Source organism: Lissotriton helveticus, chromosome 2_2 (assembly GCF_964261635.1).
Source record: "Lissotriton helveticus chromosome 2_2, aLisHel1.1, whole genome shotgun sequence".
NCBI classification, from domain to species: Eukaryota; Metazoa; Chordata; class Amphibia; order Caudata; family Salamandridae; genus Lissotriton; species Lissotriton helveticus.
In genome coordinates, this window is record NC_136060.1 from 449993065 (window position 1) to 450137243 (window position 144179).

Consider the following 144179-nt stretch of genomic DNA (forward strand, 5'->3'; position numbering starts at 1 on the left):
CAAAAACTTGTAATAAATGAACTGGGCTGTATCAATAAGAGGGGGGCTGGAAGCTAAAGAAACGTGATGCGCAATCAAAGCCTAAAGTATAACCCAAAAATAAAAGGTTTTGATCAGAAAGGTAGAGTAAGCTGAAGTGATATATTAGTAAAAAGCTGGATGAAACAAGGCAGAGAGAAGATTAATTCAGCCATGGTAGATGCAGGGACATACTTGTACACATTTATGAGATTACAGCAATGCAGGGAAAGTGTCCATTTGGATACCTCTTACTGGGTTTGGCCCTCTCTTCAGGGTCACCCCATAAATATTTTGCCTTCAACCCTCCTATTGTCTGAAGTTCGTTTTTCTTTACATTAGGACTCTATGGGGCATATTATCAACAACTAGCGATATTTATCGCTAAAGAAGCTTAGCGACATTTTTTTTATCGCCAAGCATCGCCGGATTTTAGCGCAGAGATAACGTGCTATTAGCAAAGTTTATCTCCAATGCGATAAAATAACCAGAAATAGCGGAAAAATGCATGAATATCGCTGGAAAACCAGCGAAATTCACGCATCATCGCCAATAGGGTCTTAGCCAGAATATCCACCTCCCATTGGATATAATGGCTAAGAACTGGTCTGAACAGGCGTTAGGTTTTAGAATTTTTTTTATCGCTACGCCTGCCTTGCTAATAGGCGATAGCGGCGTTAGTGACTGCTTTCAGTCGCTAACTGGTTAGGTACGCCCACTTTGCATGTCATTAGCGATAAATATCGCTCACATGCAAAGCGGGCCCCAAACCGCTCCCTACCACCTAAAAGCTGTCGCTAACTGATGTTAGCGACAGCTTGCTAATAGGGCGATGAAATTATCGCCGCTTTGCGGCCGAAAACGGCACAAAAGCGGCGATAATTTCATTTCGCCTGCCTTGATAATATGCCCCTATGCACTTTATCTCAGCTAACCACTGCTAAAGTCGTATGGTCTCTCCATGGTACAATTGGCTTACACCAGATTTACACATTTATTTTACTCATAAATCCCTGGAATGCGGTACTACATGTACCCTGGGCCTGTACATTTAATGCAACTAGTGGGCCTGCAGCACTCACTGTGCCACCCACTTTAGTGACACTTTAAAACATGTATCAGATCTGCCAGTACAGCCTGCAGTGGTATTTTAAAACTGCCAATTCGACCTAGCAAAATAAACCTTTTGCCAAGCATAAACCTTCCTTTTTAAGACATGTACATCTCCCCTAAAGAGGGCTCTAAAGAGCTGCGTGCATTGTATTTAAAATACAGAACATGTGCTTTTAAGTTTTACATCTCCTGGTAATGAAAAGCTCCAAAATTCGCTTTTCACTCCTGTAAGGCCTAGCTCTACCATTGGATAACATTGGGTTACCTTATTAAATTCCATGAGGGTTAACTTTTGATTGGGAACAGATAGTATTAGACGGGGAACAGATAGTATTAGACGACAGCCTTACAGTGGTCTTTTGTCACCCATGCATACAACGCCGGACCAGCATACCTGAATAGCTGCCTCATCGCCATGTGCACTAAAGACACCTCCACTCCACCCAGCTCACCCTGGCCACTGTCAATGGATCTGCAAGACCAGAACCGGAGGAAAGTATTTCCCATTTATTGCTGCCATGATCTGGAACACTCTACCCCTCCACCTCAGACTATCTCCCACGCTACCCCAGTTCAAGAAGGACCTCAAGACCTGTCTCATCCAATGACCCCAGCACATAGCTCCCCACCTCCCTGCAGAGCATTGAGACCCTTACTGATGAGTAGTTGTGCTTTACCAACCTTTATTGATTAATTGAACATTTTGTCTATCTCCTTTACATTTCTGACCTCGTTTTTGCTAGCTTTAGGACTCTGGGCACCTTACTGCTGCTAAGCATTTCTAAAGTGCTTGTGCTCTCTCTGCCCTAAACATGCTAATATTGGCTCATTCCTCGTTGGCAGAATAATTTGCTTATAAGTCCCTACTAAACCTTTTTTAAGTGTAATTCCCATCTGTGAAGAGATAGACTTTTCAAATTTGGTGTCTCTGGCCGCACAGTTTTAAATCCTAACGTATAATGAAGTCGGATTTCAAATTGCAGTTCTGAAAATACCACTTTTAAAAAGTTGCCATTTTCTTACTTAAGTCATTTGGTGCATGCTGTCTGCCTCTGATACACGCCTGGGGAGGGTGATGACTGGGCTTTGTGTGTTTCCCCTAGAGAGCCACACAAAATGAGAGCTGAGGCGTGACTCAATGGGCCATCCTTGGATAAGGGAGGGAGGAGCTGGGCATAGCCTCACACTTACACCTGAATAGGCTGTATCCTGTCCCCACACAACCAGCTGTAGACCCTCCTGCAGGGAGTCTGGAGCCAGGGAAGGAAGGGAGGACCTATGTGCACTTCAAAGACGTGTCTTAGGAGTATTAGTGTACTCAGAGTGAGATAACTTTCACTGATTGCAAATGCCGCCAATTTGAAGCCAACATGAATTACGGCCTTGATTTGTTTCGGCCTAGCATGTCAAATTGCCTAATAACACAGATCATGACACAGTGTTCTTCACAAGCGTTACACCGATCACTAGACAGTGTTCACATTAAGCGAAAATGTTCTCACTCTGAGTGAATTATTGTTCTCGAGTTCTCTCGACATGGTATTATAATTCAAAATTAACTGATTCATTTTAGGCATTTCCCTTCCATAGTTACGGCCTGAGCAATCAGTTAATTCTTGTTGGTCAATCCTTTTCGATGACATGAAGAGAGTTGATATACCTAGCTAATCAAGTATTGATTAACGCATATCCAAGACAGTATACATAACTTAACTGTCCATTTGTCACACAACTCAGGACCTCATTATGATGTCGGACGGAAAGCCTCCTCCCAACATTCTGAATTTCCTTGACCGCGTCAGAACCCTTCTGTCTGACTCAGTTGGTTTACATTCCAACCGTCTGATTACGATGTTCGCGGTCAGAACATAAACCAGTTGGGCATTTCGAATTGGTTCAGACTGCCTCTCGGAGTATCCATGTCAGTCGGAACCGGATGTATGCTTTTACATCGCATGCTTTTACAACGCTGTTTTTACAGCGCATACCATTACAACGCATAGTGCTTTTAGGCGCTGGATAGTGAATTGTTTAATTTACTATTCCAACTCCAGTCCCCGTGGATAGTAGGGAAGGTGTTGGATAGTACAATAAACACATTCCCTATCCTAGAGCGCCCCCCAGCGCAATTCGTTGTAATGGTTTGCGTTGTAAAAGTTGCGTCGTAAAGGCACTGCGTGGTAAAAGTTGCGTTGTAAAGGATGTTTCCCGTCGGAACCGCATCGTACACCCCTATGGACATCTCTTCTGTCCCCCGGTATTATGACGTCGGTTTTAAAGAGCCTTTCGGACTCAGCCTGTCTGACACAGAAAGGCTGTCGTAGAGTGACTTTGGGGGCCCCTGGCAGGGCCCACTTCATCCTGCGGCCTCCAGTTGGGGTCCAGGAAGGTATCTAAGGGGCCCCCCTGTATAACCTTGCACTGTGTGGCACGCACAATGTGTTGCCTTTGACAGGGTGCAGGGTTTTTCACACACACCCCATTTCCTCATAGGAGCCTGTGTTACGGCCAGTTGTCGGGCCGAACAGAAACTCCCATAGGAAACAAAGGGACTCAACCAAACAGTTTTTGGTTGTATCGTAATCCGTCGGTTGGAACCTCTGATCCGATGTCGGTCGGTCCCGATTTCGAGACGGTGTCGAAGGAGGCTTTCCACCCGACATCATAATGAGGCCCTCTGCTGTGATATATACTGCCAAGATAGCCACACTGATCCTTTGAAGGTGTTCTTTGACAACACGTCTAACTGATTAATTGTGCTTAGTAGTCAAGAGGCACATGCAAATGATGATTTTTACAAGTTAGTCTAAATTACGCCTCACAATTTCCTTGTGTTAGTGATTGTCACAACTCTTTGGTGCTTTCATCATTTCCTCTCGTCCTGATAATGACCCATGCCTGAATATTCTCTTTGTGGGTCGAAACGTCAAACAACTATAATAGTGGCCTTTTTTTTAAATTGATCTTTGATAATAACACACTTACACAGAGTGTTATATAACATCTATGCATCCATATCAGTTAGTTGTATACATGGTTTCTGTATACTGCTTGTGCACTACAATCTTCCCCTTTTCACCTGCACTGTGCCTTATTTCTGCTTGAAGTACCATCTTTCAAATTTATTCGTGAAATCAAATAGAAGATATTTTTGAAACAATGTTTTCTAACATGAATTTAATAAATTGTCATTTGATCTCTGGTTAAAGCAATCTATTAATGATTTTTGAATATTGCCACATAGGTAGAGGCTCATACTTCCGCAATGTTTTTCTCTATTAATTTACTTGACCTGGTCGCAGGGTAACTCAGCTGCCCCTTTTAGTTTGAGCAGATAACCCAAGTTTGAGTGCTTGTTAGAAATTGGGTCTCTAAGCTGGCAGAGTTTGCACCCTGTCCAAGTAGGGACCACAATCCTAGTCAGGGTACACTAGATACACACTATCAAGTGAGCTCTGCTCACACTCTGGTAGCTTGGCACAGAGCAGTCAGGCTTCACTAAAGAGACCAAATTTTACTTATATGTAACACTATTACATTTGTAACACAATGGAAACACCAGAAAAAGACTCTGCACATATTTAAAGAAATAGGGAATATTTATCTGAGTACAACTAGACCAATATGACGAAGATACAATAAGTAGAACAGGAGTTATGCATTTTTAAAAAACGAAACCAAAAATAGTGCTCAGAAATCAATATCTCTAAAAGGTTTCTTGAGGTCGCGCTATACCGGAGTAAATCTAAAGATCAGGCTAACCGACATGGAGGACAGGCCGGCTTCAGCACTTAAATAGATCCCGCTTACAAAGTATCTTAGATGGAGCTGTCAAAAACCAGAGGCGAGAAGTCGAGGAGGTGCAGCGTCATCATCAAACTGTTGAAGAAGGTGAGTGGTGGCACCGATCCACACCATTGATGGAAGCTTCGGTGTTGAACCCCTTTGCGATGCAGGTGCTACATCGATGTCAGGCTGCCCTGTCCATTGATGTTGAGCCGAGCCAGCTGTGGAATTGCTTTCGTAGAGCAGCTGCTGCTTCAGTGTTGAAGGCTATGCATCAGTTCCAACCAAAACAACGTCATCGATGCATCGATATGGATGTATGAAAAGCTGTCAGAACCATTTCTGAGGCCCAGGACTGAGGGGTCACACTATGGCAGAACACAACAACACCAGGGGAATTGTAGAAAGTGTTTTATGACCCTGAGACTTCAGAAAATATGCAGCAAGCCCTTGGAGTCAATCTGGGTCCAGTCCTTGCCCTGATCAGCAGGTAGCAGGGGCAGCTCCTTAGAACAGTTATTCGAGCAGAGTGGCAGTCCTTCTAGCATAGAACTCCTTTCTCCTGGCAAAGTTCTTCACAGGTCCAGTAGTGTACGGATTTGGTGGGGTGAGAGCCCCAGTATTTGTACCTAAATGTGCTTTTGAAGTAGGGGGTGAATTCAAAACAGCTTCTTGAAGTGCACAGGTCCCCTTTCATCCCAGCTTGTCTGTGGATGGTAATCAGCCCTTTATGTGGGGAAAGTACACAGCTTATTCAGATGTAAGTGTCAGCTCCTTCTTCCCCTTCCTGCCCAGAAAGGCTATTGAAGTGCAGATGAATGCAGATGAGTCCTTTGTCACACCCACCCATCCTGTGTTTGTGGTTGTCTAGACGTGTATTGGAGACAGGCTGCAGGCACACAGAGCTAAGTTAAGAGCAGTAACATGTCTATTTTCTAAAAGTGGTATTTCTAAAACAGTAATGTTAAATCCAACTTTACCATTAAAGAGGATTTATCATTACCATTCTGAAGGTATGAAACATGATTAGCTAGTCCTTTCTAATCGGGAATTATTCCTTAAAAGTGTTTTAAGGAATTCCCAATGATAGCCTATGGGAGGAGAAGGCCTCACAGTAGTGAACAACAAATTTGGCTCTAAAACTTGTACATCTTAAAAGCACATGTCCTACCTTTTACTTACATAGCACCCTGTCCTTAGGGCTTCCTAGAGCCTTCCTCAGAGGTGACGTACGTGTAATAAAAGTGGAGAGTAAGGCATGGCAAGTAATTTTAATTGATAAAGTTGAAGTGGCAGTAAACTGATCATATAGTCCATGAAGTGGCAAGCCTGAGACAGGTTTGAAAGGCTAGTTGTATGACTGTAACAACCAGTGCTGCAGGCCCATTATTAGCATTGAAATGACGGAGCCTGAGTAAATGGTATACCACTTTACAAGGGACTTATAAGTAAACTAAATATGCCAATCAGACATACACCAATGTCACCATGATAAGGGGAGAAGCACCAGCACTTTAGCACTCGCTAGCGGTGGTAAGGTGCTCAGTGTCCTAAAGCCAACAAAAAGAGGAGGAGGGAGGCAAACAGTTTGCCAGCTGCGGCCGCTGCAGGTAGGAGCAGTGGGGCGGTGGGACTGACTTTGGGATATTTTGAGAGATGACCGTGAGGAAAAATTTATAATTTATTTAATTTTCCCTTGTGGTCATCTCTTGAAATCTCCCCCAGCTGGCCCCACCGCTCGGTTGACCCTTCAGAGTGGGCCATTTTTGAACAGCTCTTATTATTGCCTCTAAGCACTACTTTACAGTTTATACTTCAAAAATGCATATCTCAAGTTCTAGTTATTGGATTTGTGTTGTTTTGGTGTTCTTGCATTTAATAAATTAATATCTATTTTCTTAACCTTTAGAATCTTTTTTGTGTTGTGTTTTCACAGTTTTATAGTTTGAAGTGTTGCACAAATACTTTACATATTGCCTCCAATTAAAGCCAGACTAATTTAGGGTTTGTCTTCTTACACTGAAAGGGATTTGTGTTGCTGCCTGACATGGGCTCATACCCTAATCAGCCAACAACCACATTTCTAACAGATGGGAAAGTCAATTTTGGCCTCCCCTGAATTGTAATTTTAAATCCTCTCTAATGGTAAAGACAGATTTCAAGTCACAATTCTTAAAATGCCACTATTAGAACGTTTGCCTATTCTTGACCTAACCATTTGCTGTCTGCTGCTTGGATTCTGGGTCACGTGACTGTGATTAGTTTGGCAGTTGGCCTTTGTGTATTTCTCCCAGACACTGAGACAATGGCGGACAAGATGGTGGCAAGAGAGGTGTGGCAGAGCTGTTCCCTCCTCCTCCTACATTGCATAGGTCTTGCTCCAGCACATTCACACAAAGGAACCTGCCACCAGTCATTTGTCACCCGAGATTACTTGAAGCATTGGCAGGGGAAGGGAAGAAATTTCCAGAACTAGATGTGGAGGTAGCCAGGATGTCACCCCCCCCCCCTCAAAGGCTGGCTGCAGGTATAATATTGGACCCCCTGAACCATCACTTCAGTAGACTCCCAGATATGGGTACTCCAGAGGACTGCCCTGCTGCTTGTAGACTGCCTTGTTCTTCAGAGGAAATTCCTGCTCATTGAGAACTGCCCTGTTATCGAAGGAACAGCCCTGCTGCTTGAGGTCTGCCCTGCACTCTTAAAAGTAAGACTGGCCCTGCTCCTCTTATCCCTGGCTAACCCAAGTGACTCCAAGGATCATTTGGCTTACCTACTGTTCTGAGCTACAGGAATAAAACAAGCTCCAGAGGCTACCCGCAATTGCCCAGCTGACCTTCTGCAGCTGGACCTATTTAGGCCTGCAAGTGGACCTTACAGAATCCTGCTGAACTATGCTTCAGTGATTATGTAATCCCCAAGTGGTGCCACCCCAGGTGCTGGACCCTTGGTTGGCATAGGAGTGCACTCCTCCAGAACAAAATATGAAATGCTGAAGTTTTGGGCTCTTCATGAATGGGACCTTTCATATTGAGACCCTGTCGCCCGCGATGACTGCCAACAAAAAGCTCCATGTACAGCAACTCTTTACGCTACAGTGACCACCAACGATGACTAGCAATACAATATCTGTACTCCGTTCTACAGCAACAACAGCCTGAGCTGATCACCGAAGTGGAACTTCTGCAACAACCATTTGTGATGCCTGACCCGATGTTTGCACTACAGAGACAGCCATCTGAGATGCTCTCCCTGTTGCTGGAGATCTACTCCACGGCAAACAAAACTCTTTATACTGAACATTGAGAAGGTAACTTTTTCAGTGGGTTTAAACTGGCACCTGGATCCTGCCCCCGCCATCGCTGTCGGTCTGAACAAACAGATGACGACGTGTAGCGCTTTGTGCTTTTAGGCTTTATTTCTACCTGAAATTTTGAAACTGCATATCTCTGGTTCTACTTGGTAGATTTTTAATGTTCCTGTATCATTTTTTTATTTTGTTTATTTTCTCTATTTTCCTAAATTGGTGTGAGCTATTTCTTTTATCGTGTTTTCACTTTATCACTGTTTGAGTGCTCATAAATACTTAACACAGTGCCTCTAAGTCAAGTTGTACTGCTGTTATGCCAAGCTACCAGAGGGTTAAGCACAGGTTAATTTAGTGAGTTTTTTGGTTCACCCTGACAAGGATTGTGGTTGTCGCCTCAGTAGAGTTTACACCCCCTCAACCAATAACCCGATTTGTAATAACTCTGCATTGACTCGGAATTGCCATTTATCAGTTACACTGCCAATGTTTCAGCCATTAGTCGATTGATCTGCACACTCAATACGTTTCCATAACATTAACCAGTTACTGCTCTTGACTTAAACCTCTTCTGAAATAGTAATCAAAGGACCTCATTATCAATGCTTTGGTATACTTTGATATGTATGGTAACTCTTACTATTCTATATTTTGCCACAATTTAGGACAAATGTGTGTAATAGGTGATTAATATTGCACTGGATACATTTTAATCTCTGCAATATTGAATTACATCCAGGTTGATACATACTGCACCATCCTGGGAAATTGTAATTGGGACCCTAGATACATTTATATTTGCAAACCATGATTACAAGTTCAGAGGTGAATCGGATTTGTGTGCAAACAGAACTTAGCCCAAGAATCTGAATTACAAGTGGTATGAAAACTAACAAATCTAGGATAATGACCAGAAAAGGCAAAACAAGTTTTGTGTTAACCGCATGCGTGCGGGCGGAATTCCGCCCGTACGCTGAGATTTTCAAAAGCGCATGTTACGTGACGAGCTGGGCTCGTCATGAGCGTGCGAGGAGGCTACCTCATGACGAGCCCAGCTCGTCATCAGCGTCGAAGGGGTTAAATAGTTGTTCTGCATTTTATACATCATTTCCATATAGTGAATGTAGAGGAGGAAGCATTTACCACACTGGTAAATAACTCACCTAGGATAATGAAATTTACCAGCCTGGTATTTCATTAGATGATACTCAACAGGAACATCGCCCGCTTACATATTCTGAAAACAAGTAATCATCTTCAGGTATACACAGAAGAGAAGTCACCGTGCTTACTGATACATTGAGCAATATACAATGTGTGATATGTATTTGTATTAACATACTACAGTTAACAAAGGATAAAAATGTCCTAAACCCCCACACATACCCTGATCTATTGGCTCAAATGACTCTTCATATATAAAAGCATATATAGTGATTTACAAATAGGGACAGATTTAAAGTTTCATGGTCTGAGTACATACAGTCTGTTTCATAGGACCCCCACTCAGGGACTACCGTACACCAAATTTAGAGATCATTGCTGGCCCAGTGGTGATCTATGTACCTTCATTGGAGCCCTTATCATGGCAGTTCCTCTCAAGGTACAAACCCTTGGAGGAGGGCCGCTGTTGGGCTTGATGGCAATTCACCAAACTTTAACAAAGTTTTTGGTTTTCAATTCAATTGGGAAATTCTTAACACAGGGTGTGAAGGTGAATATTTGTTATTTCCTGTCCCTTTCTACCAAGTTGGTAGAAAGGGAGGTGAAGGAAATAATAAAAGGCCATCCCACTGTCCACCCTCACTTTGGTGGGGAGTGCAATACCTTTTTCTCTGACGGCCCTTACTCCATCAGCCCATTGAAGGAAGAATCTTTTTGATGGAGCCAACAGGGGCGCCACTGGCTGAAAGTTAAAGTCTGGCCATCTCTAAATGAGGAGGGTAGATCAAGGGTTTGGGATCAGAGAACCTTGTGTGCCACACTCCAAGTCTGGTCCATAGCTCTTGACAACTTTTTTCATTCCACAAAAGTGTCCCACCAACTTCTTTTTTTCACAGATTCCCACATTCCATAAAATACTGAAAAAATGTACTACTTCATGGAGCATTCTGTTGTGTCATCGTTTTTTTAATGATATTTTGTCGTGATATGAGGAAGTGGGCAAGCTAGAATTCTACAAGCATCACACTAAAAAATAACATTCCATGCAGAGGAACACATTTGTGACAAAGTGGTCAATTTTCTCCTCGAATAATATATTTTCATAGGAGAATTTGCTGTTTCAGCAATATGTTTCCCCCAGCTCAAAAATCTGTGTTGACTTCCAAAATATCTATAATCTATGCAGTGACTTCACAACTTCTTTAACATAACCCATTCCTCGCAGCACAGCTGGGACATGTCATAATTTATAGTCACTATTTTTATAGCTGTCTCTATATTTAAAAAAACTGCACTTAGCGTGATTCTTACACACAGGTGGGGTGACCAGTGAACACCATAACACATCTGTGGGGATATGCTTTAAAATGATTTGCTAGCTTCGCCAATAAAATAAACTTATAGGACATTGCCCTGAAACACATCTTGAGATAGAAATGTTCTTTTATATTAAAACTTATAGATAATTATAGCTGAGTTGATAATTTTTCAATCTACTTAGAAAAAATACTTGACCTGATTAATAAGTGCTCACGGTCCAGTTAGAACAGTGTTTACATTGGTTTGATGATGAGAAAGTGTCCTGAAATAATATGCTGTGCCCAGGAGATTCCAACCAGAAACAGAAAGTGTTTCCTGCTCAGTATCCCTCTCTTGTGATTTACAGCAGGACTTCAACTTTGATAATTGCCATTGCAGGTCTCAGACGCTGTGCCATTAGGGAGGTACTGAAGGAGGCATGAAGAGGCATGGAGAGCAGCAGAATGCCGGCTGGCACTGGTCTAGGTCTTTTGTGAAGAAACTGTGACATTATGAAAGTCTTAAGAGTCTAAGGGGCAGATGTACCAAACCGTTTGCGATTCGCAAAGGCGAATCGCAATCGGTCTTTTTGCATGTTTTGACTTGTAACAAAAAATCGCAAAATAAGGAATCGCAAATTTGCGATTCCTTATTTTGCTTAAGCATTTAAGGAATCACAATTTTGGGTTTACTTAAATGCTATGTATGTAGCATTTTGGAATTGAGAATTTAGGTTAAGAAATCGCAAATTACGACCAACTTGTACTTGGTGGTAATTTGCGAATTCTTTTAAATATGCCCTATTTGGCATTTGCGAGGGAGGCATGTGATGCACATCCATGCCCATAGGTCATGTATGTGCACCATATGCACACACATGTAGATTTCAGGGGTGCAGCAGCGTGTCTTTGAGACACCCCTGCACCCTTGAAATTATTCTCAATTTGCGATTAGCAAATTGCGAATCGCAAATTGAGAATTATTTCACAATCATTCCTATGGGCCTCCTGCCTGGCCCATAGGAATGCATGGGAAATGATTCCTTAATTGCGAATTCGCAAAATGCAAATTCGCAAATAAGGAAGACTAAGAAATCGCAAAAATATAGTGATTTGATACATACATTCCATTTTGCGATTTCTAAATAGCGATTCCTTAAAAATCACTATTTAGAAATCGCAAAATTGAATCTTGATACATCTGCCCTTTAATTTAGATGCACATGGAAATTTGCATTAGATTTGAGACTACACGTTGAGTTGATTTACCACACTCCTGAGTTGTTTTACCCATTCATATTTTGCTAATAATCAATCAATCAGCATTTGTAAAGCACAACACCGTTACTCCTAGGGGTACCTGGGTACTGTGTCTCCTAATGTCTGCCAGGGAGGAGGCTGTACGGAGCTGGAGGCGTTGGTCGTTCCAGGTCTTGGCAGTGATGTAGGAGAAGGAGCAGCCATCTCTGCAGCTGCACTGAATGTGGGGGGTGCATAGCCAAATCAGGAGGAGCGCAGGAGTCTAGAGGGTTGGTGGAAGTTCAGTCGATGGTTGTTGTAGGCATGTTCTAGGTTGTGGGCTATGAGAACCCTCTCAAAAGCTTCACATGAAAAAAAGGTGGGAAAGAGGCAAAACATTCAACTATAGGGTGCACATTTTACAAAACCACATGCTATGCCTCCGGAACATGACTGACTGACTGAAACGTTTTTAAAGCGCTCGAATGCCGCAGCGTCTTGGCACTAAACATGCCAATAAAAGGGTATTACTGATCCAAGAAAATACTCCCAGGCTGATAGTACCATGCCAAAATACTGAGTAAACATTAATGAGGCCCTACACCTTGTCGAACGCAGGTCTAATGGCCTTATAAAAGATCCCCATGAACCCGTTCAATAACTTTACGGTGCCTGCCCAACCCAGGAATACAAAGGGGAGCATGACAATTCCCTTCAAAATAAGGAATTATCAGGTGAATCGTAATTCGTATCCGGACTCCTTTCGTTATTCCACATTTCACATCCTGTATTCCAACTGGAGACTCCAGATGTAGGGGAGCGTGATTCACAAAGGTAAACTAACTCGTTTGTATAAAGTTACATTTTGTATGGTATTCACTAACTACGAGGTAATGCTTGCCCTATCTGCTTATTTGCATAGTTATTCTGCCTGCCTGCGGGGTCTCTGCCTGTGTAAACTTACTATTAACTCGTGGTTTGTGAATACCACCAAAAGTAATCTTACATAAAAGTTTAAGTTCACCTTTGTGAATGAGGCCAACTTTGTTCACACAGGACTCCTAGGGCCACATTTATGAAAAGTGACGCATCGCTGCGTGAAAACAGCGATGCGTTACTTTTCACTGCGCCCTCCTTGCAACACCAATGATGCGTCATATTTACAGTATGATGCATCATGGCGCAAGGAGTTACAGATACGTCAGTATTTCTGACGTATCTGTATGGCGCAAAAGTGACGCATTGCTGGAGTGTGTCACAAAAGTGACGCAACTCCAGCAATGTGTCCTTTCACATGGGGCAAGCCCCATGTGAAAAGGCCTGCGTCAGTCTTACGCCTGCTGTGAGGCAGGCTTAAGAAATTGACGCATTTTTGTCCTAGAAGTGGCGCAGTGAAATCTTATAGATTTCACTGCGTCACTTATATGACCCTTTCTTGCGTCAGAACGCCCCCCTGCATACATTATACCTGGTGTAGGTATAATGTAGCGCAGCGGTTTACAAAGTGACGCATCTACCTTGATGCGTCACTTTGTAAATATGGTGCAACAAGGCACATTTTTTATGCTGCAGGTGCGCCACAAAAAGTGACGCACCGGCGGTGTAAAAGTGACACACGGCCTCATAAATGAGGCCCCTAATTCTGATTGGGAATGCCCCATTATTGGTCCTAATGAATTAATATGGCTCTAGTAGGCAAGTCCTAAATGTGATCTTTTGTTGTGGGAAGGCAAAGAGATGTTAAACCTAAAACAGATGAATTCCTTAAGGAACTTCAATGCTGCCCTATCTTTTGGGATTAGTCACACACATTTCAGTACTGCTGTAGAAATGTAACTCACGTGGAGGGGAGTGTGCAGCTAAATATAAGAAGTAACAAGTGCACAAAACACGGGTCACGCAAGAGCAAAAAGAAACACGAATAGGTGCATAATTACAGACATCAGAGGAGAGAAACAATGCTTTCCTTTACACCCACACCACCACGTGAGTCACGTGTCACCAGATAGACACACTCCACGAGAATGCTGTTCGTTTACAGAGCACGACTACTTATGAGTGGGTGGTGGAAAACTTTAAGCATTACAAAAATCGTGAAGAATTGCATTTCCTTAGTCTTGAGTTTCAAATGTTGTCGTTCGTGCGACACAAACATCACATGACTTTTTTCACCGACCATCGATTCAATATTGCCAATGCTGAGTAGGCCTGAGGCTTCTAAAATCAAACAAGAACGTCCATGCATCATTTGTACAAATGTGTTGTGATTATTCCAGTGAGCAGAGCATGCGAATCAATGCCTAATACGCATTTCCAGGCACATTCCTTGTCCATTATGTAAACCGTTCTCTTAACCGTAAACACAAGGGGCCTCATTTATAAGGCTTTGCGTCACTTTTACGCCGCCGGTGCGTCACTTTTTGTGACGCACCAGTGGCTTAAAAAATGCCCCTTGTTGTGCCATATTTACAAAGTGACTCATCTAGGTAGATGCATCACTTTGTAAACCCCTGCGTCACATTATACCTGCGTAGGGTATAATGTATGCAAGGGGGGCGCATTGACGCAAGAAAGGGTCATGGAAGTGACGCAGTGAAATCTATAAGATTTCACTGCGACATTTCTTGGCCGCTAATGCGTCAAAATCTTACGCCTGCTTCATGGCAGGCATAAGACTGGCGCAGGCACTAACAACATGGGACTTGCCCATATGAAAGTACACATTGCTGGAGTTGCGTAACGTTTGTGACACACTCCAGCAATGCGTCACTTTTGCGCCTACAGATATGTCAGAAATACTGACGTATCTGTAACTCCTTGCGCCATGATGCATCATATTATAAATTTGACGCATCAATCATGACGCAAGGAGTGCGGACTGAGAAGTGACGCATCGCTGCTTTCACGCAGCGATGCGTCATTTCTCATAAATGAGGCCCAAGAAGTATGCATGGTTAAAATATACAAAAATATATTTTTGGTTAGAGAGAAAATATTTTCCACCTCGAAGACACCCCTTTACTGGACTCCCTATAAAGTACGAAGGTGTACTTATTTCTTTCCTGTCCCACAGAACCTACTAAGGGGCTTATTTACAAGCCCCTTGCGCCACTTTTGCGTTACTTTTCCCTCATTAAAAGTGACGCAAAAGTGGCGCAAGGGGCTTGTAAATCTGCCCCTAAATGTTTATGTATAGCTAAAAGCATGAGTTTGTGAGTCTGTAAAATTAGGAGACTATCTTGAGTGACTTAGGGCTAGATGTAGGTAATTGACATTTACCGATTCGAAAATACCGAATTATACCGATTCGGCATTTTCGAATCGGTAAATGCTATGTAGATAATTTTACTGTAAAAAATACCGAATCGTTAAGATTCGGTATTTATCGAATCGTAATTACCGATTCGGTATTTGCCCTTCATTCCTATGGGCCTGGAGGCCCATAGGAATGAATGTCAATTACCGAATCGGTAATTACCAATTCGGTAAAATTGTGAAAAAGTCAAGGGCGGCAGGGTGTCACTTTGACACCCTGTAGCACCCCTGATTAGTGCTTGTGTTCACATGTGGCACACATAAATGCCTTAAGGACATGTATGTCTATCACATGGCACAGGTGTAAATGCACAGATTTGCATTTACATAGGAATTCGTTATTTACCACCAACTTATAGTTGGTGGTAAATAACGAACCCTTAAAGCCCAGAAGCACTCTTTGAAGTGCTTCCTACAGTTCATTTACCGATTCGGTGAATACTGAATCGGTAAATGATGATTCGGTAAATACCGAATCGGTAAATGTGCCTCCTACATAGGAAAAGTCTATTACCGGTCGGTAACGGCCGATTTCGGCCGTTACCGACCGGTAATAGCCTTCCTACATCTGGCCCTAAATCCGACATGCTAGGGGGAAAGGACTGTGGATTCAGACACTGTGAATAAGGTGAATGGAACTTCCAAGCCTTTTTTTTTTATTGAGAATTTAAAGACACAGTGTAAACATATTGACTTCATTATACAGAGAATAATAAATACATTTCATCCAGCAGTATACAAAAATAGAGAGAAGCATTAAAATCTGATTAATTAATTAAAATGGGACCTTAAAACAGAGAAGCCGTCGGAATAGATCTCGATACTATAAAAAAAAGGAACTTCCAAGCCATAAAACATTTTTTGCATAAATTAGCTTCACTTACAAGTAGAGAACACGTTGTGCTCCAATGTCACCAGAAAACAGAATAACAGCATGTCTACAATGCAAAGAGACAATAAATAATTATTTTAAAAAACAAGGACAATAATACAAATATTTAAACTGACACAATAATAGAACATCACATTTTGAAAGGCAAAATGTAGCACCGTGGGGCTTGGAAGCTGCAACTAAAGTTAATGCAGAGCTCACATGTGTGTGCAATAGTCTTTCGAAAATATGCTAAAGTGGCCACCTGCGGCATAATTGGACTGCCAGCCATTGCCTAAGGCCAGTTGAGCAGTGTGAGTCAGCACCTGCCAGGTCGACCATGGCAGATGAAGCGGCCACGATTTGCCTTTGTGCAGCAAACATGAACTTTACAGAACCTGACAATAGCTGCTCTACACCGCAGTGAAAACTATTTTGTTAGCCTGGTTAAATGTTCGAAACCCCAGTCTTAGAAAAGCAGGTTTTATAAAGATCATCCAGCCTGGTTTTAAGCCTTAGGAGATGCAGAGGAAATAAACCCATATTAGATGGCGTTGAAACACAGCCATATCATGCAAAGTTGAATATTATCTGTGGATGTAAACAATTCATGTACATTCCAAAAGTGTGACAAGGGAAATCATGGCTTCACATCTACCACTGTAGCAGGAATACTGTATTTTCAACCAGCCTTGTAACAATAAAGGTAGGGTGTATGGCATTCAAAGGTTAACATCTTGAAAAGCAATGTTGCCATGCCCATATAGCAAAATGCCACCCAAAATCTAGTTTCATTGTGGAAGGGTCTGGCTGCCATGAAAAAGCTGGAGTGCAGATCAATATAATAATTTGTAGGAGAAGCTAGAGAAATAGTTGAACCACTTTGTCTAATATTTGTTATAATCTAATTTAATTGTGAAGTTAGATTAGATTTCTAATAAGTATTTAGGAAAATTAACTTTTAGAAAGTTATCTTCTCCCTGCCTAAAGCATCTGGTTGTCTTATTTGCATGAGCCTGCCAGCAGCTGCACCTGCCAGTCCTTGACCTTATTGAGGTGTCCCAGCGTAGAGGCTTAGGCCTTGTTATAGGATGGGCTGGGTGTAGGTCATATGATCCCTGTCAGCTCAGGAAGGGCAGATGAGGATTTTCAAAGACCTTCACTAACTTGAAAGAAGCAGCAGTGAGGCCTGGCAAGTCATAGTTTAGTCTACAGAGTGTCCTCAGAGAGGGAAACACTTTGATCCCTGAATCCATGGTAGTGAGCTTGGCTTAGTCCCAGAGGGATGCTTAGCCGGTTACTGAACCAGTTGGGTATAGCTTAGGATGCGGGCACTGCTCATTTCACTGGCTACACTCCTGATTGGTACACAAGCTCTCTCCAAGGGCAGAAGGCCTGTTCATCTTTAATGCCCCATAGAATAGTGCATTATAGGCCTATTTGTAATAAAGCAAATAAACTGTGTTACAAAAGTGAGTAGATGTGCCCCCAGATTATTTTTCCTCATTGGTTAGGAAGTCTCAGACATCACCCTTATCTAGTGGCTTCTAAACCGCATAAAAATGGGACTCACCTCCAGCACCTCAAAACACTTGCTAAACTTTTAGAATAACAGAAGAAGGGCTGCACCTTCTGTTTGATACCTGTGAGGAGACCTGAAGGGTTGAACCTGCTCCCACTTGAATCTAGGACAAAGGAGTGTAGGCCAAGCATCAGTCGGCCAACCTACTGTTTGGCTACAGGGATATTTATAATTTAAGAGGCCTTTTTCCTGTAGTTACCAGTCACCAGTGAAACTGTTAGAGAGCTGATCGTGATGGTAGCCTCTGCTGGAGTGAGTCCAGATCCCTGGATTATGTCCTTGAGATCCTGGCTTATTCTGAAATCTCTAGAAAATGTGGATTTAAAAAAACTTTAAACTTCCAGACCGCTGGAGGACTGGGACCAACCACCTCAGTCAATCCGCACAGGGTTGAACTCGCTGGGCTAGAAGATCAGGTTTGTCCAGGTCGAAGCTTTCTGCTGCCTGAAAATCCAGTTCAACAAACCCTCGCAAAAAGTTAATCTGGTTTTGATGCAACCTTTCTAGATACAGCCTAATGCTTTACCCTGGTGGAGAAATCCGAGCTTCAGAAAAGGAAGTGAGTCTAAGGGAGGAAATACTGACCAGGCAAAGGCACCAAAAGTATCCAGCCAATGAGAGGAATACCCTGGGCATGAATTTTACTTTGCCTAATTGGATCCATTCAACGCAACAGCTTCACAGGAACCTTGGTCAATGTCTATCTGACTTCGAAGGGACTTCACTGTATATAGCTTCTTCCCTTGCCCTTTTCGAGGATACCTTGGCTTCCATTTCAGAGTCAAAACCGGCAGCGTTTCACCAGGACAAATGTACTTGACGTGTACCTGACTCATACTCCATCGCAGTGGGCCTGCAAATCGTACCTCAGTCCTAGGTACACCAGAAGAGTGCACCTTATTGGTGCTTTACTTTTTCTTGGTGTTTTTTCCAAATCTTTTTTTTTTTTTAAATCTCTGGTTCTTCCTATTGGATTTTTGTTATTTTAGTGTAATTTTAGTAATTATATTTTGCTCTATTTTTATAAATTGGAGTTGGATTTGTATTGTTTGTGTTGTTATCTTTTACGCTCTTTTGGTACTTTTAGATGTGTTTTTTCAGAAACCTTTACCTGAACCTAAATACTTTACACATTGGCCATAAGTTAAGGTTGTCTGTTCTGTGCAACAGATGCCAAAGCTTAGTTCAGCTTTAAATTGCTGGAACCTTTGCCTGAACCTAACAGGTTAGTGACTTTCACCTCAATTAATGAATCATTTTCTTACAGGTACCATAATGCTATTTAGAAGAATAGTCCTGTCAAGTTTGTCTGACTATTTCAAGGATGAGCGTCATTATGTCAGAGGTAGCCATGAATTCAGAAAGTCCCACTGTATGTCAGGGTGGACCACTATTACAATATTTTAGATGCACTCAGTGATAGATTGCTTTTAGGAATACTCACAATGAGCGCATATTATGCAATCTCTAATAACCACAACAAGTCAAGTTTGGGATACAGTGAAGGCAGGAATAGCCAAAATATTGCCAAGAGAGTCTATAAACTGTCAATTACTGTTATGCCATGGGATCGTCAGACTGTTGTCAAGAATACCCCCAATATATCATGAAGGGGTCACTATTATGCAATGGTTAAATATAGCTATGGCTCATCAAGGTCAAAAAACCTATGGACCTGCAATAATCTCCTGCCAGCTATATATACACAAACACATGTACAGACAATCATGCAAAGACTTAGCTGAAATCATGTGATCTTGGCTCCTGGCGATTCCTGTCGGTAACTTCCAGCATTGCATCATCTTTGAAGAATGCAGATGGGTGTGTTGGGGAGAGAGCAGCATACTCAAGCTTGTCAAGTGACAAGCTCCAGGGCTTAGGACATGGAGATGTGAAACTACTGGCTCTCTTCCTCCTGAGCTTTACAGAGGTCCAGCATCTCCACCAGTACTAGCCAGGCAGTGGGAGGGTCTGGAAAATGCAGCTAGCAAGGCTCATTGCACTTCTCACTGTTTAGCCTATACCACTGTGCCTCCTCCCCTCATAGTGTGAAACTCTGTAGTGGCTGAGCTGAGCTGCTGAAAGAACTCGGCATAACATGAATCAACATTTGTGTTGGGTGTTATTGTTCTTCAATCTTTAGTTCTAAATTCTTGGGGCCAGATTTATCATACTTTCACGTACAGCAATGCAGCAATACATCTTGCTGTGCTGCCTGCTGAGTGAAAGGGAGAGGGGAAGACTGCGCCATATTTGCCATTATATGGCACATACCTGTCCTCTCCATGTGCTGGCATACACTATGCTGCCTTGCACCAATGCTGCCTACAACGCAGGCACCCTTGTATCATGCAAGGGTGCCTGTGTTGTGGCATTTTTATGTAGATGGGCACCTTCCTGCACAAAAACAATCCTGCGAGGCATTTTCCTCTTTCTAAGTGTACTGCAGAATACAGCTCATTTAGAAATATGAAACAACAAGGATAAATAAAGATATTTCTAAATGTTGACGCATTCCCAGGCAATACCTTTCTTGGTTAATTTGGAAATGTGACAAAATCCATGGGTGGATGCTTGGGAAAACCCAAACTCCACCCATGGAACGCCATCCTAGCAAACACAAGGAGATGATGGACAGGGTGCTTAAACTTTTCAGACGCTACCCCCAGTCACAGATCTGGTTTGAATCCATCATCATTCTTTAGCTCACTTCGCCACCTCAATTTAGACCCAGCTATATGAAAATCAGTCTTGACCCTGTGCCTCATGGTAACAGTACAGGCTGAACTGCCAAGCTAGGTCTTCCCTGAACTGGAAACAAGCATCCTGGGACCAGTTTCTGGGTAACACCGTTCATCAGCCAGGCTAGCTTGAATCCAGTGGCAAAGTGAGCAAGGGACCCACGTCTGGGTAAACCCTGCCACCTTAGGGCAAACAAAGCAAACACAAGGTAATGATAGACAGAGTGCTGACATTTTTCAGACACTCACCCCCAGTCACAGATCTGGGTTGAATCCATTATCATTCTTTAGCTCACTTCGCCACCTCAGTTCGGACCCAGCTATATGCAAATACGCCATCCAGGGGCAAAGTAACACAAGGCAGTGACTTGCGCTACCTTGTGTTACTCCATATTTACCAAGCCACAAGGTCACGCAAGGTGGCCCTCCATGGCTTGGTAAATCTCATTGTAGGTATTGTGTAACCCTGTTTCACCTTGTGTGGCGAAAGGGAGACACAAAACCTTGATAAATGTGGCCCTTCGTGTTTGCAAAACGAAACATCCTTTGTGTCTTCACTCAAACCAGAAACATCCTTTGTGTCTTCACTCAAACCAGCTATTGCTTGATGCATCAATGAATAATGATAAAGTCCTAAGAACTTTTCGATAAAAATGACAGGCATATTGAAATGTGAATCTGAACTCCAACTACCAATTATCAATCTTTCTATTCCCTCACTTTCCCAAGGGCCATACATCCTTATTGGAAATTCACACCGAACCATAACTACAACTCCCGACCCTATACACTGGTCAGTCAGCTATTAGATTATGATATTCTCTACCTATTTGACTCCATTAACCATGTTTCGACTGACCACACTATACCCTCTATAGAATTTGAGAATATTATCTCTCATCTACTCAGTGCATCCCACCCCAGCACTTGGCATGTTAATAAAATGAACCTCAAACAAATCCCTATCTTACATACCCCTACTATTACTCTCAAAACATCCCTAAAATGCAATTTACTCAATTGCAGGTCACTTGTGAAACATACAGCGGGCATAGTTTATTTCACACTTACCCATGACCTGGACATCCTTAGGCTCACTGAAATTTGGTTGAACCAATCCTCAACTCCAATCCTTGACTTACTAGTCGCTACCAGTCATAATAACATTAGACTCAACCGTTTAAGAAGTCATTGTAGCAGCCTGGCCTGTTTATACAGATCCACTTTTATCCTTGAAACAATCACTCGCTTTCCCCCTGCCCTTGTGCAAATACCTTAGGATCAACATCACCATCGACAGCAACTCAAGATGCTCTCTTCACAGGTTCTACCATATGCCCGGAGATATTCAAATGTTAATCAAACAGATCATGGAGATTATCTCCTCTAACATAGATGAACGCAATACCCAGATCTTTCTTGATGACTTCAACATTCATTGAAACAATTCCAGCGACCCTCTCATGAACAGTTTTAAATCCTACCTCCAGAACCTTTAACCTTATCCGAGCCTCCACCAGCCCAACCCACAACAAGGGGGCAACTCTTTACCTGATCATTGCTAAAGAGTACACTCTACAAATCAAAGCTATCCTACCGTGCAACTCGACTCACCAACACTGCATCACCTTCCTAATCTCAAAAAGGGCTACTATCTCTAACAGTCAACCTGTGAGAGCCATAAACTGGGTCTCAGACATCCATGATTTTAACTCACTCACCATGTCAGCTTTTAGTAAAGACAACTTGCTCTTGCCCCCCCCCCACAAAGAACGCCCATGACCTCACTTAGTATTACATCAATTCCATGTAGAAATTATAGACACCCAAAGAACTGAAGAGCATCCCAATGAAACAAGCCAACCCTTTGTTCAAGTGCAGCCCGTCGATGCCTCAGACTTGCGGAAAATCATGATGACATACCTCCTCCCTGCCCAACCTCAAATTACTTAGACAAAGTAACTACAATAGGCACTTCAGGAACTCCAAAGCATCTTTCTTCCAAAATCAACTAGACATGAGTTCGAAATTGTCAAACACAAGTCGAACTGCAAAAGTGATTTCCATGCCTCTAACAATAAAACACTACCTAACTGTGAGACCTTCGCCTCCTTCTTTGTTGAAAAAACGAAACTTATCATCAATGATATCTAAAACTCTATGAAGCTCCTACCATCCAAACCCTCCCTACACCCTGCCTCCCATGATCAGAAAGGACGCTAGTCACCCACATGCTCACCCCAAAATAAGACCACCTGGTCTAGTTTTAAAACCTTCGCCGAGACATCCTAAAGCTATCAACCTCTCTGAAATACTCTAGACACTTTGATGACCCCATTCCCCCAAAATCGATCAATGAATAAATCCACCTTCTACTCCCCTTTATGGACCAGAATCATGAATGCCTCACTCACTCAAGGCTCCCTACCTGGTTGTCTCAAAAGTGACAAGTTTACCACTATCCTAAAAAAAAAAATCCAACCAGTCTGACTCCAAAAATTACTGCCTAATCTCCAACATCCCTACCTTAGCCAAACTCCTAGAAAAATGTGATTACTTACATCTATTCAATCATATGCAGCAATTCCAGCTCCTTGATCAATGGCAATCTTGTTTCTGTCCCGGTCACAGCACTAAAACCACCCCGGTCCATATTTTCGATCATTCCCTTCGCTCACTGGACCAGAATAAATCTTGCTCTTTTATCCTACTTGACATGTTAGATGCATTTGACACTACTAATCATGATACCCTTTTAATTTTGAATCTTCTAGAACACAGGATGTGTCTCTCCGGTCCTGTTATAAAATGGTTCTTCTTCACAACAGATCTTAGTGAATCCTAATTAACCACGCTCTCTCCGACTTGTCCCCAGTGTTGCTGGGTATTGCCCAATGCTCTACTCTCTCACCAACTTTGTTTAACCCATACATGGATCCCCTAACTGAAAACCTTCAACTTGCCCGATATGCAACTCTATTTGAAGTTCTCCTCTCATGATGGCATCAATATCCTCACTACTACTCTGACAAAAATGCATCATTAGCTGACAGAATTCTTACTGATCTCACCACCCACCATCACCCCAATATAAAAGACCGGCTCTCACATCTTAGGGCATTGAATTGTACCCAACATATCATTGACTCAGCTAAATCGCTAGGTACAATCATGGACAGAGCCCTCCCCATGAAAAAACGCATCAGTGCCGCATCCAGAGGAGCTAATCATCAATTACATATTCTAAGGAAACTAAAACCCTTCCTACCCTTGTCTGAGCTCAAAACTGTGACTCAAACCTTTGTATTACCAAAATTAGATTACAATAGTGCCACCTTGGTGGGCCTACTAACAATCTCACTTCCACCTCTGAAAGCTACCCTGCATGCAGCAGCCAAGCGCATACCTGGATCAAAAAAATATGATCACATCACCCCAACCTCCACTCACTGAAATGGCTACCCTATGAAGCTAGGATCCACCTTAAAATTTGCATGTATGACGGATAATGTGTTGTATCAAAATACTCCCTCCTGCCACACTGTAGTAAGGTAGTGGATCAAATAAGGATGGAGATCCAGACAGAAAGGTTGATAAGGTGGTTTATTTAATAATTTATTACCTGGAAGCCGTCTTTGAGCGCTGCCTGCTCCATACCGTTTATTTTCAAATGCGCGAAGCATTCTACGCTCGTGAGGCTAGCTGTGGAATTGTTTTCGTACGCGCTTCTGGCACACGCGCAGTACGTCTACAGCGTCACTCTGGAATGCGTCCAGCGTATGCTGTGATCTAAGTGCGCCCCAGCTTTGTTTACGTTATCGGCGCTCAACTCCAACTGCTTACGCTCCAGCTGTATTTACGTGTGCAGCGCTTGACGTCAACTTCTCAAAATAAAACGTCTATTTCAGCGCTCCGCGTCTGCTTCATATAACGCTGACAGGCATCGCACTCCTCAACTTCTTGTCAACGCGACCTTGTCTGTGAAATTTTGGTCGTCTTCTGTCTAGGTTTAAAAGATCGTTTTTCCTGACAGTGCTATTTCAAGGCTGACAAGTAAGAAATTATCATAATATATACAAAAATTTTTTTGTGTGAATTATTATGGCTGCTTCAGGTAATAACAACAATGGGATTGTAGCACCTCCATCTTTTTTAATTGTTCCTGGCAAACCTCCTACTCCATGGCACAAATGGCTACGTGTATTTACAAACTATTTGGAAGCTATAGATGCTCTAGAATATCCTGCATCCAGAAAAAGAGCTATCCTGTTCAATCACTTAGGAGATGCTGGCCAACAATTATTTGACAATTTAGCAGTAGTTCAAGCTCCTGCTGATGATGACTCATGGAATGAATATACCGAGGCACTAACACGTCTGGGCAAACAATTTAAAGATGATCCATCAGTCATGGTGGAGAGACATATGTTCTTTAAAAGGAAACAGTTACAAGAAGAGTCCATAGAAGACTATGTAGCTACTTTAAGAGTTCTTGCATCGAAATGCGAATTTGGTACCTATCTGGAGACTGCTCTTCGTGATCAGTTAGTTTTTAATTGCTTTAATAAGAAGATCCAAGAGCGAATTTTGACATGTAAAAATCCAACTTTGGATGAAGTCATTGTAATTGCGAAAAGTATTGAGTGTTCTGTTGTCTCCTCTAAAATTTTAGCTGAACATGCCTCTTCTTCAACTGTTTGCAATATTTCGCAGGCATCAGGGGACAATTGCAATGTTAATGTGGTTTCTAACCGTAATATTGGGAAAAAAGTTTTTGAACCCAAAACTAATGCATTTTGTTACAGGTGCGGTTCAAAGTTTCACATTGCAAATAATCCAAAATGTCCTGCACAAGGTAAAAGATGTTCTAATTGTAAACGTGTAGGTCACTTTGCTGCTTCGTGTCGTTTACCCAAAGATAAGTCTAAGGTTAATATGGTTTATTCTGAGGAGGAAATTTGTGATGCGTTAAACCTTTCTTCTATTTCGTTCATTCAGGTAAATGCTTTGTGTGATTTCAGCATCAAGGGGCCTATTTGCACCATTTCTATTGGGATTCAGACCATACAGGTTATGGCTGATTCCGTCCTTAAAGAGCTAGTATACTAATAATAAAGTACATACTACACACACCTAGAAACTGACACTATTGGGTGGAAACAGACCTTCAAGAAGTTATGCTATGTTCTGTTAGTCACACTTACAGAGCGCACGGTTACCCTGGGGTGTCCTGGCGCTAAGAACTGCCTGCTAGGGAGCGTAATGGAGTATGCTACTATAGATTAAATTTAAAACCCAAGGGGTGTGAATGCTGTCCCTATGTCTTTTGAAATTTGTTTAATTACGGGCACTAGGCAGGGATCCGTGGGGGCCCCAGAACGAATAGAACCCAGAAGTTTGATTGTATCTGTTATCTAAAAAGGTAGACATGTTTCTAAGACTGGGAAAGGGCAGAGACTATCTAGACCTTCTGTACGCTGCCGCACGTTTTCCCTTTTATCAGCTAGGGTAAACAAGGAGCAAATAGATTCCACTTTTTGTTTAAAAAAGTCGGCCAGTTTATCACAGACTTCAGGGCTGCTCAAGCTCTTGGGGACATTTGGAGTGGCAAGTTTTTTAATGGTTTTAAAAAGTTCATTCAAATTAGATTTGGCTAGTGAGATTTGCACCGCAAAACACTTTTAGGGGTTTCCAGTAATAGCTGCTTGTATATGGAAATGCTATGTCTATACGTCTCCTTGTCTGAACTTTTACAGCCTCTCCGCCAGGCCCATTCCAATCGCTTGCAGGCCTGTTTTTTATTTTTGAATTCCTCAGAATAACAGGGTGCTGTGGGTTGGGCCCGTTTAGGGGTCCAGTTTTTTACCGGTGCTAAAGTGTTGCATGTTGCATCTAACCATTGTGTGTGGACTAACGTGGCTTCTTCCACTCCTAAAGGGAGGGGGCGCATTGATCTCCTCAGAGTTTCTTCTAATTCCATGGTCTCCACATTTTTCCACACTCTAGTTACAAGCTCAAGTTCAAGTTCCTTACTACTCAAGACGGAGAAATCTAAAAAACGGAAACCTACCACAGACCCTTTTCTGAAATTGCCACCAAAATGTGGAACCCGCTCCCTCCTGAGATCAGAAGTAACCCATTCACATCCCTCTTCAGAAATGAAGTACACATTCTACTATCCAATATTTTTCTCACTCTGAGGTCCAACCACCCTCAGCTAAGGACCAAACTTTTCCTACCTGTTTTTGTCGTTGACTTTAGAGATATCGGGGCATATTACCAAAAAGTAGTGATATTTATCGCTAAATAGGCTTAGAGACGATTTTTTTATCGCTGAGCATTGTCGGGATTTATCACTGAGTTAACGTGCTATTAGTAACGTTTATCTCCAAAGCGATACATTTTCCGCCGATAGCGGCAAAATGTGTGAATATCGCTGAGAATACAGCGATATTCACACATTAGCGACGAAATGCTCTTGGCCATGTTATCCACCTCCCATTGGATAACATGGCTGAGAACTGGTCGGGGCAGGTGTTGGTATTTGGAGATATTCGCGCTTAGCGCGAATATTTCAATCGCAACGCCTGCCTTGCTAATAGGCGATAGCGATGTTAGTGACTGTTTTCAGTCGCTAACAGTTTGGGTACGCCCACTTTGCATGTCATTAGCAATAGATATCGCTAACATGCAAAGCGGGCCCCAAACCGCTCGCTATCACCTAAAAGCTGTCGCTAACTGCTGTTAGCGACAGCTTGCTAATAGGGTGATAGAATTATCGCCGCTTAGCGGCCGAAAACGGCTGCTAAAGCGGCGAAAACAGCCGCTAAAGTGGCGAAAATCACTACCCTTGATAATATGCCCCTCATTACCCATTCCCTCACATTTCAGCATGACCCTTTCTCCTGCAGCTCACTTACATTTACACCTTTTTTTGTCACCTATCGTTCTTTGTCTGACCTAATATTATGTCCGGTCCTTTTTGCTCTCATCTCCAGTCTTACCATTTACGTTTGTAAGTAATTGTAATTTATTGTTCTTCATGCTCTACACCAGGGGCCTCACTTATGAAAAGTGACGCATCGCTGCGTGAAAACAGCGATGCATCACTTTTCACTGCGCTCTCCCTGCGACATGATTGATGGGTCATATTTATAATATGACGCATCATGTCGCAAGGAGTTACAGATATGTCAGTATTTCTGACGTATCTGTAGGCGCAAAAGTGACGCATTGCTGGAGTGTGACACAAAAGTGACGCAACTCCAGCAATGCTTCCTTTCACATGGGGAAAGCCCCATGTGAAAGGGCTTGCGTCAGAACTTACGCCTGCTGTGAGGCAGGCGCAAGATTTTGACGCAACAGCGTCCTAAAAGTGATGCAGTGAAATCTCATAGATTTCACTGCGTCACTATTACGAGGCTTTTTGCGGGTGAACGCCCCCTCTGCATACATTATACCTGACGCAGGTATAATGTAGCGCAGAGGTTTACAAAGTGACGCATCTGCTTAGATGCGTCACTTTGTAAATAGTGCGCATCAGGAGGCAAGTTTTACGCCGCCGATGTGTCACAAAAAGTGACGCATCGGAAGCGCAAAACTCACGCAAGGCCTCATAAATGAGGCCCCAGGTTTGTACATTGCCACCATTTGTTTCATGTTCTCCTTTGTTCTTTCTTGTCGAGCGCTCTGTTCATCTGATAGGATCTTACTCGTCAATTATTTCCACAGTATTATGTCCGACCTTTTTTGTTCTCATCCCCACTCTTAGCATTTTACTATGCAATTATTGTTCTTTATGTTTCTGCCATGTTTGTACATTGCCACAGTTTGCATTTAATTTAGTTTGTTCTGTATTGTAAAGCGCTTTGTCACCTGAAAGGTCTTGTTCCCTCTATATAAAAATGCACAAATACATAAAATGAAGTTGAGAGCCCACCTGCAGGTAGAAGGGGTGCGTGCCTTTATCAGTGGGCAAACAGTCTTCGTGGCAACAGCTAGCCTGATCCCAGTCAAGTCAAGATGTAAATTAGGCGAGATGCTGCCCATCCAGTGCCCAGAATAGCAGCAGGCAGAAAAACAAAATATTTGTAGAATGCTGAGAACTTTCCATGATGTTTAAGATGCTCATCTAGAAACAGCAAAGCTAGAGGTATTAAAATATTTTCTAAATTGTTTTTGATTATGAAATATCAAACCTCAGACATGAAAGAGTAAACGAGCATCACCTTGCCATACTTTAGCACTCGACCCTTTAATCAGTGACGATAAATTACTCTGAAGCAGATGATGAAAAGGCCTTGTCTAGTTTTTGTGTGGTTCATGTGCACTCTACTTGCACGTGCCTCTTATTACAGAACTATGTTTTTGATCATGTTTATCCAATATTCTTTATCATTAGTAACTTTTTTTTAAACATACCAAAAAGGTATTAGGGCAAAAGCTTATGAAAAGACAATGTTAGGGAAATTGTTTGAACTTTTTCAGTTTTCCAAAAATGGAACTTTTATTCGTATGGATCCATTTATGCATCTGTTCTTCGAATGGAACAGCACAGATCATTCTCAGCCTGTCCGACATTGATTGATGGTGTTCAGTGTCCCATGAACATTTTTTCAAAGGATTGATAACGTGTCTCCTAAAATAATGCAAAAAGTAAATCTTTGTCACATGTATGTGGTAACTCTCCACAAGGCGGAGATGAATGGATTATTTCTTTTGAAATTTGTTTGGTTAGAAAGAATGCACGTCTATCTTTAAAGTGTACTCTGAAATTCGGGCATGGAACTTAATGCTTGAGCTATTTACAATATAGGGCCATATGTAGGAAGCCTAATTGGGCTCGCAAATGCTGAAATTCGCAGAATCACAATTAGGGCAGTGTGCTATGTAGCACACAAAAACCCACATGCAAAATAAGGAATCGCAAAATTCGCGATTCCTTATTTTGCCATTGCATTTAAGGAATCGCAAATTGCGATTCCTTAAATGCAATGTAGGAAGCACCCAAGTTGTGCAAATTTTGGCTTAAGGAATCGCAAAATACCACCAACTTCAGGTTGGTGGTATTTTGCGATTTCTTTGAAAAATGCACTTTTGGCATTTTTCAAAGTGCCATGTGGATCACATACATGCCCTTAGGGCATGTATGTGGGCCACATGTGCACACATATTAATTTCAGGGGTGCAAAAGGGTGTCCTATTGACACCCTTACAACCCTGAAATTGCATTCTCAATTTGAGATTCTCTAATCGAGAATCGCAAATTGAGAATGTTTTCCCATTCATTCCTATGGGACTTCTAGCCCATAGGAATGAATGAGAAGGTATTCCTCATTTGCAAATCTCAATTTGCGATTCGCAAATAAGGAATAAGTGGGATTCATAAAAAATGTTGCTAATCCTACCTACATTGTGTTTTGCGATTCTCTAATTGCAATTCCCAAAAAATCGCAATTGAGAATCGCAAAACTCTAATTACCTACATATGGCCCATAGTCTTACTTGAGTCTAAACCTCTAATGATGTGTAAAATTGAACCTCTTGCCATGCTGGAAGACACTTTGAAACGCTCTTTTGATTATGAACTGCTTCTAAATGGGTACAGTTCGTCCATTAAAAGAGGCAAGCCATATTTGTAGGTTAACTACCATTGAATGTGTAGAGTAAAAAATGTATTGATGCATAGTAGTGACAGAATGGTTAATATATCCAACGTAGTAAATATACCGGTTAAACAAGATCTTTGCTAAAAGGCATCTGACATTAAACTAAATTGCATCCCTAGGTATGCATTTATAATCAAATATGTGGTTCTGGATATTATAATTTCCTTCATGGATCTTTCCACCTATAGAAAGAGAGCAAGAGAGAAAGAGACAGAGAGTGAATGTGTGCATGTGTGTGTGTAGGCTTGAGTGCTGTCACACATGCACGAAACAACACTGCATGCATACCTTGACATATCGGTAGTAGACTGTAGACTAACTACCCGTTGTATCAAAATATTGCATAAAACAATTCGCCAGATATTGACCCCAGATTATGGTCACCAAAACCCCACATGCATGATCAATCAATCAAAGTCATTTGTATAGTGCATGGCTACCTCAAATGAGGCATCGTGGTGCAAGATCAGTACATCTTTAGGGTCTGCATCTCTGGTTATTCAGTGCATTACTCACAATGTCCCGTGCTATCATTGGTGTAAACAAGGTGTTTCTGATTCTATCTATACATTAATTGTCATAATATACTGTAAGTGTCTTACCTGTATGGCTATTTCTGTGCTCAAGCATGTCTACCGGAATGTGTGGCTAGCAGGTCGTCATGCGGAGAAGTGTGGCTCAGGGGTTAGAGGCAGCAGACCCGGAAGCTGACATCGGTCCTGGACCAGGGTTCAATTCCCCGTCTCGGCGGGGTCTTGGGCTAATAATTACACAGACTCGATAATTCTCGCCCGGGTGCCTCCTCGACTCACGGGTTCACACTCTGCGACTCTGGGCAATAGCTTGCTTAATCTCCACAACGGCCCCTCGCGGCGGGATGCCTGACTTTCACCTTGTGGATACCCTGCTATCTCACAGGGGAATACCAGGAAGGGTTCCCTAAGCAAGCGCCGGGAAACCCACTGTGGGTAGCTGTGCGCTATATAAGCTCAACTACATTTACATGCCTGCATGACTTTAGTGTACATGTATGTGTGCCTTTTGTCAGGTAAGTGGGACGCATGTTTTTTTAGGAATATCTCATGAGTAATGTAATATGTGAGGTCATAAACAATGCATTGCGAGGGCGCAAGTTATCATCAGCTCCGCTAGCTATAACTGATGAATTTCTGTGTTCTTTATTTTAGATCAAACGTTGATGTTGTCGCTGACAAATTCACCTAAATTTAATGTTACTTTAACCCTTGTTTTTTTCAGTGATTCTCTAAGCATTTGCTATTAGCCCCCCACCTTGTGCTAAGGATTTTTGTGGCTATTAGGGGTAGTTCACACTTTGGCCTCTGTAACTTTTTGTCCACAGAAGGTATCCATGCCAAATTTGCATAATTTTCTTCCAACATCTAAAGGTATCTAGGGTTTGTGGATTCCCGTGGAGGGAACTGAGAAAGTGGCGAAAATAAGCTAATGTTTGTTTTTGTTTGGAAAAATGGGAAAAAGTTCTGCAGAAGAAAGCGTCTGTTTTTTTCCCTGCAAAAGGTAGCAACAAAGGGGTTGTGGTGGCAAATCACCATCTTCCCAACTTTCAAGAACAGGCAGACGTTTGTGAGAAAAACATCATTTTCTATAGAGTTTTGACATTTTACTGGGACATAGCCTATGTTTCCTATTTTTGTGCTTTCAGCCGCTTTCCAGTTAATGGTAATAATGGGTGTGAAATCAATAATGGATCCTGGAAAACTATACATATCTGAAAAGTAGACAACATTCTGAATTCAGCAAGGAGTCAGTTGTGTAGATCCTTCAAGGATTTTCTGAAGAAACTAACAATTGAAATAAAAATATATTGAAATGGAGATGAAAAAAAAGCCATTTGTGCCAATATTTTCACCTGTCACTTCTACTACGTATGGCAGATTTTTTAAAACAATATACTGTTATGTCTGTTGGCCCCCTCTGGTCTCGAGGATATATAGGACTTGTAGGTTCACCAAGACCCTGAGGTACCAAGAGCCAATAACTGAGCTGCGCCTTGTAATGGTTTTTCATTGTGCACTGAGTATAGAGCACTTTAATCAGTAAAATTTAAAGAATAGGTACCAAGGAAACATATTTATTCCCAAAACGGGAACAAAATATAGAGTTTAGAAGCAGGGGTTATTTGCTAATCTCCAACATAGTGGATACCTATATAAGCATTACAAAATTATTTCTTTTTTACACATTGTCTTATATTTGGAAGGCAGAAATGCAAAGAAAGTCAATTGGTAATAACACTTGTTCTACTATTGGGTGTTCCCCTATGTCTTCTTCTGATAAAAATGGTACCGCACTTGTGTGGGTAGGCCTAGTGCCTGTGACAAGAAATGGCCCAACACTCAACATGGACACATGACATTTTTCCAGTGAAAACTGACCCTTTTTGCAATGTGCCTAGCTGTGGATTTTGAACCCTAGCTCATCCGACACCTAGGGAAAACCTAGCACACCTATATATATTTGAAAATTAAATACCCAGAGAAATCCTGGGTAGGATGACTTGTGCAGCTCTCACTAGGTTCTGTTACCCAGAATCCCTTGCAAACCTCAACCTTGGAAAAAGAAAAATCTTCATATTTCTGTGATGGAAAGTCCTGGAATCTACAGGGAACCACAAACTTCCACCCGCCAAGCATTCCACAAAGACACTCGATAAAATTGGTACCTCACTTGTGTGGGTAGGCCTAGTACCCGCAACAGAGAATGGCCCAAAAAGCAACAAGGACATATCACATTATTCCAGTGAAAATGGACCCTTTTTTGCAACGCGCCTAGCTTTGGATTTTGGACACTAGCTCTGCCAGCACCGTAGAAAACCTAGAAAACCTATAAATATTTGGAAACTAGACATACAGGGGAATTGAGGAATGGGTTACTTGTGTGGCATTCACCAGGTTATGTTACCCACAATCTCTTGCAAATCTCAAACTTTGTAAAAAAATAAATATATATTTTCCTCATATTTCTGTGATGGAAGGTTCTGGAATCTGCTTTGAACCACAAACTTCCACATACCCAGCTTTTCCCCAAATCTCTCAATAAAAATGGTACCTCACTTGTGTGGGTAGGACTAGTGCCCGTAACAGGAAACGGCCCAAAACGCACAGTGGACATATCATATTTTTCCACAGAAAACTGACACCTTCTGTGCAATGTGCCTAGCTGTGGACTTTGGGCTCTAGCTCAGTCGGCACCTAGAGAAACCTAGCAACCCTGTACATTTTTCTTTAATTAATCGTCTAGGAGAATCCAGGATGTGGAGACCTGTGCAGATCTCACCAGGTTCTGTTACACAGAATCTCTTGGTGGAGAAGTGTGGCTCAGTGGTTAGAGGCGGCAGACCCAGAAGCTGAGATCGGCCGTGGACCAGGGTTCAATTCCCCACCTCGGCGGGTCTCAGGCTCAAATATTCCACAGACTCTACAATTCTCGCTCCGGTGCCTACTTGACTCACGGGGTCACACTCTGCGACTCTGGGCAATAGCTTGCTTAATCTCCACTACGGCCCCTCGCGGTGGGATGCCTGGCTTTCACCTTGTGGATACCCTGCAGGGGTATCTCACAGGGGAATACCAGGACGGGTTCCCTAAGCAAGCACCTTGATACCTTCAGGTGATACGTGCGCTATATAAGACGCAATACATACATTTACATTTGCAAACCTTAAACTTTGTAAACAAATTAAAACACATTTTCTTCACTTTTTTAAGAAAATAATTTCCTCATATTTCTGTGATGGAAACTTCTGGAATCTGCTTGGATCCACAAAATTCCACTGACCCAGAATTCCCAATGGTCTCCAATAAAAATGGTAGCTCACATGTGTCGGTAGGCGTAGTACCTGTAACAAGAAATGGCCCAAAATGCAACGTGGACACATCACATTTTTCCAGTGAAAACTGATCCCATTTTTGGCAATGTGACTAGCTGTGGATTTTGGACCCTAGCTCTGCCGGCACCTAAGGAAACCTAGCTAACCTAAACATTTTTAAAAACTAAACATCAAGGGAAATCCACGATGAGGTGACTTGTGTGACTCTCACCAGATTCTGTTTCCCAGAATCTCTTGCAAACCTCAAACTTTGTAAACAAAAAAACACATTTTCCTCACTTTTCTATGATGGAAACTTCTGGAATCTACATGGATCCACAAACGTCCACCCACACAGCAGTACCCCAAGTCCCCAAGATGGGAACAAAAATACTCTGGCCATTTTTCTTGGGGAGTAGGGGCATTAGCATGCCCATTCTGGGCAGCCCCTACCCCTCCATACATAAAAACTGCACAATCCCTGGTGCCTAGTGGGCTCTCTGCCATCTGGGGGGGCATATTGGGGGGATGTTTGTTCATACAACAAAACCAAAACAGCGCATGCCTTCACATCGCATTTTTTACATCGCATGCACCGTTACAGCGCATGCATTCACCATGCAAACTATTACATTGCATTTCCCTTTCACATGCATGCAAAATACCTTTCCAATGCACACAAATACTACACATTCTATTACATCACAAAATTCCCCCTAACGGCCCCGAAACACTAATATAGCAACCTACCAAACACACTATGACCCCCCGACACTCCCCACAACCCTAAGCCCTAAACACTAAAGCCTATGAAACGACCCTACACTACGACCTCAACCCTTAGTCCTAATCCCGAAAGCCAAAAACAGTACCCTACACTACTATTAACCCTAAGCACTAACTCCTAAATCCAAAACCAGTACCCTGCACTACTATTAACCCTAAGCCCTAATCCCTAAACCCTAAAGCCTAAAACACTACTATATACTACTTCCTTCACCCTAAACCCTAAACCCTAAAACACAACCATATACTACTTCCTCAACCCTAAGACCTAAACCCTAAGCCCTAATCCCTAAAGCCTAAAACACTACCCCCACAACACTCCACATCAACTACTCTAAACCCTAAAACACTACGAGTCCAGCGTCGTCCTTACCTGGTTCCAGCGTTCTCTCCCCGTCGTCTGTGTCCAGGCGCACAACCTTCCCCGAGGCTGTCCCAGTGCACAACTCATCCATTACATCCCATGCGCTGTAAAAGCATGCGTTATCAAAGCGCATGCGATGTAATGACGTGCGTAGCGAATGCACGCGTCATAACTTCAAGTGTGTTGCGATGGCACGCGATGTAAACGCATGGGTTGTAACGCATGCATTGAGATGCTTGTCTCCCATTAGGGGCTATTGCACCATCTGCCTCCTGGGGTGGCAGAAAGACTGTGACTTTTTTGTTTGGGGAAGTGGCAGAATTGGCATGCCCATTCTAGGCAGCCCCCATGCCTAGTGGGCTCCCCTCCCGGGGGCAGAAAGACTGTGGCAATTCTTTTGGGTGGTGGGGGCATTGGAATCCCCATTCTGGGCAGCCCCCACCCCTATGTAGAAAAACAAAATAATCATCCCTTGTGCCTAGTGTGCTTTTTGCACCCCCTGGATTGCAGATACAAGGTTATTGCCCAATTCTGCATCCTGGAGGGCTCAGAAAGACTGTGGCATTTTTTGGGGGGTTGGCAGCATTGGTATGCCCATTCTGGGAAGCCTCACCCCTAAACTATAAAAAAAAATTCCCTGGTGTCTAAGGTGCTACTGTCCCTATCTTCCCCCTGGGCATAAAAACGGAATATTTCCATTTTGAAATGGGTGGTTAAAGGCCCTTGCCCAAGGGCCTGCTTCCCCCTCCCTGGTGTCTAGAGGGTGGATCCCTGCATGGGGAGTGCCCTCCTGTGGCAATCCCCAAGCAGAGATCCACTAGGGAGGGGTACCATTAGAAAGGGGAGAATGTCCCCTTTCCAATAATATCTCTCCCGTGAATTTCGGTGCTCAGGGACTGAAACAGTGAAACTGAAACTAAGTTTCATTTTCAATGCAAGTACATAAGCTCACCATTCGCGTGATCATCATTACATTGGAAATGCCTTGCGAGGTTGGGGAAGGTCTTATCCTCCTCCCAAGGCAAAAAAAGGAAATCCCTCTGCTGTGTACAGCAGAGGGATTTGATGCTAGTGTGCACGTGACAGAATGGTTACGTAATGAGCAGACAAGCACTGGTGCTCATGATGGAATCATTCTGTTGCACAGCCCCCTCTCCTTTTTTGCAATTTTTGGGCCACGGGATGGGCACCCCAAGGCCTTTAATGGCTCAGGGAGGGGGAGCCACACAGTTTGGATACACAGAGTGGAGTGGACCTGTTATGTACCCCAAACTAGGCCTAAGAAGCAAATGACCTTTCAACTACCTTGCTCTGCATATCGGTTCTAGCACCAACCATTTACACAGTTATGTGCTGAATAAATGTCGATCAGTTTTCTTGAAAGTAGCCTCATTTATTGTGCATGAGGATTCTTAGAAAAGTCCCCTGCACATGACATACACAACAGGATTAACGTACTCTGTATAAAAGTCATGGTCATCTTCATCCTAGGGCGATAGAACTACATTGCATAATTGCAGGTACTTCTTTAGGCTCATTTACATAATCATACTCACAGCATATCGATAATGTTAGGAATCCTGAGGCTAACTTTAGGGTATAAAAGAATCTACCTTCACTAGACAGACAGTGGAGACACTTCCACGCCGACACTGAGGTCCCTGCACACAGAAGCTCCAGCACGCACTGGTCTGGTATCAGTTGCGGGGTATCCAATTTGATACCAAGTTGGGGTCCTTCATTCTCTCTTATCAGGTAATTGGGTAGGCTCTTTCATAGGGGATTCTTGGCTTCATACCCACATACATGCTAGGTACACTTAGATACATTTAAGTAGGGTGTGCATCGTAGGAGTACGCTTGATTACTGTCATCTTTATATGCCTGCATATATTCACTGTTTTAGCACCGTAGTAGAATTTTTCTTTTATTTACTCTGTTGGTGCTTGTACTATTTTACATTTGCTTCTGTCTAATGATGGTCACAGCAAACATGTTTTATACTAAAATGACGCTGGTTCAATAAATGCTTATTGAAAACAGTTATTCTGTGTATCTCACTGAGACTAAATGACTAGGATTGACTGAGCGAAAAGTACTGTACAGTATATACGATCCCTGAAGGATCAAGGGATCTCATGTTTAAAAGTAGCCAGAAACTATTTGCTCCTTGGTAAGGTTAGGGGGCTTATGGTTGCACTGTGAGCTAGATGGTATGTAGGCTGACATATCCTTTGGGGGTGTCCGGAATCAGTCTAGACACCAATCCCTTGATTTATGTTACCTACAAACGTGCAGATCCTATGTATTTTTAGGAACTACACAACAGGCCTGGTGTTAGTTTACCTTCAGACTTAGAAGACATTTTGAAGAAAAATATCTGATAATGGATTATTAAACCAGGGCAAGGAAGCCAGAGGTGTCCGATGAGGAGGCATATTGTCGGGGAGCCACTCAATGAAGTTCCAGAGAAGATATCTACATTCGGAAGTCGAAAATCTCCAGCAGGACAAAACTGCAGGCTATATTTGATGAGGGCTCTACAAGGCCAGGTACTCCTTCTGCCAGGATCCCCTGAACAGGATTTGCTGCTGCTGAAAGAAGTTAGCGGGAGCCACTGAGAAGTTAGGCCAACTAGTGATGCACCCTGGGCAGATCAGCAAGCAGATCAACGAGCAGGTAGGTCTTTGTATCCTTTCGGCTCTAAGAGCACTTTATGGCTGATAAAGTTCTAAGTCCCAAGTTTTGGGTTTTGGCTGTTTAGGCACCTTTAGTACCATTTTCAAGAGCCAGGATAGAATGGCCACAATTTGGATGGTAGGACTTACTTCATTCAGGATTCCTGTGCAGAGTTCGAGTTAGTAGAGCTTTTTGTGTCCCTGTAGCTCAGAACAGCAAGCCAGCCTAATAGCCCATGGAGCTGATTTGGTAGTCCTGGATTCAAACAGCAAGGCAGTCCTCAAAAAGAAGGGAAGTCCTCTGAGAGTTCAATCTTTAGGTAATTATGGTTCTCATTGGTATCATTCACTAAGAAAATATTCACAATATAGAGGCTACATAGCCTCATGCATTTAATAGCATATCAAAATTAAGTCTCATCAAGCCACCTTAACCAAGGGTAATAAAATTGTATATATTTAAATTTCAACTGAACACATAATAATACACAGTTACAGACAAAAACACAGCGCATCGTGTACCCAGTGTCAGAGACATAACACAAGCAGATGCAACAATCAGAAAGGAAGAATAGGCTAATATATTAGTCACAAACAACAACAAAAGATTCTCAACGCATTCCATGCTATATTGAAAGTGGTTCCTTGTTTGTTTGTTACTTAGGCCTATTTACGATGTGTTGACCCTTTGACTAAGATACAAGGGTTTCATCCGCCCTATGGAAATAAAAGGACATCCTGCAATAGTGAATGAAAAGAATGTAGTGAATGATACCAATGACAAACATTGCTGCCTAAAGATTGTTCCCTACCCTGGTTCACATGGGTTCGGGAGTTGCTCCCGTAGCCTAATAAGACAGACTTTGAGGGTTCAAAGCAAACTTCCAGCAGCAGGGTAGTCCTCTGAAGTACAAAGCAGACATTAAGCAACTGGGCAATCCTCTGAAGCACCAACTAGACCTCCTAAGCGCCCTCCAAATCTTCAGGAGTGAACTGAATACTGAGTCTGAGAGTCCTATTGTGATAATTGGTGCCAGGGTTGCGGTGGAATACATTTCTAAAGTGATCCCCCACAGTTGGTTCTGGAAGTTCCTTCCTCCCTGCCTAGGCTCCATTAGGTCTAGTTTGACAAAAGACTTGTGTGAATTTCTTTGTGTGTAGAAGATGCTACTTCAAAATGTAAATTGGGCCAACTAATCCCATCCTGCCAGCATGACCCATCTTCCCTACTCCTAATACCACTTTGTATCACATGTCGTGCAGCCTTCTGTGCATGTTGTACATCTTTACTAGGGACTTAGACGTAAATTATATGTGTCAATCTGGCACAGGCCAATTCTACCATGTTCTCAAGAGTGAGCACAACCACGTTAGCACTAGTTAGGAGTGGTAACGCACACAGAGTCATAAAGCCAACAAAAACAAATTTCAACAAACATAAGCTAAAAATGTGGGCGAAGATCACCCTAAGGCTGACAGGTCTAACAATGTTATATATGACAAACATTTTACTTGATTAAGTAATAAAACAATAAACACAACTAGTGATTTTAAAAAGGCCTTCAAGTTTTCACAGTGCTTGAGCAAGAGAAATGCTTTGACATTCCTTCACTTAGTTTTGAGCACTGAGCCGCAAGTGGTGTAGGATAATGTGGTTGGAATGGCATTTAGTCCCAGAACTCTGCGAAGATTTTTTTAGTTATTGAAAGTGAGATGTTGACTTGGCTGTAGGCTCGCTCTTACACTGATCACATACCAGCAGTAAATATGGAGCAGACAATGTATAACCATGATTGTTTAAACAAAAATGCAGAGTTCAGGAGTATGGATTTGTAGTGGTGAACAACCCTTGCCATTCAATGTCATCTATTTTTTGACAATGGAGGCAATTTAATTAGCAGGATTTATGCAGTTTCAGCAGTTCATTGCACTGTTTCAAAGAAGACTGGAAGAATACACTTAGAAGTTTGGTGGCAATAATAAGTAATGTCTGTCAACGAGTGTTAGGATAGAAGATATCAGCAGCCCAATTGTCTTTGGAAGTGGGATCATTTGAAGGGAATTTGAGGGGATACAGGTCTTTAGTGAAGGACTCCTACACAAGTGGTTGGAAGTCTGCATTGGTAGCAAATATTTACTAGAAAGTAGAACAAACAATTCATGTTTTAGCTGCAGATTGTTAGACAAGCATTGCAATACCCATGTCACTCCCCTCAACATTGAAGAATTGCCATGGAATCTTCTCAAATGTTTCCATTACATTTCACCAATCATTGTGAGGTGTTGTACCTATTTTATTATTTTGCAAAACATATAAAGTATGCCTTTATCATTACCTGTACTAAAAACTGTTTGACTTCTTATAGGTGTTGTGTATAAAGGGTGGCTTACTGTTCATAATTTCATACGGTGTCCATGATTAATCTCTGTAGACATTTTGGAAACGACTGATGTAGAACAAAAGAGGGTTATGTGATATGACCAACCACATCATCCATAAGAGGATAAACAGCCCTCTTCATCTGGTGCGAACAATAGAAATAGTCCTGCTTAATATGATCTTATCTTTAGCAGTCACAGCACTACCATTACAGGTACTTCTGAAGTGCTGAAAAAGAGACTTGTGTGTCATGTATATACCAAAGTTGGCCCTAGATTGTGCATCAGTTTCATCTACATTTTAGGGTCTTTTACCAGCAAATTAAAACTTATTTCGGTGACTCAGCTTCCTCATACTTCTTCTGTCTCCACCAACCTCTTTACTGCATGCGTACAACCTGTTAAAATGAGTATTTGACCTATATCCTCAAATTATGGTGTGACTTACTTGATTTTCATGTTTGAATACATTCTGATCAAGAGAAAGAAAGGTAGATTTGGGTTTATTTAATTATCAATCAATCAATATTTGCTTTTTTCGATTCAAGTATTAAATCATAAAAGCACAAGAAATATCATTCAACATTTAAAAATAAGCATTCATAATTAAATGGTTTATCAAGCTAAAAATGGATTCAAATCCATTACAATTACCATAGATATGAAATAACAGACAGATTTTAACGTGTTAGCCGCATGCTCAGGTAGTAACAAAATCATCATGTGAATCAGTTAGTTTCAACAAGAGTTGGACCTTTTATCGATGATCTTGTTCTGACCACCCCTTTTAGATATTTTACAATGTGACCAGTGACATTTTTTATCAATTCAATACTCGGGATCAGTGAATTTTCGGCAAGGGACCTACAAAGGTTTTACACCCTTCTCTATGGTATGGACCTACAAGCTGAATTTCAAGTTATACAAAAACATAAAATGGGTGCACAGTTTAAAATAGTGTTAATCCGAAATGTGGCCCTGATGAACAGAAAGAAGCTATTGTTTTGCTTGATACGTTACCTATATCTTTCTACCGCACTCATCAGAGGTTAGATGGCTTAATATTTTGCTAGCCTAAGGGGTGTAGTTCCTACTATCCACCCGTGTTAATTTCAAATCTTGTAAAATATGATGTATTTGTATTTTTTGATGAGTGATACACAGGAAACCCAGCATATATTTGGCTATATACAAATCATAGAATACTAAACGATTAACACTCATTAAACCATAACGTTATGTTCTTATTAATAATTATAAGACCAAATTGCCTCACAATATGAGTGACTCAGAAAAGCTAACCACTGGTCTTCTGTACAACTGCCCAGCTGACCAGCCCCAATTGCACGACTGGTTTTGGAGTGTACTTCAGGTGAAAATCCATATATATTTTGTGCTCTTCAAGCCAACAAAGACTGTCTGTGTCTCTACATGAAGCTCCAGCGGCGACCTGCTTTTCTCATCAGACAACAGCCTCCTCACAGCCTCCTTCAATGCGAAGCTCCAAAGGAGGCTCCTCACATGGCACTGGACTAAGTAGAAGGTAAACCTTTCACCAGGATACACCTGATATCTGCATCTGGCCTGCACCCCACCTCGGTCGGCCTGAACTTCTGATTTTGGCCCAGTCCAGTGTGACCACATAGGTGCAATTGGTGCTATTATCTACTTGACACTATTTTCACCTAAAACCTAAATAAAAATCATGTCTACAGTTCTATTTATTGAACAATTGTCATCTTGGTGTCATTATATTTATTGAAATATATTCTATTTTTCTATATTGGCCTTGGGCTTTTCTTATGTTATGTTTACACTTTACCCTGTCTGAGTGTTCCATATGTACATTGCACATTGCCTCCAATTTTTCCTGACTGTTTTTTTTCCCTTCTTTTTTTTCTTGTTTCTCAGGAAAGTTACACTGGTTCTAAAAAATACTCAAGCAACATAATAAGGCAGCAGAGAAAAAAAGCAATAGACACAGAGATTTGTAGATAAAACAGGATAAAAAAATAACAAATAATACATATATTTTCTTTACACCTTAGAGTCATAGATTTCCCTTTTATTCTTGCTGCTCCACCAAGGCCCCAAATTTGTACCCCTTTTTCCTGGCTCTACTTCTCTTACATTTATATAACACCATGTCGGTATGTCGGAGGATCTTCTTCCTTCCACTTTGAAGCAATCATTATAAGTAGAGTTGCTGTTGCTATAAAACAGAAATAGACTTGGGATGGCATTACGAAAGAGGGATTTTCGGAGAATGCGGCTAACGTGACCCCACGCACGTTTGCCAAAGCATTTCCTGGTTCACCAAGCCCCACCCATGTGAGAGGCTGCTCCGCTGCTCGGTGATGGCGTCTAGCTCCGTCTCAATGAGCTACGATTAGACCTTGAGCCCTGCTTCCACTCTGCTGAATCACAGCGGCCCCGCCGCCCCATTACCCTTTGTTGTCCCCAGTGTAGCTCTCGTTTCATGATCTTTTCGCGCCCGCCCGCGCGTCTCAACTAGCCAGAGCTGAGCGGGCATGGTGAATCCGAGGTCTCAGAGGAGATGCCGAGGTGGGGGGATAACATACACCGAAACACACCAAGATAGGAGAAAGGACCCTGTGGTTGAAGAGGCCACTGACAGAGGAAGAGTCACTCTTGCTGCTGCTGCTGCTGCTGTGAGTCACGGTTATAGCGTTTGAAAAAATGCGCTGAGCCCTGAGCCTTGAGCCTTGAGTCTGGAGCCCTGCACCACGTTATTCATTTATTGGAGCTGTATTGAAATTTGGCCTCCCGCTCAGACGGACATCGGCGGAGGAGGACGGGAAGGCCCGGGGAGGTCCCCCTTGGAGGTACTTACGCTGAGGGGGAAGAACACTATAGCGGCATGTGAGGGAAAGCTACCTAGAGAGATGTTACAAGGTGGCATGAAGGTGTGGCATGGTGCTGGGCTCTCCCCTAGAGGAATTTGATTCATTTTGGTTCTGGTGCCAATAAAGGTTTTTTCACTATCAAAAGGAAAAAAATATATATCACAGTAGTGAGAGAGGAGCAGGGCTGGAGGGTTGGTTTAAGGTGGCTTGAGGTGTACTTGGATGTACTTGGATCAATCAGAGCTCTCATCCACATCTCATCGGCATAACTTACCTATCGGCAGGGGTACATGGCACCCACGTAAAAGTTTTAGGTTCTAAAAGAGACAGTTGAAAGCTATTTTTCTCTGTGCCAAAAGAACAAACAATCTAAGATGTCAGCAAAAGTGAGAAATGAGCAGGTTAAGGCTGGGACAGGAAGGGAGTTTCTAAAAACTGGTCATTCACAAACAGCACCCGTACTTGTATCCAAGGGTGTGAGAAAAGGGAAAAGAAATGCACAGCAAAGAATGGAGCTAAAAGTTAGAGCGCTAGCATTAGCAGAGAAGAATAGACAAAATGCCTCTGCAAAATCTCTGGAAGTGGAAGAGGAAGAGGCAGATGAAGAGCCATTGTCTGGATTGTCGGCGGATCTAAGCATGTTGGCTGTGGGTGACGAAGAAGGCGAAGGAGTGGAGTGGAGGACGAAGTAGGAGATACTCTGAGTAGAGGGGAAGAGATTCTGGTAAACTCTAAACAATATCCCCTCTTCAGCAAGCCTCTGGCGGTACGGAGTAAACTTACCAGCACCCCAAAACCAAGCCGGGAGGAGCAGAAGGCGAAAGGGCAAGTGGTTGAGAAAGGCATTTAGGATGTGCAGGATGTGCAAGGTCCGAATTTGCTACTCACCCACGATCACGCCCTGTCAGCTCGAACCACGCACACACAGCCACAGCCCCAATCAAAGTCGGATAGAGTGCCAGAACCTACGGATGGTGTAGATCTTACAGAAATATGCACAGCAATCCTGTGTGTGTGTGTGTGGGATATTTGTAAAGCGCACTGTTACTCTAACCGAGTGTCCTGGCGCTGTAGACCTCTGGGGAACCCATCCTGGGTTTCCCTGTGAGATGGTCCCTTTCTGGGTATCTCCAGGGTGAAACCAGGCATCCCCGGTGTCTGGGGGCCGTTGTAGAGATGAGGCAAGCTTAATGCCCAGAGTTGCCGAGTGTGTTCCCTGGTTAGAGTAGGCACTGAGGCGAGAAACATCGAGTCCGTTGACCCTGGTCCAAGATCCTGCCGGGTCGGGAATTGAACCCTGGTCCCGGGCCGTTCTCTGCTTACAGGTCTGCCGCCTCTAACCAGTGAGCCACACCACTCCTTGTAAATGCACCTCTCTCTGTCCTGCTGCTAAACCCGGAGACCCAAGAGACTCAGGAAACTCAGAAGACTCGGTTACCCCAACAGATGCCGCAAAAGATAGATGGGGTAGAGGCATTACCCGATTAGCTGGCTTCTCTACCTGAGTCAGAACCAGATTCAATGTCAGAAAAAGGAATATGCCTGCCCTCAGGGGTTGATGAAAATCTTGGAGAGAAAAGAGGTGAACAGGATACTTCAGTGCCAGAAATGCTAATAACTATTCTCCAAGAATTAAGGGATCTGAAAGTATCGCAAGCTTTTGAAATATCTCAGCTACATAGTAGATTGACAAAGGTGGAGGAGAATCTAGGCAATTTGCCCAGAAGGGTCGCAGAGGCAGAGGCTCGGGTTTCAACCTTGGAAGACACTGTCATCTCCATGCAGAAGGATCTCCTGGTGCTGAATAGAAATAAGTCACAGATGGAGTCGGAGATGGAGGGGCTGGAGGGCGTTGAAATGGTGAAATGGACTGAGTCATTGTTGAAAAAGGCAATACCTGAGTTACAAGGTGATCTAACAATTACGAGAGACCATAGGGTACCTGCACTTAAACCCGCAAATTTTAAATATCCACGAACCATCTTAATGAACTTCTCAGATTACAGAATTAAAGAGCAAATCTTAAATGTGGCAATATCAAGGAGAATATTTAACACCGATGAAGTCAAAAACTTTAAAATGTTATCAGACATGTCAGCTGCCTCAGCCCACAGACGGAAGGACTTTATTAAAATGATTGACTTTTTCAAGGCCAATGGTGCGCAGGCAATGATTGTGGAACAGTCCAAATTAAAACTGATTGCCAAAGAGAAATGTTTTATCTTCACAGACACGCAAGAAGCCCAAACCCTTTCGGAAGGTCTTAATACAACCTGAGAAATGAGAATCATTTAAGAAGTCCAGAAACTTGAAAATCTACTCTGAGAGGCAGAGGCAAGGTGAATCAGGAAACGCGACAGGATGCAACAAGATGGCATCCAACAAGAAGAAGGAGAAGGAGGGAACGACAGTGGGACTGTGGTAAATAAAATATTACCCTGGCAGAATTTCTAGGCATTAACAAAGTATCATGCATCAAATGAGAGACAGGATCCGTGGTGTCCAAGTTAAAATGGGCTTTATTCCAATAACTCGAGTCAAAGGGAGAATCAGTTCCATCACCACTGAGGTTCAGGAAGGGTCTTCTAACATTTAATAACAAAACATTACATATATACTTTTTACTCCTTCTACATAGGGAGCTCGAGGCAGGGCAAGACAGAAAATGAGATAAGAGCATGTAGGCGTGCCTGAGGGTGTGTACTTTGATGAGTCATAGGTAGGTGATAGGTAGGCGTCATAGGTGGGTGGTACACAGAGGAGGAGTATGCATGACCAGCTGGAACTCTGCCCTAATTGTGCAACTTGAGTATGACGTGTAATTGGCGTGTAAATGGGAGGAGAGCTGACTTTCGGCCTAGCAGAGAAATCTCTTGGGTCAGGGCGACTTGAGCACGTCTGGTACAGCTGATATCTAGAGTCAGGGGATGTTTTATCTGAAGCAAAGGTTGTTCATCACTAGAAATAAAGAAAAAGCATATATTTCTCCGTTCATTGCATGGGGGCTGAGACAGAGAGTTAGACCCTATCTGTCGCGGACGGGTTCTGTTTACTTTTCCTCACCGGGCAGGGATGCCACTCTGTACTGAAAACAGATAACTGTTATTCATAACACTGTCTTGGCAGGCTTCTTGCTGACGTGACTGCAGTTGTCAGTGTGCCAGGAGTCATGAAAACAATATTTCAGAAAGTGGCTTTAGGCTCAACCACAAAAAAAGGGTTCAGTACGACATTTATTTTAAAAGTGCACAATGCAAAATGCAAAAACATGGGCCTTCATATTAGCTTAATGTTTGGGAGACTTGATGACTTGATGACTTGCAGGACATGATTGCAGAGGCCTAGTGATTCAGGCCACTACGAGAAATATGCATGGGTGACATGCACATGTATGTAACATAGGGTGTATGTAGTGGACATTTTGGTCAGGCAAAATATCATTTTCCTCATTCCCTCCTTGTCTCCTACATAACCCTTTAGGATACATCTATATTCATGAGACCGTATAGTTGATCATACAGAATCATTTCTTCATATTTTCCCCTTTTTACATGTGGATGGGGAACACAGGCAGTGGCACAAAGGCCGCAAATCGCCAGGCCACATTGCAGACAGAGACAGTATCATGGCAGACTGCTCCTGGGTCAAGTTCGCCAAGGCAGATGCAGCTACATTGACAACTGCTTCCAGGGTTCTTGTTAATTTGCGTATCAGTTTACTATTTTGGACGGGGCCAACAAAGAAAAAGAATCCTTTGTTGAAATCTGTATATTGCTCCCAAGCTGTTTCAGTCTTAACCACTGAGGCATCTGTCTCTCTCCTTACTCTAGCATGTTCTAGTCGTGAATCTCTATGATAATGGGATGGGGCCAGGAATACAGGTGGCAATAAGAATGCTATATAACAAGACCCACCCCAGTCTAAGGGCAGATGTACATAGGCTGTCTGACCGCAAATGAAATAGGTATGGCGTGAAGTTTTGAAAGAAGAAAGTCCTTCTGAGAGTGAAGTTCCTTGTAAATAGCTCCTTGTAAATATGGTTTATGAAGAGCATGTCATTATTATAACTTGTTGAGTTTCTTGTAAATATGGCTCGTGAATAGCGCCATGTGGATATGGTTTGTGCAGAGTATGTTGTCATTACGTTAGGCAGGAGAGAGCTGGATCAATTTCAAGTGCTTGGAGAAAACGTTTTGAAGATGTGCGTACGTGTTATGTGATAACGTGGAGAGATGAGTTCATGACTTTCCCATGTACTGCAGTCATTGGGGAAAGATTGTGCTTCAGCTGCCAAAGAGTTAATATCTTGTATTGAGAAGGCAGTATTTGTTTTAACATGCTGTTTAACAAGGTGTTGAGGGATTTTGGCGTTGTTTGGTGTTTTCGGGGGGGCGTGATTTTGAGCGGAAATTCGTACCCGTTCCAGTGGAGGGATTTGGTGAGGATTTAGGGCATCGCTTGGACTACTGTGATGCCAAATTTGAAAAGGATCTGAGCTGTGGAAGTGGTAGAAAAAGCATGTTTTGTGCGGAGGTGCGATTTGCCATGTTATCCAATGGGCGTTTTTTCCGAAAATTGAGAAATTATTTTGGGGGTGTTCCAGGTGCGCTAGGGGCCCGGGGGTTGGATCAGCGGTAGAGGATAGAATGGCAGAACTCCCTTTGTTTTCTGATAAGGGGGTAGTTGGCCACATACCCAGCAATCAGTTGCATTGCTGGTCTGGTGAGAATGGTGTAACATTTGAATAAAAGTATTGTTACGCAAGGCAAGTCGATATGACAATTCATGAGGTGGCAATACACTAAATGTATGCTCTATGGTACTGTTACTGGAAGAGTATATATGTGAAGAAATGGGAAAGAAAACATGTAGCAATAAACTGACACAGATTATAACAATGCACAGAATAAAAAGAATGATCAAGGTAACAATACATCTACTGCGTAATGTCTTGCAGTATTTTTCCTTTTTATCTCTCTTCTTGCTATTCTCATATGTGATCTTATACATGTCAGAAATCTTAGTCTAACCGATTCACCACCGGGTGGGCTTAAACAATCAAACTACGTCTGACTTACTAGATCTTATCTTGGACCTATACTCTTGCTGAGGGGTCTTTTCTAGCAAAGGCGCAATGTCTGTACTGTCTATGGTCTTTGCAAATGTTCCAGAATGTCCAAAGTATCTTTTGCAGTGATGAAGGTGTATCCATCCCTTGCGTCCCTCCACTTTCAGCGCTGTCCTCGTGGTTAGGAGTACCAATTTCGGCGTCTTCCAGCGAGGCTCGAGGGGGCTGGAACGATCAAAATTCCGGATGCACACAAAGTCCCCGGGGACTATGGCGTGTTCCTTGACCTGTGTGTTGTCAGGGAAGGCGGCAGCAACCTGTGAACGACAAGAGAGTAGTGCAGACATCAAGGAAGCCAGGTAATCTGTCAGCATGTTACTGTCAACATCAGTTATCTTTTTAGGCATAGGCGTACCCCACATATTTGGCGGTCTACCGAAAACCACTTCATACGGAGATAGGCCTGTTCTGGAATGAGCTACCATACGCATGTAAAAGAGGGCAACCGGCAAGGCTACCATCCAATCCACGCCTTTTTCTGCACAGATCTTGGCAATTTTTGTCTTGAGGGTCTGATTATGTCTTTCTACAAGGCCTGCTGCTTCTGGGTGTCTGACACAATGGAACTTCCATGCATAACCTAACAGAAGAGACACTTGTTTCATTAATTCAGAGGAGAATGGCTGGCCGTTATCAGAATAGACCACCCGAGGTAATCCATACCTGGGGAAGTACTCGCGCACTAATTGCCTGGCTGTTGTCACAGCAGTATAATCTGGAACTGGATATGCTTCTGTCCATCTAGACAGTGCACATACAACTACCAAGACGTACTTGTAACCTCTACATCTGTCCATTTGGATATAATCCATCTGGAGAACCTCAAAAGGGTGGTCAGGAGGATGAAATCCGCCTTGTTCCACCGGGATGCCTTTACCTGGATTGAACTGACAACAGATCATACATGTTCGTACTTTCTGCTTCGCTGCTGCACGCATGTGCTTGTTAAACCAGATGTTCTGTAAGCTGTCTAACATTGCTTTTTCTCCTAAGTGTGCTGGACTATGGGCTGTATTTATGATTACTTGTACCATAGAATCTGGGAGAAACCATGTGCTTTTTCCCTTAGTCAGCCAACCTTGGTCAGTCTGGACCCCTCCTTGTTCAGTCCAGTTCTTTATCTCATCTGTGGTGGCATGTGTCTGTATGTCGAGTACATCTTGAGTGGGATCCCTGACTGTCATACATGTTGTCAGTAATGGTACCTCTGTCCTTGTCGTGTCTGTTGGTGTCTGGGCTGTCTGGGCAGTAAGTTTAGCTGTTCGGTCTGCCAGGTCATTACCCTGGGAAATGGTGTCTGTAACTTTGGTGTGAGCTTTGCACTTCAGGATAGAAATGGCTGTAGGCAAATGTATGGCTTCTAACAGGGCCTGAATAAGCTGGCCGTGCTGGATCTTGGTCCCATGGGAGGTCAAGAAACCTCTCTCCCTCCATAGTACCCGAAATCATGAACAACGCCAAAGCCATATTGTGAATCAGTATAAATGTTTACTTTCAAGTGCTTAGCTCTTATGCAGGCTTGTGTCAGAGCGATGAGCTCTGCTGCTTGTGCTGACAGTGTGTCTATTTTCTGTGTCTCTATGACTTCTGTAGCAGTGGTCACAGCATAGGCTGCTACTAACTCTCCTGCACTCGTTCTCATGCATGATCCATCTACATAGAGCGTTCAGTCTGGTTCTGAAAGTGCAATATCTGTCAGGTCTTGTCTTGGTTTCGTCACTATATTCATTAGTTCCACACAGTCATGTGGTGGTGCATTTACTGTACTTGAGGGCAAAAGTGTTGCAGGATTCAGAATGTTACAACGTCTGATCTCTATGTGTGGCTGAAATAATGTCAGTTCATATCCTGTCAGTCTTGCTACAGTCAAGTGTTGTGTCTGTGTTCTGTTTAAGAGAACCTCCACTGCATGTGGAACCTGTACTGTCAGAGGGTGACCCAGCCCTATGGAGTCACTTTGTCTTATGGCTAGGGCTGTTGCTGCAACTGATTTCAGGCATGCAGGCAGAGCCTGGGCCACTGGATCTAGGGTACTAGAAAAATAAGCGCAAGGCTTGTGTTTTCCTGCTTGATCTTGTGTGAGAACAGATAACGCTGTTCCTTCTCTTTCAGTTACAAAAAGCATAAAAGGTTTGCTGTAACATGGAGTCGCTAAAACTGGCGCTTGACATAAAGCTCTTTTTAATTCCTCAAATGCCAAGGTGTGTTCTTGTGTCCAAGGGAGGACAGCCCCCCTGCCTCCTGTGTATTTAACTGTATGAGTGGTTTGGCTAGAAAGGCATACTGGGGAATCCATTGCCTACAGTATGAAGTGAGGCCAATAAAGGCACGTACTTCCTTTTGTGTCTTGGGCTGTGAAAGGTTAGCAATGAGCTCTATACGTGCTTGTGTTAGCTGTCTCCCCTCTTTGGAAAGCAAGTGTCCAAGATACACCACTTGCTTTTCACAGAATTGCAACTTCGAAGGCGACACCTTGTGCCCCTTGTCTGCCAGAAAATGTAAAACTGTCAATGAAGCATTTTCGCATTCTGTTTCTGAACGTGCTGTAATTAGGATGTCATCTACGTACTGGAGTAGGGCAGTGTTAGTAGGCATGTGAACACTGTCTAGCTGTCTTTTTAATGCCTGACTGTAAATACTAGGGCTTTCTGTAAAACCTTGAGGAGCTCTTGTAAAGACAAAGCTACGACCTTTTAATGAAAATCCGAACAGGTACTGGCTGTCGGGATGGATGGGAACACTAAAGAAAGCGTTCTTTAAGTCTATGACAGTGAAGAACGTGGCCTCAGAATCAATGGCAGTCAGTAATGAAGAAATGTCTGGAACCACTGGATATTGTGGTACCACACATTTGTTCAATTCTCGTAGGTCAATAATCAGTCGGTACACTGCCAGTACACTAGGGTCAGATCGTTTAAGGATAGGAATGACAGGCGAGTTACATACATTCGAGTCTGTCTCTACCACTACTCCTCGTGCAATAAGTTTGTCAACTAATTTCAATAAGGCTCTTTCGGCGTCAGGTGGTAACTTGTATTGTCTAATACGTGGAAGTTCTACTCCTGCTTTGAGTGTGACATGGTGTGGCGTTATGTCCATGTAACCTACGTCAGTCGGTCCTTGTGCCCATAGTGTCTGTGGCACATTCTTGAGTCTGTGGTCAAAATCAGTCAGTACATAATGTCCCTTAAAATCACGTAAGAACAGGCGTACTCCCTCTGGAGAGCAGCAGATAACTGCCCCTAGGTCTTTTAATGTCTTCATACCAAGTAAGTTTTCTGGACATGACTTAGTAAGTAGCAAGTCAGTGGTACGTGACAGTGGACCAACCCCTAGGGAAACTGGTTTTGATACTTCATTAACAATAGGCTTTCCTGAAAATCCCAGGGAAACATTCTGTGAGCCCGAGAGAGGCGCCCCTGGAACCTCGTCATGACTGATGGTAGTCCTGCTCGCCCCTGTGTCAATCAGAAACTTTCAGTCCTGTCCTAGTACACGACTATGTACATACGGACCCTCTTGATCTACAGGAACCTCAATAAGGGGCAAGCCTACTTCCCTCTCGAGGCTGTTTCATGAGAACTGTTGATATTCTGGATAGTCAGACTGTGTGTACTGATACATTTGTGGTGTGGCATGAACAGGCGGTGGTGGAGGAAAATTCGCTACTGTCTGTTGTGTGTTCTGTTGCGTGTTATTCTGTCTAGGAGTGTACTGTCGCTCTTTTGTCTTGCCTGTAGCAATGTTGTGTTTCAGAACAGTGCAGTCCTTTACAAAGTGACCTGGTTGTTTGCAATAATTACAGTTCCCTTTGACAGGTGTCGTGTTATGTTTGTTTAAAGCCGCCGGTACCGTCTGGGCAACCAGCACCTTCATTTTTGTCTCTTTCATGCGTCTCTTTTCATGATCCTGCTCTTCTCTAATCCTATTCTGATGATACGGTGTACAGTCATAATATCGAGTCAATTATTTCGACTGGACAGAATATCGAGTAAAAAATATAGAATGGACATAATATCGACTAGACATAATATAGACAACAAAAATATCGACTAGAGAAAATTAATATCGAATAGAATGGACATAATATCGAATCAAAAATATAGAATGGACATAATATCGACTAGACATAATATAGACAACAAAAATATCGAATTTAAGGTAAGTTAATAATAATTTTTATTTTTTGTGTAATATAAGTCTGTAGCGGGTTGTGGGTTTATAGGGGAATAGGGTGGGAAGTAATTTAATTCTAATTAATTAAATATGTTAATTTATTTATTGATATATATTTAGAATTAATTGTTAATTAATTATTAATTGGTAATTAATTAAAATATAATTGGTAATTAATTATAATTGATTAATTGATAAATATTTTAATTTTAGTAATTTATTTTCTGTAGCGGGTTGTGGGTTTATAGGGGAATAGGGTGGGAAGTAATTTAATTATAATTAATTAAATATGTTAATTTATTTATTGATAATAATTTAGAATTAATTGTTAATTAATTATTAATTGGTAATTAATTAAAATATAATTGGTAATTAATTATAATTGATTAATTGATAAATATTTTAATTTTAGTAATTTATTTTCTGTAGCGGGTTGTGGGTTTATAGGGGAATAGGGTGGGAAGTAATTTAATTATAATTAATTAAATATGTTAATTTATTTATTGATATTTTTTAAAAATTAATTGTTAATTAATTATTAATTGGTAATTAATTAAAATATAATTGGTGATTAATTATAATTGATTAATTGATAAATATTTTAATTTTAGGGTTCAGGGTCAGTTTTCAGTTTTTGGGTAAAGGGGTATTTTTAGGGTTCAGGGTCAGTTTTCAGTTTTTGGGTAAAGGGGTATTTTTAGGGTTCAGGGTCAGTTTTCAGTTTTTGGGGTAAAGGGGTATTTTTAGGGTTCAGGGTCAGTTTTCAGTTTGTAGGTAAAGGGGTATTTTTAGGGTTCAGGGTCAGTTTTTGGGTAAAGGGGTATTTTTAGGGTTCAGGGTCAGTTTTCAGTTTTTGGGTAAAGGGGTATTTTTAGGGTTCAGGGTCAGTTTTCAGTTTTTGGGGTAAAGGGGTATTTTTAGGGTTCAGGGTCAGTTTTCAGTTTGTAGGTAAAGGGGTATTTTTAGGGTTCAGGGTCAGTTTTCAGTTTTTGGGTAAAGGGGTATTTTTAGGGTTCAGGGTCAGTTTTCAGTTTTTGGGGTAAAGGGGTATTTTTAGGGTTCAGGGTCAGTTTTCAGTTTGTAGGTAAAGGGGTATTTTTAGGGTTCAGGGTCAGTTTTCAGTTTTTGGGTAAAGGGGTATTTTTAGGGTTCAGGGTCAGTTTTCAGTTTTCGGGTAAAGGGGTATTTTTAGGGTTCAGGGTCAGTTTTCAGTTTATGGGTAAAGGGGTATTTTTAGGGTTCAGGGTCAGTTTTGGGTTTTTGGGGTACAGGGGTACTTTGTAAAAATAAAGTAAAATTACATTTAAATTACATTTATTTAATAAAATTAAATTATATTAAATTATATTATAATATTTTTTATTAATTTATATTCAAAAAATTATTATATACTTACCAATACTTATGTTGTAATGGTATGCGTTGTAAAGGTATATGCGTTGTAAAATCTTGCGTTGTAAATGTATGCGTTGTAAAAGTTTTTGCGTTGTAAAAGTTTTGTTGTAATGGTAGGCGTTGTAAAAGTATGCGTTGTAACGTCATACATCCCTGGAGTGGGAATAGTAATTTTAACCTCTACGCTATCCAGCGCTTTCCCTACTGTTGCACCCACTGGAGTGGGAGTAGTAAATTTTACCTCTACGCTATCCAACACTTTTGCTAATGTTGAACTCACTATAGTTGTAACAATAAATTTTAAACATTTTCTAAAATGTTATATATGTTTATTTAATAATATGTTTAAATATATATATATATATATATATATATATATATATATATATATATATATATATATATATATATATATATATATATATATATATATATTACCTACTGGCGGTCGCCAGTAGGTATATATAGTTAGGATTTTTTCTCTATGGGTTTTTTGAAAATTCTATGTCTAATAACTTTGGCGTTTGTGGACGGAATCGGCTGAAATTTTCAGGAAAATGGCACATTCTGTTTCTGAGCAGCCCTTGAAAATTTGGGGGGGGTTCGTCCAGTGGGGGCCGAGAAAAAAGGGGGGTCCCAAAACGTGTTTTTAACATTGAGTTTTCCATAGGGCGGTTGGCCTCACTTTTAGCCCGAACGGCTGAATGGATTTGCACGAAACTTGGCAAAATTGTAGGGACTGGTAGCCCGATGTGCCTTTTGTAGGTCTCAATATATGTGCTCCAGTGGATTTTGAGAAATTAACGTTTAAAAAAAGATATATATCTGTAACAGCGGACCGGTTAGCGCTCTGGTTCGCGGACTTTTCGCGCAACGGAGCTTTGTGAAGCGAAGCTGATTGGTTCTCCGGCGTCTGTCAACATTCCAAACAGTCCGTAGCGGCCGCCATCTTGTCTCTCGGTAGGATCGAGAGACAAGAGGAGGTCAAAACAAAGGGGGAAATAACTATAAGGGGGCATAGTAGATCCTCGCTGACCCCCTAGGTTTGATGTGGAGGTTTTAAAAGGGCCCCGCGGGGCAAAAAAAAAACAAAATAATAATAATCGAACGGCTGAATGGATTTGCACGAAACTTGGCAAAATATTAGGGACTGGTAGCCCGATGTGCCTTTGCTAGGTCTCAATATATGTGCTCCAGTGGATTTTGAGAAATTAACGTTGAAAAAAAGATATATATCTGTAACAGCGCTCCGCTTCGCGTACTTTTCGCGTTACGGAGCTTTGCGAAGCTGATTGGTTCTCCGGCGTCTGTCAACATTCCAAACAGTCCGTAGCGGCCGCCATCTTGTCCCTCGGTAGGATTGAGAGACAAGAGGAGGCCAAAGCGAAGGGGGAAATGACCATAAGGGGGCATAGTAGATCCTTCCTGACCTCTTAGGTTTGATGTACCATTTTGCCAAGTTTGGTGTAATTCCGTTCAGCCATTCAGGCTGTAGACGTATGTAAATGTCCTATGGAAAATTGCATGGGGAAAACACATTTGAAAGTGTTGAAATTTAGAACCAATTAAAATGTTACTTTGGTTTTGTATTTGTGTGTGATGAAAGTTAATTGGTTATGTATATATGTCAAATGAGAGGAAACCACAGCCATTTTGTGATACTACTGTCTGAGGTACATTTGTGAGGAATTTTTGGTGGTGAATTTCTGGTGTTTGATTTACACAGTACTAACACTTCTGCTACTTTTAAAAAGGTGAGTTGTTAATTTGTAAGGGGAACTATGTTGTACACTTGAAGATAATTTGAAAAATGTTTTCTGTTATTTATTTGCAGTCCTTCTGTTATACTAAATACTTGATGAAGTTAGTTTTATATTATGTATTACTAAAAACGATAAATGAAAGTGATTATTTTTTTCTGCAATTTACAGCAAGCAATTTCAAAATAAAATGGCTCACAATGAAGAGACCGTGGCAATTTCTTTTGAATTGTCCACTACATTGATTGAAATTGAGAGCACCAATAATGAAATATTGTCACAAGGAGGACATGACTTGTATGATTCCATTAGATTGATTGAAATGGACAGCACCAAGAATGAAATATTGTCACAAGGAGATGACTTGAATGATTCCACTACATTGATTGAAATTGAGAGCACCAATAATGAAATATTGTCACAAGGAGGAGATGGCTTGTATGATTCCATTAGATTGATTGAAATGGACAGCACCAATAATGAAATATTGTCACAAGGAGGAGATGACTTGAATGATTCCACTACATTGATTGAAATTGAGAGCACCAATAATGAAATATTGTCACGAGGAGATGACTTGAATGATTCCACTACATTGATTGAAATGGACAGCACCAATAATGAAATATTGTCAGAAGGAGGAGATGACTTGAATGATTTTTTTGATCAATCTCTTGATGGCGAATTTATCGAGTGTTTGGAGACCATAGAGTTACAAGAATCATCATTGCAGACTTTTAATGAGGAGATTCCAGATGAGATGATTGAAGAGGAAATTACTGATGAGGACATGTTACTAGTTGTTTCAAATTTAGAAAATTCTGAAGAATAAATTTATATTTAGAAATCAAAAATTGTTTGAGACATTATTTATTTTTATTTTTAATTTATGAGGTTGTAGCGAAGTGATTGTAGTATAAAATGAGACTTATAGTATAGAGTGCAACATTTTTATGTTACATGGTAAGTTTACTCATATTTACTTCCCTTCTGCCACTATATTATCTCCAATGTGTATTTGACATGTCTTCTTCATCTCCGGCCTCCTTTCTCTCACTGTGTGTCTCCGATGCATCTTATCGCTGGTATTTTGTGTAATTACAGAAGAGAGTAAAATAAAATAGTTCGGAACGTGAAAAGGGGGCAAAGTAGAGTACTCCTCACCCCCTAGGCCTTTTTAGGCGGTCCCAAAAGGATCAGTTTCTGCTTTCCTGAGAGATTATGGTATGAGTTCCATATACCACAATAACTTGCATTACAACATGCAAGATATCTATCTCCTATTACCAACTTTTGGAGATATTCGCGCTAAGCGCGAATATCTCCAAAAAGTAACACCTGCCCTGAGCAGTTCTTAGCCATGTTATCCAATGGGAGGTGGATAACATGGCTAAGAGTATTAGCTCGGTAATGCATGAATATCGCTGAGTTTTTAGCGATATTCATGCATTGCGGCCGTTTATTATCGCATTTGCGATAAACCTTGATAATAGTAAGGTTTATCTTCGATAATTTCTGACGATGCTTAGTGGTAAAAAATTGGTTGGTAAGCATCGTTAGCGATAAATATCGCTTAACTTTGGTAATATGCCCCAACGTCTGTTAACGTTCGATTCGAAGGAAATGAGGAAGTGTTGAAAAACATTGTCTGCGCCATCTTGCCTTTTTTGAAATGCCACACTTTTGTCGTGCACGGCAGCCATTTTAGATGTCTTGACCAGACCCACTCTCTGCACGCTGTCGATTCGTAGCATGGCTCCTCACCCTCGTAAGCATCTCCCCCAGGCACTGGTCACCACCGCTCTCTGTCTTATGCATGGGCAATAAACCTTCCCCCATCTGCGCTGCTCTTCCCTGAGAATTACACTCTGTGCCCGCCCGACACCTCCCTTTCGCCCTATTCACTACCGCACCCTCTGACACTCCTCTTCCTCTGTGTCCGAATGTCCAGGCCGGTCCTAGGCTATCAGCTAGCCCTGCAGATGTAGTTTATGGCCCCAGCTGTAAAGAATCACCCCTCTTCAAAGGAGTTATAGTAGATCAAGGCCCACACCCGATGTGATCCGTCACAGCACACGCGTTCCTACTATCTGAAAACCATCCTGTATTGTGATTGGGGAGGGGACCGAGCCTGAAGCGGAAGATTCCAGGAATGACTCTTTGTACATCAAAGTTTTTACAATTATGTGTCACATTAAAAATATATAGCACTCCAACAAAGTAGTAGGAATATAAAACTTTAATAACATATAAATATATACAACAAAACAAAAACAGTAAAAACATTTAAACAACGAAGAGACCGTGGCAATTTCTTTTTAATTATCCAATAGATTTATTGAAATTGACAGCACCAATAATGAAATATTCTTGTCAGTAGCGGTCTGTTGTGCGAATAGTTCCAAGGCAGCAGAACGCGCTGAAATCTAGATGGCACGAAAGTGATGTCTAGTAAGTTGCCGCCCAGCAAAAAATGGCGTGGGGCGCCGCGGGGGTGAGTGAGTCCAGTAGGCACCACAGCTATTCTTACCGGCATTGCAGAATTACTGCTGGGGACAATGCCTGTGCTGTAGCAGGGTCACAGCAGAAACAAAAAGGATTCTGTTGAAGATGTTGTTGGTTTCAATTTGAAAACAGTTCTGGTGTCAACTGCTATGCTAATGTAGTGGTTAATGTTTTGTTTTCTCTAGAAAATGTAAAAGAGGGGGAGGCAGTCCAAAGTTCCGTTAAAAGGGCAAAGGAAAGGATCGGTGGTTTGAACTATCAGTCAAAAAGGGGAGGGGGTGCAATAATTTTTCCTACCGGGTCACACTGTGCTTTCACCGGAAGTGAGGTCTGCAGGATTGTAGTAATTCAAAGTGAGGCTGGCGCCAGCATGGGAGCGCCGACGTCCCGCGGATACAGTTTCGTCACTCCACGGGCGATCATGGCAGTCATTCCCCATCGGGGGTCGGAGACTCCCGCGGCTCCTCTAGAATCTTCAAGGTCGTGGAGGACTACGGTGGTGGAGTCAACCAGTGACCGGGCCATTTCTTTATGTTGGGCCCGCTCTTGCCAGGTCGACAGCCATTTTGAGAGTTCGGCAGCTACCGGCGATCGCGGGGTCACATGAGCGGACGGGCTCCACCCTGCCGGGCGAGACGTTGCAGCATGGCCACAGTGGAAGAACCGTTATCTAGGTCGTTCCGAAACTGTGCAGCACTGTAGTTGTTAGGATGCCACCGCCTGGAGCGCTGAGGGTGCAGCTGGGAAGCCTCCACCTGGGGAGGCGGGAGAGGCCTGTTCGCACCGTCTCTCCCTCCCAGTGCACCCCACGGCGTCTCGCTTGAGATTTGTTATGGCCGGACCAGGCGATGAGGACGAGGGGGGGGTCGGAGGCATGTGCAAGACATCCCCCTCCAGTGTTGTCGCAGCCATTATAAAAGAAAGAAGTGTCCCGTCCGTCTTCGGGCCGGGCTTCCGGTGGATGTCGGCCGGACGCCCCTGGCTCTGGCCCCATGAACGGGTTTCTTGGTTTATCGGCTGCAGCCGGATCCCGTCGGCCTCGGCCCCCCGACCGTTGGTGGTCGGACCGGAAGAGCATGTGGCGGGACTACCTGCAACTCTCAAGGGCCACCGCGGCCGGACTGGGAGAGAGAGGGGAGGGTCGAGGAGACATTCCCCCCCCCTGCAACTGTTCAGCGTTGTAAAGGCAATCCCCTGGCCGGGTCCCGCTGGTCTCGGCCTCTCCTCCGGCTACACCCTACGTTAGGATCTCCTGGCCGAGGCGTGGCAGCAGGACCTGCCTTATATGGGCTGCTCCCGGCTGGGCGTAGCCGGAACCCTGCCCCACCTTGGAAGTTTCCAGAGTGGGGGTGGATGTTCTACTGACTTGCATTTTCCCTAGTCTATCGATTTTTTTGGCGTGGCAGGCGGTGGGACAGCGAGGGGTGATTTGGTTTCTCTTACTGTTTTTCTGGTCTCTCACCACTGGCATATTTTAACGTTTTCTTGTTTCTAGGACATTAATAGGTTTTATCATTACGTTATGTTATCGTTTCTTTGTTCGTTGTTTAATAAAAGTTCATGTTCATCAGTGGCCTACTGATTTTCGTTTTCCTATTTTTTTCTTTCCAGGTTGTTTCATGGTAAAGTTTCTGTTAACAGGATACAGTGATCACTTCGTTATTATTGCATATGTCCTTTTCACTAGGGGTGCTCTCTGGTCGGGCCAGATGACGTATCTCTAGTAAATGGTCCGGGTGAAAAAGGTGCATCAATCAGTGGGGAGTAGATAGGCATGACAGATTACAACGGGGGAGAACGGTCCGCATTACGTACCCTTTCACTACTTGCAAAGATTTTCCTACGTTTATTTGCAAACAGGGAATACCTCCAAAAAGAACTAATTCCCAAACAGTCAATGTTCGGACAATCAATCAATCAATGAGGAATGAAATAGGTACGACGTGTTAAAGGCTTGCGTTACCTACCCTTCACTATCTGCAAAGGGAGATAGAATATTCCTATTCTTCCTCGTTTGCAGGTAGAGAAGATCGTTAAGAGAATTAACTTCGAACAATTCAATGCTCGATTGAAACAATCAACAAGGGGTACTGTGAACACAAATGAACGCCGCTTATATACATACGCATTGCTATTTTCAACAGGTTGTTCCTAATGTTTCTATTTTAGCGAGGTCAAAAGAGATCCCATTAGTGGCCTACTGATTTTGCTCGATTCCTTTTGTTTTTTTACACGATTTTTCGCTATCTGCAAAGACTAAACAGAGTATTGCGACTCTGTGCTTGTTTGTAAATAGAGAATGAACCAAAGAGAACAATCAATCAAATGGAGAGAGAAGCAGGCACGACGGATTACAAAGGGGGAAAGGGCTGCGTTAACTACCCTTCACTATCTGCAAAGAGAGAGTACTCCTAATAGAAATGAGGGGTGGGGGGCAGCAATCAAAGCAGATCAGTGTGCATAAACACGAAAAAAAAAATTCTTACCACGTACTTGACATTCGACAGCTTATGATATTTGCTATTAAAAAACCATTGAAATTCACTGAAAAAACCATAGGTTATAGACCATATATAGTTAGGAATTAGCATTTACAAAACCTTGAAAATTCACTGAAAAAACCATAGGTTATAGACCATATATAGTTAGGAATTAGCATTTAAAAAACCTTATTTTACTCACACAAAACCATTGAAATTCCATATATAGTTAGTTGCTCTAACTATATATTGCGCACCCGCAATCCACTGCTGATGATGTCACATATTACATCATTCATGACATGGTCAGTGACATCACTGATGACATCACTGATGACATCTCAAATGACATCACTGATGACATCTCATTTGACATCAATGACCACATCACTGATGATATCATTCATGTGACAATACAATGCATCTCCTCACATTTTAATATAACCTCTGTTTCACCCAGTGTTAAAAACAGAGTATAATTTTTGAAACCATTGACACACCAATACTAGTTACTACATACGTACTCACTGATTCCTACGTCTACACACACATTCACTCATTCACCCATACAATCATTCATACATACAATCACTCATGTTTACAACACAATCATATGCACTCATACACCTATACAGACACTCACACTCTGCCACTCATCCATGGAGTTACTCACACACCTAGTCAGTCCTGTAAAGAATCAATCACACTTCCATTTTCTACTCTATACAGTTAAACATAGAGCACCTTACGTTTTCAACCATATACTAACACATACTTACTCTCTTATACAATCATTGATACAAGTACACATTGATCTGTACAGAGTCACACACCTCCCATCCAGCCACACACACACTCAGTCTCCCATGCAAATACTTGGGCAATCAATCAATAACCCATATAGTTACTCATATAGCTACTGATCAACACATGCAGCAGTTTACAGAACAACAGACATAATGATGCACAAATTAAGACAGTTTAGTCACTAACCCATGCACTCAGTGAGACACATTTAATCACTCACTCATACATTCAGTCATGCACCTACTAAATCCTTCGTCCAGACACTTATACATCCACTCATTCTTCAATATGTAAGACATATTTTAACTTTACAGAAACATAGTCACTGGATGTTGTCATCAGTGATGTCACTGACCATGTCATGAATGATGTAATATGTGACATCATCAGCAGTGGATTGCGGGTGCGCAATATATAGTTAGTGCAACTAACTATATATGGAATTTCAATGGTTTTGTGTGAGTAAAATAAGGTTTTTTAAATGCTAATTCCTAACTATATATGGTCTATAACCTATGGTTTTTTCAGTGAATATATATATATATATATATATATATATATATGTGTGTGTGTAATTTTTGGTGATGTAATTTTTTTAATTAGATAAATTATTTATTAAAATTATATTTTTTTAATAATTATTTCTAAGTTTATATTAAATATATTTATTACTATATTAGTTTTAACTTACTTTTAAGACATTTTAAAAAATCGATATTTTGACAGTCTATATTTTTGTAAGTCGATATTTTGGAGTCGATATTTTGGTACTTACCTGTTTGAAGATAGGGAGTCGATATTTTGTCAATCGATATTTTTGACTCGATATTTGTGTATCTCGATATTTGTGTCGTCGATATTATGTCAGTGATCCGATGATACTGTAGCATCTGTAACATTTGTGATGGGCTGTTTGCTTGCCAAGTACTCTCAACCTTCAGTACTCTATTCTTGATCTGGGGTAAGGAATTCTCTACTAATTTGCTCACAAAAAGATGTGGAAATGACTCGCTACCAGGCTTAAGGCCACTATTAATAGTAAAACATTTCTCAAATCTAGAATAGAAATCACTTGTGTCCTCGTCTTGCTTTTGTTTACATGCTGAAATAGCATCCCAATCTTCCTTTTTAGTAATCAATAATCTTGGCAAAACTTGTATCAGGAATTCAGGTAGTTCTCTAGCTCTATCTCCAAGACCAACTCCTGGGAGCCTGCCCTTCTCTTCTGTTTCCAATGCATCCTAACTTAACTTTTTCTCACCCACTTCCCAGTCTTTTTCCTTAAGCTTTTCATAAATCCCTGCAGGTAACAGTACTTTTAATAGCTTCAGAATGTCAGCGTATGTATAATCTCCTATGCGGAGGATGTCTTTTAATTCACGGTGAAACCCCCCCGGGTCTTTATCATGGCAAGGCAACATCTTTTTCATTTCTAAGATCTCTAGTTTCGTTAAGGGGGTGTAAACATACACCCGTTGCAACACATTGTCCGCGTCTTTGACGGGATGTACCTCTCGTAGGGGGTTCTGTCTGTCTATGTGTAAGTTATGTCTGTCGTGGTGTGAGATTGGAGGCATACATGTAGTCAGAGAATCTATGTACTTATGTCGTTGATCCAGGATAACATTAATTAATTCAGTACCTAAACCTGACCATCTGTCTAGTAAAATGTCGTTTAGTAATTTATGCAAGTGACCAGGATCAGAATGCTGACTTTCATACAACGTTATCAAGTGTTGGACCATGTAAATACCAGCCAAACGCTGTTCGTTCGGTGGAAGGCTTAAGAAAGTCTGCGCCACAATATCACTGCTATATATATTGGCATTGGACACCCACTGGGTGGCTGACCGGGCCAACTCTATTTCGTGTTGTGTGGGAGGTCGCTCACTCCCTATCCATTGTTTCAGTGCTTTTTCAGTAGCCTGGAATAATGCTTCAAGGGAATACCTTTCTTTTATAGCTGGCCCTTGTTTACGGTAATCAAGGCACCTGGGTCTGTCAAACTGTCGCGCTTTTCCTACATAATTAATCTTGCCTTTCGGATCGTGACGATCCTCTACCTCTTCGGATGATGACTCGCCCTTCTCGTCAGACTCTTTCCTGTGTCTTTCTATTATTTCTTTTCGTATTTTCTTGTACATGGCATCTATCTGTCCCTGTTTCTCATGTCGACCGGCATCTATGTGATCACTCCATTCTATCAATCCTGATTTTACATCCCCGTCACCTTCGTCTTGTTCCCTTATCAGGCAGTTAATAATAAAACGTAAGACATGGTTCTTAACCCCTACTTTTCTCTGTGCCATGGCTTGTGCTATACTATCTGGTCCCTCCCCCGTTCTAATAAAACGATACATTCTATCTAGGTGATCTTTCATGTCTGGTAATGTCTCTAGATATGCAACAGCTTGTCTTAGTCTACGTGAAATCACGACCATTGAACCCTTTCCTGGTTCTGGATCATATACACAAAATGGAATGGCTGCATCTACAGTAGGCGCCCCTCCCACTGCCCCCGGACCTACGTCATCTTTTACGGGCTGCTGCTGAAGTTGCTGGAGCTGATCTGCTGGTGGGGGCGGAGGAAAACCTGCATTAACGTAGTCTGGAAGGGGCTGGTCTAGATATGAGGAAATGAACGCTTCAGATGCTGTCGGCTTTGTTCTATGTACTCTATAAGGTACAGGTGGTGGCGTTCGCGACCTACTGGGTCTCTCTGAGGTGGTCACTTTAGCTAGTTCTTCTGACAGAACGGGATAAATACCATTAACGACGGCGTTTCTTTCCCTATCAGTCTGTTCTGTTTTGACACGTTCCCCTTCCTCTCGTAGCTCTTTATCTTTGGCTCTTTCCTCTGCTTGTTTAGTTCTCTCTGCTTTATTGAATTCTTTCTCTGTTCTCCTGTGTGACTCTTTGCACCATAACTCAATGGCGTCTTTCTGAGAGGGTCTTGACTTCCTTTTCCATAGCGCTTCCTCCACCCTCATAATACATTCAGGATCCCATGTTCCCGAGATTGGCCATCTATACTTTTCCTCCAGGTCCTTTGTATAGTCTACCCATAAATCTAAAAACAAAATGGCGTCTAATCCATGCTTATTATACATATAATGACCAGGTGTGTCTCTAGGCGGGATGTTAATTGATTCTTCTAGTATACCTTTTCTGGTCCCTATCTGACGTAACTTTGAAAACAGTGGCATCCTCTCAGTGGTGATGGAACCAACACAATGGAAACACAATACACAAAAATAGACTGAGACAATCAATCAACCATTCACTCTAAACAAATTAAACACTAAAACAGATACAACCTAAACTGATACAGAGAGCTAAACATGTACTTGAAAAACAATTTTGTGCACTGAAAATACAGTACAACCATACCGGTCTCAGAAATGAGACACGTCTTGACCGTTCCCACGTTTAACCGTGGGCCCGTTTTTACCGGTCTCACGTGAATGAGACACGTCTGTACCGCGCCCACGTTTACCATGGACACGTCTTGACCGTTTTCATTTAAAATGAACCCGTCTTGAATCTTGATGCATTCCCCATAGTGGTACTCACCGGGAAGCAGCAGAACTTGAAACTTTAAGGCCTCGGACTTCTACGCATGCGCCTTGGAACAGGTGGACCTCTGGAGACCTCGGACCTTGCTCTCTCACGGGCTGGGCTCTGGTTTGAGACGATCCGCGTTCCTCACCGCCTCACATGGATGCCTGGTCGCAGTCCGTCCACCTCCTGGGCCTGAGAGAGTAGCGGGAAATCCCAATGGCGTGTACACTTTAAAGTACGTCACGGCTGTGGAAAGGGGCAAAGACTAGACCTACAACTCCGGCGAGTGGGGAAAGGGCGCCAATTAATGTGGTAAATAAAATATTACCCTGGCAGAATTTCTAGGCATTAACAAAGTATCATGCATCAAATGAGAGACAGGATCCGTGGTGTCCAAGTTAAAATGGGCTTTATTCCAATAACTCGAGTCAAAGGGAGAATCAGTTCCATCACCACTGAGGTTCAGGAAGGGTCTTCTAACATTTAATAACAAAACATTACATATATACTTTTTACTCCTTCTACATAGGGAGCTCGAGGCAGGGCAAGAGAGAAAATGAGATAAGAGCATGTAGGCGTGCCTGAGGGTGTGTACTTTGATGAGTCATAGGTAGGTGATAGGTAGGCGTCATAGGTGGGTGGTACACAGAGGAGGAGTATGCATGACCAGCTGGAACTCTGCCCTAATTGTGCAACTTGAGTATGACGTGTAATTGACGTGTAAATGGGAGGAGAGCTGACTTTCGGCCTAGCAGAGAAATCTCTTGTGTCAGGGCGACTTGAGCACGTCTGGTACAGCTGATATCTAGAGTCAGGGGATGTTTTAGCTGAAGCAAAGGTTGTTCATCACTAGAAATAAAGAAAAAGCATATATTTCTCCCTTCATTGCATGGGGGCTGAGACAGAGAGTTAGGCCCTATCTGTCGCGGACGGGTTCTGTTTACTTTTCCTCACCGGGCAGGGATGCCACTCTGTACTGAAAACAGATAACTGTTATTCATAACACTGTCTTGGCAGGCTTCTTGCTGACGTGACTGCAGTTGTCAGTGTGCCAGGAGTCATGAAAACAATATTTCAGAAAGTGGCTTCAGGCTCAACCACAAAAAAAGGGTTCAGTACGACATTTATTTTAAAAGTGCACAATGCAAAATGCAAAAACATGGGCCTTCATATTAGCTTAATGTTTGGGAGACTTGATGACTTGATGACTTGCAGGACATGATTGCAGAGGCCTAGTGATTCAGGCCACTACGAGAAATATGCATGGGTGACATGCACATGTATGTAACATAGGGTGTATGTAGTGGACATTTTGGTCAGGAAAAATATCATTTTCCTCAGGACAGTTGGGGTTCTCGTTCCTTCTAGAGAGGGTGGAGTGAGGGGGAAGTGGAGGGGGTGAAGCAGTGAAAAAATAGAGTTCATAGATGAAATATTTTCTTTATGCTTTAGAGTAATCTCTATATTTCCAGGAGGACGAATAATGCTGCTAAGGAAAGTTGTTTCTTCGATGCACTGTGTTTGCTTGATTAATGCATGGTAAATTGCACATGGAACATCACACTTTAATGCACTTTAACATAGTGTTTTTCTTTTTTTTCGTTTAGTATGCTGCTCTAATAGTTGAGCAATTTGCACTGTAAACATTCCTTGCACATCTGATATGTCAAAACACGCGATTTACACATTAATGCTATTTTTGCGCAATTGCTATAAGGTTTAGGCCGGCTGTGTTAGTTCAATATTTGCATGATTTGCACAATCGAAAATGACTTGTTTTTTAGAGCATATAGTAGTTATTTATTGTGGTTTTAGTGTTGTTGGAATATTGGTAGGAAACATACCTTGCATATTTTGCACATATTGCTCTTTAGAAACACCTTTTATTGCACATAGAGCACAAAATTGCACATTATTGGATATTACCTGAAACCTGTGGATACAAATAAGCAATGATTTTCTCTTCTTTAGTGCATTATGAATGGGAATAAGGTGACACTCTTGTCTTTGAATGCACATAGGTTGAACTACAGCCGTAAAAGGCAAGCTATAGAGAGCTGGCTAAAAGGTCACCACCCTGATGTCATCTTTATACAAGAGACACATCACAGGGCCTTATCACATTCTAGCAAAATGTTTAAAAATTGGGTGTGTTATTATTTTTCATCTGTATCAGGGACGGCACAGAGGGGTGTGAGTATTTTTATAGGCAAGCATGTTCAGTTTCATATTGAAGGCTCACATTCAGACTTGAGTGGTAGATGGGCATTCTTACATGGGAACATAAATCAGACAAATATAATACGTGCTTCAATTTATGCGCCAGTTTTAGATGATCTGCTCCCTATTTTACAACCAAATCAAGCGCTGACAGGTATACCTGGTCAAATAATATGGGGAGGTGATTTTAATTTTTTTAAAGATCGGAGACAAAATAAACCCCAAGTTGCTATAGCCCTGCAGGGATGTAAGACAGATCTAGATATATTTGATAAATGGCGTTTTAAAAACCCGCTTAAACGTGAATTATTCTTGTCACTCTGAAAAATATGACTCATCATCCAGGTTGGATTTATTCTTAACTTCACATAGTCTCGAAATTAGTAAATACGAGCCTTTAGTAAATGCATTCGCAGACCACGCACTCATTAAGATGCAAATAATCATAGGTAAGATAGATAAAGAAGTATCAAGAAGATGGTACTTCAATACACTAAATCTTGCAGAGCAGCAATGGTGTGCAGAAATCTAGAATGAGATAAGGCTCTTTTTTAACATAAATAAAGGCTCGGCCCCAATTAATATAGTATGGGATGCTTTTAAGGCCACATTGAGAGGATTAATCACCTCCAAAGATATACCAAAACAGAAGGCTAAAAGGGTGGAGAGAATGGCATTACAAACCAGATTGGCCCAGGCAAATCAGGAGTACTATAAAATAGGACCCCAGCCACTAGGCAAGAGGTATTTAATGCTAAAACAAAAATGAGGGAATTCTATTATGAAATAGGGGATATGGCAAGTAGGCTATACCTGCAGAAAAACTATGAAGAGAGTGAGTATACGAGGAGATTGCTAGCCTGGCAAGCAAAAGAAAATCAAGTCCATAATAGAGTTGACTGTATATGTGATAAATTAACTAAAGTTCGTATGAAGACTACTTCATCTATAGGTGAGGTGTTTCTTAAACATTATAAAGATATTTATCAGACAACTTCCCATGTCACATTGGAAACAATGAATGACTTTTTACAGGAATTACACATTCCAAAGTTAGGAAGTAATTTTAAAAACCTACTGCTAACAGAATTTACGAAAGAAGAGCTAGATGTGGTTATCAACTCCTTGCCTAACTGCAAAGCCACTCGGGAGGATGGTATCCCAGCGGAATTTTTTTTAAAGCATTCTCTGCAACACTCAGTCCTGAATTTTTAACACTTGCCAACTACCTACTACAAGCATCTTTTCATACTGCAGTAGTAGTCAGTATCTTGAAAAAAGATAAAGATAGGGAAAATGTGAACTCCTACAGGCCAATAAGCCTGTTAAACACTGACTGCAACATTTTTATTAAACTGCTGGCAAATAGATTAAATAAGATGGTAGGATCACTCATTGGGGCAGACCAGTGCGGTTTTGTAGCAGGGAGACAACTTTATACCAATACACATTTTTTACTGGAAGCTTTGGAGAGTGTTGGGGACTCTGCAGGCGGCGTATTTGAGGTGCAGAATCTCAGATGCTCCCATGCCCAGGAGTCTGGAAACCAGCCCCCAGCCGGTTCTATAGAGAATATATCATGCGAGCTGGCAAGGGAAAAGGACAAAGAGGAGGAGGAAAAAGAACCTAGTGATTGCTTTTTTTCGCTATCTGAAGGAGCGGAATGGTCTGACGACATAATAAGCACCTCGCAAGGGGGAAGTAGCCTAGAGTCAGATGGGGAGGATAGTGAGGCAGAGCTCCCTCTAACAGCTGTAAAATCTGTACAGCAGAGAGGTATTCTGAATATGGGGGCTCATAGTAAGGGCAGAAGGGAGCCGTCCTGGAACCATTCATCAGTTACCCCTCTCACAGATCAAAGGAAGTCACCTATGGTAGAGGAAGGGGCACCCCCCCCGACGCTAGAAATAATACATCAGGCCATCCTGGCTCACAGAGAAGAAACTAGGCAAGATAGCCGGAAAGCCCAAGCAGGGATGAGGAAAATGCAGGGCGTTGTGAGAAAGCTGTCAAAGGCATTTTCAAATGTGGGCGATAGAGTGTCAAACTCGGAGGAAAGGATTTTCGACACAGAAGCAGATGCATCTAAGGCCGCATCTATGGTGGAGGCTCATGTTGCACAGATTAAAGACAGTCAGTGGAAACTCGAAGTGTCCGAGAATAGACAAAGACTAAACAATCTTCGAGTGCTGGGTGTGCAGGAGGGTCTCGAAGGGTCTGATGCCAGACGATATGTAATCAACATTTTTAAAGTGGCCTTCCCAGAATTGTCAGAATGGAACTGGGCGGCAGAGATCCAAAGGGCGCATTGCATTCCACTGAAACTCCGTGCACCGGCAAAAGTTGGGGATAGACCCCGGGCTCTACTCGTTTTCGTTGGAAATTTTCTTTTGTCACAAGCGATCTACGATAAAGCAAGGCCGGATGCCAAAAGATCAAGTGGTGGGGTCCCTTTCTTCATTTGGCCCGACTTCTGCCATGTAACAGAGGAGAGGCGTTGGAGGCTGAACCGTTCCAAGATAAGAAAATTCAGTTGTATTTGGTCACCCCAGCGCAATTGAAAGTAATAAATAATGGTACTATCCTTTACTTTGCGTCAGAGATTAACGCCAAAGAATATCTGGACTCCTTGGACAAATAAAGAAGTTGTATTGTCTTTTCAAAGAATAAGATATAGAGTATTTGGATTTCCTGGGCAACTAGAGCTGCTCTATGGTTTACATTTTGTGCTGGATGGGGGGGATCGAGGGGGAGGAGAAATTGATATTATGTCTGAACAAATATAATAGTTAAGGGGTGGAGAGGGGATAGGGCACTGCAATTAGTAGTTATTTGTGAGGGTTCTCTCTTTTTGGTTAGGTATGATAACGTCTTTTTGATGATTTAAGGGTTTTGATAGGGTTAGATATTCACGCTGAGGTAGCCATTGCCCACTTTCACAGCATACATCATATGCACAGACTAACGTCTGAGCGTTCCTGTGGGGTGGAGGGGCGTAATAAGCTAGGGAGGGTATGGGGGGACAGGGGCGGTGGGAGGGTTCGAGGGGGGTTGGGGTGCACTCTTAAAGGGAGAAAAAAGATTACCTGGTATTATGGTTTATATTTCTTGACCACTATGCTATATGTATCAGTATCATATTATTTGGGAATGAGACGGTAGTAAGGTATCTTCGTACCAAGAAGTAATGTGGAGGCTTAAGATATGCTCTATCAATGTAGGAGGATTGGTCCAAGAGGCAAAGATTGGGGTATTTTGCAAGAGCAAATCAGTTAGATGTAATTTGTCTAAATGAGACCCACATACCGTGGGCAAAAAAAATCTATTAAATATCAAAGGCTTTGATTTGTTGGCATGCTCTTCCCATAAGAGGGGTGGCAATTCTGGGGAAATCATGTCTGGGAGGCATTGGCCGTTGTTTAGCAGATCCTTGGGGGCGATGGGCAACCGTTGAACTTAAGAACGGGCTTACGCTGTGCGTAATCTATGGATTCGATCAGGATGACCCGGAGCTGTTTGACAATTTAGAAATAGAATTAGCGAATTGGGTATCCCCCCTCATTTGCTGCGGGGATTTTAATATCTCTGCAAATCTCATGGATAGAGATGGGACTAGTATTTATAAGGGAAGTAAGCCCAGGGTTTATAAAGGTTTGTGTTCTTTGATTGGGTCGTATAGCTTAATAGATGTTTGGGGGCATAAAGAGCAACACGATCCAGGGTTTACATATTTCTCACGCCCGCATAAGAAATATACTAAATTAGATTATTTTCTTATTTCATCTTCAGAACTGTCGGGATTAAAAAACTTCAGAAATTAGTCTCGGATCATAATCCTTTGGTCTTAATATACAAAGTGGATAAAACCCCGAAAGTCAGTACCAGATGGACATTTGAGAGGAGACTTTTGGATAATCCTAAATTTATAGAGCATCTAAAAAAATGGGGAATTGTTTGATGCTAATAGGTTCAGTGCCTCCCGCAATTGTGTTTGGGATGCTTTTAAGTCGGGACTAAGGGGGGAGTAAGGGGGGAGACGTATAGCTTCTCAGCCATGCAGAGGAAAGTAGACCGGAAAGAACATGAGGCATTGGTAGGGAAGCTTATGAAGGCAGAGGAGTTACATCTAAGGGATATTATAGGGGGAGAGGAGACCGATCAAAGCTTACAAAAATTTTTGTCTACTAAGGCTGACCTACATAAATGGATAGCATAGAAAACTGCAGACGAATATCAGGTGCACAGGGGTGAAATGTATGAAACGAGGGGGCAAGCCAGGAAGCTTCTGGCATTGAAAATCAGGCAGGGATGCAGTAGGAATGTTATTTCAAAAATCCATGAAGGGGATCAGGAGTTTATAGAGCCAGCTGATATCCGTAGGGTATTAAAAACTTCTATCAACATCTGTATAGTGAGGAGGACAGGGCAGCATCAGCAGGATTGGCAGGTTTGGAGCAGGGAGATATTGGCCATAAGCTATCAGATCAGGATAAATTAACGCTCGTGGGCCACATGACTATCAATCAATTTATCAATCAATCAATAAGTGAAGTGGAGGAAGCTTTGCAAGATCTGGTGGCTGGGATGGCTACAAGGCCTGATAACATTCCTATTGAGGTATACAAGTGCCTCCAGGATGTGTTAGCTCTGCTTATGTTGGATTTATTTAATGGTGTAATGTGCTCTGGAGTTGTTCCTGATTCCTGGAAAAGTACCAATATTGTTGTCTTTCATAAGAAGGGCAAGGATAAGGAAGAACCAGGCTCTTATCTCCCAATATCCCTCATAAATGCGGACAACAAAATGTATGCGAAGGTCTTGGCCAAGAGGCTGGGAGGGATCATTGACTGTTTAGTCTCCCCATGACAGCACAGGTTTGTACCAGGTCGTGACACCACGGATCACATCAGGCGGGCGATCATGCTATTTGACGCCCAGGCTGCTGTGGGGGGTCGGATCGCCATGATCCTTCTGGACGCAGAAAAGGCCTTCGATCGTGTCACTTGGAGCTATTTATAGGGGATATTGGAGCAGACGGGCTTTGGCCCTAATGTTTTGAGGGGCTATAAAAGCCATGTATGTAGAGCCAGTAGCAAAAATCCAACTAATGGGTGGCAGCCCAGAGGAAATCAACATATCTAGAGGGACCTGGCAGGGGTGCCCCTGCTCACCAATTTTATTCACTCTGTATATCGATCCACTGGTTAGAAAGATCTTAGACTGTGAGAGTATTAATCCAGTGGTGTGCAATGTGTTTGAAACCAAATTATTGGCGAATGCAAATGATCTGGCCATAACAAAGCCAGACCCAGAGCAGGCTTTGGCGGCTACTGCTAGGCAAAGAAGCTACCGGTGTCTTGTTGCGTAAAACAGATAAACATTATTTTAATAAGAAACGATACAAGATATTGGAAAGTGCTTGGAGGGTCTGGAAATGTATTCAGAAGCATCTGGGAATCTCGAAAAATAACTATTATAACCCTCTCTGGAACTCTAGCTTGTTTCCATATTTTAGTTGGAGAGACTTTGGAGATTGTTGGAGGGACAATGAATTAGAAGATTGGGAGATCTGTTTGGTGGAAGTACGATTCTGAGTTTTAATGAGATTCAGAGAAAATATAGAATCTCAGCTTCGCAAGATTTTAAATTCCTGCAGATACACCAAAGGCTATTAAGGATCAGACCACCCATCACTCCAGGGGGTAAAAACAATGTGGTGGATTATGTATTGGGTGGGGGTGTTAAAATTAACCCGATCTATAAATCCCTAATTTCAACTCTCCAGGATGATGTGGATAAAATTGAAACAGCCTGGATGGTGAAATTAGGGGACCCAGACGTTGATCTAGACAAGGCTCTCCAATTAGCTGGGAAATGATTCCGCTTTACAAATTTGAGAGCCCAGCATTATAAGACAGTATTGAACCTATATTTTACCCCGGCTAAGCTATTCGGCTCGGGCAAGAGGGAAGACGACAAATGTCCTAGATGCTCTGAGGGTCCAGCTGATCTTGCCCACATGTTTTATTACTGCCAAAAGCTATCAGAGATTCTTATTAATATCCAGAAAATTTGTGAGGGGCTGCTAGGTATTAAGATTATCCTATCCCCTACCCTAATGATCTTAGGGCATGATAGTAAATTAAGTCTGAATAAGGAGGAAGAAGCATTTGTTTGTATGTCTGTGGCGATCCTCCGGATTATTCTGGCAGCATGCTGGAAGGATACTGCGGCTCCCTCCTTTCAGATGTGGTTCTCTCGCCTGCTAGGGATTCATAATATTGAGACAGCCCTATATAGCGGAAGAGGTAGGAGGATGAGAGAACTAGGGTAAAACCTATAGGCCCGTTAAAAACTTGGAGAGGTTATAATATATATAATATGAATTGGGATTTTAGGAGGTCTTATTTGATTTTATGGATTGTACCTCTGACTTAGATGAACTGTCGTATTTCTTATGTATTTGTATCTATTGGTATATGAATCTATTTATATCTGTCTTATTTAACTTTGTGATACGTGTATAGTGGTTTTATAGTTATTGTATATTGTTTTCAATGGTCTTTGCCAGGTAATCAATAAGAAAAAAAAGGAAGCTTTTGACTTTTTTAGTGTTAATAAGGTGCAGGCACAGAACTGGTTTTTAGACGCCGAAAAGGCATTTCATCTTGTCTCATGGAACTGTCTCTTTGCGATCCTGGAGAGGTTCGGTTTCCCGAACGAATTTGTATTTTTTTTAAAGCAACTCTATAGAAACTCCCAGGCGCAGATTTTAATCAACTCAGTAAAAGTAGGGACATGTCAAATAAACAGAGGTACTCGGCAAGGCTGTCCCCTTACCCCGATTTTATTTGCTCTATTTATTGAACCATTGGCAATTGCAATTAGGGAAAAAGAGCTCACACAGCTCCAGTTAGAGGAATGACTAATATAAAACTCTATGCCTTATGCATTGTTCTTTTTCTGGACTCAAAGATAACTACCCACTCGGAATATATGAGAGTGTTTGCAGATTTTCAAAGAATAGGCGGGTATAAAATAAATAAAACCAAAACGGAAATCATATTATGCAACTGTAGTGTAAACACTCTGCTATCTGACTTTAGACAGACATATACCCGCTCAAAGAGATATCTAGGAATTTATGTATCAGAAAAAGTAGAAGATCTCTATTCATTAAATCATATTCCATTACTGAAAAAGGTGAGCTCTCAGTTAGTATGATGGAATCAGCTCCTGTTATCAATAATGGGACAGGTTGCGTTAATTCAAATGTCTGTTCTTCCACTTTTCAATTTTCCTTTCAGTGCAGCTCCTTGTGCAATACAGACTTCCTTTTTTAAGCAGATAAATAGTTTGTTCTCTTCTTTCCTATGGGCAAATAAGACACCAAGATTGGCACTTAGCACTTTAAATTGTTTGGTTGCAGAAGGAGAACTATCTCTTCCGAATATTAGAGACTATTATTATGCGACATTTGCACATCACAGTTTTAGTTTTTTTTTCTTAGACACTCAAGAAGCACATAATTTTTTTTATGAAAAAGATTTTAAGGGAACATAATATCATTGATCCTTCAAGAGTGACCAAGTACCCTAAGAAAGTACGCTATAATTCCTTACAATGGCTACTTAAACAAACAGCCTAGCTACTGTCATATTATGATATTCTAAGAATTAATAACTCAACCAGACTTGCGAACAAATACACAGGAGAAGTGGGAATTTTGGATAGAAATACATTAAGATTGTGGAAAGCAATGGGTATGACAAGATCCATTTTATTAAGGGGAATTGCTGGAAAACATGGGAAGAGATCGAGACAGGGCTTCAACATTCTAATATAATTTTAAAATGGTCTTTTATTAGATTAAATGCTATACTGGAAAAGTTAGATATAGAAAAACTGCGTTATAAATCAAGCATTAGTGAAGCCCTTAACGGCCCCATACAACGGAAGGTCAGTATCTGGATTAAAATCTTTGAGGAGAACAAATCTCTTCTGTTATATGAAAAGATTAGGGATAGATGGAGGAAAAGGGAAGTCATACAGATTAGTAAACCAACCTGGAATAAATTAAATACATTTAATGCGGTTTTATTCCGATGAGCAAATTTTAAACGTATGCAATATTATTCAAAATGGTCGATTTATAGAACACCCTTGTTCCTCCATAATATATGTCCGCAAAAAGAAGATAAATGTTTTCGTTGTGCAGAGAAAGGCACTTGGACACATATCATGTGGGCATGCCCAAACATTCAGAATCTGTGGGAGGAGATTGAGAAATAACTCAGATGTACAATAGACCCCCAAATCTTACTTAATGAATCTATAGCAATTCTGGGCTGCTCTTCTGCCATCTCTACACATGACGAAAGTTTATTCATTGCAGCTTTAATAGCAAGATCTTTAATTCTGGAACTTTGGAAAACAGACAAAGTACCTACTTTTAATGCATGGAGAGTAAAACTGTCTAAAATACAAGGGATGGCAAAGAAATATGTATTAAGATCAGGATCAGTGAGAAAATGTGAGAAGTACTGGAGTGTGTTTGAATTTTAGGTCTTTTGGTATCTCTGTGCACTTTACTTAAACAAGATCTTGATCATTATCTTCGGAAGGTCTAGGATTTTTCGTTTTTCTATTAATGTATCTATTTGACTTATCACTTTGCACTTTAATAAAAATGATCTTCCTTTTGACCATAGGAACTGTGACTGCACTATTGTGTTTGAATCCTAGGTCTTTTGGTATATCTCTGCACTTTACTTAGAATAAGATCTTTATCATAATTCTCGGAAGGTCTAGTTTTTTTTTTATAAATGTATGTATTTGAGTCAGCACTTTTCACTTTAATGAAAATTATCTTCCTTTTGACCATAGGAACTGTGATTGCACTATTGAGTACTTTTACATTTGTATTCAAATAGTGTTTTTGATAACTTTTGCACTCTACAGTTATGCCAATTGGCGTGTCCCCAAATATGCTGGAACTTTACACGAGATTCCTATATGTCTTATATTTATGTCCATGAACTCTAAATAAAAAGATTTGAAAAAAAAAAAGAAATAGGGATATTTCTAGCTGTAAAGTCTTGTCACAGCCGAATAAAATTAGAGTTGGAGTTAATAGGGCTACTCGCCCAATAACCTTATACAAAAATGTTTCAATCCCCTGCTTCACCACACCTAATTTACAACACTCTGCAAACATATGGGCCATATCAGCCGGGCCTTGTCCACATCTTGGACATTTATCAGTCTCCTTTTTCCACCATGCCCAAAGTTTAGCTGGAGTGAAGTATAGTCTAAAAACTGTTTTAAAATGTTGAGCCTTGAGATTGGCCGATAAGAAAACCTTCTTTGACAGTTCTAAGGATCTACATAGATCCACATATTGATTTCCCAGTTTAGCTGCCCACCCGCTTTCCATTTTAGCTATATCATCATCATTAGCCTCCATCAGCATTGCATATATTTCCTTCACTTGGGGCTGTTTATAAACTAGGCTGTCTAAAAGTGGAAAACGGACCTGATTGGTAAGTTGTGCGGTAGCTGATTTAATTGCCGCCCTAACCTGTATATACTTAAATAAGCATCGGTGACCTATCCCAATTCATTCCTGGATCTCTTCAAATGACATGATTCCATTTGAAATAAAAATGTCACCAACGTAATTGATTCCCGCCTGCTCCCACTTGCTACCAATTTTATCAAACAGTGAAGCTGAAAAGAATGATGAGCGCCATAATAACAGGTGCGTTGGATTTTCGGAATTTTTTGCAATTTACTGGATTTCTGCCATACATTCCAAGCTGCTTTGAGGGGTTTGAAATGAGTTTTCTTGTAGTAACTCCCCTCCAATTGTATAAGTAACATTCCTGGTGCTAAATCGCCCAGAGCTAATTCAAAGATGGAAGGTGGTATCTCCGTATCCTGAGCTGCTGGTATTATTGACCTTGGTCTAAATAAGATGGTCATTTGCTGAAGCATAACGGCCCAACAATAATATAGAAGATTTGAGACAGCCATCCCCGCTCGGTTTTATGGTAGGGTCATTAATTTCAGAGATCTCCTGACTTTCTTATATCCCCAAATAATCTGCGAGAAGATCCCCTCAATTCTTTTTTTTAAAATGTTTGGTGGTTAAAGTGGTATATTATCGCACCAGATATAGGATTTTAGGGAACATTGTCATCTTTATGACATTTGCCCTTCCAATAATTGATAGATGCAGGATATCCATTCTCTTTAAACTAGCCCCTATTTTCCTGATGATAGGGTCTGCATTTATATTCCAGATTGTCCCAACATCTGCTGCAATAGTTATCCCCAAGTACGTGGCTGCCTCCGTCCTCCGAGGATCCTGCCTAGTAACCGACTTAGAGCAGCCAAATTTTGTTTTATTTGCATCTAGCCCATTCCCTGACTGCTTCCCAACTCCCGGGCCAGATTTTCAATCCTCCCTATTGCCACCTGAGGGTCAAGGGTAACTACTGCGATGTCATCAGCGTAAGCTAAGACCTTAGTACTATAACCCCTGACCACTACCAGCTTAATTGCCTAATCATTTAATATTGATCTGATCAACGGGTCTATATATAATGCGAAGAGGATTGGGGAGCATGGGCAGCCCTGCCTTGTACCCCTGGCAATCTTAACCTTCCCCGACTCCCACCCCATCAGTTGTATTTTTGCATATGGTTGAACATACATAGCTCTAAGGGCAGTTAAAATACATGGTCCAAGCCGTTTGACCTTACGTTCTGCCAAAGGTTAACCCTCTCCACTTGGTCAAACGCTTTTTGAGCATCCAATAGTATCAATGACATCTGTTGCCCTGAAGTCTCCGCCATATTAAATAATGATATTACCCTTTGAAAATTGTCTGTTGTTCCTCTACCCGGAATGAAACCGTGTTGCCACGGGCTTACTAAGGAATCAATTATCTTACCATGTATTCCTTAATTTCCCTTACATATGTCCTCAAATCCAGCCACTTAAATCCAGCCAAATCCAGCCACTTAAATGCTGCAACCTGTACCTTGCCCTCCACTACCGGTAACAGAGTATAAATCATTCTGTACACATTACATGCTTGACTGAATGGCCTTCTAATGTTTATATGGATTTCTTTATCTTTATTCTGAAAATTTGTCTAATTCAATTGTTTTATGTTTGTGATATTTCTACTAATTAAACTGAATTAAACAAGACCGCTACAAAAATCTGCAGTGTAATTGTATTCATTCAGATGTGTTTAGCTGTATAATTGATGATGTATAGCTGAAGATTTGCCTTTTAGTTTGTCTTAATGAATGCAGCGAGCAATGGGCTATTTTAAGATTCAGGAAAACAGGATTGAGATTGACTAATGTTGCTAATTTGGTATTGGTCTGTAATTTGTTTTCCGACATTTCTATTTTCAGTTAAAAAAAATATTTAAACATTTAAAAACATACTTCAATTCAAAGCAAAGCGAAGACAATGATCAATCCATCAGAACACTCAATCACAGGGAAGCTCTCAGACTACCCGCTGGACCTCAGGAAGAGATGAGTACAATCCCCCATGCTTTCCTGGTCAGGAGAAGAAATCCCTTCCCCAAACCTAAGTCCCTTTTACCCCCCTGTCTGTAAGGAATAACCATCACACAATAGGAGAGCCATTAACAGCCATGGATTGGAATAAGGTGCCTGCCACACGGTGCAGGGATGTTTCAAAACCTCCATTTCTCAATGGAAGCTTGTGCTCTGTTTTCATCTCCCATAGTGTTGTCTAAAAGAGACTTGGAGCTATTTTTGGTAATAATTCCAATAGAAAAATATAAAAGGAATACCAGTTAGGAGAAATGTTTTGCTACAATAGTTACAAGAAACAGCTCCTACTTTAGAAGAGATTATGTTAACAACTGCGTGTAGTCTATTCTTTTAGAGGAACGCTGCCCTTAAACAAAGCAATGTCTATTGAAGGCTTTCTGTGTGCAGATTATATAAAAACTACATTATGTTCTTTGAGCCAGCAAACTTCATCTGCTGCTTGTTTCCAATAAATCCTGCTTAAATCACAGTTACCGTGCAAATAGACAATGATTAAGGTGACGTGTCTAGAAACCTTTTAAAGTGCATAACACTTCTAAATTGCTTGAACGTCCATTGTATAATTATAGTTTGCCAAAAATTAATGCTTGAGGCTTATGGGGCAGATTTATGTTGGGAATGCGCCACGTTTGCGTCACGCAACTGCGGCGTAAACGTGGCGCATCCCTACGACCCATTTACAACGTGACGTATCTAGGCAGATGCGTCATGTTGTAAAGCCCTGTGCCACTTGTGGGCTTTCCGGCACAGGGTGGGCGTTCCGGGGCAGGTGCGCCTCGCAAAAGTGGCTGAGTGAAATCTATAAGATTTCACTCAGTCACTTTCAGGCCAATGCTGCGCCAAACCCTGCGCCTGCTTGAAGCAGGCGTAGGTCTTGACGCAGCATTGTAAAGATGGGGCAGCCCCGAGCCTTGCTGGAGCTGCGACGCGCTTGCGACGCAACTCCAGCAATGCGCTACCTTTACGGCACAGATGCGTCACGCATCTGTGCCGTTTTTGCCCCATGGTGCGCCGCATTGTAAATGCGGCGCACCATGGGTGGCGTAGCAGCGGCGCAAAATAACTGGCGCATCCCTGGGGATGCGCCAGTTATCATAAATCTGCCCCTATATTTCTAACCCTTAGAAACAATTAGTGCCAACTTGTGTCATCACAAAAAAAGCTAATGTTATCTTAAATGTTATTCTTTATTTTGTTTTTCTTGCTTTTGTGTATAGGCTAACACCATCAAAGTTACATATATTGTTCAAACTGTTAAATTTAAAATGTGTAAGAAACAATTAACACCCTAAAAGTAACACATAGCTACAGACATACAGCAAACAATTTAAAAAACGTATATGTCTTTTCATATGCAGTTTTATGAAACAGAAATGTACCAATGTGGTCTTCAAATATCTCTAACTTTTCACAATGAAAGTAGCAGTCACATTTATTCAAACTTGCATAAATAATAAACGTTTTGAGACTCTCTCGTGGCTATGAGTTGGTCTGTGGTTGCAGCTACAGTTTTAGCTTTTGAAGGATATATAGACTGCGATTTATGCATTTCTAAAAATGTTACATTGTGATAATTGCTCCTCTGGGGTTGAATAATAAAGTATAAAGAACAGCATTCCTTGCTGAACTCGAGTACCCTGCAGATGAGCCTTGTTCAGTAGTTTTTTTTCTAGATAATTATTATGTGTTGAACAGTATGCCCAGAGTCCCAGAACTCTCAACTTTGTATTTTTCAAACCTACACGTTGTTAGTCAAGTTGCAAAGCTATTAATAGGTTAAATACTATAACAATGGAGATAGTCACTGTGAAAAAGTCCCTCCATTTGAGTAGTCAGTCCTATCTTTTTTAATTCTGCTCATGGGGGCACTGAGGCCAGCTCCCAGTACCCTGATCCCTGTGGCATAATAGATGTGGCTAATTCATAATTAGAATATTTAACGTCGTGTTAAGGCTGTAGCATAGGGTGCCAGAAATACACCAATGGCAGGGTAGGTACACCTGGAGATGTGACATGCCATTCTCTAGGCTGACTAGTAAAATATGGCTTCAGGCCTAAAGTTGCATCCAGACTGCTGCTGGCAGACCTGTCAAAATAACCTTTTTTTGACAGAAGGGAAACATAATTTCAACATCAAGTAAGTCACCGGTCAGGAGGCCTGCCAGTCCACAAGGAAGGTTTTGTAGTATTTAAAAGTGGAACATGTAAGAATTTGGGGTTTCCATGTTTGTACAGTGACAAGTCCAAAATCACTATTTCCACTATATAGGTTATATTATGGCCTTTCCAACTAGAAAAGCATTGGAATGTTGGCCTACAGTCATTCAAACCTAAACTTCGGGAAAACTATCTTCAAAATGTCTGCCTATGCAGATTGTATTTAAATCTTCACAGAAATCAGTCTATATCGTTCTACCTGGTATCGTAAACAGTATTAATACATTGAACAAGGTTAAAACTGAAGTCTTACCTTAAATGTCCATTGCCACCATTCCTGTACTGGGAACTCAAATTTCCAGTGGCAATATAATACCATTATCAAATATCTAGTTATTTGGTTTTAGGGTGACCTTTCTGAATCCATATCACAGAACAAACTAAAATGAATTGAGAAAATACAAGATTTATTTACAGGTTGGTACCCTAAATATAATATATGGTGGAGCATATTAGAAACTTTACAGATGATGGAGACCCTATTAGCGATCCTTGTATCAAGCATGCTACATACAAGCATGCTTTCTGTTCGCCTTTTTCAGGTTTTTTTCTCCGCCATTGATAACATTACATCTGATTTCATCTGGTGCAAAAAGAAGCCCAGAATAAGTTTTCCTTCATAGAAGGAGGCTGCAATGTACTAAACTGGTTCAACTATCAGACCGTGTTCCGGGCAGCGCAGGGTGCACCTTGGATTAAAGTTAACTTCACCAAGATGGCCATTTGGCTTAATATTGAACAATCTTTCAGCTAGCCCTTGCCATTAATGTTGAATTTGACTATGTCACACCACACCATTGCTCATTCCACAAATAGTTTTAAAGACTCAATTAAAGCCCTACTAATAGTGGATAAAGCTATTTCCTCCAATGTCAATAAATCCTATTTCATTTCACTATGGAATAATAAAAAACTTCCATAACAATCGCCATCATAATTGGAACAATTAGGCCAGGCATCCATTTTGCAGAAGCTTTATCCGTAACCTTAGCCGCTCTTCAACAGAAACATGCCCCTTCCAACTTACTTTTAATGACTTTCACCAAATCAAATTGAATATATCTAAATTAAGATCTATTTTAAAAACATCCTTATTCTCCTCGCTCTCTCGCATGCAAATAGGTGGTCATGTGGAATCCAAGATTTACAAATCAGCCAACCACCAACTGCTGAATCCCAAACCATCCCCCCTCCACTCCCGTGGAAGAGGCTCGGTAACCTTGAGATCGGGTGAGGCTTATCAGGTGGAGTACAGGGAGGGGTGCTCAGAGCTTGGCGGTCGCGGCATGGGAGGAGAAAGCGTGGGAGAAAGAAGCAGGAGTTGGAGTAGGAGCTAGGGGGTGCCTAACCGGTCACTCCCTAACAACCCTCCTACCCCTGCCCACCCAGCGCCAAGTGTTGAGCAAGGCTCCTCAAAGGAAACTTAGGAGCGTGACAACACCGATGTCCACCATGAGATCAGGGAGAGACAGAACAGAGGCCAAACCAAAACCAAAAAAAGAAACCGACAGAACTGTGGCAAGTCGAGCGAAGGAGCAAGTGCTCCCCTAGAAGAAGATAAAGCGCTGGAGAACTATATCCATATTGCCCAGATGCCATTGAAAACACCAGCACTCACGAACACAAAGATCACAGATTTTCTAATTCCACCAGCTTCACCTGCGCCACAAGCTCAGAAATCAACAACTGTCACCAGCTACCAGGACATTAAAAAAAGGATGCCCCACTCAGTTGGCTCCAGCTACAGACACCTTTTAATATCCCATTAGCGAACAGCCAAAGCCCCCGGAAGATCCCCAAAATGACCTCTAATACAGTTACCAGCTGTGGACCCCCTTTGGGGCAAAACCTTGTTGAGCAGTCACAGCACAGCTGTGAAGTAAGATCCTCGGAGCCAAAGGGGGTTTCAACACCCTCTGTCTCCAGAGAGATCATTGTTTTGAATTAGGACTTTGCTTTCTCATCGGACAGAATATTCTAATAGCCTTATAAACAGTCAGCTCTGTCCTATAATGCTTGAGCAGGTATAGAAGGCTGTATTTTGGCGAAAAACTACAGATTCAATTCAGTGACTGTTTTGCATATTTAATATTTGTGTAAAAAATCCTAATCCAATTCAATCTTGGAATTGTATTTTTGATAAATACATATAAAAAATTACGTTAAAAAAGTTGCTCCTATAGGATAATTAGCATTGGCCTGCTTGCAGCTGCCCTTGTCAATTATTTCCCCTTTGATGAGGTGTGAAACGTACTTCCAGAGCAGAGAAAATGGCTTGGGCCATTTGGTAGGATGGCCTGGGTTTAATGTCGGATGTATGACCTTACAACGCATACTTTTACAACGCCTACCTTTACAATGCATTTTTTACACCGCAACATCCATTACAACACACACTATTACAACGCATGCCATTACAACGAATTCTTTGAAACTACCTTTACAACGCATTCCACTACAACGCATACTACATTTACAACGCATACCATTACAACGCATTACATTGCATTGCAGGTAAGGTAAGTGTTGGATAGTGTAGGGGTAAAAATTACTATTCTAACTCCAGGGGTGCGACAGTAGGGTAAGTGTTGGATAGTGTAGGGGTAAAAATTACTATTCTAACTCCAGGGGGTGCAACAGTAGGGTAAGTGTTAGATAGTGTAAGGGTACTATGTGTTGTAATGCTATGCATTGAAATGGTATGCGTTGTAATGACTGTGTTGTAATGGCATGCGTTGTAGTGGTGTGCGTTGTAGTGTCATGCGTTGTAATGACTTCGTTGTAAATGAATGCGTTGTAATGGATGTTGCGTTGTAAAAGTTTCGTTGTAATGGTAGTGCATTGTAAAAGTTGCGTTGTAAAGGGTGTATACCTTTAAGGTCACAGTATGGCCATTTGGTAGAGTCTAGGAATGTCATTAGCTTGAAAGAGAACAGGGTGAGAACTACCAATTCATATTTTAGTGTAAAGTGAGACCTGGGGATGAGGGACGTTTGTTTTCCAGGGTGCACTCTAGCCATCCTGACTCAACTCAAGCCTGAGTGAAACTAGATACAGAACAAGTTTGCTCTGGATATGTAAGAGTGGGTTGCTTATGACTACAGTCCCACCATTGGGTGGACTACACACTTCTGACAGGGGGAGCCAAGGTCTGCCATCTTGATTCTCTTAGAGAATAGTGCACTGTCTTATAGTTTTCAGCCAAAGGAGGGTTTTAACCACTGGTTAATAAGTATCCAGGAGTTTTCTTCACTCACTGCCTTGCAAACTGTACAAAAGAGACACCTCACCATAACTCCCCAGATCACATGTGTACCTGTCAAAAAACCAAAGAGGAAGGAGCCTGCTGTCTGTGACCTGTGTGGAGTCCTGAACCAACTCTTACTTGCATTCAGTATTAAGAAGATACTTCAAGCATCAGTTGGCTGACTTTCTGTGTGGCTACAGGGGCACCAACGTTGGAAGATGTATTTTTCTGGAATGTCCATTTGTCATTTGTCAAGTGCTTCCTAACTTGACTGCACTGATGGAGTTTGGTGATGCGAGTTCTGGACCCTAATTTCTGTCTCTGTGTTCATGCTACCCCCGATGATATGAAAGCCTTAAAATTGACCAAGAGGAATTAGTTCAAAAGGAAGAATATCAACCTTCAGAGGACATTATTAAGGTATCCACTGGACTCAGGTATCCCCTGAAGCCATTATCATAGCATGCAGGAACATTAGGTGGTTCTTTGTTGACCTTAGAGGGGCCCTTGAGTTGCTGGATATGTCTGTTGCCTTCAATACAGTCACCCATAACATCTTGATCATCTTCTTTTGAGTGGTGCAGTTTTGAGTTGCTGTGAATCTTAATTTTAAAATAAATCACAAGCTATCCAGTTCCCCCTTTCCATTAAAAATGTAAAGCCATCAGCCAAAGGGTATCTCAAGGTTCTAACTTTAATTCAACTTTGTTCAGTATTTAGTTAAGACCTCTAGCCCAACTGATAACATATCATGGAGTAAACGTAGTGCATTATGCTAACGACACCCAGCTGACCATATCAGTTGACTAATGCATCCCTTTTCCATTTGAGGCTTTTCATAACTAAATGCACAACATCACTTCATTGCTAGGTCTGAATTCCCTAAAATTGTATGACTGAAATTTTCAACCCCCTCACACTTTTTGGCTATTGTCAGGTGACTCCCCTGTCTGCCTCTACTGTCTGCAATCTTGGGTTCCATATTAATGATTATAATAACTTAAGTTATTGGTTGGGGCATGAAGAAGCCCACTCAGGCAACTACCACAAACAGTGTAAGGGTGAACCACAAAAATCACTTAAGCAAACTGTGCCTAATTCTCTAGTAGCTTGGCACCAATGCTGTCCTAAACCAATTTAGATAAATAGAGTACATTTTAATGAATATAATGATACCAGAACTACAAACGTCCGGTCAGGAGAACTGGAGATATGCATTTTCAATTTTTTAGGTAGATTTTGCACCTAAAAGTACAAAGTACCACTCGCGGTCATCTGGTCGTGCTAGACAGGGGGAAAGTCATAAGTTAAGCAGGGCCGGACTAGCTACCGGGCAGGTTGGAATGCTGCTGAGCTGGGGGCTGATTTCGTTCATGGAGATCTGCGTGTGCTAAACGAAATTCGTTTTGCTTTAATTATTTCAAAGCACATGCAGGTCTCCGTGAACGAAATCAGCCCCCACCGCAATGAAATCAGCCCCCAGCTCGGCAGCATTCCAAACTGCCCGACAGTCAGTCCGGCCCTGAAGTTAAGTTTAAACACAATGAAGCAAAGGCTGGATAGTGACCAGGTTAGTTTCACTGAAAAACTTACCTTCTCAAAGTTCAGTGACAAGAGTTCTGTTCACGGTGGAGGAGGGCTCAATGAGTAGGGAGAGGGTCACGGATGGTGCTCGCTGTAGAATAAAGTGCAGGTTTGGCCTCATGGACCGTCATTGCTGTATCACAAAGATCCATCAAGGCATTGAAAAAGCTTGGTGCTGGAGCTTTGCTTAAGGGGTGGCCGCAAGCAGTCACTACTGCAGCGCGAAGTGCAGATCTTGCGTTGCTGGCGGTCCCTGTAGCATAAAGACTTGGGATCACTGGAGCTTTCTATTTGGTTCATATGCCTACCTGTAACATGACACATATCAGAATATGCACGTTGAATGCTAGGGCGATACATACTCCTTCCCGAAGATATCTGATCTACTCCTACCTAATGCAACATCTTGTCCGAATAGATCTCCTCCAAGAGACACACCACACAAAGCCGGAGATGCTGAATTTGCAAAGGAGATGGAGAGGTCAGTTACACACCACTGGTTACTCTGCCTTTAACAGAGGCGCACTAATTTGGCTCCGGCCAGGCACCAATTTCGAGCAGCTGAATCACTCATTGATACAGAAGGTCGATATGTCTAGGTAAAGGGTAGACTGGATGGTAGCCCTGTCGTATTGGCCTCTATATTTGCACCTAATACTGCCCAAGAACTGTTTCTTGACTCCCTAACAAGCAAACTGTTGACTTGGCACGGAATCCCATTGCTCCTCGGAGGAGACTTTAACTATGTACTTGACACGTCCTGGACCGCTCCTTTCCTCCTTTACCTTGGACACCCGCTGTGGCGGCGATGAACGCCCTAAACACTTGAATCACGCAATGGCACCTGGTAGATGCTTCGCGGCATGGAAACCCCAAGGACCAAATTTACTCATTTTCCTCAGGTCACATTGTTTACACAACTGACTCGACAGAATACTAGTTACAGAGGATATATTACCAGTTACAACCGAGCCCCAATATCTTGGAAGAACTCATTCTGATCACAACCCACACACGCTACAAATAACATGGGACAATAACACATCTCCAATTCCCAGATGGCGCATGCAACACGAAACATTAGAAGACAAACCTTTCTGAAAATGCTTAGGCATTGATGTAATGAACTGCTTTGACGAAAATGTAGACACTGCATCTTCACCCCTCATTGAATGGGATGCCATTCATGCTATGGTGCGAGGACATTGTCTAGGTACAAAAGCTGGCATGCGTTGAACACTTGAGGCAGACCTTACCAAGGTAGAAAACAGCTTAGCCCACCTTTAAAAACACGCATCCACTGTCCCTTTAACTAGCTGGAGATTGCAAGAGAGCAGGGCACAACACACCTGCCTTTTGGAAAGACTCAGTTGTCTCGATTACTTAGAACTCTCAGCAAGCACCCATAACGCTGCGGATAAAGCTGGCAGGCTACTTGCGTGGCTCATTAGGCAAGACGATGCAAGGTCTCCTGTTGCGTCCATTCACTCCCCACAAGGCACATTACTATATTCACAACAGGAAATACACCAGTAATTCAAAAAATTCTATGCTGTCCACAGTTATGGTAACGCCAGATGAGAATCAACAGTATCTCTCAGAAATCACCATCCCTAAAAGAACTCCAGAACAGAAGTCAAAACTTGATGCCCCACTTAACCTGGAACAGATCCTGGCAAGCACGCACTCCTTAGCCACGTGGAAAACCCTAGGCCCAGTCGGTTTACCTCCTGAATTTTATAAAGCCTGTGCCACATTTTTAGCACCTCAGCTAAAAAGAGTGTATGACACCACTCTAACTACTTACACACTCACAGACACGCAACAAGAGGCACTGTTGGTCTCTCTTCCCAAACCAGACAAAGACCCGGCCTTACTGGGCTCCTATAGACCGCTAGCACTCCTCAACACGTACTATAAAACACTTAGCCTCTATCATTGCTGTGAGACTAGCACCCTTCCCACTAGGAACACTTCCCTGAACATTCCAAGAATTTTCAGAATCCAAGATTCCGCCATGCAAGCTTGGCCCAACTCTGGGTGCGCAGTTCTGGATTTGGAGAAGGCTTTCAACTCTCTTGAATGGCCTTATCTCTTCAAATAGTCTACTCTGAGCACACTTTTGTGTTTACTTAAAGCTAATAAATTAGTTGAAGTCTTCAAATGTTGTTCCAAAAGACCATATTCTTTATTTCAGATTATTCAGGTAGTGTTTCCACAAGTTGATGAGGTACAATTTTCACAAATGAAAAACAGCCAACACGTGTTTCATCATGCATGTTTAACACACCATTGAATTCTTCAGGGCTGTGAATCCAAGAGAAATTATATAAAAAATTAGTAAACTTTTTGTGGTTCACCCTGCAAGGAATCATGGCTGTTGCTTGACCAGGGCTCACATCCGAGTCAACCAACAAACCAATGTCTCAGAACCCAGGAGTCTACTTGTTTGTTCTGGGTACAAGAGATAGATCAGGTATACAAGGTTTTTCTCAGGTCACAGATAGCAGGTCCAGTCCTCGTCTGCTCTTCCACAGGTACAAAACCTATCTGAGGAAGGCACTGTTGGTGACACATTTATGCCTAGTGTCAGCCTGTGGGTGAGGAAAACTCTTAGCCACTCCCCAACCAGTGGATTGAAAGTTCCTAGGGATGACCCCACTCAGTTCTGCAACACTTCATGTGTGTTGTCCTGCTAGAAATCCCACTGTTCCCCTCTCTGTCCAAAATCAACACAGCAGAACCTTTATCCCCATATGCAGAGCTCCTACTCAATGTAGAGCTCCTGCTCCCAACCAAGATGTCTGGTATGGAAATGAGCAACCTTTCCTCTGCAGTCACTCAAAAGCAGCTCCCACTGGGATTCATGCCTGACTTTCTAGATGGAAAAAGGAGGGTCATTTACATGTGCCTGTGGAAAGGTAGAACCCAGGTACTTTGCAACTGGTTATCAGGGTAACGAGCACAGATTCCTACAGTCAGCAAAAACAGTCAAGGAAAAAATCTATTATGGTACTATGCAACAATAATTTCCAACTGTGTTTGCTACTGTACAGGCTGACATTTGAAATGGTTTATGGGATGTAGAAGGAATGAACTGTGCACAGACAAGGCACCAACATTGTTTAGAGTGAGCTCTTTATAAAATTCACACTCTTCACTCACTTGTGCACCTCTGGGAAATGTTAGGGCATGATACCCAACTGGAGATTTCTCTACCTAATTCAGTGGCAATTTCAACTACTGCTAGACTGTTGTAAGTGCATACTTCTAATTTCTATTTTTGTTTAGGCTTCAGTCCCTTGAATTCTTCTTCCATATTTGATTGCATTTACCATATATGCCACCCATGTCTCTCTATCAGCTTTCACCGGGTTATCTGTTGCCTCTTCCTATCTCTGTTCCATGTTCCACCGTGCCAAGCTTTCTTAATGTCATGGTGTTCCTGTTTTTACTTTATGCATCTTTGCCTACTCACTTCACCAAGAGACACATAATGGTGCAGAGATATGTAAATAGGTGTGCGTGCTGCTGAGAAAAAGAGTGACAAGTTTATGGTAAATGGCTAAGTAGGCAACAATGAATAAGTGCGTGGGTGTCTGTGGTGAGTGAATTCTTGGCAGTGCATAGTATGGTTAGATTTTTAGGTTGTGTAACATTAGGGTTACATTTTTCAATTTGGTTTTAAGGTTTTCTCTTTTTAACCCAAGAACCCCTGTGATGAAGAGCTCACACATTCAATAAACTGGTAGGATGAAGCAATCTCACTCTGACAACAGATGGCATTATGGTTACACATACACAAAGGTGGACACTGCACATATGCACACAAACACATGCACAGTGAGCGCTGTATTACATGCATCAAGCAACTCATCTATTGCACTCTGTCTGGAACCGGTCATACATGCCTGACCTTTTTCACTGGAATTAAAATCTGTGAGACAACTACTGTTTTCTGCCTATAATTAAAACCTGTGACCTGAAAGCTATAGATAGCGCACAACAGTCTATCAACACAATGCAGAATTTCGCAAAATGTGGAACCTGAGGCCTGCAGATAACAGTTAGGCTAATAAAAGTGCCACAGAAAGGGATGAGCGTTATACCTCACCTAGTAAATGCCATTACAGGTGGGTGAGGTTTTTACAGGATGCTTTAATTACCTCCCATTTCAAGTATTCCTCACATTTTCCACCCTGTACGTTTGAGATGGTTTAGATGAGAAACATTGTACGGGGAAAGATATGTGTGACCATGTATATTGCAAAGATGCAGCATACTGATAACTGGGACCTTAGAACCGAATACATTTCTGCTGTTTTATTTCTATTCGATTTTTTCCATTTCTCTCCATTGGTGTTTCCCTTTTCTAGCTTCAATCTTTCCTGAAGTCTTATAATCTCTTTCTTTTCCCTTTATTGTGGGCTGCCTTACATAGTTCCTTTATCTCCTCCCTTCTATGTACCATGCTAGCCCTTTTACTTATTCTAGCATCACCTCTATCTTTCCTTGTGTCTGTTTGTATGTTTTTTTTTTAAACCATTAGATTTTTCACATTCATGCTATTAAATCAAGAATAAAGTTTCAACCATCACAAACCTGAATCAATCATCTGATCTGAATTGCAGGTTATATCCTAAACTTCCAGTGGTGAAATCCCCCACCAATTTTTTTTTTCAGGTCTGTGGAATTTCATGGCAGCTGCTTTAAAGTTGCTCAATGTTTAACAGTGCAGGCGGCATGCAACCCCTCCCCCCCCTGCAGAGCGTTGTCTGGAGGACTACATGGGCCTCATTTATGAAAAGTGACGCATCGCTGCGTGAAAACAGCGATGCGTCACTTTTCATTGCGCCCTCCTTGCGACACCAATGATGCGTCATATTTACATTATGACACATCATTGCGCAAGGAGTTAGAGATACGTCAGTATTTCTGACATATCTGTAAGCGCAAAAGTGACGCATTGCTGGAGATTGTCACAAAAGTGACGCAACTCCAGCAATGCGTCCTTTCACATGGGGCAAGCCCCCATGTGAAAGGGCCTGCGTCAGTCTTACGCCTGCTGTGAGGCAGGCGCAAGATTTTGACGCAACGGCGTCCTAGAAGTGACGCAGTGAAATCTCATAGATTTCACTGCGTCACTTCTACGACCCTTTTTTGCGTCAATACGCCCCCCTTGCATACATTATACCTGGAGCAGGTATAATGTGGCGCTGGGGTTTACAAAGTGACGCATCTACCTAGATGCGTCACTTTGTAATTATTGCGCATCAAGGGGCATTTTTTACGCCACTGGTGCGTCACAAAAAGTGACGCACCGGCGGCGTAAAAGTGACGCAAGGGCTCATAAATGAGGCCCCATGTATCCCCATTCCCCCACCCCCCCTCCAGAGGACTTAATTCAGGAAGATTATTGACAGGGAACCACCTTTTTGTTGTGCACTGTGAGCGTGCCTCTAAAGGGCCTGCTTGCATCTACGCCCATGTCTATAAAATGACGTGGGCGCTGAGGCAAAGAGATTGACGTGAGTACTCTTTCTCATGATAGTGGGGGTGCTACTTGTGCAGCAGCACTGTCACTATTACAGAAGGGGAAACACAACCGTCTGCAGCACCTTTGTGTAATATCATTGTGCCCCCGGGGGAACACAAAGTGACCATACACGCATTTTGTACCCTCGGGGCACAGTGTATAATCCAGCCCCATATGCAGATCACTGTATCTGCTTTTGCTTAGTCGTTCATCATATAAAGAATGCGTATCACACAAAATGCATTCCTATTCAGTTCAGGTCTTGCAGTGTATGGTACGCCTTTATTAAAATGTCATAGAGACTCGCATTGTAAATGAGAAATATGTGTCATGGTTTTATACCCTCTCCTTTGCAGTGGATTCCTCTCAGTGATTTAACTCCCAATAGTATAACATTCAGCCAACTTGGAGGGTGGCATAAAACACGATGTGATAAAGGCGACTGCATGGAAATATGTTGTTTTTCTGTAGGATAACTAGCACTAATAATGTTCAAACAACCTTTAAATTGTTAGCAATCTTTAACTTTGTATAATAAGTTCTGAAAATCATCAGCCTTTTCATTTAAAAGTACATAACGAAAACAATATAACCTTTGTGAAAAGCTATTTTTAGTTAGCGGTGTTTTTGCTATGCTGTTTTTAGTCTACCATGCTCAAGGTAAAAGCAGCAGGTGATCTGAGATGCAGCTCCCGGGCATGTTTGTGTCTTTTACTCCAGAGGAAGCACAAAATGTCACTTCCAGTGAATGTTGTTCTAAAGTTCATTTCTTTTGAAAGCGGCCTCAGGTGTCTTTTTACCTTGTGCCGTCTATGGGCAGGGAAAAAACGTCCTAAAAGTTTTCCAATGGTTTTCAAATGGTCTAATGTTTTTGAAAGTTCTGGGACAAACTAAAAAGAAATAATCAAGCAGTCAGATACATTGAAAAAATAACCTACTTCAATACCTTGAAGTGTAAACTTCGGCCACAGTTGTTAATTCGTTTATGGTAGGAAATTAAGAACAACATTTTGATTTTTTGTTATGCCTTGAATTATGTTTTTCTTAGATTTTCAAACTGTAATTGCTACCTACAACTTTTCCAGGTGTAACACCAAGAGAACAACATACTAGGCACACCACAAAAGGAACTCCAAACAAGGTTATATAAAACATTAGCCTTTGTATTATCATAAAACACATTAAATGGTAATCACACAATATGAACTGGGCAATATTTACAGGGGATTGTTAGAAATGGCCCCTTTTGCAGGGTTATCCCCAAACTTGTTGCTTCTTCCTCCCTTGTTTTTCCTGACCTGTGGTTATTGGCAATAGGACTCTGGGCACTTTACCACTGCTGATCAGTGCTAAAGTGCAAATGCTCTATGTATAAATTGTTATTGTGATTGGTTATCCATGATTGGCATAATTGTTTTACCAGTAGGTCCCTAGTAAAGTGCACTGAGTGTGCTAGGGCTGGTGATTCAAATGCTGCTAGTTGGCCTGCAGCACTGATTGTGCCAACCACAGAAGTATCCCTAAAATGGTGTCTCAGGCCTGCCACCACAGTGCCTGTGTGCAGTTGCTAACTGCCATGCTGACCTGACCAGTGTCCACACTGGCCAGGCCTAACCCTTCCCTTTCTATACACATTGGACACCCCTATGGAAGGCCCTAGGTACCCCCCTGGGCAGGGTGCAGTGTATGTAAAAGGTAGAGCATGTACTAGTGTGGGTGACATGCTCTGGTAGTGAATTACAGACATTTTTATTTTTCAGTACTGAAAGGCTATCTTGCCCATAGGCTATAATGGGGAATGCTGTGTATAATGTTTACCTGCATATTTTCCCATAGTAGCAAGATAGAAAATTAAAGTCTGGAATCCCTGAACTCAGAATTTAATAACACATCTTTTAGGAAAGATTTTTATTTAAAGCCTGTGTTTGAAAACAGCACTTGTAGAAAGTGGCTATTTTCTTGACTGACCTTTCTGTGTGCCTTGGTCTGTTTGTCACTTGACTGTCTGGTTTGTGAGTGACTGGGGCTGGGGTGGCTTCAAGAGGCTGAGTGAGTCATCCCTAGGCTGAATAGCCCCATCGCATCTTGAGTGGTGGGAGGGGCTAGTACCTGGGCCTGAATAGGGCTGTGCCTGCCTTCCACAATGGTGGCTCCACCTCCTGCTGGGCGGCTGACAACCCTGCCCCTCTCTCTCAAAGGAAAGAAGAAGTCAAGTAAACAAAGTGCTCCAGGACTGACCAGAACTGGTTCCGACTAGGTCAAGGCCTCTCTGTCTTCAGAGAAAAAAGGGAATATTGGTATAAAAAAGGCTACCCAGACTTCAGAAAATTAGATCAACATGGAATCAAGAAGGAACCTCTGTCAACGAGAAAGCTGGAAGACTGAAGAGGAAGGACTGTCCTGCTGTGTGTTTGTGGGCTGACCTGCAGTTGCTTTGCTGACAAGGAGAGGGGTAGCTGGTGTCCCCTTGCTTGAAGAGATCTCCAAGGGCCTGAGGAGAGCTGGCCTACTGTTAAGAAGTCCCAGGAACGAAAGGACTTCTCCCCCAGCTCGCCCCTGAGCTCTGCTGAGTGAGTTCTGCCCTTACTAGAGTGCTTGATCCAATTGAAGAATAGAAGAAAATCAGCAATTTTCATGCATCGCTCGCTTGCGGAGCGCATCTTCGACAGTGCGAGAAAATTTCCGTTGCCGCGAAGATTGTCGCACTGCCTGTTGCAGCTGCAAGAACCGACGCATCGTTCCTGTCGCTGCGAGTATCGCCGCAGAGCCTGTCGTTGCTGGGTGAGATCGTCACATCGCTTGCTTGCAGACTGCATCATGTCGCTTCAAACATCATCGCAGAGCCAGCGCATCGAGGAGCCACGAGAGGAGAAGATCAACGCTGCGGTGCGCATCGTCGCCGCACCGGAGATGGTCGCCGTCCCGAAGATCGTTGTATCGTGCTTGTGCGAGAAGCTTCCTACCGAACCTGCGCACCGGAATCCATACAAAGTATTGCATCCCTCCCCATACAGACCGGATTCATCCCAACACGCCTGCTGAATGTAGCGGGGCTGTCGCATCGACTCCCTAGGGTCTCAGGAGTGATGCATCGCTTGTTTTTCAACACTGCAGCTTCCACTTGGAACTTTTGTCACATCTATAGGTACTTTGGGCTAAACGTGACACGGCTGTGGGTTATTTTGACGCAAACCCAGGAACTCTTTTAAAATCATATTCTTGAACTTTGTATGTTGGATTTTTTTGTTTTGATCTTGTGTAGTTTAGATAAAGATACTTTTTTTTCTAAACTGGTGTGGAGTCCATTTGTGGTGTTTTCACTGTGTTACTGTGAGTGTTGGTACAAATACTTTACACATTGCCTTTGATAAGCCTGTCTGCTCGTGCCAAGCTACCAAGGGGGTGAGCAGGGGTTATTTAAACAGTGTATCCCCCTTACCCTGATTAGAAGCAAGGGTCCCCATTTGGACATTGGTACCTACCTCTGCCAACTTGGGACCCCCAGATCTAACAGGGATTATATACACATAACAGGGTCACGTGGACCACTGTCAGAACCATCACTTAGTAAAAATAGTAAATGTATATTGTGTGATTACCATCTAATGTGTTTTATGATAATACAAAGGCTATTTTTTATATAACCTTGTGTGGAGTTACTTTTGTGGTGTGCCCAGTATGTTGTTGCTACAACTTCTCCAGGTGTAGCACCAAGAGAAGACTGAGTGATGTCATGGGCAGCACTATGAAAAAACGTACATCCTAAAGTTAGGGAAATGGAGAACGACCCTTTGACATGGAAAGTGTCCAATTAGGCTTTAGTAGAGCCTTGGTACAGTAGCTCTCCACGAGACAAGTGTTGGCTGATGAGATGCGAAGTGAAGTGGATTAAGGCTGCTGTCATATAAAGAAAATAGGATTATATGAGTGTGACTAAAGTGAATGAATGTGATGCTTATGTGATGTTGGACAATCCATTGACCACAATCCTGTGGAAAAAATTGCACTCATATTGGACTTGGACTATTTGGATATTTGTTAGCTCTAAAGGTGAAACTCATAAGCATCTTAAAAGAAAGAAATATGTCAAAGTATTTTGAATCCAGGGTGCACCACAGACAGTCCTGATGAAGACCTACAGAGATGTTGATAACGCTCACTACTTTACTACCGACCAGCTCCAAAAAGTCCTCTGGGGACAATTAAAGAGAGCCAACCTATGCGAGACTTTTTACTTTGAAAATATTTAGCCAGGTATTCTAAATCCTGAGGATTATCGTGGATTTATTGTATATTCACTTTTTGTTTTGTGGCAAAACACGAACATTCTCTTCACCTAACACATTTGGAACAACTTGTCAGTTTTAATATTGTGCAACATTGTCATTCAATATTGTAAAATATTGAATTCAAACCAGAACAGGGGATTAAGGCTGCTCTGCCTGAACTGGTGACGAAGTCCCTACGGTATACGAGTGTGTAGGTGCAGGAGATCTGGGACACAATCCCCTAGATCCCAATAATAGAAAGCCAAGAAACTTGGTTGTCAAATCAAATCGCACAAGGTGACCCCGCACCCTTCAACAGTTATTATGATAATAATACAGTATCAATAGTGTTATACACATAGTTCAATTAACTTTCCAGTCGTTCTCCCAAGAATCCAAATGCCAGTGGTACACTCTGGCAATGATGGAGGGATGCATCTTAGTAGGGAGAATGTGAAGGTCACCTCTCAAGATCAATCCATTAACCACAGAGAGTTCACTTGCAGCTTGTGCAAATGCTCCTAAGTCACCCTGCAGACATCTTATAGCGGGCCACCCTTTCACTATATAATCCCCAACTTGACTTAGAGTCACGTCTTCTAGAAATGCTTCATCCATTCATCAGCAGAAACATGAAAACTTCATTGTGCCAAGCATGGGTGGCATCAACAACAGCAACACATTCAAATTCATCATCTCCATACTCATCATCAAAGTCTGCTACAGGCTTTCGAGACAAGCAATTAGCTCTAAAATTACTACCACCCGACACATGACTGAAAATGAAGGTGTATTCCTGCAATTTGGAAACAAGTCTAGTGAACCTGGCCGACAAATTGTTGTGAACCTCTCCTGAAAAGATAGAAACCAATGGTTTGTGATCTGTGTGTAGTTCAGGGGTCTCCAACCTTTTTCTTTAATAAGGGTAACTTATTTTCTATGAAAATCCTCCTGAGCTACTAAGAATATTAGAGAATTAATGGTCACCACATAAGACAAGATTACATTAGTGGCAACCGTTTACAAGATTATCAACAGTGAACCCCTCAGTGCATTAGGCATGGTTGGCAGCACTAATGTAAACAATGCTTTGTTAATGTGGAATACCGGTACATGGGTTACACATAGCAGCAATGCCCTTAGCACCAAGTTAATATTAGTAATACATCTCCTCAACACTGTTTGAGTTTTTTTACTTGGATATCAGCTTTAAATATATTTGGGAAATTCAACCATTTTTCACCACACAACAACATATGAGTTCTGAAAATACACACATTTTCATCTCCAATACACGCTTTAAAATTTTCGTACACATACATTAATTACCAAGCAAAAGCTTATAATTTAGTAGGCTGGACTGCAGACAAAAGAGCTACTTACAGGTAGCTGGAGAGTTACCAGTAGCTCACGAGCAACTCGTTGGAGAAGCCTGGTGTACTTCAAAACACCTACCCCAAACAAACCTCTTGAATTTTTGAACAGCCCAAATGCACGTCAGTGCTTGGCGCTCAACGGCACTGTACTGTTTTTCGAAGTTTCGGTGAGATCAGGACACAAATGCGAAGGATTGTTCTTTACCCCTAACTCTTTGGCTCAATACAGTGCCCAGCCCTCTTAAACTTGTATCAACAGTGATGATTGAAGTGCACTTTTCTCTAAATGCAGACAATGCCAGAGTCTCTACTATCACGTCCTTCACTTTCTCAAACCCAACTTGAACCTCCTCAGACCAGATTAACTTTTGACCTTTCCTTAACAACAACCTGAGGGGTTCTACTACTGGAGCATAGTCTGAAACAAAACATGCATAGTATTCAGTGAGTCCTAAAAAGGAGCTAAGTGCATCACACTCTGTAGGTGCACTTGCCTCCTTAATAGCCCTCACCTAAGAGAGTTTAGGTTAAATTCCAGACTCAGTTATGATATGTCCTAAATATTCCAACTCTGTGGTGACAAATTTACATTTTCTTTTCTAAAAGGCGTCATTCTATCCAATAAAATGGACAACACTTCGTTGAGGATCTTGTTGTGCTCTTCACATGAATTAGCATAGATTAGTATGTCATCTGGATAAGCTTGAACACATTTTATGTCCATACATAAAACATCCATCAATTTTTGAAAGGCGCCGGCGGCTGATGCCAGCCCAAATGGCAATCGTAAATATTTGTAGGCTCCAAGGGAGTGACAAAAGCAGCCAGGTCTTGGGGAGCTTCATCTAGTGCCACTTGGTGGTAGGTTGTTCTCAGATCAATGATAGAAAACCATTTGGCACTCCCAAGGTTGGCCAACATTTCTTGTTTCCTGTGCAAGTGATGTCAATCTACTACAATGTTGGTATTAAGTGTTCTCAAGTCTGCACAGAGCCTGATCTTGCCTGTCTTTTTTCATTCTACCATGACTGAAGAAATCCACTGAGAAGATTCCACAGGCTCTATGATCCCTTGCTTAAATTCTTCCCTCACCGATAAGGGAACCTGACGTACCTTGTGCACAAATGGTTTAGCATCAGGTTTCAGTTTGATGTGAGGCACAAAACCATTAATCATTCCAACTTGTTCACAAAACACTCTATCATACTTGTGAAGAATGTGTTCAATGGCTCTTCTATGCTGCATATCAGTATGTCAGGGATGTCACCAGAAACTATTGGATTGGATGAACCCAGAACAAGATAAAGACCCATTTTGACCCAATCTTGCCATCCAATTATATTTTTTGCTTTAATTGCTACATATATTTTAGTAAGAGTTTCTCTACCAAGACACTGAACCTTTCATGTGAAAAAGCTTACCATATCATTGGGTTTTCACCAAAAGCCTCTGGATTTATGTCAGGTCGGAAAGGACTTTATCCTTACCCCAATTGTCATATAACGTGTTGTCCCAAACAATCGTAATTGGTGAGTCTGTCATAACCTGTAAAGAAACATTATCAAGCACAGCATCACAAGTTGGACCTTTGACAGACAGTGAAACAATGTTACATTGAACAGTCTGAACCACATTGTTGATGGATTCTGCACATGAGTCAATGTCAACATCAATGTTACTTATACGCACAGGTATCTTACTACTCTTGAACACGGTGACCGCCCTGGCGCTTTCAGAAGCGGTCGCTCCCTGCCTCCCGACTCCACTGGTATCGCTGGCTGCTTTGTAATACTTTCAGAAGCGATAGCTGCTGTCTGCCTTAGCGCTCATGCCGCTAGAAACATCCTCGAGTGTTCATTATTACTATTAGGCAATTTCGAGTGTTTATTTAGCAGAATTAATTGCGAGCGGCTGACTGTAGTAGCGCTGTATCAGAGCTTGAAGCATTACCAAGTGTTCTTCTGTGTGCCCCATCTTGCTGCCTGTTTAACTTTTACCGGCCATTTTGTTGTTGTTTATGCCTCGGAGCCCATCCACTCCATCATGATCCCGCCTCCCAGCTGATCCTACCACCCACTAACTACTTAGCCTGGCCCTCTACCTCCGTATCGCTGTGACCGCCCTGGCGCTTTCAGAAGCGGTCGCTCCCTGCCTCCCCGCTCCACTGGTATCGTTGGCTGCTTTGTAATACTTTCAGAAGCGATAGCTGCTGTCTGCCTTAGCGCTCATACCGCTAGAAGCATCCGCGAGTGTTCATTATTACTATTAGGCAATTTCGAGTGTTTATTTAGCAGAATTAATTGCGAGCGGCTGACTGTACTAGCTCTGTATCAGAGCTTGAAGCATTACCGAGTGTTCTTCTCTGTGCCCCATCTTGCTGTCTGTTTAACTTTTACCGGCCATTTTGTTGTTGTATGTGCCTCGGAGCCCGTCCCCTCCATCACGACCCCGCCTCCCAGCTGATCCTACCTCGCCCCTCCCCCCTCCACTATCCACATATGACAGATGCTTCTTTGCGCAGCGTTCACGAGCAGCGGTCGCGCCCCATGCGCGCCGAAGGTGCGCCAAAGGTAAGCCCATCTGCGCCCGTCCGCGCCTGGACCGCGCCCAGCGCCAGACCCCCTGGTCCTCACAAAACCCACCCCACCCGCATAACGTATAACGCCGCTACCCTCTTTGCCCTTAACCCCGGACGCACACCACAATGCTGCGAAGCCACCCCAGGACGCACCCACGGTCCCTTCGCCTGCCACTCCTGCAAGTTCACCTGCTTCAGGACCCATACCAAACCCACTTCCTCCAAACACAGCTCCGACCCTAACCACCTGAAGTGCATCCTGCTGAACACCCGCTCGGTCCACAGACACGCAACTGAACTCTGGGACCTATTCGACACTGCGTCACCGGACATCGCCTTCCTTACAGAAACATGGATGAACGCCTCATCAGCACCCGACATCGCCATAGCCATCCCGGACGCTTACAAGATCATCCGAAAAGACCGTACCAACCAAACAGGAGGAGGCATCGCCATCGTCCATAGGAACACCATCAAAATCACGACCAGCTCCGACGATAACCTAGCGACCGCAGAACACCTTCATTTCCAGTTCCACACCGACCCTAGGACCACACTTAGAGGCACCCTCCTCTACAGGCCTCCAGGAACCCGTACACAATTCAGCGATGACATCATCAGCCCACATGCCCTCGCCTCCGAGAACTACATTCTACTAGGAGACCTCAACTTCCACCTTGAAAACAAATACGACAGCAACACCACCACCCTTCTGGACAACCTGGCCAATCTCGGACTCAAACAACTTGTTGACACCCCCACCCATGTAGCCGGACACACGCTCGACCCTATCTTCACCTCCAGCAAGCACATTTCCTTCGATCGCACCCCAGCTCTCCATTGGACGGACCACAGTTGTGTTCACTTCAGCTACAAAACCACCTTGATCCACAACCCCCAACAACCTATTCCTCGGAGAAACTGGAACAAAATCACCTCCGACCAACTCCTCACATCACTCAACCAAAACCCTCCCACCCTCTCATTGGACCCAAACCAAGCGGCCACCAAACTCAAGCAATGGATCACCCACAGCGCTGACACATTAGCACCCCTGAAAAACCACCAGATCAAATCAGGCAGCAAAAAGGCTCCCTGGTTCAATGATGACCTTAAAAAAACCAAGAAGCTATGCCGCACCCTAGAGAAAACATGGAGAAAAAACCCAACCACCGACAACATGACCACCCTCAAGGCAGCCACCCGCAAACACCACCAACTGATTCGTACCACCAAGAAATCAGCATTCAGGGATCGACTCGACAACAACGCCCATAACAGCAAGGAACTTTTCAACATCGTCAAAGAATTCACCAACCCCACCGCAGCATCTAACGATATCACTCCCTCCCAAGACCTCTGCGATGCGTTATCCTCCTTCTTCTACAACAAAATTGCCGACATTCACAACAGCTTCGAGAACAATCCCTGCGAACAACCCCCCCCCCACCCCCTCAGAACCTACACCGCCAACTAACAACCTCAGCGCCTGGAACCCAATCACCACTGAAGATACCATCCGCCTAATGAACTCTATCCACTCTGGCTCGCCAACAGACCCCTGCCCCCACCACATCTTCAACAAAGCTGACTCCATCATCGCACCCCATCTCCGTGATGTCATCAACTGCTCTTTCATCTCTGCCACCTTCCCAGAATGTTGGAAACACGCCGAACTCAGCGCCCTCCTGAAGAAACCCACAGCTGACCCCTCTGAACTCAAAAACTACCGACCCATATCCCTCCTCCCATTCCCCAAAGTCATTGAGAAAGTGTCAACAGCCAGCTCGCCGCCTTCCTTGAATCCAACAACTCCCTCGATCCCTCTCAGTCCGGTTTTCGAGCCAAACACTGCACCGAAACCGCCCTCATTGCAGCGACAGACGACATCCGAACACTACTAGATAACGGAGAAACAGTGGCCCTCATTCTACTCGACCTATCCGCCGCTTTCGACACAGTCTGTCACAGCACCCTTATACAACGCCTCAGCAACATCGGCATACAAGGAAAAGCATTGGACTGGATCATCTCCTTCCTCGCCGGGAGAACTCAAAGAGTCCGACTCCCCCCTTTCAACTCAGAGGCCACTGAAATCATCTGTGGCGTACCACAAGGATCATCACTCAGTCCCACCCTCTTCAACGTTTACATGAGCCCACTCGCATCCATCGTGCGCCAACACAACCTTAACATCATCTCCTACGCCGACGACACCCAGTTAATCTTTTCCCTCACCAAAGACCCTAACACCGCCAAAACCAATCTTCACGAAGGCATGAAAGAAGTAGCCGAATGGATGAAACACAGCCGCCTAAAACTCAACTCAGACAAAATGGAGGTGCTCATCCTAGGATCTTCCCCTTCTGCCTGGGACGACTCTTGGTGGCCTTCCGCTTTGGGCACAGCACCCATACCCACAGACCACGCACGTAACCTTGGCTTCATCCTAGACTCCTCTCTCTCGATGTCCAGACAAGTCACCGCAGTCTCATCCTCCTGCTTCAACGTACTTCGTATTCTCAAAAAGATCTTCCGCTGGATCCCCTTCGAGACAAGAAAGACTGTCACCCACGCACTGGTCACGAGTCGACTGGATTATGGTAACACACTATATGCCGGAATCACAGCAAAATCACAGAAAAAACTCCAACGCATCCAAAACGCATCAGCGAGACTCATACTGGACATCCCTCGCCAAGACCACATTACCGGACACCTTAAAAACCTCCACTGGCTTCCCGTCAACAAGAGAACTACGTTCCGTCTCCTCACCCACGCACACAAAGCCCTCTACAAACTAGGACCCGAATGCCTCAACACTCGACTGTCCTTCTACACTCCCACCCACCAACTAAGATCCTCTAATCAAGCCCTCGCCGCAGTCCCGCGCATCCGAAAATCCACCATGGGTGGCAGATCCTTTTCCTTCCTGGCGGCCAAGACCTGGAACTCACTCCCCACTCACCTCCGCCTTACTCAGAACCACATCTCCTTCAGAAAAGAACTTAAAACCTGGCTATTCGACAAAAAATGAACCCCCCTACCCAAGCGCCTTGAGACCCTCTGGGTGAGTAGTGCGCTATACAAATCCCTGAACTTGAACTTGAACTTGAACTGTGTGAAAAGGACCAATTTTCTTGCATGACACACAACCATTGGCCAAAGCAGGACAACCAGGGAAGTTACTAATATGATTCTGAGAACCAAGCAATAGCAGTAAGATGAACTTTTCCTGGCATTTCCTCTCTGCGGAAAGGACTTCCCTCTGCTGACTACTTAACACAGCGTATCATCATCATACTCAGGAACAGTACTTGAAACCAAATTCACACAAGTGATGGGATTTTGAACCTTTGAAGAAATCAATTATCTTTCAATGCTTTTGGCCAGATCTATAACTTTACCAAGAGTAGGGTTACAACAACTAAAATTGTTTTGAAGCACAATTCGAAAATAAACTGGTCACGAAAGCAAGTATCCATGTTGGAGACAAACTCACATGTGGCCATCACAATTCTCAGGGCAGCTACGTTCCTCAGCTCCTTCGTCTGGTAATTGCTTGCATTTGACAAAGTTGTGTCTTTTCCAAAAGGATACTGGATTCCTCAGTAAATTGTTTGCGTAGCCTTTCAACAGCCTCTAAATATATGTTCCAAGTATCATCACCAGATTGCCTGCAGGGTCTTGCTATTGGTCGCAAATTATCAAAATCGAAGATTTGCTCCGCTAACAAACCAAAGTTGCTATACAATAGTGCAACTTTTCTTTGCTAGCATCAATGGCTACCAGGTGATTTTCAAATAAATGAAACCAATGACCCACTGTATGGAAGGTTTGCCTGGATGAGCCAAAAATGGAGGAGGCTGTGTAAGTTGCTATGGTGTGGCCATGATGATTTATTCAATATGTGAAAGTTTAAATCAAAATATCATAAGATCATTGTGTCATTATAGGCTCATTGAAGAGACAATCAATGCACCACTCACCACAATTGTCAAAACTTGAGGAAAAGTCAAAATATACAGGAATTAAATCCAGTAGTTGACACTGTCAGTGTCACCAACAGCAAATAAAAATGTTCATATACAAATGTAGACAAACGTGAATTACAGCACAAAATCTGTGAAATGCTGCTGAATCAGCGAAGCTTGACCAACCTAAGATGCCTGCCACATATGACATCACTGGTGCCTCTGCACGTTGCTCAGCAACCTAAAACTTCCACTCAAAAGGCTTGTGGGTATGCTGAGGCACAGCAGAAATTTGGGTAGAGCGACCCAGCAAATAAGCGGTGAATGTGTGTCCAGGAAACTGCTGTGAAGGAGGAAGTTTGCTGGAGCGGACAACGAGGCAGGGAAAATGTCGGAAACAGGGCCGGACTGGGAACTGAAAGCAGCCCTGGCAAATTTCAGCAGACCAGCCCCTGTCCGGCGCATAGCGAGCGAGCGTAGCGAGCGAGCTCGACCGCTACTAGGAGGGTTTGGGGGGGTTCTCCCCCCAAGAAAATTTTGGAAAACGAATTTTACAGCACATTTTTCATTACATATTCAATTTTATCAACTTTCAAAGCACAGTAAATAGTAGATGATGACCTTAAAGAGCACCAGGTTACCCACCCAGTCATTTGTCCACATAGACATTCTTTCAGAGACCACCAAAAATAGACACAAGTAGTGAATCAGAGAGAACAAAGTAAAAGTGAGACCAGCCCCCCACATGGTGTGTAGCGAGCAAGCGCAGTGAGCAACCACTACTAGGGGGGAGTTTGGGGGGGTTGAACTTGTCCCCCCCAAAAACATTTGAGAGATAGAAAGGCCAAAACAAAACATTTTTCAACATATTTTTCATTACATATTAGATTGTATAAACTTTTAAAGCATAGTAAATTGTCACTCATGTTGTCACACATTAAGCACTGACGTGATGTCACACACGAGCACACAGGCCACTGACTGAGGCCAGAAACTGTGGAAATGTCACACATAAGCACCTAGGCACTGACCCAGGCCTGGTCACACCACCAGGCCAGTAAGCATGCAAAGGTCACACATAAGCACCCAAGCCGTAAGCATGGAAATGTCACACATGAGCCTCTAGCTCCAGGTCACTGAGGCGAGAAACTATGGAAATAGCACACATAATTAAGCACCCAGGCCAGAAAGCATAGAAATGGCCCACATAAGCACCCAGGCTGACAGAAGGCATGGAAATGTCTCAAATGGCACCCGGGCCAGAAATCAGGAAAAATTAACACAAAGGCCCTGGCCTTGACAGGACACATCTTTAAATAGCCTACTTAAGTGGGTGGCACAATAAGTGTTGCAGGTCCACTAGCAGCATTTAATGTACAGTCCCTGGGTACATATAGAACCACATTCTGGGGACTTACAAGTAAATTAAAATTGCCAATTCGGTGTAAGCCAATTTTACCATGTTTGAAAGGAAAGAGTGCAAGCACTTTAGCACTGGTTAGTGGTGGTAAAGTGCACTGAGCAATAAGAGCAAACAAAAATGGCCTGTTTTGATGTAATAAATACACCGGATTTTAATTTGGAGGAATCTGAGGGCGACAGGGACTTATCTAATCATGTCTCAGCAGTCAGTATGAACAATATGTATGTAAAAAACATTTTACATGTGCTAATGGCGCTGAGACTTTTTCTGGGGCTTCTCTTTTTCCGCCCAGCTGTTTCAACGCCTACAACGTGGGCATCTGTAATTCACATGCAAACAGTGAACGGTCATTGGGGTATGGGCTACATGCCGGAAGATATTGACTGGCTTCACAAGCTGTACCCCACCTTGATCATGGAGAAGATCTCAGCTACATTAGCCGCAACAGTTTGAGAAGCAGTGGGTCCCCTGCGTGAATTTTCTCACAAATGCATTTGAGAACTCTCTTGCATGAAATATCTACGAGTGCTGCACCTCACAGACCTGGGTTACTGTACAATGGTGTACATGGACCTTCTCATAAAGGGCAAAATGGATCCTTTATTAATCTTTTGAGTGAACACAACGTATTTCTTGTTATCTCCCTGTACTTCCTCCCCCCAAATTTACATTATTCCCCCTTTTCCTTTCCCTCATCCCCAGCATTTCCTGGCTTTAATGGCGTCGCTGGGTTTTAAACACATGACACCAGCCTTGTAACCATAACATACAATTATCTTCTGTTTTATCAGTACAATTCAGTGATCTCGTGTGTTGGGGGGGTCACAGTGGTGGGCAGTTAGTGTGGTACGGTAAATGTGGTCCCATTCTAAACAAATCAGTTTTACAATTATTCAGAGATAGCAACGAGATTGCTGAGCAGGCAATGCAATGCAAACTGTAATGGGAACGTTTTGAAAAGTTAGGTAGAAACTACAACGCGGAAGGCCGGTGTTATTTCTACGAGGCTGGGTGTTTTCTGCTACTGTATGGTACCTGTACCAATCAATGCCTCTTAAGTGATGAATGTGCTCTGACCTCAGGCTCTCCTTACTGCAGCATGATGGTCTCTTTATATAATTTTGTAGTGGCAGGCAAAATGGAGTGAGTCAGTGTAAAATTGCTATAGATTTCGCATATTTGTTTGATTACATATTTGACTGCCGGCCTGAGCGAGATAGCAGTACTCATGAGATAAACAACAGTGCGGAAATAGAAGCCACTGTTTCGGGGCAGGCCACAGATTATCTTGTTGAATCAATCAATGATCTGCTTCAGCATGTACAACCGCATAACCCTCCTCGCAGCGTGTGGCACCACCCGCAGGACTCCTCCTCACAGCCCGGTCACACTTCGAGCGTCCGCGCTGTGCATGCCAAGTGTGCCTCAGACTGGCTAGGCAGCCACAGGAGGCAGGTGCCGTGAGTGCGTATCCGCCCGTACAGGGTCAGCTGCAGCCTTGGCAGGGCAAGTCTACACTGAGGGTAGTACATCTACTGGGGAGGTCTATTTTGAGGGCAGCCAGAGAAAGCACCAACCTGGTGGTGTATGTGAGAATGGGGGGCAACACGGTATGTCATAGACGGCCAGTATATGGTTGTGTGTCCCATTCTGCTGCAGTGCTGCTGCTGTCCATACCTGTGCCATTCCCTTTATCCGCTGTAGCTCTCTATGGTGTCCATACCTGAGTGTACCTGGGCAATGACCCTCTGCCTGCAGCACCCTCAGGAATATGTGCTGAGAGACTGCACCGAAAGGGGCACGTGCTGAGCGCCGGAAAACAGGCACCTCAAAGGGACACCAGCGTAGGCAAGAAAGGCATTCTGCTGCTGCAAAAGGGCAAGAGTCCAATCCATACGTTAACCACCCCCACCCATGACTTGTGGTGCTCATACCTGAGTATCGGGGACCCTTTGAATCTTGCAGCCCTTCATACCCCATACCTCGACAGGGGGCCCCTTTCAGCTACACTTCCTTCTGCCTTCCAGGGGTATGCACCTGGGCAACCAGGGCATTCACAAGGTGTCAAGGGTATTATTTTCTTAGTGAACTGATAAAGAATTATTGTGTAAACCAGCATTTGCTGTAGTGGTGTGACCATTTAGGAGAGGAGAAAACTATCTGCTTCCATCAGGGTCATCTCATAAAGCCTAATGATGGTAGCAAGTATGTCAATTAATGATAGCTGGTACCGCAGCATGAGCCCCCTTATGTCAGTTCCTGTGCAAGGTCCCCGTTCTCACTTCCCCTGCTTCCTACTGCTTCCCTGATGCCTAAGCACAGGCCCGATGCCTGCGTTCTTACAGATCACTTTCTCACACCTGCATTGGTTGACACGACGCACTCACATTCCCACTCAATAGCTGTGTTACACACGACTACCCTTCAGTGTGAGCACACTTCACTTCAATCGCACTTCCATTCACCCACACACTCCCATTTGCTCACACTTCCACTCACAGCAGGCTGTGGCAGTCACAAACATATTTTTACACACACATTCGCACTCAGTACCATTCATGAACACCAACGTTCACACATTTGCGCACCTGCAGACAATTCCTCTCTCACACAATGCACACACACGGAGGCTTTCGGGCATGCTGGCATTTTCCTACATTGGCCTACACCCTCATTCACACTGGCCCACACACTCCCATTTGCTCACACTTCCACTCACAGGCTGTAGCAGTCACACACATATTTTTACACATACATTCGTACTCAGTACCATTCATGCATAGCTGCCAAGGTTTCAGATTACATATGTGTGACATTTTCAGAATTTCACTGTAATTATGAGTGACATTCAACGACTATGAGTGACACTTTCTCGCGAACACAAATCAAGCAACAGCGACGAGGGAAATATATACATTTCAGAAATTACACCCATTTGAGCAACGAGAACCTCTAAGATTATCTTTAAACTGCTGCAAAGCATCGGTAATGGAGGGTCAGTCCTCCTCAACATGTGCCAAAAGCAATACCACATCCTTCGGCTTTCTCCCACGCACATACTCCTTCAAAACACCAACTCTACTCTTCAAAACGCTCTCATACACTAGCATAATTTTCTCTAATGCTACACTTTATACTTGCTAGCACTACAGTGAAGCAGATCATGGACATGTCTCCACCCAGTGTAAAATTGCCATTCCATGCTACAATTCCTTACCAGAGTGATCATTAAATCCAGACGTCCTCCTGTAAACTATTGCTGTAACTGGGCAGATGGTGAGTGGTACTGAGTGCCTGCACAACTTTCATTTAAAAGGGAGAGCATCTGTAATTCTCAGCAATGCTGTAAGATTTGATGGGAGAACCACTCCAGAGGAGGAAATATGTATTGTGGATAAGTAACAACAGCACTTTTTTTATGTTTTCATTTAAAGTACTGCATGCACCATTTCACAGCTATACATCACTCTCCCAACTGCGGACGTCCCTCTGTGGGCACGGATTGAGAGCCCCTTCTGTACAGGCCACTAACCAACTATTGGGATTAATGGGTTCTGCTAAATTGCCAATCGCCTGAATTGGTGCTGGCATTGCTCTGATAGCAGCAGACGCTGATTCTTTCTTAACTTTAGGGGCTCAGTGCTGCATTAAAGAGTTGACAGGCTGCAGAATCCACCTTCCCAGCTGCTAGTTAAGGTCATCAAGAAGTCACAGGCTCTGGTCTGCTGTGCCTCTTCAAATAATACATCACAGCGCTCACCTGGACGGACACAAGTGTCCAGACCATTCCCGGAACACACGTGGAGCCGGGGCAGGTTAAGAATACTTTGTATGACAGGCCTGCCCAGACCACGGGAATCTCTGCTTGGGGACCAGGGACTGGGAAGGCAGCAGTGGCACAGCAGGACTTAAAAACATTCCTGCCTGGTGTCAGTGCACGCGATCTCCTCAACAGCAGAGTAGCACTGAGAGGTCGCCCATGAACTGGAGGCCCTCAGTCAGGGCCCGAAATTATATTTAAATTGTAGTCAGTGCTTTAAATAAATAAATGAATAAAGAGCTGAATGGAGCCTAACACACCGCGGTACCACCCTGAGCCTGGGAGAGCAGTGAGCAGAGCTACAGGCTCAGTGTCTGTCAGGCTATAAAGTTTGAAAACGATTAATACTTCAGTGAGCCACACAGCAGCCTCTCCGTGATAACACTGTCAATCTATATGGGTAAATGCGACCTTTCGTTTCTGACTAAGTCCGGTCGCAGGGCAGCAGCATGATGAGGCACACTGACCAAGTTGGCAGGCAGCGCGGTGAGAGTTGTGGCTGCCACTAAAACGAAATAAAACTAAATAAACATGTGTAACTCCACCGTGGCCCCGCCCAGCTCAGGAGAAACTTAACTACCAGGCTCCCCTCTCTCATAATATGAACACACTTTAGCAGTCATGAGTGACGCCGCGTTGTCACGTAAACCCAGGGCAGGGAATACTCAGCAGCCCCAAACCCTCCTCCCTCCCCCCTTCCCCCAGGCGGCCTGACTTTCGCGTGTCACCTAAATGTTTCAAGGGCAGCACTGCGCAGAGTAGTACACTGTCAGCCCAAAAAGTCTATCCGGTGCTTAATTTGAATCCGCACTGCCTGCTACAGCGCCTACCTGGCCCCTGCCTGGTACTGAAGCGCAGCCTTGACCCCTGAACTCAACTGCGAGCAGCAGGCTGTGACTAAGCTGTAATGTACTATTATAGCTTCAGAATAATGACGCGCTCTGCCTCTAAAAGGTATACATTTTGAGATACCCGAGTGAGTGCTGTGATGGACCGGTATAGGCCTCCAGCCGTGATGACTCTCCCCTGGGAATGTGTGTGGTCCGGGACTCAACTCACACGGTAATGAGGTCCCACTTCACAGTCTAGTACAAGTCCACGCCAGGGCACGTGAGATTGCAAAGATGGAAACAACACTCACCTGGCGGCGGCGGCCGGCACTAGCAGACATTTGGCAGCAGGGACACTGGGACAGGGCAGGGGGGGCTAGAAATAATTAAATTATGGGTGGCGAGAGAGGGCCTCTCGTCGTCACGGTCCTGCGCGAGCCCCAATGCGCATGTGTCTTCTCCAACAGCCGCGCCCGGCCGGGCCTTCCCCACGCCCCCACCCCCTTAAAGTGGGTGAACTGAAGATTAAGAACAGGCCGCGCAGACGCGGCGGTGGAGTCATCTGCGCGCTGCGTGCGCACGCAACCCACCCACCCCCTAAAATGGCACTGTTGCTTGCAATCCATTATTTATCCAGCAGAGATTCATTAAATTGCACTTTTTTCCACACAGACTCGGAGCTAGGAGAGAGTGAAACGCAGGCACGCAGCAAAGTACAGTAGTAGGTAAGTGACTACTACTGTACTGAGTGTACAAAAAATCGGCCTTTAGCAACAAAACCGGCCCCCGGACAAAAAAACGGCCCCCACCCCTGGCAGCCGACCGGGGGATTGCCCGGTGCCCGGCATTGCTAGTCCGGGCCTGGTCGGAAACGTGACAAAATGCAGGTGTCGAGAGGTGTTGGTGGGTGACCAGAGATGGTTGCCAAATATAATGATGATGCAGATTCAAGGCAGGTAAGTAAAATAACCTTTTATTCTCGAAGGGAAGTCACCCACAACAGAAGCGACCAAAAACAGCGATTTCAGCAACAACTGACAGAGTCACTTAGGATCACTGCTGACCGCTCACCACCACATGGGCCATACAATACAATTTTAAACATAAACAATATATAAAAGTCTTGGTGTGACTCGGGCCAGCAAGAGCAGATGCACAAGGCAGGCCACAAGTCACACTGCCATACCTTACATTACACCACAGACCTCTAAGTACATCTGAATCTGTTGGCTTACATAACCAAGATTTCCTTTTAAGGCATTTTGATGAGTCCCCATAGTATCTGGTGCTAGGTGTACTAAGGTACAGATTGTGCAGACATAGCAGCATTAGGACATCACATCAACACAGAAAGGAGCACAGGGGGAAGAAAAGTCAAGACGCCCCCCACTCGACACATTATCAACGACCAGGGCCTGACTCAATGGACAGATAACCTTGAAATTCAGACACAAGGAGGATCTATACTCTTAAAAGACACTTTAAAGGGTATAGATCCTCCTTGTGTCCGAATATCAAGATTATCTGTCCATTGAGCCAAGCATTAGTACATGAAACTGGCATTCTTCAGGGTGTCAAGTTAGCTGTAAATTGTTACCAAATCCTATTTGGCGAGAAGAATTCATGATAGCAGCTGACTTGCCACCTCTGGATCATCTTACACCAATGCAGATGCCTGCTTTCTGGCTGCTCCATTTTTTGTGTACTTGGCTGGAGTAACAGTCACACTTAAAAAATGAAAACTAGAGTTAAATGCATCTATGTAAAATCAACACACAACAAGGATATTTCAAATCAATAAAAACAACTGTTGCGGAAACTTAGAAGGTACACGGTTAACCCATAACTAGTACAAATGTCAACTCATCCAGCAGGTTTCAATGAAAATATTATTAAACTATCCCACGGTGTCCCTACCTAAATCCAACATGGAAGAACCCTATCCCCCTGCCCAGACAGAGGTGTGGCTATGGTAATAGACAAACACTCCTTGTGGTCACTTGAAACCAGTTCTGTGGCATCTCCAGCCTCTCTCTGGCTGTGGAGTTAGGCTGATTAGGAAGACAATGAAGGCCAGCCTAGGTGTGATCTACATCTTCCAGTGACAGTGTGGGTACTATTTGATGCTCAGGAAGAGTCTGGCACAACCTCATAGGCCATTCTGCTCAAGGAGGAAAATCACCTCTCCACAATCAAGCCTTTTGGTCACTGTCAGGGAGCATTACACACAATACCACAGGAGAGCCATTAACATTCAGGTTACACTAGTCACTGACAGAAAGACACATTTGACTTAGTCAGAGAAATGACTTTCTAAAAATGTAATTGCTGAAATACTATTAAAAAATCTGACTTTACAATTGAATTGATTTTAAATTACTATTCAAATGAGTCATGCTCCTAGCTACTTCCAAAACTAAAGTTAAGCATGCTAAATTGTTATGACGTAATGTAATCCACTGTTTTTGTATGGGAGTGCCAGCCTTGCAACATTGAAAAGTAACTTTTGGAAGTTCTTCGCTGCCTGGGACATGTTAAACATTCATGTCTTATCATGCACCCTGTCCCCTGACAAAAGGGGTATTTTACAAGGTTTAAATGGCACTTTAGAACTATACATACAGGCTGCAGAGCAGGCCTGGAGAAATGTTTTATAATGCTACTGTAGTTCGTGTCACAATGTGTGCTGCAGTTTCCCTGCTCGAATTATTTTACAAGACCTAGGTACATGTACCAGTGGCTTCCAAGTATACTAAATGTGCCAATTCGGTGGATGCAAATGTACATATGTTTATAAGGAAGAACACAAACATTTCACCACTGGGAGACAGGTGTAAAGGACAAAGAGTCCTAGGGCCAGCAAAAACTGGTTCATCCTAGTCCTAGGGAGGCAGACTTGTGGGGGAATAGCAAACAAAGATGGTGTTCTTTAACACACTGTTACGAAGAGAATATGTGAATGGCAAAGTACAAATATATTTTAGTGGCAAGTATTTACTAAACCTGGGCGGTGAACGCCGCTTCGCTCGCAGAGTTTGCGGAGTATCCTGTACTCCGTGTTAAGCGGAGCTCGAAGAGTTCTGCGAAACTCCGCTTCATGCAGCATGGCGGAGTTTTTTTCCTTGCTCGCGTTCACCAACAACTTGGCTGAAGGACCGTGGCTGAAGACTGAAGACTATTGAGCGGGAGACCAAAACTGGCCGTAGACACACCAGATGCCAGGGCACGGAGAATTGCAAGACTGAAAAATCTAAACAGGAAAATCAATAAAGTGATACTGGGTAGATATTGCACTGAAAAATGCTCATTGCAAAACACTATCACTGAAGCCATGAGGTCTTACATAGTGGAAAAACAGAAAGTTATAAAGTCAGGACCTGGAAGTGACTGACAAGAACTGCTGAGTTCATTTTACCTTTGATATTAGAGCAGACGGACAACAAGCAGTGGAATCAACAAGTTGAGCCACCACGTGGAAGGAGGTTGGAGAAGCATGGTCCCCATGATTGAAGCATGTAGAAGAGCTGAAGGAAGCTGCCTGGCTATCTTGGATGCATGTAAGAGTTCTCTCAATGCTAGCTATTCTTTTCAAGCCCGCACTTACTCCGTTGCCCAGACTACTACGCTCTCCACGAAGCAGAACACGGTACCCACAATGGAACAACCCAAGATGAGCACAGCTTGGCATGGAATTCAGCAGAAAATTATCGAAAGCAAAATGATTTGATCCAGTAATAGTACTCATTGAAAAGGAAAACTGAAAATGTTATGTGAATCTGTATGCTATCCTGGCAAGGTGGCCAAACCTGCTGCTTCAGCATTGAACTGTTCAACCCAAATAGAAGACGTTGCCTAACACAAAATGCATTTTTAGCATTGAGACACCTTTAATCCATACGCATTGAACTGTAGGTAGATTAAGCAAAAAAATATTCGAAACAAAGTCAGTTATTAACAAAACCAGGTTTCATGAATACAATAAGAATCATAAAAAAGGGGACACTTTGGAAATTGATATATCTCATTCCACTGACTGCAATTTGTAGTTGGTTGATATATTTTCTGTGATCTATTCCACTGTAATGTGTTATTTTCCATGGGCACAATCTTCTTTTGGTTGGTGAGTTACTTATGCAGGGTAATCCACCCCTATTTCCTAGATATGCCATGATTGCATAACTTGCAAGGTCTTGTCCTCAGAGGAAGCCTGGACGCATAATGAATGTCAGATAAGCCCTGTATCCTCTGCATGAAGTTATCCGTAGGTGTGCCTGTACCCTCCTTTGGATGAACTATCAGAACTGGAGCCCCAAAGGAATGTTTCATTCATAGGACATCAGCATTGGGTGATGGAGGGTCTCTATCATCCTACCTGGTAGTGAGAGACAGAAAAAAAGACATCAGACCATCCACCCTAAAAAGGGTTACTTCATCAGGCTGTCAGAAAAAGCTTACTGTCAATATAGCCAATAGAGGCTCCATTGACGAAAAGCCAACTTCATCCTGACCATATAAAGGACAGATATACCTTCTGTTTGGCAGACGGTGTCAAGCTTTAAATAATGCATCCAGTGCCAGATGTACCAACATTAAGAATAGTGATTTCCTAATTAATTCCGAATCGCAATTAGGAAATTGATATTCTTAATGCATGAACCTTTTTATTTCCAAATAGAAATTCCTAGTAGGTTGCAAATCAGACTACCTTATTAATATTAAAAAGGTAGGTCTCAATTTGCAATCCATTTTGATTCACAGCCATTACAGCAATGGCGGCCTGCTGGATTCAGCAAACCACCATGTTGGTGATTGCTTTTAAAAAAAGCACTATTTTTTTTAATGCCACCCATTTTCTTGCAAAGAAAATGGGATGCGTTTTTAAGACCACTGCCTGCTCTTAGGACATATTTTTTTTATATTCTCAAAGGGTTAGGGGTCTCATTTGCAAATGGGTTACCACCAATTTGCTATTGGTGGTAAAGTATTACTGTTTTGCACCTGGAATTTGGTAGCAAAACAATAACCCATACCATTCCAGTTAGGCATTTGGAAGCGATGCCCTAAAAAACGCCCCTTCCAGATACCAATTTGGTATGCATTCTCAATCCTAAATTGCAATACGGTAACATGTTACAGAATCGCTATTTGAGATTAACACATACCAAACTGCCTTTTTGCATTTGCAAACAGCCTGATTCTGCAAATCCGGCCATTTGCAAATGCATATAGTCTTAATTAATTTGGCTCTTAGAGTCCTTAAAATGCTGGCAAACTACTACTCTCTATACTGTCTATGACCTTCGACAAACCCTGATGATTTAGTGTAGGGCTCAAAATCTGAAGATATTTCTGCTGCCTGTATTGTGTTGTGTTGGGTTGAGTTGTGTTGTGTACGCAAACATGCTCCACTGGAGTGTACAAAAATTCCACCAGCAGAGCTACACATCAAGCATTCAATAAAAAGAGGAAGAGTTCAAGAAACATGTAGGTGAAATTAGATTCCTGTGACTCTTTCAACTCAATGTCTGAGGGGCATATGCATCAATGTTGCTTTTTGCGATTCCTTAATTGTGAAAAATAAGGAAACGCAATTAAGGAATTGCAAATTGCAATGCATCAAGAAATTCCAAAAAAAATAGCGATTTTTTTAAATTCCTTAATTGCCATTCTCTAATTCCTCTCCATCCATTCCTGTGGGCCTAGAGGCCAATAGGAATGAATGGGAAGACATTCTTAATTTGCGATTCTCCATTAGAGTATCGCAAATTGAGAATGCAATTTCTAGGGTGCAGGGGTGTCCCTGTTGCACCCCTGAAATCTGCCTATAAGTACATTTGCACACACACATGCCCCAAGGGAACTTTGAAAAATGCACTTTAGAGCATTTTTCAAAATTTTCGCAAATTACCATGAAGGTCAACTTCATGGTAATTTGCTCCCCTTATTTGCGAATTTTTTAAGTTTGATGCATTGCATTTAAGGAATCTCAATTTGAGATTCCTTAAATGCAATCGCAATTTAAGAAATCACAATTTTGCGATTTCTTAAATTGCGAAAGGTACAAAAATGGTGATGCATCCCAAAAATTGAAATTGCATTCGCACCATTTGCGAATGCAATTTACAATGAGGCATGTGCCCATGAGTCTTTAATTTCTCAACACTATGAGGGGAATTTTGTTACAGTCAGCGAAAGGCCTGCAAAGATAAGCTTTTAATTAAGTGTCAGGTACTATCAATACATGCTTAAGAAAAAAAACGTAATTGCATTGATAACAAATTATATGTGGAATTAATTTTGACTGGAATATATAATTTCCAATGACGTACACATGATGAGATGAAACGAAGTTAAAAAAACAGAAATCTAGCAGGTACACACAAGGAACTGTCGGATCACCTGCCTTCAATCATCCAGGAAGGTGGGCAACAGCTAATGCGGATGGTATAAGATAGTGTGCTTCTTGTGTGGAAACGAAATATACACAGATGTAGGGACATTTACTTGTTGGATTCTCGACATTATTTCACCTTTACGTGCTGTTCAAGAACTGCATCACAGAGACAGCTTTTGTGTGGGCAGTGCTTGCCTTTGTCACCTATATTGGCTGCTCACAAATTGTAAGCAATGAAACAAGGAGGGCAGTACCAGAGTACCAGTAAGCAATCAAGAGATTAGGACACATAGCGCGAAAACATTTTTGTGTCTGGAGTATTGAAAATTGTTAGTGGTTTTGGCCTGAAAAGCAAACCAATTTGTGTGAGCCATATTTGATTGTGGTTATTGGTGGTTTTTAGTTTGCCACTAGTAAACATATAAGAAATGCTTTGATGTTTATTTTGTACCTTGGGTTATGTTTTTCATGATTGGCATTGACAAGTCAGTGAATAACATGTTGTGAAGCAAGTCAAAATACCATCTATAATCTGAAACATGAGATCCAGGTCCTCCCTGAACTGGAACACAAGTGCACACCATGCCACCACAAATAATGATGGATTGGGACGTGGCCGGAGTAATTACCAGTGTTTGAGATTAATTCAACTTTTCCATCCATCACTATTGTTATAGTTTAGTTAGTACACCTTAGTTGGACGGGTATACCAAGAAGTAGGTCCCCTGCACACTGTGTCACTGGACTAAATCTGTACCGGACTGATGAGCCCAAAACTAGGGCGAAACCTCCACTGGGTTGCTTGTGTTCTGGTTCAGGGAGAACCTAGCTTGACAGTTCAGGCTGGACTGTTTCAATTGGAGCAGGGTCGAGACTGATTTGCATAAATCTGGTTCTAAACTGAGGTGACATGGTGTGCAAAATAACAATGGGTTGAGATGCAGCCTGAGTAATTACCAGTGGCTGAGATTAATTCAAGCATTTCATCCATCACTTTTTTGTATACTTTAGTTAGTCACCCTAAGCTGGATGGGTATGTCCAGACATGGTTCCCGTGCACACTGTGTCACTGGAATCAAACTGTACCCCGCTGATAATCCCATAACTAGGGCATAACTGGTCCTGGGTTGCTTGTGTTCCAGTTCAGGGAGGACCTTGCTTGGCAGTTCGAGCTCGACTGCTCCGATTGGAGCAGGGTAAAGACTGATTTGAATATAGCTGCGTTCAAACAGAGGTGACATGGTTGCAAAATAACCAAGCATTGAGATGCAGCCCGAATAATTACCAGTGACTGTCATTGATTCAAGCATTCCATCCATCACTTTTCCATATTTTTTGTATACAATAATTTTTTGGGCATGGGGAGGATAAGCGAGTTCCCCACATTCACACGATGTTGAGCTAATGCCGAGAATCAAACCTGGTTCCGCAGTTCGAATAGTTGGCAGCTCTGGCTGCAACGCCACATTCCACTGCAGAATTTATGTTTTGCTGCTAAAAGACTACTATCCATCTCAAAAATCAGAAAAGCCAAAGGCGGAGCTTGTGCATTTTCTTTTACAGTGCCCTGGTTTGAAACTCACTTCCCCTTACCCTGCACCTTATAAAAGTCAAGAAAGGACCAGATGGACCAGATTTTAAGTTGCCTATGGTGGGTGTTTTCGTTTGATCTGAGGAACAACCACTTAGTAGTGTAGTTAGACAAAGTTCATAGGTCAGCATAAAACGCCTAATTCACAGACAAATGTCTTCACCTGTTGATGATACTTTACATTGTATATTAAATGTCTTGTAATATCACTCTAATGAATTGATCTGTCCTATTGTATACAGTGGAATAATGCATGTTGAAATGTATTACTTTGTTGCACAGCATTGAACAACATAAAAACCTAATAAAAATGATTTAAAATGAGAAATGTGCTAGTAAAATTCACTGACTTTTCTGTGTTATCAGAGAGAAAGATAACAATGAATTTCATAGCTACACATGTGAGCTTTACTAGGACACTTCAGCTGCAACTCTGCAGATAAGCTAGAGATTGATATTTTTTGGGGGGAATAACATTTGAAAATGAAAACAAAAGTTACTTCTTCTCAGACTTCCCTGCAGTACCACATCTTCTATAAATCCAGATCCAGGGCTCAGATGCTGGTGTGGAAGATTTAAGTATTTTGAAAAGGGTGTCTATTGACAGGCCATGCCCTAAAAATGAGAGAAACCCTGAGAGCAGAAAAGGAGAGATGTAGAAGATGTAATAAAAACATTGGGCCCGCTTCACAAAAGTAATTTGAGACAAAATCCTAACTTTATAACTTTCGGTATTCACAAAAGGAAATTAGGAGTACTAAAGTTAGGATTCCTAACTTTACTACTCCTGAACTGAGAAAAATACTAACTTTACGACTTTCGGTATTCACAGAAGGCATTTAGGAGTAATAAAGTTAGGATTCCTAACTTTACTACTCCTAAACTGAGAAAAATCCTAACTTTATGACTTTCGATATTCACAAAAGCAATTTAGGAGTAACTCCATTGTCTCGTCCCAATATTGAACATTAAATAATAGCAATTACGTCTCTTAGTGAATAATCTGGGATGCCTTTAAACTGTCCAGAGAGGCAAGTTGATTGCAGCAATGTTCAAACTGTGTGAGCGTGGCAAACTAGGCTTAGAGAGGTTATAGAGACAATTTAAGAAAGCATGCCAGCAATACCTAAACAGCAATTTATAAAAGTACTGTCACTCAGACTTCATAGACAAAAACTGTGGCGGAGGGTTCAATTTGAAGACATGTTTATAAACAGAGTGAAGAGTACTATTCTCCATCTTCAAAGGCACTCCTACCTGTTCAGTATTAAAAGTGGAATGAGATTAACACGCTACTAGAATAAAAGGGTGGAGAAAATGTGAAAACTTTTCAGTTTAAAAAGGGAGACCTAATATGGGAGTAAAGCAAGAAAGTGGAGGTATTCCAGCTATTCTATAAGTGTGTTTATACGGCTGAATAAATACGATAAAGAGAAACACAATGATTATATTGCTTTGTCAACCCTCCCAAAATTATCCAAAACCAAATAGAGAGCTAGAGGCACTAGTCATAACTGAGGAGGTCATGCAAGCTATACAATTAATCAATCCACTGAAGCCTCAGATGGGTATTCAGGACGCTTTTACAAGATGTTCACTAGGTCCTTATTTGGTAAAACTATATAAGCTCATAACTGACACAGGAGAAGTAACTCCATTCATTATGCGTGAACCCAGAAAACAATAAAAGAAATTGCCATTTATTGACAAATATCTCCCCTCAATATTGATTCAAAACTGTACTTCAAAATATTGGACACTAGAATAGACCATCCACTATCGGACTGTTATGTCCAAATTAATCCAGTTTTTTGCAGTACATACAAGCAACAAAATATGAAGAAACTAATGCACCTAGCTAAAAAGAAGTCAATAGAAATAGGATTCCAGCAGTCTTTGTCCCTTTAAACACCAAGAAGGCATTTGACCAAGAAGATAAATCATTTCTCAATGATAGGTTTGGGTGCAGGATATATCACCAAATCTGATGGCCAATTACTCCGTGCCTAGAATGCATATTCCCCTTAGCAAGCACTGTCAAAAACCACTGTTATCCAGAGAGGTAGAAGACAGGACAGCTCCGATATCCTGTTAGTTCCGCTCAACATAGACCTGTTGGTGATCAGAGAATGCCAAATTGAGAAAATAAATGGAATAAGTTTTGGTCCAGAAAATATGACATCAAGTTTTATGCTGATGTCCTTCCTACTTTGAGCATCCTGTCATCCTCCTTTCCAGCCTTAACATATCCATTAAGCTCCTTTGTAAGGGTGGGATGGTACAAAACCAATATGGTGAAGATGGCGATACAAAATTTAATGTTGGATACAAAAGAAGACTGCGCAGATGGTGTTCCTTTGTGTCTCATCCCAAGGTGTGTATTTAGGGGTTAAAATACATTGAGAGTATAAAATTAATTTAGGGGCAATTCCCAATACCCCCCACGCCCGCCCTTACTAGAAGATGTCTAGAGAGACCTACATAAGTAATTCCTACTCATAGTATCCTGGTTGGGAGAATGGAGGCAGTGAAGGTGAACAATCTCTCAAGAATATTGCTTAATTTCAAATCCCACCAATATTGGCTGTTGCTACCTTTCTCCAGGTATTGGAAACAGAAACCATACTATTTATATGAATAGGATCTTAATTAAGAGTTCCAGTAAAACTTCTATAGGTACCCGATTTTGAAGAAGAATAGACATTTCGTAATGGTAGTTTATTTTATCAGGCTGCGCAATTGCAAACTTTGATTGCTTCTTGTTGGAAACATGGATGGCCATGGAACAAGCAATTATGGGTAGAATCCTTTCAGACGTAGCCTGGTTGCAGAAACAAATATAACTTTTCAAATCCCATTGAGTACCTTGGTATGCACTGATTTCAAGATCTGGGATTCAGTGTTGACTAAATGGGGAATAACTTCTACACGTTTTTCTGATGCTCCGATCCAGTTCTACCCTGATTTTAGAGTGTGAACCCCTTATAACTGGCAGAACGGAACATGCAGAGGGATAACTAACATGTACCAAGTGATGCTAGTAAAGCTTTGGATACAAACCAGACTGATTTCAACAAAGAAGAGGAAAAAAGACTACATTATTGCCAGTGACACAACTGGTTGCAGAAACCATTACGAAAGCAGCTGCAGTTAGAGAGAAGGCTAGATTTGAGAATTTATAAATCCCATATTCTGGGGAAAAGGGGGGGATTTCTAGGCTCTATAAGATTTTGTTGATGATACATAATTCTCCAGCTGGTGGACAGGCCATGGGAACCAGGCTTGGAGAAAATTGTACCATGGACAGAGTGGGAAATATTGTCCAAAAAATATAAAGAAAAGCGCATCTAATGTCCAAATTTTTTATCTTTTGGTGAGATTTCTGGGCAGCTCTGAAGGATATCCTGGAATACATATTCATCCAGGACTCAAGAGCAGGTGTATTTTACTTGAGCCCATGGAACAGGAAGGAGTTACGCTGAATGACAAAACCTTCACAAAACATTTGTGTAAGGGCAGCTAAACTAGGAAATCACTATCATTCGCACGGTGGTTCTAGAGTTTGTGGAACGTCCTAGCAATGGAACAATTGCCAAGAGCCACCAAGGGAGAAAACTAGAAATTCAATAAGAACTAGAGTACTTGATTAGAGTATATGTCATGAGGTTGGCTGAATTTTGCACGTGCCCTCATGCTTAAAGCACTAATGTTTCTTTTGTGATTATAATGATGAGGAAATGGGTGAAGTCTGGTCGGTCGTCACGACTAAGTAAACACCTAATAGGAACTGAGGGGCATATTATCAAGGGATTTATCTCCGCTTTTTTGGCTTTAAAAGCCAAGAAAGCGGAGATAAAATGATCTCCCTATCAGCAACAGGGTGCTAACACGCAAATTTGCATGTTAGCACCCTTTTTCCCTACGCTTCCCCTTGCATCTGTAATGAGATGCAAAGAGGGCGTTCCAGAGAAAAATAATAGGAGAAATGTTGTTAAGCGACATTTCTCCTATTGTCAAGGAGTTTGCTAACCCTGATAGTGATAAAAAAAGCAGCGCTAACCGCGGTTAGCACTGCTTTTTTTACGCCTGGTATTTTCCTGACTTAGCCATGATAGCCTATGGAAGGTGGATATCATGGTTACGTTTGTGAGCCCCTATTATCAAGCTAACGCCAAACTTCGAGTGATTATCATTGGTTTTCCAGCGATAATCTCTCATTTGGCAGTTAGCACGAGGATTTTTATCACTTCTGAGATAAACCTTGCTAATAGCAAGTTATCTCTGCGATAATTTCCGGCGATGCTTAGCGTTAAAAAAATTGTTGCTAAGCATCGTTAGCGATAAATATCGCTAATTGTTGGTAATATGCCCCTAATTAAATTTACTGTCATATATATTCTCTCATCACTGAAAATACCAACATCTGGTGATGTAAACAAACCAGGAACCCGAACAGCAACTTTCAATAGAAATGGGGTGGATCTTATAAACAATGTTACATTCTACTAGGGTGCTCCGCCTTTAAACACGGGATGGCCTGCCCAGAGTGAAGAAAGGGGCTTCCCTGCCCAGGAAGAAACGCACAAGGCCAAGCAGAAAGAGCATTTGCACAATCACCTCATTAACTGCAGCAACCGTTCAGCTCACTGAGCCATCATTGTGTTATGCGAGCTCTAATACATTTCAAATTTGCGCAATCAAACCATAAACAATCTTAAACATTTATCAGTACACATCGAGCCCATGCCAGCACAGTCGTCTGTCCAACTTAGACTATCTGTAAATATGTATGTTCCTATTTTAATAAATAAAAATATATTTCGTCAATCTCTCATTTATGTTTTTTTATTCGTCAGTAAGTAAAATCCCTTCTATTTCTGTGTAACTAATGATTTATCTCTTAAAATTACTATGATTTGCAAGCTCATACATTTAAGGCTCAACTCTTCTTTTTTGCCTGATTTATTTTTTATTTTTTATTTGAGCACGGTGTCTTGATTTCTAAGAATATGACAGTACATTTTTTCCAGAATGACATGACCTTCGTTTTACATATTTAACAGCGCTTTCAGCTGCATATTTCTAATCCATCTGTTTATAATTGCTCGTTGTATTGTCCATCACATCATTATCCCTTAAGCTCCAGCCCTCATCTGGCTGATGATGTGCCTGCCCTACACTGATGAGCCATTCCAGGAATTATTGTGATTGGTTATTTATATTACCCACAATGTGGGCTAGTAATTAGGCACTTCTTTTCCGACACCAAAAGGACTGGTTTAAGGAAAGTAAAATAATACCTTGTTTTTTTAATTTTCTCCCTTCATTCAGCTCTTCTGCATTTCTAAGTATGGTAATTGAGTTGATGATTTTTCCAAACACACAACAACATTCAATTTACTGACTTGAGAAGGATGAAAGGCTAAGCAGTGTTGCCAATATGTTGCTGATTATTGCATGTATGAGCGGTAAAGAGTCAACTCACTGAGATATCCTAAAAATGCCGCTGCACAATCGGACTGATGAATAAATGTAGAAGTCAGTTTTTACTGAGCGTAAATAATATGAGGAGTAAATTTACTATTCATGTGTATTGAAAATATCCTTACGTTGACACTGGTGAACAAAGGTAAAACTGGAGGCTTAGGGCCTCGTAATGAATGATGGGTCAATTAGCTGAATTCAGGGCCGGACTGGGAACCGGAACCGGCCCTGGCAAACTGCTCGGCAGGCCACCCTGAGCGGGAGAAGGGGAGTGCAACCAAGCTGCTTGTTAGGGCTGGTTTCGGCTGATTTTGTTACAGGGGAGCGATAATGCAGGTACTGCTAACAAAACGGCCCCCCAGGGCCCAAAACCGGCCCCCACCATGGCGGCCCACCGGGGAAATGCCCGGTGCCTGCTACGGCCAGTCCGGCCCTTGCAGAATTCCCATAACCAGGAATTATTGAAACTGGTTATACCCGGGATTCAGAAGGTTGAAAAAATCCAGACCATCACAATTTTGACCCTGTCGGATCATTAAGGAGTGGGATATTACAGGGGAAATTGGTCATTCTGGGTCAAATGTGCCAGGTAGTTCCCAGGGCCAGACTCGGAACCCAAAGCAGCCATGGCAATTTTGACCAACAAGCCCACCTCTGTTTTTGTTACTGGGGGCTGATATAGCAGCACCGTTGCAAAACCGGCCCCAGTAACAAAATTAGCCCATGGCACTGCAAAATCGGTCTCCATCCTTACAGCCTTCTGGGCAAACGCCTGATACCGGCTATGGTGAGTCATGCCCGGGTTGTTCCTCATTGGTGCTGTATTTTCACACAAGGAGGTCGTCTTTTGTCTGTAACGAGAGCTGCCTTGTGCCTGTGGATCTCATAATTCCAGTAGGGATGATAACCGATGTTGCTGGCCCGATCAAAATTTAGAGTCCCCTTGTAATGAGGGCTGGGGTATGTTTTCATTTTATTTTTAAGAACAATGGGGAATATTACCAACGATTAGCGATATTCATCGCTAACGAGGCTTAGCAACAAATTTTTTAACGCTAAGCATCACCGGAAATTATCGCAGAGATAACTTGCTATTAGCAAGGTTTATCTCAGAAGTGATAAAAATCCTCGCGCTAACTGCCAAATGAGAGATTATCACTGGAAAACCAACGATAATCTCTCAAAGTTTGGCGTTAGCTTGATGATAGGGGCTCACAAACTTAGCCTTGATATCCACTTTCCATAGGATATCATGGCTAAGTCAGGAAAATACCAGGTGTAAAAAAAGCAGTTGTTAGAATCGAAGGTCTCCGGTTGGCACAGGTAGGTACTTGTGACAAGCAGGGACCTTCTCCTCTAGTCAGGGCAAGGGAACTACTCCTTAGAATAACCCCTGCTCACCCTCTAGGTTGCGTGGCGCGAGCAGACAAGGCTAATCTTCAGGGCGATAGTTAGTTAAGCATTTATGATCACATACAGTAAACCCACTGACCCACCACAAACGGACACCAGTCGTTTAAGTTGTATCAAAAATACGTAGACTTTATATAAAAATACTTCATATGCAGAGTTATCACAAGACCATATAACGTTCAGCGATTTGAGGGCCACCAGATTTAAATAGGCAATTGTTCTTTAAATGTTCATTGTTCAGCAAGGTACGAGGACAGGGAAAACAGAACGTTGCGGACCCTGGATCTGATATGAACTCGAGACAGAGTTCAAGTGTACCTTGCTCGTGGATGTCCTAGGCGTTTCCGGTGCGGCTACTGGTGAGGACGGACCCGGGATGGGGCCGACGGTTCTCCAGAGGATCTCTCCGGCTCGGAGCCCCCTCGAGGTGCGAGGCGGGTGAGCAGGACTTTGGAGGGTTGCAGCGATCCGGCTCACGGGGCGAGGCGCCGTTCAGGCCTGTGGGGCGTACTACTTCTTAGCACGCCAAGTCGTACTTGTGGATCTGTGAGGGGCGTCGCGTTCTCGGGCAGACGGGTGCAGCACCAGGCTTCCGGTACCACTGTACAGGGAGGCCTTTCTTGAGGTGCGGCACTAGCATCGGTATGCAGGAGGGCAAAGCGAGACAGTCGGCTATGGAATGCGCTCCGTACAGATTCCGGCAGGAGAAGAGGAGAGGCGCATGATGCGCTCCGTTTTAGCAGGCAAGGTGACAGGAGAGCGGCGGCCCGGCACTGAAGCGAAGAGCAGCTCCGGGATGAGTGGGGCTCTCTGCGGCGGGACGACCAGGCTCCGAGCTGTCACGACCTTAGGAGGGGCAAAGGCACCCGAGTCACAACTCCCGCAAAGGAATAAGAACTTAAGGCCCAACAGCAGATGGGCACAAGCAGAATAGAACCCAATGGTCCTGGGGTTCCGTTCAGGGGGAAGCTCGAGATCAAGCCCTTGGAGATCGTTTCAGGCACAAGTCTTCAAAGTCCTATCTGGTCTTTTCCTCTCCGTTCTCAGCAAGGCACCACTGCAGGCCAGTCTTACAGGATACAGACTGGTTTCCGTCCTTCAGCTTCTCTTGGTACTTCTAGTCAGGCAGAGGTTCATCGTGGTCAAAACTGGATCTGATTTGTAAGGAGCGGAGCTCCTATATTTATACGGCGGTTCTTTTGTCTTTACAGGCCAGGGGGCCTGAGCCTAGTTCAACCCAGTTTTGGAGCACTCTGTTGACAGGACGCTGCCGTCTTCTTTCAGGGTGCAGGACAGGGACATCAGGCGCTCCGCAGGAGGTGGAGCCAGCATTGTGGTGGTGGAGCACAACCCTATTCAGAGCCAAGGACTACTCTGCCCACCCATCCTGGAGTAAGCACCCTATTCACCACCTGGTATCCCCGACTGTCCCTGGGAATCCCCCAGCCCTGTCACTCACACAAACCCAGACAGCAGATACACATCCTGGCAGAGGCGGGCTGAAATATTTAGGCGAGCAAATGCTAACTTTCTAACAGTAGCATTTGCAAACACAGGATATTAAAATAAACCTTGCTAAAGGAAGTATTTTATTATTCTGAGTTCAGGCATACTAAACTCGACATGCCACCGTGTTCCCTGAGCCTGCCGGGACTATAGCGTGTAATAATTCCGGCAGCTCATCTTGGCCTAAGGGAACAGGTAGCCCTCCAATAGTGAAGAACGAAAAGGGCGGTAATTCACTACTAGGACATGCCACACTCTAGGCTTGTCCTACCTTACGCTTACAATGCACCCTGCCCGTAGGCCTACCATAGGGGTGACTGATATGAAGGTTAGGGAAGGGTTTGGGGATTGGCAAGTGTGGGCACTTGCGCAGTCAGCGTGACAGTACCAATGGCAATGGCATACCCTAGACACATGTTACACGGCCGCTTCTGTGGGTGGCGCAACCAGCGCTGCAAGCCCACTAGCGGCCTTTGTATTTACAAGCCCCGGGACTCCTCGTGCACTTTACTGTGGACTGACAGTAAACCAAATAAGCCAATCGTGGAAATCAATTACGGATACACTTTACATTGGGAGCACTTGCACTGCGGCATGGATTGGCCGTGGCACAGTGCCCTGAGCATCGAATACCAGCAAAACAACGGAGGCACATCAGCAAAAAGTGGAAGGGAGACTCACGCCAAGGTGCCAGGTCTAACAGCAGTGCTAACCGCGGTTAGCGCTGCTTTTTTTATCACTAACAGGGTTAGCGAAATCCTTGATAATAGGAGAAATGTCGCTTAACAACATTTCTCCTATTATTTTTCTCTGGAACGCCCCCTTTGCATCTCATTAGAGATACAAGGGAACACGTAGAGAAAAAGGGTGCTAACATGCGAATTTGCGTGTTAGCATCCTGTTGCTGATAGGGAGATAATTTTGTCTCTGCTTTCTTGGCTTTTAAAGCCAAAAAAGCAGCGATAAATCCCTTGATATTATGCCCCAGTGTTTTAAGCTACTATAGAAAACAAAAGAGATGAATGAGTATACATCTCTGTGTGCAATTTTCCATTCCTTGGTGTTTGAGTTGTGGCAATATATGGACTGAATGGGCAGACAGGACAATAGTTTTCATTACATTTTATTAAGTGCATTTCAATATATCTGTCAAAGGGACTGGCAGACCTAAATGGTGAGGATTACAAACTTATAGTGAAAAGTTGGGGAGTCTGAGCATAATTAAAGATGCTGGACAACATAGTTACAGTTCACAGGCAGGTGACTGATGTGCCTTGGTCTGAAACTATTGCATGCATGATGAAAACACCCGGGGCCATATTATACATTCTGCCCCAGGGATGCAACAAGCATGTATGCCCGCTTTGGCACCCCAGGGGAGCAATATTATTACAGAAGCAGCTGTAGATAATTGTGCCTACTCTTCTGCAATACAGGTAGTACTGGCACAACACGCGTGCCCGCGCTATCATAAGAGGGTGTTCCTTCATTTGCATGTGAACGTGGCCACATGCAAAAGAGAGAATCACTTTGCCTATGCGATTTAATATGGATGGGGGTGCAGGGGCAAACAGGCCTTTAGGAGGCGTACTAAAAGTCTGCCACATGAAGGTAGTGCACTTTCAGTGCACCTCATAAAGGCAGCCCTCTAGGGGGTCCCATAAACCCCTGAGACATCCCCTCACAGGCAGGCGTTGTCACTTACTGTATCACCCTGCAAGGGGATCACTTTCCCCTCTTGAAAGTGCAGTTGGATTGCCGCCTGCACTTGAAAGTGCAGGTGGATTGCCGCCTGCACTTGAAAGTGCAGGTGGATTGCCGCCTGCACTTGAAAGTGCAGGTGGATTGCCGCCTGCACTTGAAAGTGCAGGTGGATTGCCGCCTGCACTGCGCAACATGGAGCAATTTTTAAGCAGTTGCTCCGTATTTCATTTGCGCTGTCCCGAAGGCTGCACGAGTTTGTCACTACCCTGAGGGCAGTGCATTATTTCTAATATTGCACACTGCCCCTGTTTTCACCACGTGCACTTATAGAAATACATAAACTGCATATACTCATAATATAGACCCAAGATCGCACAGTTTGTGAAATACATCTTGAATGTGCTGTGCGAAACCTCACAGAACAGTGGGACCCAAGTGCATGTGGCTGAGCTATTACCCAAGTCAAAAATATGACTGGATGCATAGAACAGAGGAATTATATGTTATGCCTGGATGGACTATGCTTAATTTCCTTTGTGGATGTTTATAGATGGAATGCCAGCCTTGGCATTTTGCACTACTGTTTTGCACAAAATGCTCTCTTACATCCATTTCACACAACCAGCAAAACAGCTTGAGGCAGAGTTTCCCCATAATAGATCCTATGATGAATTCCGAATTCTTACTATGTGTCTTCCACTTGGTATGGTTCCCCCTTTAGAGGAGTGTAATACATGGGGTACTGTTTTTGCCCCAATATATACATTATCACTCACTGTACTCCATCCATTACTGTTTTACCTGAAGTCCTGAAGGCTGACCATGGAGCGGCCCCTGCCTTTTATTTGGGGATGAAACTCACTGGCAACTTTGCTGCTTTGCCATATTGTCCTCAATCATTTTAAGTAAAATTAAGGCGGGGGCAGCTGCCTTGGCGTGGGGCAACGACTCGCCACAGTGCCAGTATTAGACCAGGAATCAAGTTTCCCAAAATTGTTTCTGAAACCTATACCTCTATAGGGCATGACAGCTTGGGAACCAGGCTACTAAGCTACAACTTAAAGGCAAATCTGATGCCAAAGTTACCAAGCAGACAGCAGAGTCTTCTAAAAAGTGCTGGGATCAAAGCAAATCTAAAGCAAAAACCCAGTGTGGATCTCCGCAACTGTGTCTTTCGAAAAACGTTACCATTTACGTAACAGTGACACAATTTAACAGCATGATAGTGATCAGTATGTTGATGTGCATTCTTCTCATTATTTTCAGGACTCAGCAGACAGACTGTCAGAGAGAGGGTGATGAGGAGACCGGAGATAGGTGTATCTGAAAATAAAAAAAACGACTCACACTGCTCTTCATCATATACAAGGAAGAGAAACTTCCACAACAAAAATCACAATGTCAAAATAGGAAAGTGGCTGGAATTTCCACTAAATGTGCCACAAATACTCAGAACTCTTCGCCAGAACAAGGTGTGGGTTAGAATCCTGCTCGACATCGCATCAGAGTGTTGTAATTTGGCAGCGATGGGGTTAGCATTAGCAGAAGCCATCCTGTATTTAGAGACTATCTTGTCCGTTTTATGGAATCTATTTTGTATTTCTAGCAACCATTTTGTTTGCCATGTGCTACCATGTGCTCGCCATGTGCTCTGTCCTACCTTCCTGTTAACTGCTCTTGAAATCTGCCTACAGACGAGATATATTCAGCCTTTTCTGCTTCGCACATGCTCAGTTGAGCTTGCAGCTGTCCTTGCAGCTGTCCCCAGACTGTAAATGTCAGGATGTGTTCACCAGAATTAGCAACTGTTAGCTCCTCCCACTGGTTGACTGTGCATTTTCTGTATGACTTTATATGTACCTAAAACCAGCATTTTGTACTTGCGCCACCTTCATTTGAGCCCCTGTGTGGGTATTAAAGGACCAAGCTCCTTCCATTCAGTGTGCTACTTCATATATTACCGAAGGGTGCAGTGTGAATGTAGTTCCACCTCATGAGGTTTAATAAACTCTGTATTTTCTATTCCAGCTTCTGTGCCAACTTCTTTCTATTGGTCTGAGGACTCTGTGCAGAGAAGGGAGAACCCCTAGCACTGGTAGGCCTTGCTGATGCCCACTACTACAAATTGGCGCCCCAACGCGAGGCTCATCGGCGACTCGGATGCCCGAAGGACTGGTCGAAACGAAGGATTGGAATCTCGCTTTGGACGCGATAGCTGCCTGAGGAGACCCGAGTCTTGGCAACCACAGCGTTTTTCCTTTCTTTTTAATCTGACCATCCAGGTGGTGCCAGTCCTCGACTGAGATCTCTTCTGTTGATTCGCCGTGCAGTGACCATTTGGTCGATTTGAGAACTTGGCAGTTGGAACCTGGACACCATTTGATTGGTAAGAGTCGTTCTGCAGCACTTGCTGTTGGTTGTTGATGCCTTGGATTGGTAAGGTAGTTTAGTAACACTTACTGCGGCTTATGATTTGTATGACTGGCCAGTATTCGTATTTGTATGCATGTGATATATATGAATTGGAATTTATATAGGCAGATAATGAGGAGATTTTTCTCTATTTGAATTTGTTTGAATGGCACAACGTACGAAGAGTACCTTAAGTGCTACTTTGATTATAATACTGCATATTTTTTACTATTATTGGCATGCCTGTTTCTAGCACACTTCGTAGAATGTGTTGCTTTTGTAGAGGTACTAGTTTTAGACTCCATGAAGCACAACCGCCCCCCCCTGGAGGGGACGCCTAATAGGGACATGTATCTTAAGTATGGTATTTCTTCTATAATGTACAGCACGTTATGGAATAAATACACTCGTAAGGATCCTGAGTTGCGTTGGCTTATGCATGGGTCATTTGATTTGTGAAAGATTCAGTATGTGGAACAGTGTATGTTTAAGCGAAAGACTAGGCAAGAGATGTTTGACTGTGGGCAATTGTGGGAGAAAGAAGTGCGTGAACAAATGAAGCGTGAGCAAGCCTTGATTGCAAAAGAACAGCGAAAGAACATTTATGCGAAAGCATTGGAGTTAAAAAACAAGGAAATAAAAGAATTAAAAGAGAGAGAGGATAGGGAGCGCCGTTTACAGGTAACTGGCCAATATGCTGTTAGGCAACCCCCTTTATCCTATCGTTAATAAACCGCAAGATTATTTCTTCTTATTAGATCGTTCTCCACCTCCGTATATTTTTTCTTCTGCTCCTTATGAGTCAGATGAGGATTCTCCTACAGAGCAGGAGAAAGCGCGAGAAACTCGTTCTATGCTGCCTGCCCAGCGTTCGTCTGAGCTTAGATCTGCTGCCTGAAAAGCCCTTCGCAGTACCGCCCCTGCTTCTGAGCTTTTAGAGGAGATGAAAAATTGTCAGGATAGGGAGCAAATATATTTTACCGAGGTATTTGCCGCAGAGGTTGTTGAGCGGTTTTGGAAACATTCTGATGAATTGGAGCCCGATGATGTAGCACAGGATTGTAAACAAATGCGTGATGGTCTTTTTGTCTTTTCTCAGGTGGCTGATACAATCAGGCGTTTGGTTAAACTGCGTGCTGATGCAGTCCATTTGCGAGAGGAGAAAAAGGCAGCAGCAGCTGCACTAACATCTCAGACCGGCGTGGCACAAGCTTCTATCTTCGGAACAGATAAGACTATGATAGTTCAAACGAAACCTATGCGGGAAGCCGCACCTTTGTATCTTCCTCCTAAAGGAGCGGGTACGAGTGATGATAAGACTTCTATTGATGCAAAGGGTTACTTTATTTATAATTGGGTTTACACTCCTTGGAATAGAGCGGATGTTATGGCCCTTAAAAATGCATTGCCTGATCCACGCAAAAATCCAGCAGCTTTTTATGAGGAAGTTGAGGGTGCTATTAGCTCTTGTACCATAACTTTGCTTGATATTGATTTGTTTTTTGGAATGATATTGCCGCCTGACATGTGGAGAACTGTGCGTAAAGTTGATGATCGTGCAACTTTTGGGGCATTATGGAAAGAGTTAGAACAAATGGATGTAGAGTGGGAGCCTGCACAGAAATCGTGTAAATTGATTTTAGATCTCCCTACAGCTATATTAGTTTAGTTAAAGATGATTATTCCCTCTAAAAAGATAGATTGGACTGTATTAGCATTGTGTAAGCAAAAGGCAGATGAATCGGTTTCAGATTTCTTTACACGCTTTGAGGAGGCATTCCACGATTTTAGTGGCCAGTCATTGACAGATGACACGGGTAGGCATCTGTTTGTCGATAACTATGTCGCAAACTTTTTGCCAGGAATAGCTAGTCGCCTAAAGGCCAGTGAGAGTTCATGGACTACCTCTTCTCCGGTTTCTCTTTTGACTATGGCTCAGTATTATGAACGCCAGGAATTAGAAGCGAAGGGTAATGGGGATAAAAAGACTAAAGATTTGAAAACAAAGGTTATGTTGGCTCAGGCTTATGGTCCACCTTCTAGAGGTAATGATAGAGGTGGACATGGATCTTATGGTTTGTCCTTTCCTTCCTATACTCGTTCGAATTTGTCTGTTGACCAGTGTGCGACTGCAAGAAATTTGGACATTGGATTTCTGATTGTCCAGTGCTGCGTGCTCAGCAGTGTCCACGTGGTCGGGGAAAAATGAGAAGTCGTTCAGGATATTGAGGGCCTAGAGGAAGCACGAGTGATCGCTCTTGGTTTGATGCTAATACACATGGGCAGGATGGTTTTAACACTTTTGATAGAAGGAACCAATATCAAATGTCCGACTATGTGCAGTCTGATTTTCAAGATTCTGCTTATGCATAGGATTGCCTAGGATGGGGTAAGGAATCAGTTGAAGTTCCAGTAGATCAGAGGGGTCCCTATGTTACAGTATATGTTTTGGGTTCTACTGATCAGTTTCTGTTTGATACAGGAGCTACTCGTAGCGCCCTATCTAAACAATTGGTTCCAAAGGCTCCCCTGTCTGGCTCAACCATTACATCGATAGGGTTCGATGGAACACCTTCCCTTAGCCCATTGTCACAACCACTCGCATTCCATGTTGATAAGTTTACTGCTCCATGTCCATTTTTGCTCTCTCCGAACACACCAGACAATATTGTGGGTCTTGATATGCTCAAGTATTTCAGGGATACGATACGATGTTCTCCTGAAGGAGTGCGTGTTATTTTGAATGACAACTATCCTGTGATTGAGAGATCCTGTCTTGTTAAAGAGGATACTGCATTAGCTTCACTCCCTAGTGCTTTGTGGGCTACTTCAGACACTGATGTAGGACACATGGTTATTCCACCAGTGCATATTAGTGTCAAGGAGGGCGCTTCATTGCTACGATTGCCTCAATATAGCATTTCTCAGGAAGGTGAAGAAGCACTCACTCGTATTGTTCATGATTTGATTAAAGTGGGGTTTGTGGAAGAAGTTACTTACAATGTTTGCAATAGTTGTATTCTTCCTATTTTGAAAAAATATGCTGACACTAGGATTTACAGATTCATCATTGATTTGAGGGAAGTCAACAAGATCGTAGTATCGCAGTACCCTGTGGTTTCTGACATTACAACACTACTTACTTTGGTTCCCCCAACAGCGACTACATTTTCTGTGATCGATTTGAAGACTGCTTTCTTCTCAATTCCTATTTATCCTGATAGCCGATATTTGTTTGGTTTCACTTTGAATAATCAATCATACAGATTTTGTGGAGTTCCTCAAGGGTACACTGAGAGTCCGAGTATTTATAGTCAAGCCTTAAAACGACAACTTGATTCCTTTATTTTGCCTGAAGCAGTGGCTCTCATACAAGATGTCGATGACATCTTGTTGGCAGCCGATACGCCTGAACTATATGAAGAGTGTACTTTGTCTCTACTTTCTTTTCTTGCTACACACCATCATAAAGCGTCACAAAAGATATTGCAATGTTGTAGACCGAAGGTAACCTACTTAGGTCACCTTCTGTCTAAGGAGGGTCGTGCACTTACACCAGATCGCATACAAGCAATTTTAGACACATCAGTACCTTCCACCCAGAAAGATGTCCGTGCATTCATTGACTTGACTTTGTTTTGTAGGCAATGGATATTGGGTTTTTAACACATTGTTGAACCCCTGCTAGCGCTTTTGACTAAAGACACTCCCTTCCATGGACAGATGAATGTCAAAATGCTTTTCGTCAGTTAAGACAAACTCTTTGTTCAGCACCAGTGTTAGGCACACCAGATTACATGAAGGCTTTTACACTCTATGTACAAGAGAAAGATGGATGTGCATTATCAGTTTTAGTGCAGACACACGGTGACAAGCAGCGCCCCTGTCCATATTTTTCAGCCGTCCTTGATCCTGTTGCTCGTGCATTGCCTGGGTGTTTTCGTTCAGTTGCAGCAACAGCTGTGTCCAAACGTCAGAGTTAAGGGATAGTTTTGTCACACAAACTGTTGGTGCTAGTACCCCATGCAGTAGATGCCCTTTTGAATCAGACCAAGACACAACACTTGACTAGTGCCCGTTTGACAGGATACGAATTGGCACTGTTAGCACCTCATATTACCTTGAAGAGATGCACGACACTGAACCCAGCCCCTTTGTTGCCATATCCTGTAACCGAGTCTCAATCAAAAGAGCCTCACGATTGTATATTCCTTACTGAGGAACAGACAGAGGGTCACGTCGATTTACAAGATACGCCCCTTCCAGATGTAGAAGGGGAACTATGGGTTGATGGGTCCTGCTTGAAGTTGCCAGATGGCACGACTTCAGCTGCATATGCAATCACGACACTTGAGACAGTAGTGGAAACAGCTCGCATACCACATTAGTTGGCTCAAGCAGCTGAACTAATAGCTTTGACACGAGCGTGTGAACTTAGCATTGACTTGTGTGTGAACATCTACATAGATAGCCGCTATGCTTTTGGAGTGGTTCATGATTTTGGCCTACTCTGGATGGAAAAGAAGCTTTCTTACATCCCACGGGATGCAGATAATGCATGGAGAATTAGTACATCATGTCTTGACTGCACTTACATACCCAAAGAAAATTGCTATTATGAAGTGTAGCGCACGCAAGAAAATCATTGACAAAATAGGACAAGGCAATGCCTTTGCAGACCGCGTAGCTCGTGAGACTGCAATGCAACGAATCGCTACTTCCATGTACGTAGTGAAGTCTCAAGCTGAGCGATGGCATGATGCTAGACAGCAAGTGTTAGATGTACAGCGATCTGCTTCTGTAGCAGAACTTGAGCGATGGGCTAAAGAAGGAATATTGGACGATGAGGGTTGTTGGTGCAACAAAGACATGGATACATGGAAATTGCCTGCAGCCTATTTACAACCTATGGTTCAAATGGCACATGGGCTGGCAGATGTTGGAGCTCTAGCAATAACTAAATTGCTTACACAAGTTTGGGAGCATCCTGAAATTGCCAGCACAGCTAAAAGAGTAGTACAGTCCTGTTTTATCTGTTGGCAGTATAATCCTGGTAAAGGGACACAGACTCCTACAGGAGGGTTTGCTACACCAACCGCGCTGCAGATGGATTACATCTAACTTGAACGCTGCAATAATCTGAAATACATCTTAGTGGTGGTATGTGCCTTCAGTAAATGGATAGAGGCATGCCCTACAAAGGATAATACTGCTCTCACCACAGCGAAGGTGCTTCTAAAGGAGTTTTTCCCTAGATAAGGTGTTTGTAAACTTTTGTTGAGTGGCAACGGACCTCATTTTATTGGGCAAGTTGTTGAGCATGTCCTGAAAGTATTAGGGATCAAGCAGAAATTCCATGCAGTCTTCCACCAGCAATCAGCAGGATTAGTGGAGAGTTACAAAGTTACTTTGAAATTGAATAAGGAGAAAATACTGGCTTCCACGTCCTTGAAGTGGCCAGATGCACTACCCTTGGCATTGCTGTCCATAAGATCTGTGCCACATTCACGATCTGGCCTTGCCCCATATGACGTGGTCTTTGGGAGACCAATGAACATTTGGGGAGTTCCTAAGCCACGCCCCATACATGATGTTTCAAGTGCTATGATGAATGATTATTTGGCACAGTTAACCAACAGTTTGATCTCTATTCATCAACAGGTTCGAGAAGCTCTTCCTGACAGATCTACAGGTGAGGACCATGAACTCCGTCCTGGTGACCACGTGATGGTCAAGGTCTTCGACAGATCGAACAGTTTGGAACCGAGGTGGCGAGGACAGCCGTTCGAGTGACGAACAAGAAGAACTGGGTCCATAGCACACACAGCAAACGTGTGTCGCCTGTCTTGGTGGAACCTGCTGTGTTGACCGACCATCGAGAGATTCTGGAGACGGAAAAAGGTCACGCTATCTCACCTGACGAATCTGCGGAAGGCTTCCAGGACGACACGATTGCTGGAGAATCCCGATATCAGCTGAGACCAAGGAAAGAATCTGCTTTGCCGAAAAAGACTGGTTGTGCTACCGCCCTGGGTTAGTGAAACGGAACGCCGATGTGGCAAGGGGGGGATCAGTCCTGTGTAGTGTAGTGACACCAGTCTTGGCCCGTGGTGAAGAAATCAACGGCTGCCCAGGGGTAAGAGCTCCAACGATTGTTTCAACGAGTTTGTAGAAAGATCAATTATTGCTGTTGCTAAAATGCATAAGAAAAGAATCATTTGTGCTGTAGGGTTTTCTGTTGCTCTGGTTGTTATGGCAATAATCACCTGGTTTGTTGAAAAAGTGGCTCCCCCTCGACAGCTTTTTGTTGCCACTACTACAGCGCCAGTGGAACATCATTACTTCACGCTTCCCTACCATGAGCAGAAGCATCGACAATCCTACCTAAATAATACACTCATCCAGGTGTTGCATCATACACACAATGCCACGAATACCACCAACTGTTGGGTGTGTGGAATGATACCTGCATATCAAAAGAAAGGAGGAACACCTTTTATTCCTCTGCCGTTTTCCCATAATGGTTCGTGTCAAGCTTGGTATGCACTTTTGTTTGCATCTAGAGAGCCTTCAGTAGGTGGGATTAACTTTCACCTCAATAACGTATGCTACCAACATAAAGAAGGGTATCCACAAGCTAAAGGGACTAAATGGGAATGGGAGGAGTATCAACCTGACAATATTTCGACACCATATATCTTTACGAACATGAGAAATATCAAGAACAATGGACCTTTTGTAATTTATGTCACAAGAGCTAAAGCAGATTTATGTATTAGTAGTGTTGGGAGAATTCCAGTGAGACGAAGTGAATGTATTTTGACACTGACTATTGAAGGAGCTAATAGTAGTAGTTTCACATCTTTGCACAATACCTAATTTGTTTGTGGAAATAAGGGATACTATCAACTACCTGTTGGGTGGTCAGGGATCTGCTATGTGTCTTTTCTGTTGCCCCCTGTGTTTTTGGCACCTGCGTCATATCAACGCACACAAGAAAAAAGAGGTAGGGTCAGAGGCCAAAGTTTAAAGACCAACTGGAATATGCAGCCCCAAACTAACATGTAAATGCAAAATATAAACCAGCGTCTATAGAAAAAGACAAAAAAATGGAGAAGCTCCTAAGCAAGATTTCAAAATGTGTTGCGACAAAGTGACATATAACTTAATATGTATTGGATTCCCATCAATCACCAAGCCTGGTGATAAGCTTCATCATTTGGGTATCCTTTTTGGATGGTATGACAGTCAAGCTCCATGTGTTTCAGAGCTCTCAAGTGTCAAAGGATATGTTTAACCAGGATGAGCAATGTTACATTTGTGGGATCAAGTATCGTAGTGCAGTGCAGAAAGTGAAGTGTAAAAAGATATAGAGTGCAATGAATATAAAATTGATGCGTGAACAAACTGAGAATTTATTATTGTTAGTCACGATCAATGGTTAAAAACAAAACTCTAGGGCCAGTTTTAACAAATAGCTGCCCTTAGCAGGAATGGTCAACATGTTTCAGCACTTCTAGGCCAAAGATAAAGCCATGTGCTTTCGTCAGGACCTTTTTGAGAAAAAAGCTACTGCTATTTACAATATTAAAAAAGGATATAGTGTGAGTATAGCATCTCACAGCCCAGGAATCCTCACAGTGTTCGTGAAGTTCTGAAAATGAAAAGACAAAAGACAACATACATTTGAAACTTGCACAAGGAGGGGAACTCGATCGTCCTCTATTAATATGTGGCTCCAAAATTGTGCCATCACTTACATACCCACTCAAAGGGGCAACATTCCATCGTACCTTGATAAGATAGAGGAAAAAAACCTCGCCCCACCTGGCAACAGCTCAGGATAAAGGAGGCACCGCTCTAAAAAGAAGAATGCACCAGACTAAAATTATTGTGATGTACTGTTCTTTAACATTAAATTACAGAGACAAGTGTCCAAAGTGTACAGTACAACAAATCTCTCCAAATCACAACCACACATATGTAATTATATAATTCCATAAATAGTACATTGCAGGCAACAAACATCGCCAAAGGTGGTGTACACAACTTGGCTGAAGCTTAGCAACTATCGAAATTACCGAAATTAGCCGTGTTTACACAGGCCGATATTCAGCAATATTCTCAGTCAGAGCATGCAGTAAATCCTCTATAACTGCATGACGTGTGTCCAGAGTATAGCCCTCGTGTTTACAAATCTTAGCCACGGCCAATCCAATCTCTCAAAACAGACGGATCAGCCCAAGCAGCCTGAAAAAGCACACTGGGACTCAACGATTCCATCCCTTGGTCCTCACTGTAAGCATCTTGCCCGCATGGGATGTCTTACCGTGATCCATTACTTCAGTGGTTAGTCTATGAGGTTGGACCCCTTGGTAGATCATTTTACAATGACCTTGCCTAGTCAATCACTTGCACTGTATTTTTTATATTTTTCATATCGGTATCTACATGACTTGTGGTGCCACCAGGTTTCCGTTCAATCACGGATCTAGGGATGAGGCAAGCTGTGATTCTAAGTTTGACCACCAGGTCTGTCACTGTATGGCCCTAGATGTGTGCACTTTGATTCTAGATTTATTTTACGGGGCACAATACTCAGCACCAACGCTAGATTTTTCATACATATGCCACACTTTGAGATCCCGTGACCCTTGGGTATCTATAGGTGGTTCATGTAAGATTATTTCTTTTTTTTTGTTCGAAATTTGTTAACGTCATTATCGGAGATACCACGAACTACATTGCCCAAACTATTTCGTTGTTCCATACGTAATATCGCGAGATTCCGCTCTTTTTTGGTCTCTTGTTTTAGATATAATTAGTTTCCTCAATGCATATAGGGTATTTAGTTACTATTCGCCTTATGTATTTTTCGGGCATTTTATTGTAACCACCCATGCTTCGAGAAGCTCACATTCAGTGTTGGAACTACAATTCCCAGCCTTTTTGTAGTCCATTTGTAATCCCGCGAGATTACGTCATTCGTTTTCCTGTTCGTGATTTCGACAAACAGGGACCGATGATCCAAGGCTATTTTATTGACCGTATCCTCCCGTTCCGTACCCCCCCGACGGCTCTGCTGACCGTCTGAGGTACCGACGGAAAGGTAAGAGGCTCCGATTGTGCACTGTGCTTTTTCAGGCTGCTTGGGCCACCACAGGATTGTAGCACTCCAAAACAGAATGGTGCTTGATGTGATTTTGGCTGATCTAGGTTGTGCATGTCGCATCATCGGTAGCAGTTGCTGCATATTTATACCAGATCACTCACCTTCAGTATACGACACAATATCAAAACTGCATAAGATTGCTGCAAAGATTCACCAAGAGGCTGGTACATGGACTTTTTCTACCTGGTTCTGGACACTATTTGCTACTTGGGGCTGAAAACTACTGACTATTTTATGTATACTGTTGGCGATATTATTTACATGCTGTACTTGTATACAATGTGGTCCTATGCTTTGCTCCATGTGCATCACTGCTTGCACACAAGCCAAAGGAAAAATTGCAGAAATTTAAGGACAACAAATGCTAAATAACGAGATCATTGAGATTATGTGCATCAGTGTACAGGATGCATATCTAGATTACCCCAGATGAACGACTGTCTTCAGCTAATGCTAAAAGGGTAGTGTGTTGTAATTTGGCAGCGATGAGGTTAGCATTAGCAGAAGCCATCCTGTATTTAGAGACTATCTTGTCCATTTTGTGGAATCCATTTGGTATTTCTATCAGCCATTTTGTTTGCCATGTGCTACCATGTGCTCTGTCCTACCTTCCTGTTAACTGCTCTTGAAATCTGCCTAGAGACTAGATATATTTAGCCTTTTCTGCTTTGCACATGCTCAGTTGAGCTTGCAGCTGTCTTTGCAGTTGTCCCCAGACTGTAACTGTCAGGATGTGTTCACCAGAATTAGCAACTGTTAGCTCCTCCCACGGGTTGACTGTGCATTTTCTGTATGACCTTATATGTACCTAAAACCAGCATTTTGTACATTTACCTCCTTTATTTGAGCCCCTGTGTGGGTATAAAAGGACCAAGCTTCTTCCATTCAGTCTGCTACTTCTTACATTATCAAAGGGTGCTGTGTGAATGTAGTAACACCTCATGAAGTTTAATAAGCTCTACATTTTCTATTCCAGTTTCTGTGGCAACTTCTTTCTATTGGTCTGAGGACTCTGTGCAGAGAAGGGAGAACCCCTAGCACTGGTAGGCCTTGCTGAGGCCCACTGCTACAAGAAGACACCATTTTTCACCAGACTCTTTGTAGTAACCAAGTCCACGCTGGTAGTAGTATTTCATGAGGATTTATTCAGGTTGGTTACAGCATAGTAGTACAGTAGATATTAGCTAGTACAAAACCCACCAGGAGCACTCAGCCAGGCGCTCAGCCCTTCTCCAACTGTGAGTTCCCACTCCCAACATTCCATCTTGCATCATTCAGGCAGGGTTCCACTGGCACAGCATAAATCATCATAACCCAGGATACTACACTCTTCATAAGTGTCTGGTGGTGAGACGGACTAATGACTATGTTCGAGTAGAAATAGACTTGAGGTTGACATACTGTGTACTATTACAGTACATACCATGTGCTATTAAAGTAATATGTAGGCAGAATTTAACTAACGAGTACAACATTCTCCTGGCTGAGACATATTGGCCATCTGAGTTTGTTATGAAAGTCCAACAAGGAGAGGATCTAATCATGCCTGCCATTTCTGTTATTGTTCCTGAACATGTAAAAACAGTATATGCTACAAAATTGTCCCTTGCTCAATCCCAAGCTTCATATTGCAAACAAGCAGGCTCGGATACGGACTCGCCTTATCATATTATAACTGTACTGCACAGCCCAATAATGAAGTAAAATAACCTATTAAATATGAGGTTAAATGCACAATTAGGGGGATTCTATCAGTCAGTATATCAAGGTGTGATTGAGCCTTGTGTCTCCCCATGAACATCCACTGTTCCCTGTGCTTAAACCAGATCATTTATATCCTATAGTCCTAGACTACAGACAATTAAACAGTCACACATGCCCTTTTGTGGTGCAGAATTCACACAGCACAGGCTTAATTAACAAATATGTTCATAAAAATACATTGGACATTTTCACTTTCTTTTTATGTCAAAATATAGAATCTGAAAGGCATGTCTTAACAGCTTTCACAGTGCTCAGGTCTAAAGAAGGTTCTTCAGGCTTGCAGGCTCTGACACGGGAAAGGAATTCTCAAATGATGGCAAAAGTCTAGCATCACATTTCTTAAAGAAATGTGCTCTCTTGGAAATACCAAATGCATTGAAAAAGCTTCAATCTCTTGGAGACTTTCTAACTTTTTGTAAGAAATACATACGAAATTATGCACAACATTTTAAACTGTTGTTCGATTTAATTCATTCTGATTTTTCAGTTAAATACTGGACTACTGAACACACTAATATTCTCAGAAATATACAGACAGACATACTCAATTATAAACATTTACACAGTTGTGATAACACCACTAACTTGCTAATCCGCATAATTGTGGGTTCAACTTGATGCACATATGATGTATTCAATAAAGGCGAAACAGTGCCAATTGCGTATAATTTGAATCTATATTCCAATGCGGAAATGCATTTTGCATCAACAGAAAACATTTTGACTGCGGTTCAAATAACCTTACTGAAGGAATGTCCATTGACATAGAGGAAAGGCATAATTATAGCATCTTCTGTTCCAGCCATAGAGGCTGTCATCAAGGCTAGTGTTTCCAATGCGAAAGACTTACATCCAAGATAGATCCAGTGGTCCACTTCCTTGACAGCTATTGATGTAGATTACATTTTTGATTCTACCTTACAAACACAGGAATACCTCTAGTATAAACAAGAATACCCTGTGTCTAGTAAAAATGTGCCTTTATGTCAATATGATTTTATAATCTATACTGATGGTTCAGCCCAGCCCGTGGTTGGTACTAAACACAAATATTCACCAGAATGTGCTACGGTAAAAGGTGCCATGGCAGATGGTGTATTTCAGACAAAGAAGCATAAACAGAAAATGTTGGTGACTGTACTGCTCAGCTGGCTGAATTTAAAGCTTTGGTTCTGGCACTACAGACTACGGATCCAGAATTCCGCACACTGAAAGGGTCTAATTCCTATTACTGGGTCGAGGCTATTAATGGGTCAAGGCCTTTAATGATAATTTACTTTACTGGTGCTTGAATGGATTCAGTGATTCTAAAAGAAAGACTGTCAAGCATAAATTGTTTTGGGGCAAGGTGGCGACATTTAAGGATGATTTGCCACAGGTTCATGTTATTTACACATTTCGTGAATAATGTGTTGGTATTCACATTGCAAGGAATTCATTGGCTGACGATGCTGTTCACACAGTTTTAGTAGCTGGGATTACTCATTCACTAATGAGGATTGATGTTGACATCATGACTGCAGTCACTGTTTCGGCTAATAGTGAGCCCTTGCCCTAAGGCTATTCAGCAAATTACCCCTATCTATTGAGTAATCAAAATATCCCCCTAGCCCGCATTTCTGCTGTGGCTGATCGAGTGATACCTTACAGAGACCGCAGGTTAGAGTTAATAATAGCTGCTCATTAGGAATTAGTATCTGCCCATGCTAATGTGGTGGCTAAAGTTTCTTTAGTACAGAAACGCTTCTGGCGGCTTGGTATTTGAAAACAAACAAAAAATTGTGTCCTTAGTTGTGACATTTGTCAACAAATTTAAACCTCCACTGATGCATGCCAGCCGCTTACACTGTGTTTGTTTGTATCATTGTGGAACACTACATTCTGGTTGGTGCCTTTACATTTTTCTTTGTGGCTGTTGATTTTGTTCACAAATTCTATGGATGCGGTCACAGTGATCAGCAGATGCTTGAACTGTTATTAAAGATGTGCAAGTCTTTTGTCTGTACATATGCAGCAGCGTTCCACTCATACCAGAGAGCGTCTTTCACCTCTAAAGCTAACCAGGATACTATAGACACCCTGGGTGTTGCTGTACATTATTCCACCCCCTATCATCCTGAGGGGAATTGAAAACTGGAACGGAAGAACCACTAGTTAAGGCAGTATTAAGTTCAGGTTGCAGTTAGATCCATCACCGTATGGTGTCCAGAGAGCATTAAATAATCTGCCTAGAAGGTCTTTGGGTGACGGGACTCCCTAGGACATTCTTTTTGGGGCCAGATGTATGTTCCAGATCTTGATAACTCTGGCACACAGCTGAGGATGCTCCAGACATCAATGAACGTTTCGCCATCCTACAGGATTTACAAGACTTCCTAGATGAGCATTCCAATTTAAATTCCAAGCGTTCTGCCACTGACAAAGTGAAGGAGCAACCAGTGCTTTCTGGCTGAATTCCTGAAGTTGGAGATCTAGTCTGAGAGTAGATTGCAGATAAGAAAGTGTTTGGCTCGTCCTATTGTGCACTGATGCCTGCCCTTGCTGTTAAAGGTACTCAAACTGTAATTTTGCCACGGCTCACTGGTTGTAAATACAACAGACTTGTTAAAATGATTTGATTAAGCATGGGCGGATTTTGCGGATCCACGATTCGCGGATTTGCGTATTCACGGATCGTGGATCCGCAAAATCCGCGGATTTGCGGATTTGCGTATCGGCGGATTTGGGGCGGGGCTTCCATGCGAGTGCACATGCATCTTGTGTGTATTAAAGGTCAGAGACCCTTCATATTTATTCAAGAAGACGCCACCGTTTTGTGCCATACCTCGTTGGGCAAATGTATAGTGCTTTTACTACACTACAGCTGCCTAAAGTGCCAGAGAGTTGTCTACAGCGACCAGGTGTGTGTTACTATGCAATCGCGCCGAAGGGCGCAGGGGTCCCTTGACTGAGCTGTCCATCATAGTGGGTAAATGGCGGGAAGACGGTGCCCACCGCGAGTGTGTGAGCGGGGCCAAACGTGCGGGGCTTCCATGCGAGTGCACATGCCTCTTGTGTGTATAAAAGGTCAGAGATCGATCAGAGCAGCAGATGAAGATACAGAAGCTCCTGGCCACAGGAACAGCACGAGGATTGCGCTTGTGAAAGTCAAGGATGCAAAGGCCTCTGTCCAGCATCACAGCTGATTTTCGATGGTATATTTGGGAAGAAGGCACACCTGCCTGGCCTG